Raw genomic sequence first — 142175 nt, 5'->3', positions numbered from 1 at the left:
CCCACCAAAATAATGTGTAAAGTGTTGTTCAATAAAGAAAGAAAACAATAGCACATAATTTAATGGTGATTATAGAGGTTTCCACTTTGTGTTATACAGAGAGAAAGATTATGTCTTTATAATGGGTAGTTACTCCAGTTTAGTGACACGTAAATCATTGCCTTTTTCAATAAGTATACTGTACATATACTGTACATGGGGTAGGACATTTGAATCATTAATTCCAAATGTATATGTGCCACCATGTGCACATCAATAATTAATTTTGAATCGAAAGTTGAATCAATCCACATAATTCCGTCAATGGTTCAACATTATCAAAAAAAGGTGGGCAAAAAGGCTAAATGCACATAATTTAACACTCATAATTAGAATGACCGACCACTATTATACCAGTTTGAAAATCTTATGATGAGATTACAATAGGGACAACACCTAAAGCCATTAAGTACATTTTACAATCGGAAAAAAAAGGCTGTTTTGAGGATCGAAATACACTTTTTGGATTACTTTTTTATTCTTAATTGGTAATTTCCTATTTAGAACGTTTTGAGTATTTCGAGTGTGCATTTAGTTTTAAGGTGTCATTATTAAGTGTTACAAAGTTAGCAAGAAAGTTTTAGTCAATTAAAATAGAATTTTGCTATTTTTAGAATATTTATTTTATCGTGTAAGTTTTACTACATTGGGTAAATATGATTATATTAGAGTCGTTCCAAAGTGATTGTGCAAGACACTGCATTAGACATTGAACTAATGTGGAGATGTCCACAAAAGCATAGATGCTTCTCACTAGCATCTCAAGGAAAAACATTTATGGTTCCACACACACCTCCATGTCAGCTCAGTGTCGTGTGCAATCAATTTGGCATTTTCCTTATAGAGTCATGCTGGAGTGAACTCAATTCACACTTAATTGACGTGGAGGTGCGCACACAACCATATAGATGCTTTTCATTGAGATACCACATAAATGCTTTTAACTCGTATCTTGATGAAAACATCTATATGGTTCCATACACCTCCATGTCAACAAAGAGTGTGGTATCTTGATAAAAAAACATCTATGGTTCCATACACCTCCACGTCAATAAAGTGTGAATTGAGATCAATCTTGAGGTCACTCCAACATTGTTCTACCTTATATTATGAGGAGTCAAAGTAGTAGACTAGAGTTCAATTTAAGCAATGATGGTGAGTATTTTGGATCATTTAGATAATCCATAAAACTTCAGTTCTGTTTAGAGAATCATCTCTCTTATTTTTCTTATGGATTCAAGATTCTTTTATCGTAAGACAGAAGATAACAAACTTCTCCTTTGTTTCACCACAATTTCGCTATGTCACTGCCCTTCCCCTCCCATCTAATGTAGAGTTCTAGGAACCCTGAGGACTTTGAAGCTCCAATCTTGAGGTGCAAGAGGAGAATTAGAATCTTTGACACAGTCCATTGGAATTTTGATTTAAGAGAACTTTTGAAACAAAATAAATGGCCTAGAAGGCTAGATCGATGTACGATGATATGTTGCAACACAAAATGTCAAGAACACTATTGACCTTTACTCGTGAACATAATTGAGAAAGAAGGTGCATAAATAATTGAAACAACATGTCATGCATCAAGAGAAAAATCGCGCAAGAAATGAGCAACTCCAATAATAACTCAAGGGAGACCCTACTAGAATCTAAACCTATGAAGTACCTAATGAGAGAATGAGAAGTAGAGAGTCCCCGCAACCCATAGAGATGATAAGGAACACTAGAGGAAAAAGGGCTAGTGTACTAGAATTTAATGAAAACCATTCTCAAATCATAGTAGGTTCTTGAGTAGATCCCCTGGAACCCATTGGACTCCTAGGCTATTGAAAGAGAAAGAGAACATGGCGGCCATGATCTGATATCTACCACTCCCCAAGAGCATTAACCATAGTTTTAAACCTCAAATGTCCACTGTGGAGGCCGATTTTGGGATAAATCATCCTCCATCATGATTTTCACATTTTATTCGCAAAATAATAATAAAAACATAAAAAAGGAAATAGAAGACAGATTTTTTATGTGGTTTGACAATCATGCCTACATCCACGGGCTCGAGGAGTCTTTCTACTATCAAATTCGCGGTTACATGACCTCTTTCCATCCTTTTTGTCTCTACCTCCCTCTTCCATTTTCCATGGCCTCAAGGCCTATTTATAGAAAAACCTTAAAAGAATTATAAACCTTACTAAGGATACAATTGACCAAATTACCCTTACCTAAATTAGTTATTACATTAAAAAGGAAAATAAACATCTTCAAATGATGCCACGTATCCACCTCGAAATACGTGTTGATATTGCAAATGGATGATCCCAATGAGGGACGACTTAATCCATTTTGATTTATTCTCTGCTTTTCTCCAACTGAGATCCTAACCCATGGTTGGTTTGTGACCGAGTCACCGAGCTTACCCTCGTATCTCTGTACTTGAATCGAATCCCTATGTGTCACGTGTCGCCCCTTGGTACCTAGCAATAAGTATCCTCCACATCCACCAAGTCGAGCCAAGTTGAAAACTTGCAAATCCACACAGACAAGTCAAATGAAGATATATTAGACTTATAAATATTTTAAAAAATAGATATTTTATATTTTAAATAAAAAATTGTATACATAGTCGAATAACTCTGTTGAGTTTCTGACTCGATCTACTTGGTGCATTTTCAAGCTGACCCCCGACCAAGTTGATGGGTTGATTCAACAAGTTGGTTCCATTGAGTTTTGGGGCTGAGACACATACAAATCCAATCCAGCCAAAGTTGACTTGACTAAGTTTTGAGTGAACTTGGACGAATTTTAAAATTATATGATATATATAAACAACCAAGAAGTTCTTGACTTGTAGGTTTCACTAGTGAATGAAACCATGGAACATGTTTTGAAGAATTGAGTGAGGAATTTTTTGCTTGGAACATGTACAACCATAGAAAAAGCGCGGGGGGGGGGGGGGGTGGTTTGTCCAAGCAACCAATTTCTATTCTTAATTTCTTACGTGTTATTCACATTCTTGTAGACCTTGAAAAATAGACAAACTCCTTTTTTGAAGAACACATACATGATTCGTTAATTACTACAAAAGGGAGATTAGTAACGGTCCCATCATTAACTATTGCTATGATGAAAATGTTCGCCTAATCTTTTGATGGTAAGCTTAGGTTTGAAGGAGATTTTTCACCAAACAAACGCCAATCTTGGAGTACACTCTCAATTCCGTGAAACTTTCCCAACACCCATGATACATGTAATGAAGGGATTGACAAACCTGAGTTTCATTCATCTAATAAGAGCTTATAAAAATTCATATAGAATCCTTGAAAAAGACTTTCCTCCATAAGGAAGGACTTACTATCTTTAGGATATGAAGCTACACCAATGCTCAATACCTTAGTAACTCCCTGTATGTTCGATAGAGCAAATTATTTCCCCCACTGATCGGAGTACACCAATCCCCAACCTTACAAGATAGTTACGACCTATTAGTGTCCCTAGAAGAGTGGGAAGGTCATGGTATGCATCACTTTACAATATTAAATCGAGTATGATGTTGAAGCCGTCACATCTTTTTAACTTTGAACATTTTCGAGCGAAACTAAATCTTGATAGTTGCACATTTGTGGGCAACATCGATCAAGTTTTTGAGTGGTTCAATCATTAATAGTGGGGTTGAAGCCAATGTAGATAAAAATCAAAGCTTTAATTGATGACTCAAAAGTTGAGGAAAAGAATTGTAGTACTCTTCAATCAATTTAAAAGTGGAGGCAATCTGGGCCTCGGTAAAAATGTTCAATTCCAATCTCGGCCGCCTCTAGCTCGACCTGACTGCAAATGCATTTTCCATGCTAGACCTTTGTTAGCAATCTCCCGTTTAATTCTTGATAAATTCATGAATTTTTCATTTTTTTTCCAATGAATGTATTATTCTCTGGATTATTGAACTATTATGAATAATTCATGCATTTTAAGTTTAAAAAGAATAAAACACGATTTTTACGAATTTCATGACTTTTGCTAATTTTTATAAAGCTCGGTGAAAAAAAAAAAAAATGCTATTGTGCCTTGTTGTATGTTGCAAAGTGTAAACTTGTAAGTTGTGATGTGTAACCCAAGTTCACTTTGAAGATTTGGAAGAATCCACCTTTTTACATGACAAATGTCCATTTCATCTTCAAAAAAATAATAACAATAAACCAATGACTTTGGTCTTCTTTTATAAACCAATGGAATAATAACCTCAATGCCCTCATTATCACCACCATCACCAATATATAATTACCTTCACCATCACCATTAATATCACCAAATTCATCATCACCATCACTTTCATCATATTACCAAATTTTTATTTTAGAATTTTTGATATTAGACAGATAATACACGTATGAAGCATATGCTGCATATTTTTCATTTATCTAATTTTGACCGGAATTTTACAATCCAAAATTGAATAGAACTCGAATTTTTCACATATCAAATTAACAAGGTGCTAGACGTGTTTCACACTCCTTGGACATTCCAACAGGTTTGAATTTGATGACTTTATTTCAAAAAGAGATTACAACCTAAGATACGATTCACTGCTTCATCTTATCTTACTAAAAAAAGATGGAGGCCCAAAATCTATTCTAGACTAGTTTACTCATCCAAGCAAAAGATTAAATGGGCTGATCCAGTCCAGTGTTTGGTCAAGCCCGGTCCATTGAACTCCCATTATCTCTTAAAATGGTCTCTCCATCACAAATTCCATTTCCAAGTCCAAATCCCGACAGTATATAAGTTGTGGGGTTCAGAGACCAGAAGGAAGAGAGAGAAGATCAGAAAGGAAAGAGAAAAATGGGATGGATCGGAGAGACTGTAGAATCAATCCGATCTCTTCAGATCAGACAAGTTCTCTCACAAGCCGTTAGTCTTGGTTCGTAAAACCCTAGCTTTCTCTCTCTTAATCTCAATGTGTTCTTCATTAATTCTTATTGCTTATGATCTTTTGTTGAAATCGATCTCAGATTTTAGCTTTTTAACTGCAAAAAAGAACAAGTTTTTTTCAAGAACACTTCTTAGATCAACAAGTTTTTTTTTTTTTTAAATCCAATTCGATCGCGCGAAGTAGAATTTAGCTTTTTTCGGATTTTTTTTCAGGTATGATTGTTACATCGGCGCTGATTATATGGAAGGCATTAATGTGTATTACGGGAAGTGAATCGCCTGTTGTAGTTGTTCTTTCTGGAAGCATGGAACCTGGCTTCAAGAGGGTGAGTTCAGTCCATTCAGTTGATTGAGAAACCCTAGTCTTCAATTATTTTATTATTCATGGGTAGAAGGTGCATCAGGGTTTAAAATTTTGACTGAAATCCAAATGTTTTGAGATTCCTTTGTTTTTGGTTAGTCAAAATTTCAACTAATTTCGGCCAAGTTTTATTCGAAATTTTATGAAACTGGTGCTGTGACTGAAATTTAAAACCTTGAAATGCATGGGTTGCTTCAACATCTGTAAGTTTAATATGGGTTTGTGAACGTTAATAAAATAAATAACTCAAGTGAAGTAATGGGATTTAGATATCATGTTTCCCAAAAAAATAATATATATATATTAGCCCTACCATCGACAGAAGGACCTATTGCAACGAATGCTCTCTCCCTTGAAAAGCCATATTTTTCAGCTCCATTAAGCCAAATTGTTCAGACCCATGAATGGGTTTATTAGGAAGCATACAATTGATTTGTGTGCTAGAGCTAACCCATCAGTTGGATGTTTAGGACTAATGGGCATATATGCCATTGGTGTGGTTGATTTGGCATGCACCCATTGCTAAAGTTTGGTCCTTTTTCTTTCTTTTGAATAGAGAAGAGATTCCCAATGGGAAACTTTCTTCCTTATCATAATGAGATGATCTCCCCCCCCCTTTTTTTTTTTTTTGGGGGGGGGGGGGTACAAAAGCAGGTGAAGGTGGATTTAGAATCCATGTATTTGGTATTAGAATACACAAATTGTACCTACTTACTTAGTTGGCACCTTCAAGATGATTTTTTCCACTTCTCATAGAGTGAGCATTTTAAAGGATATCATAAGGTTCTTTCATAGATTTTATCTAGGAAGTCACTTTTTCAGGTTGAATAGGATTTGTTTTTGGGACAATTACGATGCAACTTGTTTGTGTTCTGAGATGCACAGGGTGCATTGTGCATCCCTCATAAGCCAATATGCATATCAAGGGCATGCCAATAATAATATGACATGGTCCTTGCATTGAAGATTGGCAATAACAAATAGCGACTCTCATTGGCTATCAAAATAACTTCCATTTTGATTATGGCCTCGACCAAGTCGCTACAATTTATTATTTTTTTCTTTAAGATTTGGAGCCATTGCTCAATTGGTTGACATATTGAAATGCAACTTTGGGGTCATGAGTTCAAGTCTGGCTCACCAACCAAACCAAAAGACAACTATGATGCAAATTTAACAAGATATTATCTGGACTTTATAGGTGTACCTACCATTCTAAAAGAAGCAGAAGATTTTTTGAAACCCTTTGGTGTGGTGATTCGGCCCTCAAATCTCAACTTCCAGCTACATCAATGGAAAAGTGTTTTGACATTTGAATGATGATCCTTGATTTGATATGGGAAATCATTCAGATGTTGAAACACTTTTCCATTGATGTATCCCATCAATTTTCAAGTTGTGAGAAAGATCTTAATGGATTGTGACCATGGTAAATGATTCTTCCGTTCAACTTAAAAGTTGTAATTTGCAAGCTTGCTAAATTGGTTAAAGTTTGAGTGGTGATACAATAACCTGGATTGAAAACCCGCCTTCACCTACTAATTACTAACCACCAAGCCACTTGCTTATCCAAAGAAAAGCACCACTGAAAGATAGAGAAAGAATCTGATCAGTCCAATACCTCCAAAGTGAATTGTGAAGATGTCTCATCACCCATGGATTAAACGCAAGACTGTTCACTATACACAATAGGTTAATGAGGGATAGATATTCAACCACAATCACCACACCCACCAATTTCAACTTTTCCTAATAATGAAGAAGATCAGCCAATTCATGCCACATTGAAGCCTGGATTCTTAACAGATTGGCATTTTAAGGATTTAAGTAGTTTTATTTGTGGAGAGAGAAGGAATCTAGTCGGCACTATACCCTAAAGTGGAATGTTGAGATGTCTATTTGTTGGTTAAATACCAAGATTTTATCCAATACTCAATAGGTCAAATAAGGGATGCTGAATCACAATCCCTAACAATTTTAACTCTAATAATGAAGAAGATCAGCCAATGCATGTCACTATTTTATATCAAATAACACTAGCTTGGTTCTCAGAAGGGAACCCTAGAGGAATTCAAGTACCAACAACCAAGCCTTCCTAAACTCTGTGGATTAGACATGCAAAATTACAATTGACAGAATAACAAAGTTGAAATCTAGAGAGAGATAGAGGATTAAGCCCAAAAATGGCTTGGTTCAGTTCAATAACACGTTCAACCAAGGGTATAATAGTACCAGATCGACAGGATTTTAGATTAATCAATGTACAAGCTTAAATGTCATAAAAACAACCAAAGTGTAGGTATCTATGCTTCAGAATCTTTCAATCCCTCAAAATGCCTAAAAAATTCTTGCATAAATGGAATCAGGGTATTTTTCCCTGTTGAGGTTTATACAGCCTAATGGCATCAATTGTATGGCTTGCTAACATCAGCAGTGATATGTCCAATGCACAAGTGTGTGGTATCTATTTGTAGGTCTCGAGAGATAAACCAAAACCCTCTTGTTTCACTCAGATCCATAAGTATTCACAGAGTAATTATATTTGGAAGGCTCTGATTCCTTATAAGGATTGAAGTTGGGCTTAGACCCATAGCTCAGTTGGTTTGACACATTGCAAAACAACTTTGAGGTTGTGGATTCAAGTCTAGTTTACCCATCAAAAAAAAGAAAGAAAAAAAAATTGAAAGTTGGGAAGAAGTAAGAGAGAGGAAATGAGAAGGGAGAAAGAGAGAATGAACAGTCCATCTAATAACAATATTGTTATAACATAACTGCTATTAGTGGCCTATAGAAACTAGAAGAAAACAATACCCCTAGCAGACACCATATGTATAACATACGAAAAATAGAAATACTACTATATCCCTCACTTTCCTATAGTGGTGAGTATTTAGTCAGCCCATTAGGTACCACTATCTTCAACGTTGTTATGCTCATGGTTCAAGGCTTTGTGTCATTTTGGAATGTTTAACATTCCGGTTTCAACTGAGACCGGAATGAAACATTGTCCTTGAAACAGTCAATGTTTTGTGGATATTTTGGATTGTATCGGAATATTTTGGTTGAGACGTCTTCAGTTTTTATCCTAACCTAAACATTATATTGAAACAAAATTTTAAACCTTTGTTATGCTTGCTAAAAGTATGCATTGTTTACTTGTTGGTCAACCAATGAAAGAAAATTTTCACATTTGAAGTTACATCACCATCACTATATTCATCCTCATCATCGTCTATTCCTTATAGTGAACATTTGTGCTATACATTGTTGACAAGTTGATAGATGGATAATATGATACAAGAAGAAGTGATAAAAGCTTTCAAATATTAAAAGGAGGATTTTACTTTGTGGATATCACATAATAATTAGCTATGGCTCTAAAAATATTGACTTGAGATAAGTAATTTTCATAGTAAATCCTAAAATAGAAGATGAGAAAGGACTACTCTTCTTTTGGTTGAAGATGAGTAAGGACTTCGAGGGCGTGTGCTTCCAAGATTTTGTTTTCAATTGGGATACCATTTGTGACTCGTAGCCCCCCTTCGGGCATGTAATTTTCTTTTCCTTTGTTCTTTCTTTTGTTTTTGCCTTTTTTCTTTCGTTGTTTTTGGCTTGTTTGTGTTTCTTTGTCTTGCTGTTTGGGGGCTATCTCAGCCATCTTTTCTCCTTTCTTTTCAATGGAAAATTTTATATTTATCAAAAAAAAAAAGAATCTGAACTTCTTTTTTATTTGTTTCTATGTTTCTATACTGGATCCATTCATTTAGTTTTAATGAAGTTTTCAGAAAAATTGAGGCTCATGCCTCGTGTCACGTTGAAGTTTGGGCGTCATCTCACGTATGCAAAGAGTCTCATCTGTGCCTTGTGCTTTTTAAAACATTAATGGACATAACTGATCAACCAAAAAAAAAAAACTTAATGCAACATCTTTTTTATGGGTGTTAGCGAAATAATGTGGCATTATTTCAGTAATTGTACTTCAGATTCTGACTTAATTATGGTTGTAATACTCGATGTTACCTTCATATTTTGCACCCTTTTGTATATGACCTAACTGCATAATAAATATTCCATCATAATGCATCATTATTTCTGTATTTGTACTTGAGATGTTTTTAATAATTTATTTCAGGAGTGGTACCCAAAGTGACCATCAGATTTTGCATCCCTTCTCACATTTCCCCCCGTTTGTTTATAAGATAAACATATAACCATTTATTTTCTTGCAGGGTGATATCTTGTTCTTACACATGAGTAAGGACCCTATTCGTGCTGGGGAAATCGTCGTGTTTAACATTGATGTATGTCTTTATTTGTACTTATAATTCATGCATTTGTTTGTTATGTGAACATCATCTAACCTGTTCTAGCATTCACAATAACAATAGGAGTTTTATTTATTTGGTAAGATGATTTGGATATTTCTTTTCATTTCGATTATGGATGCACAGAATCTGAAAAATTCCTATTTATTAACCCAAGTAACCATGTGATTACAGTTGTGAGACTTCATCTATATTATGCTGATGCTATTACAGTTGTGGTACGTACGTCAAGTATAGAATGGCCGTTTAGGCAGAAATATCTATCTGTGCAAGGAAAGACTGTCATGGAGAAAAATAGAAAACAAGGAAATTTCGTTATTCCTTGGATTGTCTGGGTGGGGCTGTTGAGTACATATTCTCTCTTTCAAACTTATACCTGAAAATATGTTTACAAATTAGTTGACGTTGTGCAATGCAAGGTGTGGGTTGATTTTCTTGAGATCCTTGAGCCCTTCTTTTTTCAATCTCTAGTTGATGCGCCAGCCGGTGTACCTGCAAATACACTCTGATACTCAAGTCAGCCGATAATTTGGCAGAGTAACAGTCTAGAATATCGGGAAATTCTTACCTTTGCCATATATTGAGACCCTATTTATAGATGTCCTTCAAGAATCCTGCTAAATCCAGACTTTTGGATCTATGTTTATCTTTCATTAGAAGTTTCCTACTATGATCAATTTTGTTATTGTAAGAGTTTGGCGTTATCTTCATGCGACATGAATAACAACTGCTAAAACACGTTTCTGAGGTGTTAACAAGATTTCATCCTTGATTTTCATAGGCATATATTTATTTGCTTAAATAACTGGTAGTGTTTGGGAATCCACACTCAAGCTCGAGATCATAGCATCATAAAATGGGACTTTTAATCCAAACTAGATTTGTTCTCCTTTCTGGGAATGTTTGGTAGGGGGACCTTTCTGATGTAGGACAACCTAGATTTGTTCAGGTTGTTCTTTGGAAAAGGGTGGTGGAAAGACTAATTAAGCAGTGAAGAGAATAAATTATAGAAAGGGATTTCAAGAAGAGGTTTCAGGCCCAACAGGTTTTAGTAGCCATTGTGAAAGGTTGCATTAGGTTGATTGACTATATTTTAGATGGTAATTGTAAAATTTTGCAATTACAAAATTTTATAATAGGGTGTTGTAATTAGGTTGGGAGTATGAAATAGGGTTAAGTTTGATGGAGGGAAGGTTTAAAGGTTGTAGATTTCAGATTTAAGAATTGAAAGAATTTGGATAAGTTATAGATGCACTAAGTTTATGTGGTTTCTTATGGACCAAGAAGGGCTTGTTTGGGTGGTTGTTGATTTTAGGGAAGATTATAGAATATTGGGTTTGGGTTAGATAGGGATTGAGGATGATCTTTAAAAAAAATTGAAGAAGAAGAAGAAGACGAGGTGGAGGAGGAGATAAAAGAAGATGGTACCTTGGAATCACTCTACAAATTCTTGTAATCACTCCAAGATGGCCTCATACCATATCCAATCACTTATCTCAAGAAGAAAAATGTAAAAAAAAAAAAATAAATAAATAAATTCAATAAACTGTGTGAAATCAATTACAATAGCCATAATAAGCTCTTACTTATTAAATTCGAAACCCTAATCCTAATATGACTTAAACATTGGCACTTTTGACCTTGAGAAATTAATCTCATGTAAAACTGATATTACTTTGTCAAAACTCATCGTAATTACAAAACCTTTGGCTGGTAGGGTAGGTAATTAAATACCTTTCAAATGACAAAAAAATCAACTTGATACGACAAGTTTTGACCCCTCAAAATAATGTCTAAAGAAAAGTGATGTGAATATCACCCAAATTCAAATCAAATTTCTAAAATAACCTAAAATAAATATAAAAAAAGACTTTTTATATCACTAAAATTCATCCAATCCATTAATGGGCTACAAAATCTACTAAATAACCCATGATCTCTGATGTGCCCATCAATTTCCATACTTTTTGAAAATATACAAAGATGGGATTTTATATGTTGCCCTTACACAAGGCATTATTCATTTACTTTAGAGCCATTAAAGCTCATCAATTACGTGATCTCCAATAGAGCTTCACGTGCATTTTTTTTTTCTTCTAAAAGGTGATTGATAATGACTTCAAACTCAATAGTGGGCCTAATAAAGCAAGTGGCTCCTAAAATGGTGGTAGTTAAAGTGGCTTATAAGCATCAATTTATCATCATCATCCCTACAACATCACCACTTAACAAACAAAAAAAAAACATAGCCTTATCCCAACCCTTTGGATTTGGCTGCATGAATCATGTTAATCCTATATAGTCCATATAGGGCCATATCTTCCACAGAAATATACCTCTTCAAAAAGTTTCTTACTTCTTTTATGGCGGTCTTATTGGAGGAACAAGCTTCATTTTGTAGACTCCAACTTTTGCAATAAATCTTTGATGATGATAAAATAATAAGGGCTGATTAGTGCCATGGTTAGAAGTAGTCACTGGTAGGGGTTCCTAGGACTTGGAGTGAGAGCAATAGTTGGAGTAAGATTTCAAAGCAGTGAAAACTCCATTGGTCAAAGATTTTTGTAACTAGGCCACATATATATATATATATATATATATATACACTATATGATTTTTCTTTGCTGATCTATGATACCCGGATACTTAAAATGGACGCTGTATCCATGTTGTATCCGTTCTGGATAATCCCATTTAATATGTGAATATGAATATTGAATACACACCTCATCTGATCTGTCCCGTATACTTGCCGTGTCAGTTTATCTCATTGACTCAAGATTGTCTCGATAGTATTTTTCCTGATGGATTTATATTTTTAAAAGAGTCTGGTGATTCTTCCCCTTGCATTTTGGTTTATCAGACGGATGGCTGTTGGTGTTTCATTCTCGTTTGATTGTTGTTCTACTTTTATTAATGTTACCTCCTAGTGGAGATCTTGACATATCTTGTATTTGTACTGCTGCTCTAATATTAATCTACATCTTTTGTTTCAGGGACGTGAAATTCCAATCGTCCATCGTGTAATTAAGGTATTATTATTGTGCAAACCTATTCATGTCCATTTATTTTCATGCATTAGGGGCAACTCAAAATTTCCCTGGTATACATACCTATGTGGATGAGCAATATGAACATGACCTAAATCTGTCTGTGGACGTGTTCTTATGATGGAGGGTCTGGAATTAGCTGCTGAATATTTAATTTTTTTCAGTGGAAAATCCTTTTACTTATCACTTGTTTATGGATTTGGATGTTTTTCACCTGAAATTTTAACCAATCAGACAGGAATATAAAGCCCTAAAATGAAATTTATTTAACCCATTTTCTTCACATGGTGTTTACTGTTTAAGCTAGGGTGTAGTCAGACCCTATGATCTAGCTTTTTTAGCTCCACATAAATTTCTGGATACTAAAAAACGCAAAACCGAGCATACTATAAAGGTGCTTTTGCAAATATGCTTGTTACAATTCCCTTTTTTTTTAATAGGTATTGGTTAGTGGTTAGCAAGGTGAAGGTGAAGTTGGGTTCAAGGGGGTTTGAACCTAGGATGTCAGAACAACACTAAGTTGGCACTTCCACAATTGTTTCGATTAAACCATTTGTACTAATTTTGTATGTTTATAAAGATTGCATACAATTGTTACTTGATGGTATTTTCTTCTGTAGGTTCATGAACGGGAAGATACTGGAGAAGTGGATGTGCTCACCAAAGGTACCAGATTATTCAAAATCAAAATTTTTAGATTTAGGAAAGTTAATGGAGTCAATAAGCTGGCATTTTTAATTATCTCTCAATCTTAATTAAGCCCCATTTGGATAGAAAGTAGAAAGTAGCTAGAAGGAAAGTAACTTTGGAAGAAAGTAGGTTTTAAAAAGTAGAAAGTAATTTCCTTTTGCTTTTTAAAAAGTTAGGATTTTTACTTTTTAAAAGTAGTTTGCTAGAATGAATCCAAACTTACTTTTTAACTTTCAAAAGTATAAAAGTTACTTTTTGAAGTGTATACAAACAGGCTCTGAGGAAAATCATTTCATGGCCTTACTTAGGAAAAGCTTTTGGCGCTTGTTATAATATCATTCATAAATAGATGGGGGATGATTGGGAGGTGGAGGCTATGGCTAGTTTGCTTCAATCTGTCAGTAGCAGCTCTATTCCCCTGCCATAGGGGACATCCATGTGTGGACTGTGGTGTAAGATTTGAGATGATATTTTTTCTGTTAAGTCCTCTTGCGCTATGTGAATCCTCTACCAAAACTGGCTCCTTCCCAGGTTCTTAAATTCCATATAGAGTGGCTTTCTTTATTTGGTCTATTACTGTAAACAAAATCCTAATGGTTGACCATCCGACTGGTTCTAAAAGAATCATTTCTGATTCTTGTGTTAAGTGCAAAGCTAGTGGCAAGGTCAACCATCATTAATTCATTGAACGGGCCTATACGATGTGGTCTTACTTCTTCACTCTGCAATGCATTTATTGGACTCTTCCTCACTCAGTTGGTCTTGTTAGTCAACTGGGGTAATCATGATTTTCATATTAGAAGCAAAGATTCTTTGGACGAAGTTACCATTTGCAGTGTGTTGGATTATTGACAATTTACTAGACCTCATATTTGTTTGTTAAAGCAAACTTGTTCTTCTAGTCAAAGGTCCCAGAATTTAGAGGAATTTTCTTTTGAGGATTTTGTTTTTAGAAGAATCGGTCTTTTATGAGGAGAGTTCAATGAGTTGTTATTTTGTTGCCCTTATTTTGTGTTCTTATGCTTTACATGGTGTGTGCTCCATTTTGGCTAGCTTCCTTTGCAGGTCACCTCGACCTCCTAGGATAGCTCGCTGGTTCTCTTCCTATAATCCTATTAACAAAACCTGTCCAAAAAAAAAAAAGTTCAGTAAAGTGAAATTTTGTAGTATATCATAATCATTGTCCAATTTTTTACTCATTAAAAAAAAGGAAAGAATGAAATCTCCAGGGTTGACCTACTTTCCACAAGTAATTTTTTTTACTGCTTTGCAGCAATTTCTCTGGTAAACTCATGCCTATGTCATTGTCCTTTTTCTATTTCAGGGGATAATAATTTTGGGGATGATAGACTCTTGTATGCACAGGGTCAACTCTGGCTTCAGCGGCACCATATCATGGGGAGAGCTGTAGGGTAATGATCTTCAGCATTACCTTCTTTTTATCTGGTACACTGAAAGTAGTTTAGTATACATTGGACGGCCAAAAAATGTACCTAGTATAATGTCCCAGAATTCTGCTCATTACCTCATACATGTTTCTACGGTTATATAGTTTTTTTTTTTTCAATTGATAAGGATAAAGAGATACAGTGAGGGGAAGGTCGAGATGACCCACCCCCAAAAAAAAAGAAACTAAAAAGAAGAAAGCAACAAACAACCACAAAGGACCTTCAATGCTACAAACAAATTCCCACCAGACCAAAAAAATCCTTGAAAAACATTCTTTTGAATTCTTTGAAGACTTTGCACCAAAAGAATAGAGCTCAAGATTGCGCCTTTCTTTGAAAAGCTCGAGCATTTCTTTCTACCAATAAGGCAAACTATCACTGCAACCTAAAGATAAGTAATTATTTAGAAAACCACTTTCAAAATATGAAGTCCGTTTATTTTATTTTTTGATAGGTAAAATTTTATTAATCTGAAAACTGAACAGAAGAGTACAGAAAGTGAGTGGCCAAGCTATACACCCTACAAAGGGTATCATAAGAAACACACAAAATTTGCCTTTGAAACCACAAACAGCTGTAGAGGATGAACAAACATGAGTTCAAGCTTCTTCGTACATCTCACCACCATTAACTACCAACTCTCCTAAGTTGTAGTTTATCACGAAGAAGAGAAAGTATCGATGTGCCATGTTGCTTTCCGTTCTCAAATGTATTTCTTCAAATTTATTAAACGACAAGCAAGAAATTGGCCCCACTTTTTTTTTCACTGTCATATCATAATGTTCACTTTATTATTTTTCAGGTTCTTACCATATGTTGGCTGGGTGACCATCATAATGACTGAGAAGCCTATCATCAAGGTTTGCTATCTTCAAATATCTATTACTTTGCTATAGCATGCTGAAATTAGATTTTTCTGGTTAAGCATAACATAGTCATAATATATTAATGGGGTTGTCTCTTGTATCTCAAAAAAATGACAAAAAATTCTCCAATGAAAAATTTGTACAAAAACAAGATACCGTTATCGTTATTTGTGTTTTCTGTTACATCTAGATCCTAACTGTTGTTGCTCTTTGCAGTACATACTTATTGGTGCCTTGGGATTGCTGGTTGTAACTTCAAAAGACTGAGTGACTCATAGTTTCATAAGTGTGGTCGATCCACACAACACCCTTTTATGCTTACCAGCGACCACTGTAACCACTGCCCCATTTGGTTTCTTTTTTGATCCCCTACCTTCAAAGTAAGGCTCTGACAGAATTGTTCTAACAAATTAAAAATGTTAAAATCAGGAAGAAGTTATTTAGTCAATTTTTCAGCTTCTTGGTTTATCTTCCTTCTCAGAGGGTTAATTAAGGTTGTTTCTGGCCTAGGGAAAATTGATTTCCCCTTGCCCTTCATCATAGAAAAGTGAAATTTTGGTTTTCCAGGGAATGCATTTGGCCACAATTTTTGGGGACGAAAAAAAGAAAAAAGAAAAAAGAAAAATGCCATTTGGTGATGGCCCTGTAATCCAAACAAACATTGTTTAGGCGGTGATCTCTTATGATGTACTACGGCTGCTTGCCTGTGCAGGCAAAGTCAGTTCGAGTGCCAGTCAAAGAGGCTGGAGCAAGGAGAATAACATTCAATGGAAAGCTTGAAAAGCATAATTTGAATTGAAATACATTTTTTTTCCCATTATCTTTTAAATCCCGTGTCGCATATATAATAATCATCCATTGATGCTCAGTTGCTTCGCTAAGTATCATGGAATGCCGCAAAACATCTCTAACCAGTAGCCATGTCTGCCATGCTCCCTTGCTTCTGATTGATTCAGGTGCCCCCCATCAACCTTATATAGCTTCTTCGCTATGAGGTCATCAACATTGCTTGCATTTTGAATCTTGGGATGTTCATTTACATTTTTTTTTACAAATAGCTATTGGTGCACCAACTTTTGATTATAATAACCAGCTCTTTAAACTGTTGCAATTTAAAGACTCTAAAATCACATTTTAGGATTTCTCAGTAAAATCTAAGAAATACAACAAGAGGGAAAGTGGTGTGGAGAGAACATTTGATTTCAAAATCCTAGATTTAAAAAAATCATTTCCTAACAAAACAAAAATACTATTTAAAAAAAAAAAATCATAGATTTCAAAAATCCGGTGGTGTCTCTCGTTCCACTTTGAAGCGGGCAGGCCACTTAAAAATCTTAAAGTAACCCTCCTCATAGTGTGTCGACATGTGGCATTTTGAATTTATTTCATACCCTACATTTACACCAAAATTTGGAATACCTCCTTGAAAATGGTACGTAGCTTTAAAGAAAGTCTCTTATTTGGAGAACAAATGAACTAAATTTCTCTTAGAAGAGAGCATTCAGAGTAAGATTAAAAGTCAAACCATTTATTTTGAATACCAGTGCCCACGACCGAGGTATGTGCAAACAATCCTTTTTTCTTCCTTCCATCGTTTATTTTGTGCTTGGACTTAGAAGGACAACTCGTTAGGTTTGCTAGATGAACAATAAAGTATCCTTTTTCTTCCATCATTTATTTTGTGTTCTGGTTAAAAGGACAACGTATTTAAAGTCTCGTTAGGTTTGCAGATGAACAATAAAAAGTTCCATTTGTCACGTTTTGAAGTATTTTGGGTAAATGTTTGGTGTCAACATTACACGTTTTTGTTGGAGTTTGGATCACCTAGGGCTCTTAACTAAGCCGTGCATACAGTCTGATGTGTTTGAACTCGAACCAAATATATATATACCTAACATTGTTACAGGAACGGGATAGTCACGTATGAGGTTTCCATCAAATTTTTTTTTTTTTTAAGGAAAATGCTGAAATGGCAAAAAAGTATTTACTGCGATTCTCACAAGTCTGACGTGGGATGTACACATAACCATAGATGTGTTTCCTCGCGATACGAGTAAAAACCATCTAGGGTTATGTATGCATGTCCACGTCAGACTTGTGAGGATCACAGTAAATCCTGACTTTTTTTTTTTTTTTTTAAGGAAAACCAACAATTGATAACTCTATTGTCTAAAAAAACTGACAAAAGTGTTTTTAGTCCAAAACGAAATAACAGTAAGGAGTGGCCACATTTTGTAAGAGTAAGGGGGAGAATTTTTTCTTTCAAGGAAATGGAAGACTGGCAAAATTTCAAGAGCAAGGTAAGTTGAAAATGTTGAGAATTACTTCAAGAAGAGGGAACCCACCAGATCAAGAATTGGTATCAGAATAATATATACTGAGAAGAATGGGAAAATGTGGTTTGGCCATGACAGTGTTGACAGTTCGATATTCAAGTTCTAAGCCTTTTAAGAATCAATAATTTGTCTATTTTGAAACTGGCGGTAACAGAAAAAGACTATGGAGTTACTCCAAAAGTTGTAGCTGGCAAAGTCCTGGAGATATGAGAGAAGATTTCTTTAGGCGTGGGTCATACAGTATGTGGCCAACATAACTAGTCTCCCCTTCAAGGAAGGAAATTTGAGATCAAGTTTGATTTTTGTAATATCACCAAGTTAACTTCAGTTTTCTCTCAGTTTCTGCCCATTTTTGAAGTGCTAATAAGAGAAGTAAACAGATGTTACAATCTCTGGATGTAACAAAGTTTTGGCTTCACAAACAAGTTCCAATTTTATTTAGCCATATAAGATGAGGGGGGCTAAGTTTACTGAGATGATGTTTGGTTATTACAACTAAAGAAAGACAGATTTTAAGAATAGAAAATATAAACTTACAATCTGTAAGTTGGTTCGCAATAAAAACAGTATTACTAGAAACCTCTCACCGAGATCTTTACACTGATACCCAAGTTTGGAGCAGCAGCACTGTCCAAAAGTGTTAGAACAGTGGTGTCAAGGCAATGCAGGAGATCTTGCCAGTGCCAATTTTATAGGTACATCAGATTACCTAATGGCAAAACCAACAGAAACCAATTAACAAGCACAATTTAAACTTCAAACATCATAAATATTTACTTGTCCGTAAAATAAAATAAAAACCTTTTTATCACTAAAAAAAAAAGGAATATATCAATGGCAATTAAAAATGTGTCATTGATAATTAGATCTCCTAAGTAAATTAAATTACATGAATCCACAAGACACATCCTTAACCATAGTGAAATAAGTAATCATCTTCATCAAAGCCATATCCCAAAAGTTTGGAACAAAAACAAGTAGTTTAATGAGATTATGGACATAATCACAAAATTTGGAAAAAATCATCGAAAGGGATTCCCCTAAAAAAAATCAGCAATTAATCAGCTCTTTGGGAAATAATTGGCAATTGTAAAAATCACTGTTTTTTTTTCTAAATAATCGACAATTTTTTAATCTATCCCTCCGTTTGAACTTTTTTTTCCCAGCCTATACTCGTGAAATTTTTCCGAAAATTTCCCAAACTTATTTGAATGAACCGAACTGATCCCCCACCGATAATTGTCAAATCCAAACTTGGTTATTATGATTATTATCGATGCAATCCATAAAACTTGAAACCAATATAAAATAATTCACCTATAAATGCGTATAGAGGACACTATCATTTTGGGTAAATGGTATATTATTTAAATCAACTTGAAAATTCTTAAAACAAAAAAGCCAAAGTGTTGTGCATGCCCCACACAAACACTAGGCGAGTTTTGAAATCGAAAGATATGGATTGAAATATCCATTGATACAACGAGTATTTTAGTGAATATATTGAAATATTAAGTTATTACTAACAAAAACAAATTGAAATTATAAAGGATGAGATCAATTCCAAAGCACTTTTCATTTGTATTATAGTATTATAGCAAACAGAATTGCATTGGTCTAATATCCCCTTCAATGAGGTGTAAGCCTTGTCTCCTTTTAGAACATAGGTCAGAATAATTGAATCAAGGTATTTTTCAAGTTATGGCCGAACCAACAGGGTGAATTTTTTTCCATAACTTGAAACAGGTTGGATCATTGACTGTATGTTCTGCATAAATTGCAAGTGCACTCAACTGACATGACTTTACATAATGTTCCCCTATGTATAATATTTTTACAGAAGTTTAGCAATATACCATCCAATCCCACTGATTGTACATTCTAGATGGATTCTGAATTACCAAACATCTGAGTTTCTACAATGTTTCAGCTTGTATAAAATTTGCAAGGAAGTTCATACTCAAAAGATAATTCTAAAATAGTTTAAAGCACAATGAACCAGCATTAAAAAATCAAAAAAAATAAAATGAAATCAAGTAAGCAAAACATAATTATTATTTATATGTTTGAGCACAAATGAGTTCTAAAAGTAGGAGTAATGGTAGAACAAATTAACATTTTGCTCAAAGACATAAAAGGTACCACAAATATCATGCCATATTAAATCAATAAAACATTACAAGAGTTCACACAATAAGTACATAATCTCCCATGGCATGATTACAAGCATTATTTAACTCATATCAACTGCTCAACATGAAAATTTATTATTGAAACCTCCAAAGGAAAATAGCAATCTCCAAATAGAAAGAAGCAGAGGGGATAGAACCTTGAGTAAGAGCATCAAGCAACTGCCTCGAACTGTTTCAACCGTTCGCAGTGTGGAGTCTCTTGTATGAGGCCCCACTGACGCCGTTGCAACTCAACCCGACAATTTTGTGCAAGAATCGCAAAGTAATCTTTCTCAACTCGCTCTTCAAGCCTCATACGCTCCACGCTATTAAAAGGGTACTCTTGATCCAAGTTCGCTTTCCTAACATAATAATCAACACCCCTTGGAGTAGTGAAATGATATTCGTAAGGGTAAGATCTGGAAAGAGCGTAAATGGGCTGAGAAGACGGTAAAAAGTTTAGCAGAACCACGAGAAGAATGGGTAGTATCTGAAGAAGAGCACGAAGATTAAAATTTACAGATCCATGATCACCCGTTGTCCGCACACTCGGTCCCATTCCAGTACCAAACGTAAATCCACTGAACTGAGTGGTCACCCCAGGCCCACCACCACCGAAGAAAAAATTCCTGAAAATCTCGTCTGGATCAATCTCGGTATCATAGAAACCATTGAAACCTTGTGCTCCTTTCCTCGTTGCAGCTCTCTCATAAGCAACCTCTTCAGACCCAGAAAGATCGAACCTTTTCCTTCTCTCATCATCGCTAAGGCACTGAAACGCTTTAGAAACCGCCTTAAATGCTTCCTCAGAACCAGGTGCCTTGTTCTTATCTGGGTGAACTTTCAGAGATAGTTTCCTATACGCCTTCCTCACGTCTTCGACAGAACAACTTCTTTCTAACCCTAAAATCATATAATAATCCTTCTGCCTCTTAATTTGTCGTACAATTGAGATCTGCTCCTCTGTGTAGGATTTTGTAGAAGACCCACTTAATGGAACCCTATGCCTAAGAGAAGGATTACAAGAGGAGGGCACGTCATCAGAGGGAACGCTGGTTGGTGTAGCTGAATCCGAAGCTGAAGATTTGCTAGATTCTCCTTGTAGGGTTGATAAGAGACTGTCAATTGGAAGCTTAGGATCAAGACGACCCGCTTTTGAGATAAATTTCAAGGCACGAGTGCGATCGCCTAGTTCTAGGGCTTCTCGTCCAATTTTCAAGCATTTCAAAGCTTCATCTTTGTTTCCATCCATCACTAGAGGATTCGAATAATAATAGAAACCCCCAAAATCTTGAAACCCTAGGAAATTAGTGAAAGTAGAGAGACCAACAAGAACAATTAGAAATATATCTAAGTTTTCTTCGTCGAATTGTTTGATTCAAATTTCAGAAATTTATGAAAATCTTCCCTAAAAATACAGAAAATAATAAATTCGATTTCGAATTCGAAGTGAATTATAAGAAAATTAAAAAAAAAAAAAAAAAAAAAAAAAAAAAAAAGGAGTATAATTGGTGGACAAATTAATAAGAAAAATGAAAAGAGAGAGAAATTGAGATCGAACTTACAGCGAAAGTAGAAATTGAGAAGCTCGATGAGATTTCCTCTCTCTCTACACCATCGATCGATGGATTAGGGCTACTTGTTTCACCTTCTTCGAATGGTCTAGACCGCCCTGTTTGTTTTGACCTCCAAACCAGAGAGAGAGGAAATTAACCATTCGATCCGTGGACGAATGGGAGGGGCTAACAGAGATGGGGAAAAAATTCACTCCACAACAATAGGGCAGTTTCTCGAGCTGCTATTATGCCACGTGTAAGGCTCTTTTTTTTTTTTTTGTCCCACTTCTCTTGAAATGTTTGGATTTAGGCGATTTTTGGCCGTTCGATTCTAATTCTCTTTATTATGGGCTTGGATCCAGCACACCAATGGTCCTCTAAATAAATAAATAAAAATCAATTTTATAAAAATGATTAAAGCACCAATCTGGGTTTGTTATGTGAGGATCCCACTCTTTTCCTAACATCTTAAATTTTGGCAATCTCAGTGTCCTACCAACCTATTTTCAATCTCAATCGGACTAATTCAATTTGTTTTTTTAAATAATAAAATAAAAACATAAATAAAATTTTATAAATACCCATATCACTCACATAATATATTTATTTTTATTTGTCTCACACTTCACCCTTGCATACTTCACGACTTCATTATTCCTCTTTTCTCTCCTAGAATTTTTTTTTTTTTTTTGAAAGAAGTCTTGTTGGAAAATCTCACTCAGTTAGCTGAGTCGTCGCTATTCGATTACGAAACTTTGTATTAAGAGTATAATTAGTCTTTAAAAAATTTGTATTATTTTAAAGTTGTTCTACACTATTTTTAGAATAAAAGATTTATAATGTCTGACAATCATGTGTAGACTAGAACCTGTGTCTTCATAGAAAATTTCAGTGGATGAGATATATTAAACATGGCTTACATGACAGCCCCTACATTATAAGTCAATCACCCAAGTAATGAAGGTATCTGATATCATTTAACAAAACCGTACTATCATGCATCAACAATAATAAGCATTCATGCACAATGACACCAATCCAGTTATTAGAAGATACGATAACAATAAAAACCCATGATGATCGAGTCCAATAAAATTCCAACGAGTTGGCCTTGTGGCAAGTTGAGCCTTGATAAGTTCCTTAAGAAGAGTAGGTCAAGTGTTTGAAACACCATAAAGTAATGAATTCCTCGGGGCCACCCTCCAGGTCCAATTGACCCTCGACTCGACCAATTGCACGTAAGAATTTCTGAACGGACGATGTGTGTGATTAGCCTCACCCAAGGGTCGATAAGACCCAAAAAAAAAGTCACAAGCCACCACTTACTTTGCACCAAAAGTATAGTTAGAGAATGGCCATGGAGAAAAGTTGGGTAAGAACCCCCAACATGATAGAGTGGTGGACCATATAGACACCTTACGGAGAAAAGAAAAATCAATAGTCGAAACCAATCATACTAAACCTTTTCTCCATTTAGATATGTATCCGATAATATGCATCATAACAATATTACAATAAAGGAGAATTTTCGATGCAAGATATAAAAACATTTCTCTGGGGAACCTGTGCCGTTGTTTGGGTCTTTAGCAGGACTATTTATATTTGAACTTGAACAAATGGTGTACAATGACCAATCAACTGTTTTTTTTTTTTTTTTTGAATTTTCAATGTAAAACGTCACCCAAATTATGTAAACCTTTAATAATTTCTACACACAAAATAGAAAATGACACTTCTCAAAGAAAATTTTCATTAAAAAAACTTTCAATTAAAAAAAAATTGATTCAAGATAAATTGCTTAGAAAAACCAAGGACAAAGCCTACAGTGTAGGACCATTTTATTTTTTAGAGATAGAAATGTACATTATGAGTTGCGAAGGGAAATTAAAACCAACGTACAAATCGATGATGAAAATCTAATTCCACCAGCATGTAGAGAAGACAAACAAGAATGCATCCGTAGTTTAGGAACCATTGCGAGTGTGGAACTCATCATCTGTACTACAATATCACACACAAATACTAACATCTGAACTCATATAACTCAAGTTCATATATTCCTGCCAAAGTTAAAAACTGAGCGAGTCCAATGAAAATATTTGATTTGTGAAGAAAATGGCCTAACCCCATATAGCTTTATATCTTTCAATATGTTGCAACATACGGGTGCTACTTAAACCTGCAACATGTTCTTCCCTGGAATCAGGTTATCTCCCTTCCTCTGCTAGTGCAAGGCCATAAGAAGATTTCTCCAACCGTATGATCTACTTTGATAGAGACCCAAGTGACAATTTCATATTTCTAATCAATCAATAAGGCCTATGCGGTAGGGGGAAGTCCCCCTTTTACCAAAACAAAGATGGTATTTGTTTCCAAAAATAAAGGATGCAAGGGAAGAACAAAAATAATAATAATAACAAAATTGAATTTTGAATGCCAGGTATTTTGTTTCTACAGAAGCTACTACCAAAATATTATCACATCTACCAAACTCTTCTTAATGCCAACTCTCATGTCCACCATTACTCAAACATTCACAATCAAGGAAATGGATTGCTAAAGCAAATTCACCATGTCAATATCATCACACATTAAGAACCACATATCAGATGCTCAAGAAACTTGGTGTCAGCCCTTCAGCTCTGTTCCTCAGCATCATAAGCTTCTCTCTCCTCTGCTGCAGCAGCCATCAACTCGTCAAAGTTCTCTGTCTTCCCAAGCAAGATCTCAATCTAAAGCAAAGGAACACACAAATGTTAGTCTGCTCTTGAGGCAATTTGGAAAATCGGAACACCCACTTTGGCCAAGTCAAGCAAATGAGGGCGGCGCATTGGAAAAGCATAATCAGAGTCAAAAATCATAGTGAAAAAACATGGGACACACGTAGAGGTTATGGTGGAAATTATACTAGACATGGGAAAAATATTCTTGATGAGATGAACCATCCGATCCATCGCATTCCATGGGATAACCAAAAGAATAGCACAAGTTCACGAGATGGTAAATGTAAGATAATTAGAACAGCTACTTGGATCGTTCTATAGCCCACAAGATATTCTTGATGGCATCTCAAGTGGTGGTATTTTGTTCTCCTGCATATGTAATACAGATTATTCAACGGGCACATTAGGATTCATCAAATATGGAACCCATCTAAATACCTTTGCTTTTTGGATAGGCCGCCCTCTCGATTCGTCCTTCATATCCACTGTAGATGTCATGATCTCTGCATGTTCAATTTCACACAAATCAAGTTCAAGGAATGTACAGAATTTGTACGACAACAGATAACAAACAAAAGGGTAAGACCATCACTTCTCTCAACAGCCAATCCGTTGTTTTTCAGTATCTCTGCAATGGTGACAACTGTGGCAATTGCTGCATATAACCAGAACAAACATACCGAAACACTTAGCCTTCAAAAAATATGAAGCAGACTCGGAAAAATCAAGTTGATGAAATATATGACATGTAATGCTATCTCTTCAACAAGAGTTGGAAAAAGGGACATAAATAAATGCTGAAGCCTTTCATGTCAGGAAACATAGATAATACAAAAGTCCACTGGCTGGCTCATCAATCCTGATCATTCAGTCATAGGGTCACCACAAAGATGGAAAAATAACCCCAGATCTTTTGCAAGCCTAGCCTAATATACAAAGGACGTATCAAGACTCTTCACAGATATTGATAAATTCACATCTTAAATAAATTCAAAAAAAAAAAAAAAGCATAACTCTAAGAAAATTGTTATTCAAAAGTGGAGTATTTGTGAAATTGAACGGGCACAGAATGTAAATTTTCAGTTCAATTCAGAATCTCTTAGCTTAAGGACAGAGAAGACATTTTAAGTCTACCATAATGTCAAATTTAGCATCTCAATCACATCCCACTTCATTCATGACTGAAAACATGATAAAAAAGGACCACTGCCAGTATTTCAGAGCCAATAATCAAGGGTTGGAGTGTTGGGCTATACACCACAATCAAAACAATCTAATCTGCACAACTTTCCATGTAGGAAGGAACGAAATCCTAATGAAAGATAAATGAACTAAAGTCTCTATTATGGTCGAAGAGACTTTTATCTCCACTGGAGGAATTTTTAGCAATGATAACACGACCTTCATGCTGAAAACGCAATGAAGTTACAAAGCAAGCACATCAGCACGTATAGCCCATCAACTAACTGGATCTAGTGAATGATCCAATTCAAAGTTCGACAACGAGGAGCCTACAAGGCAGACCTAGATGAGGTATAACAATTCAGACCAGCAATGGATGAAGGATGTGTTCTTTGATAACACAACTATGAAAAATAAGGTTTACAAACAATGGTTCAGCTGTATATCAGGAAGTCAACACAAGAAAACAGCCACATGCCTGTAGAAGCGTTAAAATTCAATACCTTTGAGATGTACCTAACTTAAAAATGTTCAGTTTTAAAACAACATCTATCACCATAAACGAGAGAGAGAGAGAGATCAGTCGTGCGAGTGATACTGAACATAAGAGATTATTTCCTTCACATTTCCTTAGCACGGAGTATGATAAATTAATAATTAGTTGAGATAGAGTATCCACTTGGGCAGTTGAAAAATATAAGACACTTCATAGATCTTACTTGAATTTCAGCTTCAAAAAGACCTATAAGCCTACACCATATGTTGCTTTTTCTGTATAAACATTGTGAAAAAACACACAGAAGTATAAAGCCTCCCTGTACTAGAGTTGGTTTTTGCCGAACATCAGTTCTTGTTTTAATCAACACAAAACTGGAAACTAAAAGAAATAGAGGACACCTCTCAATATCAAGAGATTTCTTACTACAGAAAGAATAACATATGTCACATGTACATTACTTTGCTTACATCTGCTATGCATAAGAAATAGCACGTACACAAACATTGAATCCAACATATAGGTGGACAAATTATAAATTTTATGTATCTTAGGCATGGGCGCACTTGCTGCTGCCATCGCAGACACGAAGCCATAGATACTGACAATCTGAAAAATATATAACTGATACAATTGTATACACCCCAAATTGCATGAGCCCAACCCAAAAAGGAGCTTCCAAAAAGTTTGATCACCTTACAAAGCCCAAAGCTCAATCTTGAAGAAGTCCTAAATTCTTGCCCAAAGCCCAAAAACCCATGGCTTTCTTTCAATCCATATTTCCTTATTTCAATCCACATTTGGCCAATTTTCTTAAACTTCTACAACATCCAAGTTCATGTCCAAGCCTTCTAACCCATGTCCAAAATTAAAAGCCCAATAGATAAAAGCCCTTTGGTTAGCCCATGCACCCACACACTTTCTATAAAAGAGGATACTTGTCACATTCTCATAAGCTTCATATTTCAAAAAGTTCAAAGCCCATGGTAGGTCAACACTTCATAAGGAAAAGTCCATTTTACCGTCACTTGAGACCAAAGGTCAATCCAAAAGATGTCATACTCTCTTGTAAATTTGACAAAGACGTGGAAAATTCTCATTTTTCCCTCAAAAAGTAAAAAGCACCAAAGACGTTTCACATTTTAAGGGGGTTAATTTCAAAACTATAGATTTATTTATGCTTTATGTGTTATTTACAAAAGAATCAAGGTCTACTTTTTTACCTACCACATCACCTTTACATATATCATTCCACCAATCCTCCTCCCAAAAATACTTTTTTATATCTCGCCTCCCTATCCCTACTTTTGAAAATATTTGTCAAAGACCCAAAGCCCACCTTACACATGGCATTATCTCATTTGTGCTCCCAAAATCATTTTTTGTCATCTATCATTTACTCTAACTTTTTTAGATAATTATAGAAGAACATATCACCACTTTTCCACATGTCTACCCCTCATTTATTATCAAAATCCACTTAACACCTATCACTCAAAGACCACCAAAATCATGTCACTTGCCTCAAGAATATTGAAAATCAAAAGATCTTCCCACAAAAATCTAATGTCATTTCTCAAAATCCCTATGGTTTGACCACTTTACCTCGAAAAATCTCTCAAAACCCTTGTAAAAAGTCTCATTTTCCATAAGAAATCTCATGTTCTCAAGCTCCAATCTCAACCCCAAAATCTACCCAATTTTCTATTCAATCTTCTTCTAACCTTGAGCCTTCTCAAAAATCCTTACACCACTCTCTAAGCCTCTACCCTTCAAAAATCTTAAAACTCTTCTTCTACATTATCTCACTTGTTTTCTTTTAGAATGCCATGGGATGTGTTGAAAAATCATCTTCCATATCTAGTAGGTTGAACTTCAACCTTGTGCATAAAATGTGTAAGACGGTTTGACCAAAAAGGGTGGGAGTTGAGCCATTTTAACCCTTTTATCATGCATCATAATGTACACAACCTACATGCATGGCAATGATGAAAACAAGTCTCCCCTTCTTGGAGTTGAAACACAATTTCTAACTATAACATGCATGTATTTAAGGCCATGGAATGAGGGAAGTTTTAATCATGGAATATCCCCAAAACACCTAAGTCAACATTCCAACTTTATCATGATCCTGAAGTGAAGACTTAAATAGGGTTGTCCTTCTGATAGGATAACTCTTTATGTCTCTCACTAAAATTAAATCTCTCTTCTAAAGAGGTACATTATTCACTTAATGCACACACCTACCTTTCCATGCATCTCATTCATGCATTTTTCTCTCCCTATTTACTATTTTACAAAATGGCCAAGTCTAAAGGTGGTGGAGAGAATGGGGTGTCTAATACCTTCCCCATTCTCCAACCAAGCCTCTTTATGTAGATCTAGGTAAACCATGCCCTTTTTCCATGAACGAGAGTCATTACAAAGCCACATAAAAAATCGATTTTCCAAAAAACCATCTCGAGTGGAGAGAATAGGTATGAATGGCCTTGTACATTCCATGCACAAGGTTGAAGTTCAACCTACTAGAAATGGAAGAAGAGTTTTCAACACATTTTATGACATTCTAAAAAGAAAATAAAGGAGATTAAGTAAAAACGAGGGAGAGGAAAATGCAATAAATTTAAACCAAATCTACTATATCCCACCTTGTGTACTTATGAGTTCTTCTTTACTTTTTCTTCGAGATCTTCAATGAAGATTTTTATAAAGGAATGAAAATTTTAGGATTCTTAAATGATTGAAGCTTAGAAAATGGTGTAAAGATTCTTGAGAAAGCTTAAGGTTAGAAGAAGGTTGAGTAGAAAATTTGGTAGAGTTTAGAGTTGAGATAGGGGCTTGAGAGTATGGGATTTGTTATGAAAAATGAAGTTTTTTATAGGATTTTGAGGGTAAAATGGTCCAATCCTAGTGACTTTGAGATATGACATGAGTTTTTTGTGGGAAAACCTTATGATTTTTAATATTCTTGAGGAAAAGTAATGGAAATTGGTATAAAGCCTTTATGATCAAACCATTTGGCTAAGTCATATGAGTTAAGTCATGTGATATGAGTTTGGTGACCTTTGAGTGATATGTGTAAAGTGAATTTTAAGAATGAATGAGAGGAAAACATGTGAAAAAGTAATAATATGTTCTTATGTAATTATCTCAAAAAATTAAGATAAATGATAGAAGACAAAAAGTTATTTTGGGAGTACAAATGAGAGAGTGTCACGTGTAAAGGTGGACTTTGATTCTTTGATAAATATTTTCAACAGTAAAGGTATAGTGGTGAGACAAAAAGTGTTTTTGGGAGGAATAGTGAAGTGACATGTGTAAAGGTGATGTACTAGGTAAAAAATAGGCATTGGCTCTACTGTAAATAACACATAAAACATGGGCAAACCTAATTGGTCATATTAGAATGTGACAAATGTCCTTGGTGTTTTTCACTTTTTGAGGACAAAATGAGAACTTTTCTACATCTTTGTCAAATTTACAAAAAAGTGACATTTTGGATTGACATTGGTCTCAAATGAGGGTAAAATAAACTTTTCCTTGCTTTTATGACTTCTCCATTCAACTACATACATTTAACTTTTCAAACTTGTACACCAAGTAAACTCATAAAAAACTGGACTGTATGAAACTTTTGAAATATGGAACCTATGGAATGTGACAAGTATCATCTTTTATGGAGAAATAGGTTAGTGCATGGGCTAATCTTAGGAGAGCATATCCATTTCCAACGTACCAAATGAAACTTTTTTCCTTCCATATCATGCTAAAGAAAATCCTTAATTGCATGTCATGGCATATATGATAAAATGCCAAAAAATAGCATATGACCACACATGCACAATGCAATTGCATCTGATAATAGTGAATCACATCCAGTTCATAGATAAAAGCAGGAAAATAGCTAAATAAACTACATTTCAAGGAGAAGTGTGTTGGTAAAAGACAAATGAGTTTGGCGCAACATCTAACAAAAAAAATAATGGAGTGCCCTTGAATAGAATAAAATGTGTCATCACGTTAATCCTTATCCCAATTGTTAAGTCGGTAACATGGATCAATGATTTTAGACGCTGAGGCGTGAGGTGAGGCATTTGTCTAACTAATGCCTTGAGGCATAAAGCATAAGCATCAAATACATGGTATTTTTAAATAAACAATATAACAAAAATAATTACTAATACTAAGAATTTGAAATTTTAAGATAACCATTACACATTCCCAAATTTCAAATGCATATGATCAAATTCTAATTTTTAATCCATTATATTTAACAAAAAAAAAAATTATATTTGAATTGTTGAAAGTTTCCAGAACAATCAACTATTTTATGTTTATTGTAAAAATATAATTAATATTATTTTCTTTCAATAACTTCCTTTGTATAATACTAAACACTACAAAAAATTAGTTATAAATCAAATCAGCTCAATAATATTCTTTACATATAGAGAAGAAAGACACGAAAAAGAAGAAGAGGTGAAAATTATATTGTTTAAACAAATAAAGATGAAATTCATAAAATCTTGCTTAATTAGTAGAACAAATAGAGAAGAAAGACACGAAAAAGAAGAAGAGATGAAAATATGATTATTTAAAAAATATATAGAAAGTCAACGTGAGGAGTAAGCCTCAGTCACGCCTCACGTTGAGGTGTATGCATTTCATGAGCCTCTTGGCCTGAGTTGTAAGCCTTAGCTGCTTTTATTTTTCAACCTTATGCCTTAGGGCTTTTAAAATGAGCCTCATCTCAAGGCGTAAGTCTCACACGACTCTATAAACATTGACATGGAACCTCTTAGACTATTCAACTCTATCAGGAATATCTAGATAGTATAAAAATAAAAGACAATAATCTGCCCCAAGTTAAGAGGCATGTGATACATAATACTTATTAGGTAAATCTTTAAAAACAAACTTACATGCACCACCACTTATAAAGGAGCACTAATAAAGGGTAAAAGGTAAAACAAAGCTAAGGATTTAATATCTAGTATGACTGCAACATGATTAACATTGAGTTGAAACAAATTTAATTGATGGCTTCCTAATCTAAGCTGCTGCTTAAGGGTAAGATACAAATTTCTAAGAAACCGAACAAACCAACAAGCAAGCAGCCTACACAAATCCCATGGGGGAGTTATTCCCAAGCACATACAATCCATTGTTGAAAAACAATTTTTTTATAAGAATAAAATGATTGTGACAATTTGTTTTTCCTAGGATAGGAAAGTGGGATAGTGTCTATTTCTTGGTAGTTAGTAGGTCAAAGTGGGTTAGAACCCAGGTTGGGATATCAACAAAATGATGGTGACAACTTGCCATACAAAAGGAAGCAAAAGCTTACGGTGACAACAACAGCTACTTTGTGAACATACAAAATAAGTGATTTGATAAATAAACCCAGAAAAGGGAACATAGAAACAATACCCATTCCGAGAGCGGATAGCTCCACCTCATTATGTTGTTGCATGTACCTCTACAAAAAACAACGGATACAATAAATAAATCGTTATCAACTAAAATAGACAATAAAATCCCTATTTTACTATCAAAGCTCTTCTACTTTGTGCTCAAAGGTGCATGAGAAATAAGAGTAGTGTTATTTGAGGAGCTTGTCTTTAGATGGGATTCCTTAATGTCTTAATTTTTTCTATTTAATTGTTCTACCCTTTATTTTTCTTTTCCATTTATGTTCTGTTTTTGTAAGTTTCTTTGGCTAATCAATGGAAGGCCATCCCTTTGATCTAGTTCATGTAAACCCCTCTTTGGTGCAATAAAAATCTTACCTTTATCTTTTAAAAAAATATATATAAACACAACCATGCACCAAATAACAAAATCACTGAATCCAACAAAGTATTAAACCAATTTCGGAGGCAAAATTATCCACGCTAGAATTCGAACAAAACAGAGAGAGAAACTAACAAAGCAAATAAATCAAAGATTTAGATTAGAAACCAAGACAAAACCCTAAAAAAACTGGATTTTGAATCTCAGGAGAAACAAAAAAAAAAAGTAGATTAGAACTTACCTTAGCGAGATTAACGTAGAAGAAGAGGGGTTTCTTAGTGTTGGAGACCTGAATCCGATTCTTCTTGTGAGAATCGATGATGTTGATGTTATTCACTCCCTCTGTGATCTCTTCCATTGTATGTTAAACAGAAGGATAGATGAAAAGGGCGAAACAGATAGAGACGGAAACCTAATTCCTTTCCTAGTTTCACTTAAATAGCGGAAGCTCTCTCTATTTTCTCTCCCTCACTAAAAATAATGATAAAATATTGTAGAAAGACGGATTGAGGTATTTAGTCTTGGGAAAATTACTTAATGGGCCGTTCCATTTTCATCCACCATTTTTACTCGGTGCAATAACGTTTTTTATTTTTACCATACCCCAAATCTGCTTTAAATGGGTACAGTAAGCACAAATGATGGGTACAAATAACTTGACCTTTACTTAAGTCCCATTTGATAACGTTGTCAAAATTTACTATCAGATTATGTTGTAAGAAATAACTATCAAAAATAATTATAAAAAATTGAAATACTGAAAATTTTATTTGATAAAATTTATAAAAGTATTGTGCTGTTTACCAGAATTTAGTAATTATTGTTTGATACAGTTGTTAGATTCTATTGTATTATGATAAAATAATCAGAATACTTAATAAGTATATAATTACACTAAATATATTAAATTTATATTAAAAAATTATAAATACAATTATTTTAATTTAAATAAATTTATAAATTTTATAATTCTATCAAAATTTTGACAACTCTTCTCTAAAAAATGGACATATAAAATTTTTCTGATAAACAAAATACTTGCATAATACATAATCTGACATTCACATAGCACATTCTCATAACATCTTATTTATATTTTAATATCATTTGAATAAAATAACCATAGCTAATCATCATTGAAGTCTCGTACCAAATATTTACGGTCGACTAAAGAAATATTCTACTATTATGAAAACAAAAGAATCTCATAAATTGCCGAACTTCATATTATTCTTAAAATCGATTCAAAGCCCTTCAATTGATAATTGGGTCCAAACCATCAAGTAAGAGGATATAACAAACACAAGCCATAAAAAGTGTGAACTACAATAGATGGGAAAACGTGTAGTTAGTTCCATGATTACTAAATCACTGAACATCTACACTGTATGATTGAGCATAACGCATGGGTTATACTACAAGGAACTCCAAATTGGCCACAAAGCAAAGGAGAACCTCAAAAAAGAGGTACTTGATGTAATAGGAAAATCAACTTTAGAAAGAGGAAGAAAATGCTAATGAGTTCATTATTTTCTTTGACTTATAACAAAAAGATAACGATAAAATGCTACATGGCCCCAAAATAACATAATAGCAGTCATTACATGGTTGGGATTTATTTACAATTAATGGTTATAATAGTAATTGAAGGTCATGGTTTTATCCAGCACACCACTCAAAAGGGAAAACAAAATGATGGAGAGGGAACGGCGTTTCTTCTTACAAGCAAAAGGAGAATAACCCGAGTAGATGTTCTCTTTGGAATTCCTTATACGCCATGATATGCTTGTATAAAAGAGACAACAAGAATTCAAAACAACCACCAGTATCCCAACGTATGACGGTGGTGTCGTGCACTAAGAACAAAAAGATATTAAAATAAGCAAATGAAGTTAGAAGCATCAACCATCAAGGCTTTATACTTAGACAAATGATAGAGAAGTATAGGGAAAGAGGTTCGAATGATTTTATTGAATTAGAGAAAGTGTATGAAAAAATACCTAGAGAACTAATTTGGTGGAGAGTATTGGGGAAGAAGGGAGTTCCAAATGTATATATTGAAACCATTAAGGATATGTATCACAAAGCCGTGACTAGTGTGAGGAAAAATCAAGAGGCAGTGTTACCTAGACATGTGGCACATGTGCCAAGTGTCAAGGTTTCGTTATGTGTTTAGTGCGTCTTTTCAAAAATCAAATATAGCAACATATCTGTAAAAATATAAAAAATATATTTACTATTATAATGAGGGGAAGGTGGAGTAGAAGTGATTCCACGTCAAAATTTAGATTCCAAAAATACCCCCACCTTAACATTTAAATTTAATATAATCAAGTTACCTTCGTCATATTATTATGATTGATTTTGAAGAAGAAAAATTGTAAGTCTCTAGGTCATTTTTCAACTAAAAAACAAACAAATGTGGAAAATACCTGTGTTAGTAGAGGATTTCCCCATAATTTTGAAGCGAGCCGGGCCACTTCAAAGCTTTTTCCCTCAAAATGGGTCGTTTATACGAAACCCAATCATTGATTGAAACAATTTTGATCATGACGCAAGACAAAGAATTCATCAACCCAACTCTCTCTCTCTCTCTCTCATCAAATTCAATCATCGAGATTTCTCCCGAAGAACTTCACAACTTACTAAGATAAGAAACACATGTTTTTGTAAAATTTGAAATTATGAAAATTTTCACATGTACAACTTGACAAAGATATCAACAAATGTAAAGTCTTGAACACATCTTGGGCACAACTGCGGCTGTTCTACAGTAGGCTTAGCTGGATGGTCCATATTATTTAACCCATAAATAAAAATTGCTCTAATCAAATCTATTGCCAATCATACTGTGTGTGCTGATTCATCAAAAGAGAGGCCGGGCGTTAATAGGTAAGTGGATCTAATATAATGTGCCACATTTTGGGGACGATGATGATGGATCAAACTTTGCTTATTCTTTAAACAGAAAAAGATAATAATGAGAAGCCACACTTCTAACAAAGGATGAATTATACATAAGAGTCGTGATAATCTGACTACCCCACGTGGCACACTCAATTGATTCTCCTGACGTGACAAATTTGGGAGCCACATATATGTAAGCCTCGTGATACATGGTTCCCTCAGAATACAAGTTTTTATGGGAAGTGTGGTTGTGTATCTCGAGGGGTATAGATCTACGGCTCCCAAACTTGTCAGGTCAGGAGAGTCGATTGAGTGTTGCCGCGTGGAGTAATCAGATTATCACAATTCTTATACATATGAAGCTGACATTTCAATGGGCCGGGCCAAGCCACAAACAACTTGATCCAATCAGGCCTCAAAATCCTAGTCCAAACTCGATATTTAATAGTCTGAGTGGGCCAGGCTAAAAACCAAACATCTGTTTCCCCGGCCAGCATGTATTCCAGCCCATTATGTCTTTACTATTATATTAAGAGATAGGCGGAGTAGGAGTTTGACACCAAAATTTAGATATTGAAAATGTCCCCACCTTAACATTTTAACTAAATATAATCAAGATCATTTTGGTCAAAAATCAAGAAAATTACAATCCCACTTCAATAACATTATGTCGGTTAGTTTTCAAAATTACAAAAATACCATTTTTACTATGTAATCTTCAAAATCACCCTTTAACTAATATTTTGAATTACAAATAAACCTTTCAATTTATACATGCCACCTTCATCCTCTTTCAGGTTTAAGAGGGTAAAAGAGGAAGACAATAAACTTTTAAGGGTATTATTAAAGAAAGTAGAAGAGAAAAAAAAAAAAAACAAATTGAAGCAATCAATCAAGTAATTCATTCCATATCCAACCAAGTTTGTATTCTATCTGCACTTCAAGTGAAAGAAAGGATAGAGATCAAAAAGACTGAATCAAGGAGATATGCCGTTAACGGGAATCCCCCCAGATTAGCACGATTGGCATTCCGACTGAGATTTGCATATAGAAGATATTGGTTGCTTGTGTCAAATGGTTGCGCCTACACGTGACCCGTGAGCTTGGCCGGTAAGTGCGCCCGAGGCGGCTGGGGAGCGAAGATGCTTTCCTCAAAAGCATTGGAAGACGTGTTACATAACAAACTCATACACATAGAGAAGAATCAAATAGAGTTGGTGGGGGTATTATTAGAAATGGAGTGAAAGAGAAATGATGATAAAACTGACGGAGGTATTCTTGAAAAAAGAAAATAAAGTTAAAATTATTATTTGCAAGATTGAAAATATTGGGGGATGACAACCGTTGTATTTTATTATATAGATATGTTTTAAACAAACTTATAATATCTCTCAGGCCAAGCTACCTGATCGACCAAGCTCTGAATCTTAAAACTAAACATGAATGAAAGGTAAAGCAACTCGATAACTAAATGGGTATATCTCTTCTTCATATTTTCTTATTTTTCGTAGACCACAAATCACTGTGATCCCTATCAAAAGAGTTTTAAAAGGAGAACAACAATGATCAAGTTAAAAATTAGTATGAATTTTAAATTATAAAATTAATCTCCATCACATAATAGTTTAAAAACTTGTCGCATTCGAGTCAACTAAAGTTGAGTTATCTCAACGCGACTTGATTAGATTTCAAGGTGACTGACAACAAAGTGTGATTGAACAAATTCATCGAATCAACTCACCAATTCTTGAAGTCAACTTGAAAAATCACCTAGTCAGGTCAAAATGTGATCAAGTTGCATGACTATATAGAAAATATTTATTTTAAAATATAAATAAATTCATGAATTTAATATATTTTTATTTCACTCATCTAATTTGATTCACAAATCATCTCCATGGATGAAAATTCAATTTGATCCAAATCAAATTTAGTTTTAGTTTTAGGATTTTGCAATAACTAAATTTTGTACCAAAAATACCCTTAAAAACTTATTTTTTACCACAATACTCTTAGATTCCAAAAATACCCTAAGTTTTAATATTAGAATCGTGATAATCTGACTACTCCATGTAGCATACTCAATCCACTATTTGGTGTGACAAGTTTAGGAATGATAGATTTGCACTTCTCACGATAAACGATTCCTTCAAAATACACTTATTATGGGAAGTGCAGCCATGTATCCCGAGGAGGGCAGATCTACTGTTCCCAAACTTGTCATGTCAAGGTTGTTAATCAAGTTTGCCATGTGGGATAGTCAGATTATCACGATTCTTAATATTATGGCTCATGTTAGTGTGTGAGGAATCGGGAATGTAGGCTGTAGTTGGGACGTAAAGATTGGGACAAATCAAATTTGGTTTTGGTTAGAATTTTTTAGACATTGATTGGCATCTATGTGGGCCAACACTTTTGGACGTCCATTCGCCATTTTTGACCCTATAAAAGTGATTCAACTTTTATTTTTATTTTTCTGAAACACCTTTTAAAACAAACAAAATCCTTTCACGTTAGTGTATCCTTACTTTTTGTTTCTTCATGTTGGAAAATAGGAACTATTTAGGAATCCAAACATGTGATCAATCAAGATCTATTATGGTTTAAACATTTTAAACCTTATTTAACAACTCTGCCAGGCCCATAATTTTTGTATCTCACTTTTTCGATTTTTTACCCTAAATTAATTCAATTCATACTATTCTCAAACACATTGAAATGAAATCCGTTCGAACTAGAATAAGAAAATGTTGAAAGTTTTTTTTTATTTTATCAAATGATATAAATATCTAACTAGTTATTGGTTTAAGTATGTTAGTGTTGATGTCGCAACTTAGGTTTAAAATCTATCTTCACCTATTAATTACAAAAATCTTACTTGATAAGTAGATAATTTTTTATGAGAGTTACTATTGCCGCACCAACTTTTACTAATGTCACATCAATTCCTATATAAATCACCAAAGAATTGCATATTATTGGTGTGGCAATACAATAGCAACTCTCTTTTTCATTGGTATACTTAAAACAAGTATATTAATTCAATGTAGAAAAAGGGTATTTTAGAAATACACTTTGTAAATTTGGCGATATTATGTTTAAAATTGGTGATATTAGGTTTACCCCTTTGACCAGAAGTCAACATTGTATTTTCTCGATGATTTAATAATGAAAATTTGATTTTTTTCAATTTTTAATTTAATAATTTAAATATTTAAAGGACATTTTGAAAAAAAATCAAAATTTCACAGTTAAATCATCAAGAAAATGAAATGTTGATTTATAATTAAGAGAAGTAAACCTAATCTTATATTTTGCAAGAGGGTAAACTAATATCACCAATTTTATAGGGAGTGTTTCTAAAATATTCAAAAAATTGATCTAAGTTTGGACATAAAAATTTGAAATTATCGAACAAACCCATAATCACAATCTTTCTATCATGTTTACAATCACATTCAACAACGAGTCTTGGCATAGTGGCCAAACTCCTTAAAAAAAGGGAGAAGTCTTTAGTTCAAATCTCGTAGCCAATAATCGCCTCACTCATTCTAATCAGAACAGGCCTACCATCTGACACTCCTTATAAATAAATAAAAAATGGTGTATTTTTTTATATTTAAAATATAATAATAATAATAATAATAAAGAATGAAAGTCACAAAAAGTGGACTCAATTGTCAAATGCAGTTGACCATATACAAGTTGAGAGTAGGGCACATGATTTCATAAGATCCGTACAATTTTATATTTTTCTTTATTTAATATTTTTTTAGCAAAAAGGAATATTAAAATTCCTTCCTAAGTGTTAATTATAGTTTATTAAAATTTTATCCACTATTTGCACGCCGAGATAAATTTAAAAAAAAAAAAAAAAGGGTTTGTTGGTCGAATTTGAATCTAGGAAGGACCCTTGCTCGTCGGTGGGTTCAGTCCAGTTGTGTGGTGTGGTACACGTGCCACACGTGGAGGTTGAATTTTTAAATGAAAAAAATATATATAAAACCAATTAAAATTCGTCACGTGGACAACTATTGGTAATCCAAAAACTTTTGGATGTTAGGTCTACCATCTACACATTAATAAACATAACTTTATTAGCTAAAATCCCAATTAATTAAGAGAGTCACATTCCGCAGTCAACACGTTTGTCTTATATGATTTAAAAGTTTTAAATTATGCTGATTTTTTAGAAGGATGATCTCTATGGTGAGAAGATCATTCTCACAAAAAATCAACTCAATACGAGACTTGTAATCCCATCAAAAATGATTTAAAAATTGTGGATCATAAATTTTTTATTAAAAATTTGTAAATCACTTTTGAAGGATTTAGACGCTTTGGATTGGGTTAATTGTTTGTAATGATGATCTTCTCACCATAGAGATTATTCTCAGCTTAATCCGAAAAGTTTTAAGTCACATAGGACAAACATGTTGGTTCCATGTAACCCCCCTAACGTTGGATCCTAATTAAGATTGTGTAATTAATAAGAAAAAATGTTTTAATTTACTTTTGTTGAATGTTTGAGATACCTATATTTTCAATTGATGACATTCCCTTTGACCTCTATCTTTATTTAAAGGCTAACTTAAATGACCTAAATGTCCTAAATATCATCTCTCCTTCAACTCTCAGTAATAAGATATGGTTTTAAAAAAAAAAAATGATAGATAATTTGGTGGGGCAATATTTTCTACAAATAGATTCAAGGTTAATGGATTAAAGAAAGGATGAATATCAAATTAGTCTAAGAAGAGGGCATTTAGGTCATTTTATAATAAACATTCATAGAAGAGGAGGTCTATAGTTTGACAAGTCCAACTTTGGAGTGGGCAATCCCCCCTCAGAATTTTAGGGAACCAACATGACATGAATCTTTTTGTATTTATTTCACATCCTTATTTTTCATAAATATTTGGGATACCTCATTGGATACTTTACGTGTAGGGTTGTCAACGGATGCTTATCGGTATAGATACAGCAATATCCGAATTCAAATTTAAAAATTTTATCTGATATTTGAATTTGAATTCGAATTTGACGGATGTTCTAAAACTCTATCCGAATTCGAATTCAATTATCCTATCAGATATTAGATAATATTCGATTAGAATTCAAATAAATTGTATATTAAAAAAAATATAATTTTTCCTTATCCAATTGATTTTTTATTATTTAAAAAACCCATTATATATTGTACTATATATATAATAAATAAATCAAATAAAATAATATATATTATATATTATTTTGAATTATATATTATCGGATTCGAAACGTTAATATTCGAATCTGTATCCAATAAGGATTCGAATATATAAAATTATCCGAATTCGAATCCAATATCCGAAAATATCGGATAATATCCAATTTTTCAAATTTGAATTTTCGACTATCCATGACTCCCCTAATTACGTGTCCAGAAAGAAGAGAGTTTTATCAAAATTTTGAAGTTGGTCGTCCGCTTCAAAGGTTTTATCTCCAATATTCACCAAAAGCAATGGTGTGTCTAAATCACCAAATGTATGATGGCTGGCTTTGAGGTTAGTGTTTTTTGGTCTAGATGTTGATCATGGATATTTACGTCATTTTCTTTAAATATAGCATAGAAGACTGAGGTCAAAGAGTATTTCATAAGTTAGAAAATATAAAAGGGTATGTAAAAATATCCACCAAAACCTTGAGGGGTAAGCCTAAATCACAAAAATCTCACAGCTTAGTGCTTGTAGTGCTGAACAACCATGGGTGTACCACCCAGCTAATGCAGGGGCCCTTAGACCTTTTTGGAGATGGTAGGGCCTACAGAAGGGAAGAATCTAGAAAACTCTCAACATGTCTATCTTGTTTCTGCCTTGTTGAGCCAATTAGAGATTCTCAACTTTCAACCACCATCTCTATTACTTAATACCATGTGGGGTACCATGGTGTCTCATCTCGTCCAGGTCGATATCGAGTCATTTTGAATAAATTTTTCGATACATTTGAAATGTCTTATTCAAAAAATAAAAAAAATTAAACATAAAATATAATATCTTGGTCAAAAAAGTGATTTGTGAGTTGGTCTATTCAGCTTCGATACTGAGTTAACTCAGCGATGCATCTCAGTCTCGGACGAGTTTTAAAACCACGTGGGGATACCCTTTAAATTGTAAGACTTTTTTTGTTCAATTTCTCTGAGAATAATTAGTAATTTTACTCTTTTGGATGATTTTACCCTTTATATAATATTCTTTTGAAAACTCAATGTATTAAGGGACTGAAAAGAGGAAGATTGTGAAGTTAAGATTTTGAATTTTCAATGGGGTAGATGGTAATGAGATTTTTCCATTGTTTGGGTGACTTTGAGGTTTTAAATAAGGAAATAAACACCAATGGGTATGATCGACTGAACCTAAAGGAAAAAAAGAGAAATCTTCTCTTTTGACTTACAATAAAGGGTAAAATCGTCCAAAAGGCTATTTTGGAGCGTTTCACTCTTTTATGTTATTTATTTATAGTTTTATAAAAATAAAAATAATTACAAGTAGGCCGGAAAAAAAAATTAGGTGGTGGGATGGACTGAAAAAATCACAGTTTTTAAAACTAATCAAGCTGATTATTTCAGACAAAAAAAAAAAAAATTGGTGATAATTTGTTTCTTATATTAGTTTCAACCTTTCTTTCTTCCTTTTATGCCTTAACTTGTAATAATGTATCTTTGATCCCAACATGATTTTAATCTTGTCTGGGGATGATTAGTGCAAGCCGTCTCAATCTCGTTCAACAACAATATGAATATACACGATGTCTCAACATTTACATCATCTCATGAGATAGACAGGATGTCCGAGGATGTCTTGGATGATATTTTGAAAATCTCAACCTACTTAATCGGGATTTTGATTAAAATAATTAATTTTTTTAGAATTTAAATATTTATTACATAAATAAAATATGATTTTATGACAAAACATGATTTAATCTATCGTATTTTATGAAAAAAAAAAAAAAAAAAACATAATTGTTTTAATTTAAATATATGTAAATCAATCAAATAGATTGTCTAGTCTAAGACAACTCGGTCTAGTCCATGGATGAGATGAGACGTCAACTCCTTTTAATATATATATATCACTCTAATTAATATATTTCATGGTAATGGTGACAGTGAGTTTGATGATTCTAGTTTCTTCCCCAATTCCTTTTAATAATTAAACTCACGCATTGGGGCCAATTTTTGACCTTTCGTCACATCTACCTAAATATAACTAATTTAGTCATACTAAAATGTTATTTAGTCAGACTAAAACATTGCACAACAAGTATCAACCACCACGACTATTGACCACTTAGATTCCAAAACATAGTTTTCTTAAAAGTAGGTTTCTATGAAGCACAAATTGTATTTGCAATCTACTTCTACTTTTAAGATCTTTTGTATGAATTTAACTTCAATAAAAATTATTATTTTTATGACTTAATCAAACATTGAATGTTTCGTATAAGTCTTGGTTGATATATTCCGATAAGTCTATTCCGATATATTCACGAAACATTGCATGTTTTGTATAAGTCTTGGTTGATATATTTCAAAAACGTGGTTTAAAAACTCATATAAGATCAAGATGACTATGACAAGTCATACTAGTCTCAAAAGGCAACTGAGTGAGATAGAGCTATGTTAATGAACCATCACATTGACTTGTCTGAGATGACTCATTCGATATTTTGAAAATATTGTTCAAGTTTATCAAAACTCAATTGAGTTATCTGAATTTTATATTTTTTTAATAAAATAATTTAGGTACCGATAAGATTGAAGTTTGTGACTCAGAATCCTCTAATCCACCTTCCAATAAAAAAAAATTAGAAACAAAAATGACTCAAACAAATCGTAACATGGATAGGAGACGACGTCAGACAAGATACAAGATTTTAAAATCATGACTACAATTCAAAATAATTTTTTTATTATTCACCTCATGTCAATGTCAATATTATATTTTTCTAAATTTTTCTTTAATTTTTAAAATATTATATGTTTTAAGTATTTTAATATATATTAATTCATGAATTAATAAGTCTCATATCCACTAGGAGCTTACTCGACATAAAGTAGGAAAGTTACACTTTTAAAATAATATTTAAAAACATCTTTTAGTCATGCTGTCTTTGTTTTTTGGACCTTTACAACTAATGATGATCAAATATACCTCCATAGATGATTCTGATTAAATTATACAAAATTCCAATAAAAAAAATCTAACCCATAAATGGACGGTGAGGATCGTTGTCCGAGTCAGCAACGTCACATCGAGTGTAAAACACAAAAGTATACACCACGTGTATAAAAGGACACGTGTCATGCATGTAATGTATTGGACCTTCTATAAATTCCCCTCTTTTGCGAGTAGTTCCGTAATAAGCTGCAATATTTCCTCTCTATCTTTGATACTTATCTCTTAATTTCCTCTATCTTCGAATCACACAAACGTTTTTGTGTTCTATCTTTCCTTCACGTTTCTTTCTCTGTCTTTGTTTTTTTTTTTTTTTTTTTTCAAATTTAGGGTTTTGGATTTTCGTTATTTCCATCAATTCTTGCTCTCTCTTGATTTTTTTTTTTTAATTTGTTAATTTCTTAATATTTGGCGATCATGGAAGGTTTACTGCAACTTACATCATTGAACCATATCTCACTTCTGTGCAAATCAGTGGAGAAATCAATTGATTTCTATCAAAATCTTCTTGGGTTTTTCCCAATAAGGAGGCCGGGATCTTTTGATTTTGATGGAGCTTGGTAAATTTTAAGAAATACCCATATAACAAATTCAATAAAAAAGAAAAAAACAGTTTTGATTTTGATTTTTTTTATTATAATTTCTTGTTAATTTGTGTGTGTAGGTTGTTTAACTATGGAATCGGCATTCATCTACTGCAATCGGAAGATCCTGAAAACATGCCAAAGAAAGGCGAGATTAATCCCAAGGATAATCACATTTCTTTTCAGGTAAATTATTATACAGATTTTGATGATTTTCTAGAAAATTTCCAAATGTGTTTTTTTTCTTCTTAATGTGGTAAAATAGTAAATAGCACTCTAAACATGTTTTATTGGGTGATGATTCATCCATGAATCTTCATTAAAACAATTGCTTGGACTTAAGATATGGTTAGTATAGAAATTGCCAGCCAGCCATGCTTTTGGTGATTTAGACATGCACCCCTCATTTAGGTCATTATTAGAGATACCTCCCTTATTTTTCAAAATGCTGACGTGCCCCTTTGATCTAGGGCTTTTAGAGACTAATAAAATGAACTAAATGTCCCTATCTACAAGCACTAAGCTAAAAACCCTTTGATTTTCTCCCCAAACCAAACTTAGGTTAAAGTTGAAGTTTGTTACTCTCATCTTCATGGTTTTAAAACTTGTTTTGACGTCTTGTCTCATCCACGAATGAGACTGAGTCGTTTGGGACTAGTTTTTCGATACATTTGAGTCATCTTGTTCAACAATGAGAAAAATGTACCGTGATTTTAAATCTTGTCCGATACGTTTGACTTGTCTATCGGTCTTATTGGTGGACAATACCGAGACGTATTGGACAAGTTGTCTCAGTCTTGTACGAGATTTAAAACCATGCTCATCTTAAACCTTAAGATTATCTCTTACCTAAACCTTCAAACCTTGAGAACATGATGGAATTTTTCGGGAAGTAGAATGATGAATTTTTAGTAGAAAAAAATATGATTTTTTACATTACACTGAAGACGAGGTTAAATAGGTTAAAAGTAGTTTATCCGAATAAAGATTTCAGGTTGAAGAGGAGGGAATTTAAATCATTTGATGCTACTATCTATTGTACAAAACCATGAAAGAGGGAAGGGGGGAGGATGCCATCATTTTTTTAAACAAGGGGTATTTCTAATATGACCCAAACATTGAGGGGTATGTGTAAATAACCCTTTAAATAACTTCTAGCCCATGAAAGTCTTCCTACCCATTTTTTGTTCATGTGAAATGACCAAATTACGTTTTTTTTTTTAAGTGTGAGAATGACCCTTTTGTAGTGTGAGAATGATGTTGATAATGTGAAATGACTAAATTACCCTTTTTTTTTTTGTTTTTGTTTTTTGGTAGTGTGAGAGTATGGTTGCAGTGGAAGGAAAGCTCAAGGAGGCTGGGATAGAGTATGTGAAGAGGGTTGTAATGGAAGGAGGGATATGTGTGGATCAATTGTTTTTCCATGACCCAGATGGGTTCATGATTGAGATATGCAACTGTGACAATCTGCCAGTGATTCCTCTTGTCGGAGAAGAACCCGTTCGAGCTTGCTTTCGTATCAATTTACAGCAACAACCACCCATGGTGCAGCAGTGTCTTCCAAGGGCAAGTTAAAATTATATTAAGGAAGATTATATATATATAGCCTTCCTTCCTTGTCTTGTTCTCACATGAGGTGATTAAATTCTCTCATCAAAGTGTGTTCATTCGTCTCTGTCATCTTTCTTTCCATGTTCCATGTGTCTTAAGGTTTTTTTTTTTCCAACTTGTTCTAATAATTGTGGTTTTGCTCAAAAGAGTTGGAGTTCTGAATTTGTTTGATCCTCTATAAATTTTTTGAGGAAATATTAGGAGTTATGGACTTATCTTTGAGATTAATGTATTGGGAAAATTTGAATTGGGTAGTTCAATTGTTAATGAGTAATGTTTGATCCACCACCACTCTCCAAAGGTGGACCCATTTATCCATGAAAGTTTGGTCTTGGATTCAAGTTTTTATTTATTTTTCTTCTCTCATGATGGGTTTGGAATCATAGTAAATTCTTGAATGTTCGATTCAGCAGTTTAATTCAATAGTTCAAAAAAATTTCAAATTAATATTACAGAATGTCTTCTTAAATTGGAAGACCAACTGTAGGGCAATGTGGAGCAATCTTTGACAGTCAGAATTATGAAATATTTTTTAGATAAATTAATATATTTAAGTTTTTAACCCCAAAGGATTGGAGAGATGACCCGGACCACACCTCAAATTCCTTCGGAGGCCCCGACACCTCGGTTAACGAAAAAAAAAATTCAAAATTTAATTTAATTTTTGAAATTTTTTAGTAACATTTTGTAAGAATTTCATATTTGATCAATTATTTACTACTATATCAGAAGGGGGGAAGTGAAGAGGTATGTTTGTTGACATTTGAATGATAAAGAGAGAGGTTTGTCTCTGCACATTTCATACTTGTCTTTCTCTATATTGAGAATTTTCAAGTTTCCAGAAAATAAAGGCAGCCCACTTCTTATGGTGGTGAATTTCAAATGCCAACTTCTAGTAAAAAAATGGTAACTTTCCCTTTATCTTCATAAAATAACAAGTCATGAATGGATTGGTTTAAGGATAACATGTACCTCATAAATTTAGATAAAATCACATCCATTCATGATTCCATCTTAATCAAGGATCCATGCACATTAACTCCGAGGATTTCCAAACTGGTGCGAGTAATGTGGGTGTCCGGGACTAGCCCTTGGATAAGACCATAGTCTATAGACTGGGCGAAGCCCAGATACTGGCCCAGAACCATAGATCTTTTTCTTCGGGATACACACGAAAAAGATATATGGTTCTGTGCCATTACCACATCATCTGTGTACCAAAAACCGCGTTCATTCCTCTTTGTTCTTTATAATAAAATCATTTACGATGCATATTCATAACATAATGGTACGGTAGTATCACATCCCTTTTTTTAAAAGGGTGCAATCATACCGTGGAATCATTTTCCCCTTGAATTATTAGACAAGTTTTTTGGTTGAATAATCTTCAAACCCATGTACATTTTCTAAAATTTTGTTGCGTGAAGCTTTATGCCTAATAGTTGTTCAATTTAAGAGCCTTTTTTTCTCGATGACAATCATTCAACTTCATATAACCAAGATGACAGTTTGCGATATAGCTTATTGGATCTCAATATTTAGTTCTGAATTGATCGGACAAAATGTCTGAATAAATTTAATCAATGAACAAACAGGGACCTGATCATGATTACTCGTCAACTAGCTATACCTATTCGTCCAGGTGGACAACGTTCACCTGGACAATTTCCACTCCTTTCGTGGTAAGATGTGAGAATGTAAATAGTGTGATATCTCAGCAAATTGACATGCTTAATCCCCCATGGACCGCGCACAATGCCATCTAAAGACTTTTGTGTGATTGTCTACAAGACAGACCACATAACTGCTCCATGATACATGCTTAAAGGGCCCCCCATGCAGAAACTAAACATCACAAAAAGATATGGAAGGTAAAGGTAGATGGACAACATAAGCTTTTCCCAAGTTCTGGGTCAAAGCAACTATTAGAATAATCCAAGAACTGAACACCGATCATACAAGGAAGAAACCTACAAGAAATATGGTTCCAGAGAGATGGGTAAGATTTTTTTTTTATTTTTTATTTTTTATTTTATTTTTATGAATAAAGGGAAGATTTTTGGATTGATCTTTGTCACAAAGCAAATATTTTGGGAAAGCATAAGTTCTGTACATGATATGAGGACATGCTAAGACATGGCTGCGATGATAAAAGAAACATTGTAAATCTAAAACGGGCAGAAGCAAAACTAAGGCCTATTCTAGGTTTAAGATACTACTAGTAATATGAGATAGCCTTCTTAGGAGAATCAAGATAATATGGCAGCAAGCTTCTTCTCAAGTCCCTCGTCGTCATCTTCATCTACAAAATCATTCAGATCTTTGTCAGAATGAACATGATTCATAGCACGCTCGGTGTGATAACGCTTTGATCTGTTGTTGTTGTTGTGAGCGAAGTCGTCACTCATTAAACGCAGCCTACTTCTGTCCAAGTGTTCAGATGCACTTATGCTATGCCGCGTTGTGTTTTCAAAGCCATCTTCGGTTGCTCTGGCTTTTCTTTTCTCTTCTTTGATCTGGGCAAGGGTCTTAGGTCCCGCAAATGTGGTCGACTCCTGAGTGGGTCCTGTCTCCCTTGAAACTGTGTCCCTCGAAATCTCAGAAGAAATAAATCGTGGTGGTCTAGCCTGCCTTTGGCTTTCCTTCTCACGCTGCCTGGACCTGTTATGCCTACGCTGCGAGTGCCTTGACCTGCCATGTCTAGGATTATCATTTGACCTGGTATCGTTCTCACTTTGCAAACCAAGCATATTCTTTCTCACCTCCCATGCCTCCCTTCCCTGGGATGGGTGGCGTCTACCATGCCTTCTTGCCAGTTTTTGAGAGTTGTCATTAAGACGAGACGAGCCATGCCTCCTTGGGTTATGTGAAGCTTGACGACCATCAATCCTCCTATGCTTCCTTAGGTGATTCCGAAGATCCAAATCATTCTGGTCATTGAGTTTCCTCTCCTGGAACAACATAGGATCCAGTGTCATCTCCCTCGAGCGCTTGGGAACTCTTTGTACATAATCAGAAACATGGTCATTCTCCACATGATCGTAAGAGTCATACATCCCATGTTCATACAAAATTCCTGCATCTGAGTATTCAACTGGATTGTACCCAACTGAATCTTCGTAATCATACTGGAATAAATGGTCATGGAGCCCCCTGGCATTGCTCTCATGATCCAGTACATAGTTTGGATCATCAGGACAATCCAAATTCCCCGATCCATCATCCACAAGTACATCAAACCCTGGGGACGATTCCAACCACTCCTCTGATTCGATGTGGCCATCAACCTGCTCCTCTGAACTCTGATCCATGCGTTGGATGGATCTGTCATCAATGAAGTCTTCTGTTGGAAGCAGAGTCTCCGAATTAATTACTGCCTCTTCATACCCAGGCATTGATATCTGTGGTGAGGGGATTTTTTGGTCCACATCATTGTCAGGAGCTGATTCTTGGAGATCCTTCTTAGACTGAAACTGAACATTCTCCACAGCCTTCAATGTGGTCTCCAATGGTGTAGGAGGTGGTGGTGCTTTTATTGATTCTTGCACTATATCACTTCCACTGAGTGTCCTATGTTCCAGGGGATTAGCACTAGTAACCGTGGAAGCTGTTTTGGATGATTTCAAAGCAGGTGTGACTGTGTTACTATCATGCAGAAAAGCGCAACTCTCTCCTTTGTTGCAAAAGCTGTTGAAGTAAAAATAACAAGGGACTGTGGTCTTGCTCATGGGTGGTACAGATGCCTGATGCGGCAAAGAAGTGGGCTCCAATTTAGTTTCAGTGACCCCATCTAATGGCTGCAAAATAGGAGAGCATTAATTAGTTGAAATAACATAAAGATGGGACGGATGAATTAAGCATGTTGAAAAGTCCAACATAAAATACTCTACAATTCATTAAGAAACAAAATATCATTATCATCATTATCTTTCACTTATCCCAAACATTGGGGTAGGCAAAAGAAATCCTACTTCGCCTTCACTCAAGACTTGTGTCTTACTACTTCAGTACTTCCATTCACATCATTTCCGACCTTCCTTTTGATCTCCTTTAGGGTCTTCAAATTGTACCAAACCACTCCTCAATATGTATTATGTCCTCATTGTACATATGCCCAAACCATCTCAATTGAGTCTATTTTCTTTTCTTGGGGCTTACTTATAGTTGTCTTTCCTATAGCCCTCCCATTCATTCCTTACAGTATCCTAATCCATCTGTGTTGTTAATTGAACCCAAAAGACGGTACTGGTCTCTTTAGAATATTTCTTTCCCATAAATCTTAACAAGTGCCTCAACCCTAGAAAATTGATACATTTTGCATCATAATGGTTTCTCTTAATCCATTTTAGGATTGCCATAATTGCTGAATGGTCTCTCAAGAATATTTTGGAAATGAGAATTTATATTGATCTATCATTTGAAGAAAAATGGCGTGAGATTTTGGTGCAGTTCAGAATCTTAATAGGAAAGAACATAAAGTTAGAAGTTGGAACTAAGATTAAACAAATAGAGATTTTCTTCATCCCTTCTGTCCAACGGAAGCAACCAACAAACAGAGGTAGTGGTAAGGATGGAGTAATCTTCATTCCACGTCTCTACTTTTGGAAGGCAGCATCAACCATGAGAAGCCCGCCAAATAGCTGGGCAAGTTTGGTTTGGCCAGGGAGATTCACGAGATTGGGACTGGCAGCTAAAGGCATTATTGAAAGTTTGTTCATATCTACTTTCACTATCTCCATCCACATTCTTTTTAGGTTTTTTTCTCTCACTTAAGACCTTCAACTTGAATGTTTCTTCTAACTAGGGCTGTAATCGACCTTTGTTGAACATGCACACACCATCTCAATCGACTTTCTCTAAATCAATCGCCTATTGGAGCTACTCCTACATTTTCACATGATGCTTCCCGAATGCAAACATTTTGCTCCATAAAGCATAGCTGGTCGTACTACCATTTTATAAAATGTTCCTTCTAATTTGATTGGATGTGTATGTCAAATTGCACTCTAGAAACACACCTCCACTTAAACCACCTAGCTCTGATTCCATGGGAAACATCTCCCACAATCTATTCATCCTTAATCATAATAGACCTGAGATAACGAAAGTGGACACTCCCGGGTATTTCTATACCCTCAATTTTTACTAGACATTCCTACCCCTTAGTTTGGGAAACCCCAATAATGTGGGATACCAAAGTGATTAACATTTCTACATCCTTAATAGAAATTTTTTCAATGTCATCTCAGGTTAATTACATAGGCAAGGATTTTGCATGGGTGTTCTTGGATGCATATGCACCTTCAATATCAAGGGATAAAAATCAACTTTGGGCCAAATTCGACATCACTAGTGAATAGTGATCAATGATTCCTAGATGAGTGAGGAGTCAATTTGTGATGAGCTTGTGAAGTTCTAAAGGGAGAAGTGCTCTGAATAGGCTGGTGTAAGACCTCTTCTGGAAAACACATTGTTCCGTCAGATCAGTTCGTGTCATCAATCGTGGCTAGCGACACCTTTTGAATAAGTGTGGGGATCAATCAGAGTTCTTGATGGCAACAAATTCCTTGACTTTCTTCAAATCTAGTTGGGATATCATCAAAAATGATTTTATGATGGTTGTCAAAGCTTTTCAATAGCACTCTAACCTCAACTACTCAAATAACATGGTTGTGACTCTCAACCCTATATAAAATGAATGAAGGACATTGTGGATAGATAGATTTGCTTTGTTGGACCTTCTTACAAGACCATAGCTAAAATATTGACCACAAGGACAACGAAAATTCTTCCATCAGTGATTAATCTAGAGCAAGGGGCTTTAGTAAAGGGGAAGCAGATTTTGGTCAGTCCCCACGGGCAATGAATACATCACTCCAGGATCTACTTAGATTTTCAAAGATTTTGATCATTCTCTGTCTTGCAAGAGATTTGGAAGGAAAGATATTGTAAGGTGTTTGTGGGAGAGGAGGTAGTGAAAGTTTGCAAGTTAAACATCAATTCTTTGTTGTTTAAGATGTCTAAGTTATTCCCGAACGTAGGATCTCTTCTTCAAAGATATTGGTTTTAGATTATAAGTCTTGATCAATGGGTGGGGTAAGGCACAGTATACAATCTAAGTTGATTAAGTCAGTACAGTCAAGGCAAGTGCCTTGGTGCTCCTCAAGGCCGGATAGACCGAAGATGCCTTAATAAATGTGAGGCCGGGCAATTAAAATGAGGCATACCAAGGCGCATGCCTTGACTACGCCCCGGTCAAAGTGCAAGGCACACCAAGCACACGCCTTGACTACGCCCCGGTCAAAGTGCAAGGCACACCAAGCACACGCCTCACTTAAAATAGAATACAGTAAATGTATTTTATTTTTTATAGTCTTTAGATACCAAAAAGATTTATTTGGAAAGTATATTTTCTACCATTAAAAATATTTAGATTTACATTTTGTCATTTGTATTTGGCCCAAGCTCATTAGGGTTTAGTCGATTTAGGCCCACTAGGGGTATAGGGCTGATCTAAATAGGGATGGGCTAGGGCTCAACCAAGCCCGGACCAAACCGGACCCACCATTGACAACCCTAATTGTTGTTATGTTGAAGGTGCAATGACACATGTTGTTGGCCTGCTTCTACTTACCTTTTTCTTATTCGTCCTCCCTAATTTTTCTACAACTACTGACGCTTCTTCTTTTTGAAGTATTGAATGAATATTTTACTATATTTGCAAAACTCATATTTATACTAGTTACAATTGAAAAATATTTAAAACCTATCTTTCACTATTTTATTTTTTTTGAATTTTATAATTTTATTGTGTCTTGCTTCTCTCAGGCGTGCGCCTCACCTTGTGCTTCAGGCACCTAGAGACCTTTGCGCCTTAAGTGCGCCTTTCGCCCTTAACTACACTGGATTAAGTGCTATAAATGTTTTCTAATTAGGATTTGGTAGAGGTCATCACGACCTCTCACATTTCTTTGTTGTTATTTCATATTCGTTTCATGTATTCACTTTATTTTGATAAGTTTTTCTTTCAATCAATAAATCTGCTTATCAAAATAGAAAAGGGAAAATGTCAAAAATGGTTGATTTCTAATTATTTACCAAAAAGATAATATTTTTAAAAAATTACAAAAACCAATCTAAATGTTGGACTGTCCAACAGGTCAGCGATTTCATGCTTTCATATCTTTTGAAATGCCAAAAAATGTCCATACACATCTGAACGACCAAACCGTTGTACCTGTGTGTACTAAGATAGAAGTTAGAGTACTTACTTAGTAAGATTTCAAATCTCACTAAGGGGTTGACCTTGTCGCAACAAAAACATGATCCTATCCCACATAGATGTAGAGGGAAAAATCTATGAATTTTATAAACAAAAAAACTTGAAAAGATTATTTATCACCGTTAAAGTTTAATTTTAAATTTGGGAGTTAAGAAGCCGTCCATTTTCATAAACTTGTATCAAGCCCAAAAAAGTGTTTTTTTTTTTTTTTGAATTTTCTGTTTTTGGATTTGAGTTTTTCCATGAAATCTAGAGGGCTATGGTGTTGGATTGCTAATTTGGTAATACATTAGCTCAACAACGCTTGAAATCTTACTAGGTTAGTAAGGAAAGTGTTTCTCTTAATAAAACGCCGAACTGTCCCATTTTTGGTAGATTTGAAAGCATAAAACACTGCACTATCCTACGATTTCAAAAAACGTTGGACAGTCCACCACGTTAAATCATTTTTTGTAATTTTCAACAAACTGTTATCTTTTTCATAATTAAATTAAAATATCAACCCTTTTTTAGTAATTTTCTGTAAAGAAAATAAATTATATAAGTATGGCAATAACCCTAAGATCATTATCAAACTGAACTATTTATTCTTCTTCTTTTTTCCTTTTGGTAAGTCAAACTAAATAATATCCATCTTAAATGTGATATGATTTCCAATTTTAGCCAACCGTTAAAGAAGGAAATACACCAGGCACCAAGGTTATAGACACAATTATATCAAGCTGAACTCTAGGTTTGATATAATCCCATGTAAGATATTCATGCCAAATTTAAGCCAGAGATTATGATTTCTAGCAGACAAAAATAAATCAAATGGAGTGAAGAGCTCACTGGATGTCGAAAAGCACAAGTTGGATTCAAACAATTCCCAGCCAACCAATACCAGCAATCCCTCGGGTTGAGCCTCGCACTCTCACTATGTCGATACTCACATACGAACCCCTGCAAAACAGAAACCTCTCCATCAAGTTACCAACAAAGAAGACCATCAGACAAGAAATCCCTTCATTAAGCAACCAATGGACACTAAATTACCAAAACTTGTTCAACAAGGGTTGATAATTTCCAAATATTCACAGGTCTAACTTCGAGACTCAAAATATTTCATGCATGTTGATTCAACGAAAGTTAGATTACAATAGATAACACAAATTCGGTTAAATATAACAAAGAAAGGATAACCTTGATCCCCAAATCGGCAAGAACAAAACATGCATAATTTTAACAAAATATATATATTTTTTAAGGATTTTCAAAACAAACCCTAGAAATGAAGATCCTTGATACAGATACAGAAAAATTCTAGAAATAAAGAAAGAAACACCGAGAAACCCAACAAAAAAACAGGTAAGATCAGATAAAACCATCAGAAGACGAATCAGACAACATTTTCCCATATAATCCTTCCATCAAGTTCGAAAGACTACAAACCCTAAATCACTTCGTGATACAAACCCTAGAAACCAAGATCCTTCAAATGCGAGGGGTACAAACTACAAAAACACATTTAAAACCGAAAAAACAAACGAAACATGACTAATTGCAGCATTAGAAATATATACGAAGAATGAGAGATCAAATCGCAAATGAAATCCAAAAAAAATGCGAGAAGAGAATTTAAAGAGCGATCATTTTATCTTTCTCTCAAACCTTCTTGCATGTGAAGGGAGATGCCAAGAAATACACGCAGTCTGTGTTTCGCTTCTGGGTTTCTTCATCCATTTTTGATTGAAAAACTGAAGAAAACTAAAAGCTTCTTAGATCAGAGAGATTAAGAATCCAGAGCTGCTCGAACTTGCAGACATGGAAGAGAGAGAGAGACAGACAAACAGAGAAGTGGTTTCAGGGTTTTATAGGTCTGGGTTTTTGAAGCTGGGTTCATATAAATTTTACAAGTCGGTGCAGGGAACGTCTCCCCTCCTTCTAGAAAATGCCCATTACTTTTATTAAATTTACTTTTGTATCCATATATTTTTTTATAACAAAATTAAAATTTTAATAATATTATTAAAATAAATATTAATATATATTATATAAAATATAATAAAAATATACATTAAGAGACAGTTGCTTATTCGGATATGATTAATTACAATAAAGTATTTTATAAAATAATTTAAAATATAATTATAATGGTATTGTCCTCAATACAAAATTATTATAAATAATAATGTAATCTTGAGTTGACAATAAAAGAGCATTATTTTTTGAAATTGTCTAACCTAGGGGGATTTCTGCCAAGTTGGCCAAATTTACAAAACATGATTGTACTTTTTGGCCACAAGTAGAGATTTGCAAGTACCGAAAAACAATGAGGATCTAATGAATCAATGGCACGATACCACGTGTCTTGAGAAAAGTAATCGACAACGCTGAAAGATCATTGTTCGAGGACGAGGACGAGGACATTGGTTAAACGGTTGAGTTTTTGGATTTTATTCTTTTCTCTGTACACATGGCATCATGCTGTTAATTCATCAGCTCGTGACCGTTTTCTGTTAATGACAAATTCGGACTCTTTTACAGTCATCAATTTATATTTACGTGTGTCGCTCTAATGGTTCATGCATCTGCGACTTGACACGAGAAAATACTAATGTTTGTCAAGTCATAGTACATTCAAAAGTTCATTTAATAGTTTCGTCAAAAGTAAGAATAATGTTTAGAAAGCAAAAGGTAAAATTTTAACTTGTATAACTCATAAATTTTTGTATTAAAAATCATTTTATTGAATAATGTTGGCACATAATTGTGTTGATGACACGGACCATTAGGATGGGATTGCCTTGCCACTAATAGATGAAAGGAGTGAATCAAGTGAACACGTATAGTATATTAAAAGTTAGTATAATTCATTCGACGAGTGAATGATCTCAGCCAAGATCCCTACGTGTCAATTCCCTTGAGTTCAGAATAAGATTCAACTAGAGTGACACGTGGCAAAATTAAATCACTTAGTTAAACATGGCCGAATGGTCTTTATAAAATAAAGATATAGAAATTGTAACGGATCTATGTGAATCTTGGTAGAAGAATCCATAGTTCGATCAAGATTCTATTTACGATTGTATTCTCTAATTAAGATTATAAGTAGAAGAATGGGAAAGAGGCATATGGAACTAAGAGGATAAAGATAGAAAGATCATAATTCTCTAAAAGAGAAGAATCAGTTGCAAGATATTTGTAAGAAGTTATCGAGGGAGATTTAAACTCTTCTCATTAATAAATATAGGGAAAATCACATAAGTAGTTTAATTCTTAAATTCACCAAACCTCTCAAATTTAAGACCTTTTGTAGGAATCAGGTGGAGATCATCATCGAGATTCGAGTATTATTATTATTTGGCCATCACAGGGATTTTTTCCTACTTACTTGGTTTGTGTGGTTTGTGGGGGTGTTGCATGTATTCAGGGGGTTTGGATGAGATATGTTGCTTGAAGAGACCAGTTGTCTTGCCCTTACTAGTTGGGCATACAGGTCTCGAAGCCATGTCATAAAAATATATATATCACTAACATGTTTATAGTATGGATATGACAAAAATTAATCTTTATTTGTTTTATAAACAAACAAATGTATACAACAAAAGAGATATAACAACATCCAAACCTTATACCAAGATTTAAGCATGAATAAACGAATCTTATATTTCCATTTCACTCTGTCAAAAACCAAGGCTTTTTATTATTGTTATTGAGAGAGTTTATATTTGTTTTCACTATCTTCAATTATGTCCTCTTGGGTCATCCTCTAGCTCGTCGTGATCCTAAAAATTTTGACGAACAAACTTAAATAATATTACAAATTGCTAACCAATACACTAAGCTTGTGGTCTTAGATCCAAAGCTCAGGTGGTTGAGGTCATGGGTTAAAGTGCAGTTTTAATTGTGGATAAGAGAGAGAGAGAGAGAGGTTATAAGTTGACTTTCTCACAATCTATATAATAGACTAGAGTTTGTGCCTATAGCATGGGCTTCTTCTTTGGGTTTAAAGGGGTAAAAGAGGAAAGATGATCAAGTTAGAAGGGTATAATTGAAAAAAGTGAAAACGTAGTAAAATCATAGGGATATTATTAAAAACAGGGGTGTGTGGAGGAAAGGAAAAATAATAAAATCAAAAGAGAAGAAAAAAATGCAATAAAGTGGGATTGTGTAGATCCCATTTCTTTGTCTCCATCTATATAATAAGACAAGAGTCGTAATGAATGCACGTGGTAAATTATACGTGGTTGACGTGGCAAGGGCACAAAACCTTAGATTTTGAAGTCATGGGTTAAAGTGTAACTTTAATTGAGGATACAAGATAGGAAGGCTATAAGTTGACTTTCCCATAATCTATAAAATGGACTAGAATTTGTGCTTATAGCGTGGGCTTCCTCTTTAGGTTTAAAGGGATAAAAGAGGAAAGATGATAAAGTTAGAAGTGTATTATTAAAAAAAGAGAAAACATAGTAAAAACAAAGGGATATTTTTGAAAGTGGGGAGGTGGAGAGGAAAGGAAAGACGATAAAATTAAAGGTGAAGAAAAAATGCAATAAAACTAGATTGTGAGGACCCCTTTCCTTCGTCTCTATATATATAATAAGACAAGAGTTGTGATGAATGCACGTGGTAAATTATATGTTGTTAACATGGCAAGGGCATGAAACCATAGACTTTGAGGTCATAGGTTAAAAGTGCAACTTTAATTGAGGATAAGAGAAAGAGACTATAAGTTGACTTTCCCACAATCTATAGAATAGACTAAAGTTTGTGCCTATATCATGGGCTTTTCTCTTTGAATTTAAAGGGGTAAAAGAGGAAAGAATGTAAAGTTAGAAAGGCATTATTGAAAAAAGAGAAAACATAGTAAAATCGGAGGGGTGTTATTGAAAATAAGAGGGGGGAGGAGAAAAGGAAAGACGATAAATTTGAAAGGGGAGGAAAAAAAATATAATTAAATGAAATTGTGTTAACCCCACTCCTTTGTCTCCATCTATATAATAAGACAAAAGTCATAATAAATGCACACGATAAATTATACGTGGCTCACATGGCAAGGGCACAGAACCATAGATCTTTCTTTCGAGATACATAAGGAAAAAAATATGGGACTCTGTGCCCTTGCCACATCAGCCGCATGCATTCATCATTATTCTAAGACACAATGGTGGGTCCCACTCCAGCTAGAGTATGGTCCACACTACCCCACATTATACCTATAAAACTATAGTTGGAATGGGACCCACCATTGTGTCTTCTTATATCGATGAAGACAAAGTTGTGGGTCCACATTACCCCATTTTATATTTATTTATTTTTCATTTTATCTTTCTTTCTAAGAATGCCCTTCCAACTTTCTTATCTTTCATTTTCTACCCCTTTTCAAAAATATTCCTCCAAATTTATTGTCTTAATTTTCTCATTAACACCAAAGAGGAGTAAGGCTGCTAATAAAATCGAATGCAAGTGTACAAGGTTAATCAACTATCAATCCAAAATTTTAAAAGTAGAATCAAGTCAATTCAATGATTCATGAGTCCACAATGGCAGGTAATAACATACAAATTAAAGTTATTAATATATAATTTTCGTTAAAAAAGTAGAATTAATCCATATTTATTTGTTGTTTTTTAAAAGAAATGTTAAATATAACACAACAAATTTTGTATAACTAGGCTGAATTTCAAATAGATAGGGTGATTCGACGCTTTTTCATTTTGTCATGACTCACGACATAATTCGAATGTGTCGAGTCGACTCATTAGATCTCAAAGTGATCTTCCCAAAGATGTTTATAAAAAATTCCCAAATGCCCTCTTCTTCAACCTATAGTAGTAAGCAACCATTGATTTTTCAAACTTTAATAAAAAAAGGCATTGTCTTCAAATTCTTCAACAGACATACGTGTTCGACATCATCTTCAATCTCATCTAAAAAAAATCATGATTTTCTTTTAAAAATTACATCAAACTCTTCAACTTTCTCAAAAGTCTTAATTTTTTTAGATTGAAAAGTTGAATAACATAGAATCTTAAGGTTGAAGACAAGGATTTTTTTTTTTTCTTAGCTAAGAAAGTGGAAGATAGATGGGCTTTTAGAGAAACATCTGGGGCAAGATATTGACTATGAGGGCATCTAAGCCATTTTAATTAGTCTCCCAGTGAAGACCGTGGACAAGAGGTACGTCATCCGTTTTGAGAGTACAGGGAATGTTGGGGTGTCTAAATCACCTTTTATCTTAAAAAATTCACTATTGTTATTTTTGGCGGGTAACACTTGTAACTATATTTCAAAATATAAACATTACCCTTCTATCCCTTCAACTAGCCGTTTTTACTACATTTTTTTGTGAAATGTTGTTCTCTTCACCTTCTCTTGTCATCTCTCCCCCTCTCCTTTCCACCTCTGACCCTCCATACAAACTCCTCAAAAACCACCCATCTCTCTCTCTTCTCTCCAAATGTAGAAGCATTGAAACCCTCAAACAAATTCACTCCCAAATCATTAAAACTGGTCTCCACAACACCCAATATGCACTTAGCAAACTTATTGAGTTTTGTGCTGTTTCGCCCTTTGGCGATCTATCTTACGCTCTTTCAATCTTCTCAACCATTGAAGAACCAAACAAATTGATTTGGAACACCATTATCAGAGGTTATTCTTTGAGTTCTTCTCCTATTGTAGCTGTAATGTTCTATGTTCGAATGCTCATTGCCGACATGGAACCGAATTCCTACACTTTCCCTTTTCTTCTGAAATCTTGCGCACAAATTCCTGCTACCCACGAAGGGAAACAGATCCATGCTCATGTTTTGAAGCTTGGGCTTGAGTCGGATGCCTTTGTACATACCTCTCTTATTAATATGTATGCTCGAAATGGTGAATTAGTGGATGCCCGGTTGGTATTCGAGAAGAGTTCTCTAAGAGATGCTGTTTCTTTCACGGCTTTGATCACGGGTTATGCATTGGCGGGTTATTTAAATGATGCCCGACAGCTATTTGATAGAATTCCTGTGAGAGATGTCATCTCATGGAATGCTATTATTGCTGGTTATGTTCAAAGTGGCGAATTCGAAGAGGCATTGGAATTCTTCAATGAGATGTTGAGGGCGAAAGTCCAACCCAATGAGAGCACTATGGTCAGTGTACTTTCTGTTTGTGCTTCTTTGGGTTCAATCGATTTGGGGAATTGGGTTAGGTCTTGGATTGAGGATCATGGATTTGGATCAAATCTTCGGCTAGTTAACGCTCTTATTAATATGTACTCAAAGTGTGGAGATTTAGAGACGGCTCGAGATTTGTTTGATGGGTTATATCGAAGGGACCAAATTTCATGGAACGTTATGATTGGAGGTTATTGTCATTTAAGCCATTATAGAGAATCTTTGGATCTCTTTCAACAAATGCAGCTATCGAATGAGGAACCTAATGATGTAACCTTCTTGAGCATTCTTCCAGCTATTGCTTACTTAGGTGCTCTTGATCTTGGCAAATGGATTCATGCCTATATAGACAAGAACTTTCGAAATTCCACAAATCCTAATCTTTTTGTTAGTCTCATTAACATGTATGCTAAATGTGGAGAGATAAAAGCTGCAAAACAAGTCTTTGACACCATGAAACCTAGAAATTTGGGTTCTTGGAATGTGATGATATCTGGGTTCGCGATGCACGGACAAGCTGATGTGTCCCTTGAGCTTTTCTCAAAAATGGCTGATGAAGGGTTTGAACCTGATGATATCACCTTCATTGGTGTTCTGTCCGCTTGCAGTCATTCTGGTTTGGTAAAATTGGGCTGTCAATATTTCAATTCCATGGTCCAAGATTACAAGATTTCACCGAAATTGCAACACTATGGATGTATGATAGATCTCTTTGGTCGGGCTGGGATGTTCGATGAGGCCAAAGCTTTGATGAATAGTATGGAGATGAAGCCTGATGGTGCCATCTGGGGTTCTCTACTCGGAGCTTGTAGGGTCCATGGAAATGTTGAACTTGGTGAATTTGCTGCTAAGCATCTTTTCGAGCTTGAGCCTGAAAACCCTGTGGGTTACGTGCTTCTATCAAACATCTATGCAGGTGCGGGTAGATGGGATGATGTGGCAAGAGTAAGAACTAGAATAAATGATGGAGGAATGAAGAAGGTTCCTGGGTGTAGCTCTATTGAGGTTGATAGGGTTGTTCACGAGTTTCTTGTTGGTGATAAAGCACATCCACAGAGCGAAGATATCTATAAGATGTTGGATGAAATAGATAAACTCTTGGAGTTAGCTGGACACGTGCCTGATACATCGGAAGTACTTTATGATATTGATGAGGAGTGGAAAGAAGGGGCATTGTGTTATCACAGTGAGAGGCTCGCGATTGCTTTTGGCTTGATTAGTACATCTCCAGGGACAACAATTCAGATAGTGAAGAACCTTCGTGTCTGTGGGAATTGCCATTCGGCTACAAAGCTCATCTCAAAGATCTTTAATAGGGAGATTATTGCTAGAGATCGGAGCCGTTTCCATCATTTCAAAGATGGTTCTTGTTCTTGCATGGACTACTGGTGAAATTGTTGTGGTTGCTTGGCCTTCTAATGGAAAGATAGTTGGCGATGATGTAACTTTGGCATAGTTGTCTTGAACTTCAGTTGTATTCTACTTTATGAGGTATAGAGAGGTTCTTTTAAAGAGAACCAAACATACTGATGGGTTGTACAGATTCTCTGTTAAAAAAGAAAAAATTCAAACATGAAATGGATTGAAGAGCATGGAATAGTATGTTCAAAGTGGGTTTTTTGTTTATTCCATTTTAGCTTTGGTCTTGGTTTATGGCTCTTCCTTAACATTGCTTACGAGTGTCCAGCATTGAGAGCTATATATTTTGAACTCTTGAATCATGCTTGGTGGAAGAAAATTATTGTTGATATTTGCAAATATGGGTCCATGTTTTTCCTCTTTATTGAATTTTTTTGCTTCATATTTAAAGTTACCTGAGTTATGAATCAAGCAAGACTAGTCAAGTCGATCACGTTGTTTTTGAAAATTGGCATCTTTTCCTACTGATTGTAAGCAATTAAGGTTACATCACATCCATCCAAGCTCATCTGGATGTCGGAAAATACTACGATGCCTCATGAACAAAACCCATTATTTATTTATATATATTTTTTGGATTGACATACACCAATCCTAGTCTTCCATCACTGCCTTGCCATCCCTAAATCATGCTTCCATGCCACCTTGCTTGAAGGAATTCTTTCGTGCCGATGCCAAAACTGTCTTGTCTGCAACAATGAAGTATGCCGCTCCAGCCACTGCCATTAAAATACACCATTAATTAATTAGAAAAATAAATAAATGTTAAAGTAATCTCGGATAGATCCATTTATGGATTTGAAATAATGGATCATAAACACGACGGGATAAATCAAATGCATCACATATACCATGGTTGGATTTTGTGTTTTACCAATTGGGATTTCGTATTTCTTTACGAGTCTTTTGTATGAGTATTCAGACCCCAAATCTTTAAGAAAAAATATGATTTTAAATTCTTTGATTGACGACGTGAAAATGAAACTAACCTGTAGAGATAATGAGAGCTTGGGCAGTGTGATTAAGGTTAGCTTTGGCCCAAGGCAGCATCTTCACACTAGCAAACTGCATAAGAAAGGAGTGAAATATCAGGAGTGACATTTAAAAGAAGAGAAATTCGATTTCTCTCCACCATTTTTGGATTGACAGGAGAGAACTTGGGACAATTTTGGCATTTTAAAATATCTTAAAATAGGTTTAGGGGCAGAATTGAAATTATAAAATATTTTAAAAGCGTTTCTCCATTTCTCTCTTGTCTCCATTTTTAGGCTAGAAAGAAAACCCACTTTTTTTTCTCTCTTCTTCTCTCCCCACTTAACCATCTAAACAAGAGAAATGGAGAGAAACTCATTTTCTCTTCAATTATCTCCATTTCTCTCAATCCAAACACAGCTTTAAGGTATAGAAGTGTGTAATCTTTTTTATGGGTAAAACATTAAAGAATGATAAAAGGGTATTTTGGTCATTCTAGAGAAAATGCTCATGAAACCAAGGGGTGTTCATTAGTCTTCAAATGATTAATAACCAATTTCTTGAGGGCATTCTAATCAATTGAGAATAAGTAGATTGTCTCATTTGTCCTCTTAATATTGCATGATTCTATGCAAACCACGAGGGCAATCTTGTCATTCACCGCTTGTGAATTTGATTACCTAACTGTATAAAAAATTAATAATAAAGCAAACAGTAGAAAATTTAGATTGCTAGTTTTTTTTTTCTTTTGGGAAAAAAACTATTTTCTTCAATAAAGTATGGAAAATAATGATGAACACTTACCGTTGGAATTGCAGTAGCAATGGTGGCGACAACAGCCGCTTTCGCCCCTGCAACGACACCATCTGCGAATCCAAACAATTAAAATTAGTTCGTTTAATTGGAAAACTAATTCCATATACATAGATTTCAAACTCATCGAGTTGACTCAAAACTTAACCGAGTCGATTCAACTTAATCTTATTTGAGTCTTGAGATGATTTTACAATCGAAAGGACCAACTCTCTGAGTCAACTCGGAAGCGTGCATCTTTATTTAATATATATTAATAAATCTAATATATTTTCATTCACAGCATGTAGTTTTCTATAAATTATTTTCCTAAAATGAAATTTCCAGAATGGGAAAACTATTTTCTCATTTCACTTTAAAAAAAAAAAAAACTATTTACAACAAAACTATTTTGCGAACAAACTATCAATTTTGATAAAAAGAATGAGATATAAATAATACCATGAGAGCATCGTTTGGCCATGGCGAGCTTTTGATCGAAAGAGGCCAACCCATTTCTTTCCAGAGAAGATTGAGCTACATTTTTGGCCATTGTTAGTGATTTAAAAGTTCAATAAAAATCAAGAATCAAGAAAATGTGAAGGGTTAGCTTGAAGAGCTTTGAAGGTGAGGTTTGTTATTTATAACTGTAAGGTAGCTGAGTGTTGTTGAGAGAGAAAGAAAAAGCTTTGATGGTTTTGTGTGAATCCAACGTCTCAGTCGCTTGTTTTACCTTTTTTTTTTTAACTTCTTTGATTTGGGTATATTTTCAGATTTTGTCCAATTTAAAGAGTTTGTAAAGAAAAGGTGAAATTATTATATTACCCTCTCAATGTTTTGGTTTTGGACATCTACTTTAATATGATAAAAGAGGGATACCACATGAATTTAAGATTAATATTAGTTGTTTTTTTATGAACCTATTAAAAAAAATTCCTTTTTTATGGCGGAAATATACGGACACGTAGTTGTGACTAGCACGCTCAAATCCCCTGAGTACCATGGTTTCAAAACTCGTATGAGATAGAGACGTATCACCCTAGTTGTCTCGATATCAAGCATATGGACGAGACAGACGGACAAGTTAATTTTTCGGATGAGATTTAAAATTTCACGTTCATTTTTCTCATTTAACGTATCGAAAAACTCATTTGAGATTACTTGATATCTGACATGGACGAGACGAGACACGTAACTGGATCTTAAAACCATGCTGAGTACATGCAATATCTCACAAACCACACATTTTTGGTAAGTTGGAAAAAATCCTTGAGGGTGACAAATGAGGGGGTTTGAACTCAAGACCTCTCTCCCTTTTTGAAAGGAGATCATGATTATTACAAGACCTATTAAATAATTAATAATCAGGCTTGTTTGGATCTAAATAATCATAGGGGAATGGATCAAATTGTGGGTCTGATCCAATTCATTTTAACATCTCTTACTTGAATAATGATTTAAGGGCAATATGGTCATTTCGTAACATAAACCAGAGTCATTGAGATTGCCAACATCCACTTGGATCTTTCACCAACCCGAAAATCCATGAAAGGTAAGTTTTTTTAACTGCTACCCATTGGTTTGGAATTTCGATAAAGCCAACTTAGAAACCGTGGGCAGCCTCAGGTTTCTATAGAGTTAGCTGATCATCAACTCCAGGTGTTAAATAGTTTATTACCTAACTACACACTACCTCTCAACACGTGTCATAACTTGATTCCAGTATTCCCATTCGTATCTGTTTCATCGTTTGATGGATATCGGAAAAAAAAAATCAGCTTGATTGGTGCCCACAGTTTAAAAAATTATCCAATACTACTGAGGCTGGTTTTTTCTAATTGTGTGGGCCCAGGATCATGTTCTAAGTGGCAAAATGTTAGAGATGGTGTTGGGTAACGTTGCTCAAGACCTGAAGTAGGGGATCATAAAATTCTTGAACTGCAACGCATCTGGGATGAGACCATCTGCCCACTTATTTGTTAGGTTTCATCAGTATCGACACGAGTACTTAGAGTTTGGATTCTTTCTTTTATTTATTTATTATGTATTATTTTAAATCTTGCCACATGTTGCTCACTTATGAATGCGACGTGAGGCACTATCAAAGAAAACGGTTCGGATACGGATCCGGATCCGGTCAATTCAGTACCAACCTAATAAGATCGACTCAAAACTGATTAGATAAGCATCACATCAGCAGCCTTTTTTACTTTCTATTGAATTTCAATGTTATAACCTACGCAGATTTTTGATATAGTTGTTGGGATTTGTTTCTAATTATAGATTCCATTTCAGAACATTTGTTACGTATAGGAATATGGAGTATGGTAGTAAGATAGATCTCGCTACATAATAGTATTATTAATTGATTAAGATTTAAGTTAAGAATTTTATTAGATTTGAATTAGGATAAATTTAGAATAAAATTAGATCTGGATTAAGATGAATTTAGAATGAAATCAGGCTAGTTAGATTAGAGTTTTTATCATTTTATCTATAAATATCTCTTGTATTTTGATTTGAAAATGAATAAGAAAATTAATCAAAAATCATTTGGGATTTAGGAGATTGATCATCTCGGAGTGGTCGAGGTCTGACATGTCTTTAATCAGATCAATCTCTCATCTTATTCATTTTTTATTCTTTATTTTTTGGTTTGATCATCATCTAGGATCATATAACATTTCTCTATTATATTTGAAATGGACTTTGGATTTTTGTCTAATTGATTTTGTTAATTTGCTGTAACATTTCATTGGTGGATGTTTCAAAATCCTATGAAATTAGTAGTTTGAACTTTCACTTTGGACTGAAAAATGTATGTAATTTAAAATTGCAATTGATGACTTGCAATGCCCATTGTATTCTTGGATGAAGGTCTAGAGATTTCTAATGAACTAAGTCGTCGTCCATTTGTTTTTGGATTCGACATTCATTTGTAAGGTTTTAGAGTTTTTAATGCTGACTTCGTGTGTTTCCTCCTATCGATTAATCCAAGGGAAAATTACTTAAAGGACTCTAGTAGACATATCTTTTATTAAATAGTCCCTGAGTTTTGAACGGTCTCTTAACAATCCATTTAGTAAGTTTTTCTTTTCTTAATCATCCTAGACCTCATCTCACTTGTATAATGCCATTGAAATATTCAAAGTACCCTTTTTCTCATCTTCTTCACATAGTTAGGTTTTCTAACAACGATTGTTGATCATGAAGGACAAATGGAAAATTGTTATCTTAATTTTGAACTCTAGAAGTATTTTTTAAATTTATTTCGATGATTTATATTTAAAAAAATGAAACACGAAGTTGAGATTCAAAATTTTTTGATAGTTACATTGTAACTTTTAATTAGCAACCATGATTTATGCAGTTTGGTATTTCGAGGAGATTTATCAAGTATCAAAGTTGGAAAAATAAAAATAAAAAGTATGATTCACATTACAACGCAAATTCACCATTTAATTAATTAACGTCGAATTCGACGTTTTTTTTCTTACGAAAATATTGTTAAACTTGACAGTAATTAAATAAAAAGTGGTGTACTCGACACTTAATTTTGAGTTCTTCACTTTTCAACTTAGTGTTGAGTTCACCACTTTTTATTTAATTACTATCAAGTTCAACAATAATTAAATGGTGAACTAAACAATAAAAAGTGGTGAACTCGACATTGTAAATGTAAATCAGATTTTTTCATTTTTTTTCAACTTTGACAATAGATAAATCTCCTTGAAACACCTCAAAATGCATAAATCATAGTTGCAAATAAAAACGTATAGCTTAATCATAAAAAAATTGAATCTCAACTTTATTCTTCATTTTTTACAAATCATCGAAATAAATCAAAAAAATATGTCTAGATATTCAAAACTAAGAGAATATCATTTTTCATTCGTCATTCATGATCAAAGACCGTTGGGAATGATTATAATCATTATTGAAAAACCTAACTATGTAAAGAAGATGAGAAAAATGATAGTTTGGATATTTCAAAGACTTTAGTGAGAATGTGAGACGTGATCTAGGTACTGTTAAGAAAAGAAAAATTTACTAAATGGATTACCAAGAGATTGCCCAAAATTTATAGATTATTTAGAAAAAAAATCCCTCCACCCAGATCCTTTAAGTAATCGCTCTTTTATTAAAATAAATTGCAATATGAGATAATGTCCTTAATACAAATTTTCTATTATAATTATTCGAAGATGCCTTTTATAAACATTTTATAATTGCATTTGGTCCTTATAAGGACCAAATACATTTCATTTTGGATAATACTTTTAGGTTTTAAGATAAAATTTGTATGGTCTTGTTGGGGTTTATGTATATAATATCCATAATATATATAATAAAACATAAGAACCCACTCCCTTTATCCCCACATAATAAAGAGTGGTTGAGATTTAATGTCATTACAAATCTCGATAAGAACTTTTAATTCTATTGTCTTTCCTCTTTTAAGATTGTCCTTCCAACTTTATCATTTTTCTTCTTCTCTCCCTTTTCAAGAATATCTCTTTAATTTTATTGTTTTTCTTTTACTATCATGTTTCAATGATACCTTTGCAATCTTATTGCCTTTCTTTTTTATCCTGCTAATGCCTAAAAGGATGCCTGTGTTAGTAAGCATATATAGAGAGAGGTTAGAGTTTAATCTCGTTACTAATTTTGAAGACAACTTTTAATGGTATTATCTTTTCTCTTATCTTCCTTTCCAAGAATACCCTTCCAACTAATTTATTATTTTTCCTCTTATACTACCTTAGTTTCGTCTTGACTCATTTGACTTAACTTATGGATCATCTAAATAAATACATTCTTTACGTTTATTAAGGAAAACTATTTATGCAGCATCACATTGCGGCAACCAAAAACAAGATCTGATGCTACAAGTTTGTAGATGATAAAATTTTAATAACTTACAAAAAAAAAAAAATCAAGAGAAAATTAATTTCATCGTTAGATTTTAATTCTAATTTTAAAATTAAGACTTCGGTAGCCATTCATTTTCAAAACCTTATATCTACCTCAATATTTTTTTTAATCTGAATTTTTGATGAAATCTAAGAAGCTGTGATTTTGGATTGCCAATGAGATAATCTATGTGGACCCAACGATCCTTAGTAAGATTCGAAATCTTACTAAGTTAGTAAGGCCAGTCTGGTTCACAGCATAGCTGCTATGATTTCACAAAATGAATACGTACGTCATCGAAGAGTAGCAGTAAGAAACGTGGCTGAAATGGAACATGCACGTGTACGTTTTCGTTTCACTGAGACGCTCAAACGTTGTTTGAAGTTAGAAAAGTCACATTAAGAGCCTAGACGACCGACAAGTGTTTATATACGTGTCGTGCAGAAGAACACGTGTCTGATGGAGGTTAAGTACTATAGCCTATAAATAAGCATGCGAGAACGCTGGCAAAGATGCACACGTAACCTAAGTTCTCAGTTTGCAAAGGAAATTGCCATCTAAGTTTAGTGGTTGTTTCGATTTATTGGCTGAAAGAGGAAGAAAATGGCGTCTCGCGATCAGAGCTACAAAGCTGGAGAAACCAAAGGCCAGAGCGAGGTTAAAATCGTCTCAAACACCCTAACTTTTTTTTATTTCCTGTTTTTGTCCTCTTTTTATTATGATGATGATATGCATGTTCACTATGGAGATGGTGATGCATCATGTTCGTTATGATGTTGATAATTCTTGCATGATTATACATGCTAGTGAACTATCTTTGTAGCGGGCTACACTTTGATGTATGTATGTTAGTACAATAACCACATCATGTATGCATGCATGTAAGACATGAAATGGTGGTGTACATGGGTGCCTAATGGTGTAGCATGCAACACGTAGTAAGTCCATCCATATGATGGGTTTGTACTTTGTAATTCATATTGCATGCAGATGTAGTGATTTTGAAACTCAGAAACTCGACTAAACTCATTGTCGAGTCAACTCGTATGTGACATTAAGGTGTATTAAACCCATTAACTAATAAATGTTTCAAGTATTTGGGCTGATTTAAAATAAGGGCCGGGCTACACTGACATCCTATACAACACTTTCTAAAGCACTGTGTGTCGAGAACCATCGATTTTCCCTCTTGAGTGTACCACTCGTATCTCGAGGAAAGCATCTATGACCACCACCACCACATCAACGCGGTGCGGGGAGCATTGTTGGGAAGTCATTTTTCTTATAAAATTAAATAAAGAATCATTATTAACTTTTCATAGGTTTCTTGGACGAGTCGAGTGAGTGAGTTCAATGGTCGAGTCACTTTGGATTGAGTCGACTCAACGAGTATTAAAACCACGATCCTTCATGATGAGTTGTAGTTGTTTTTTTTTTATAGGAGAAAACGGGACAGATGATGCAGAAAGGGAGGGAAGCCGTGGACGCGAGTAAGCAAAAGGCGTCCGAGACCACCGAGGCTGCCCGAGACCGTGCCCAAGAGGGGAAGGACAACACGGGCAGCTATATGAAGGATAAGACAGATGCAGCAAAGCAGAAGGCTTCAGAGACTACCCAAGCTGCCCAAGAACGTGCCCAAGAAGCGAAGGAGAAGACGGGAGGGTACTTGAAGGAGAAGACAGAGGGGGCAAAGCAAAAGGCATCAGAGACTACCCAATCTGCCCAAGAGACTGCCCAAGCGGAGAAAGAGAAGACGGGCAGTTTACTTCAGAAGACAGAGGAACAGCTGATGAGTGCAGCTCAAGGTGCTGCTGATGCTGTGAAGCGCACGCTTGGGATGGCTGGTACTGATGAGAATCCAACGGCTAATAAGGATTGAGAGATTTATTGTGTGTTTGTTTACTACTTGCTAGTTCTGCTTGTTTCTGTTGGGGAAGCTTTTTTTAGTTTGATGTTTTTAGAGTTTTTTAAATTATGCCCTAATGGAAGGGAGTGGATTTGATTGTAATTTTATAAAATTTCAATCATAAATAGTTCTCCTTTCAATCCTACGGTGGTCATCTATTCTTTTTGGTAGTTGTTTACTGTGATTGCTTCGTTTTGGTTGACCGTGGTTCTCACAGAGATGACAATAGTTTTACAGTTATTATTTTCACACCAAATTGTACTAGTGCCACACCAACTGTGTACAATTCTTTGGCGATTCACCTATTAATTGGCGTGGCATTAGTTAAAGTTAGATCTGGCAATAAAAGCTCTATAATTTTTCGAGAAGAGTGCTGATAATCTGACTTAGGCAGGTTGCAACTCAATCTAGTTACTTGATGTGACATGCTCGGAATTGTAAATGTATTCTCCTTGGGATACCAAACTATGATTACTCGTACAAAAGTGCAGTTTTGTATTCCGAGGAGAGCAAATCTACGATTTTCAGATCTGTCACGTTAGGTAAATCGATCGAGTATGTCATGTGCATAAGTCATATTATCACTACTCTTGAGAAACATTTCCCTAAGAAAATCCTAATTATTTTGAGCTACAATTTTCAAATCTGTCACGTTAGGTAAATCGATTGAGTATGCCAAGTGCGTAAGTCATATTATCAAGAGAAAATCCTACTTACTTTGAGCCTTGGTAGAAGTTGTCTGGGTTGGCCTGAACTCTAATCCGATTGACGAGCAGGTGTGGATTGAGTTACGAAGAAGATGAGTTGAGTTTGGATTATAATATCTCAACTGATTTCAAATTCGGGTTGAAGGTATGAGTAATCCAACTCAACTCGAACTTGATTTCAAATTCGGGTTGAAGGTATGGGTTAATATATACTTATATGAATCATCAAAGGATGGTACACAATTGGTGTGGCAATAGCAACTCTCATTTTTATGCATCTTATTATTATGTCTTGCCCACAATTGGTAAAAATTAATGTGAACTTTGGTTTACTATTATTTGTCTAAATATTCTCTTAATGATGGATTTGACGATTTTATGTGATTTTAGATTTTATTTAGTAGATTTGTTTTAATGATGTGTTTTTTTTTTTTTTTTTAATATAAAATTTATTTCTTAATAAAAATGAAATTAGGGTAATTCAACGAGTCCAACCCACCCACCTGACCAAACCACCCAAAATTAGCCAACTTGGGTAAACCCAAACTCAAACCAATTTTAAAAGATCAAGATTGGGTTGTGTTTGGGTTAGTGAGTTTAGGCCCGATAATTGGGTTGAGGATTTTGTTATTTGGGTTGAGTCTGGGTTAACCCGCCCAAGTTGCAGCCCTATCCAACACCACATCTAAGTGACTAAATTACTTCTGAAAAAATCCAACAAAAAGAAAAAATAAAAATAAAAAAAACAATTTGTTAACTTTATCCAAGGTTTTGAAAAAAATGGACAGTAACTGAACTTACACATAACTCTCAAACTTAAAATTGAAATTCATGAACCTGCAAAAAAGTTGCCTATATTGTGCAGGGATAAGTACTAGAGACAAAGTAAAAATCTGCAATACACTGCAGATTGGTGAAGCATCTCTCCCGGTCAAGTACCTCGGACTGCCCCTCATTTCCTCAAGACTGAAACTAGCTGATTGTCAACCTCTTCTCACCAAGATCACAAGCAAGATAAAGTCTTGGAAAGCAAGATTTTTTATCTCTAGCGGGGCGGATGGAGCTTATCAAGTCGGTGATCAGCAGCATGCAGGTCTACTGGTCTAATGTGTTGATGTTACCCAAGAAAGTGTTGAAAGGGGTTGAAAGTATATGCGCTAAATTCCTGTGGGCTGGCCCAAATATGAGCAATAAAATGCACTGCATTAGCTGGAAGAAAATAACAAGAGATAGGGAAGAGGGAGGACTAGGCATCCGTGATTTAGAGATTCAAAACAAGGCAGGTATAGCTAGGCAAATATGGGATATCGCCTCAAACAAGAGGAGCATTTGGGTTCAGTGGATCAAGGAAAACATGATAAAAGGGGATCATTTCTGGACAATGCCCATAAAACACAACCAAGTCTCTTGGATATGGAGGAAAATTCTCCAACTAAGGGAGACCGTCAGAGAGTGGATTGTGCACAGAATTGGTGATGGTAATGATACCTTCATTTGGCAGGATCCTTGGATAGATAGGGGGGTAATTCTAAACACTTTACATCACAACCCTTATGAGAACAGATTGCACATAGAAGCTAAGGTTAACACTTTGATTTTAAATGAGCGATGGTCCATGCCTTACCACTTAGCGGCCTCGTTGGGGGGGGGGATGTGGCAGCAGATCGGTGCCTTGGACTTGGATTGCACTGAGAATGATAGAGTTATATGGACCCCCGATCCCAAAGGTATGTTCTCCATGAAGTTAGCCTATAAAAGCATTAAACATCCATCTACTCAAGTCACGTGGCATAGATTGGTGTGGTTCCCAAACAACATTAAACGGCATAGTGCTACTTCTTGGCTATGTCTTAACAAGGGGCTGAAAACACAAGATAGGTTGAAGGGAAAAGGCATCATTCAAATTGCAAGCTGTTGTTTTTGCAGAAACTCGTCGGAGAATGAAGACCATTTGTTTTTAGGGTGCGAGTACTCTTTTAAGCTTTGGCAGAAGATCTTAAAAAGGTCATGTATAAGCCACTCGAACAGAGACTGGAGAGAATAAGTGAAATGGGCTTGCAACAACTTTAGTGGCAATTCTACAATAACCATCATGAAGAAACTCGCCTTCAACGCTTTCATACACCACTTATGGACCGAAAGATGTAGAAGATTGGTCCAAAACAGCTACAACCCTCTGGAGCTTCTAGAGTCCTTCATTGTAAGAGATGTCCAGATGAGATTCCAAAGCTTAACTGCCACTGTCGAAGATAATGCCCATTCAAGGAATTTCATGGATCTATGGAGCCTCTCACCGAATTTTGAGGTTAGAACCTTGGTAAGGTGCAAATGGGACAAACCCCCAGAGGAATTCCATGTCCTGAATACTGATGGATCTCTAAGAGAGGATGTTGGAGGAGAAGGAGCCATAATCAGAGATAGCAACGGCATTACAGTAAAGGCCCTAGCTGAGCATACGCAAGGAAAAACCGTCCTTTTCCACGAGCTTCAAGCAATTCTAAAGGGAATGATTATAGCAGTAGAAGAGAATATCCAGAACTTGCAAGTTAGATCAGACTCGAAGGTGGCAATCGAATGCATCAAGGGGAAGCAAGGTATTCCATGGAAGGAAGAGAGGTTGGTCAAAGCTATAAGAGCTAAAACTTCGTCTTTTCATCAAATCGAGTTCAGCTTCTGTTTTAGAGAATGCAACCAAGCGGCGGACTTTTTAGCCTCCATCCTTCCCAATACAGGCAGAACTCTTTTTGAGTATGGGGATCTCCCAACTAGTCTTAGGGACATTGTTTGTAAGGACGCCTCTGGGCATAGATATGACAGATTGTAGCTAGTTTTTCTCTGGTTGGGGGTCTGCCCTAACCCCCCATTAATCTTCAAAAAAAAAAAAAAATTTGAAATTCAGTGGTGAAAAATAATATTTTTTTTTAGTATGAATTTTATCCCTACAAACCTAAAGCATTGGATCATATTTTTAGATGCCATAAGTTGAGCCCAAGGACCTTATTGAGGGTGTGGGCGAAATCCTTACTTAGTAATTATTGGATTTGTGGTTACTTGGTCAGGCTCAAATCAAGTATCAAACCAAACCTAAAGCTTTGGACTGGTATTGTTCGGCTTGGACAAAGTCAAGGTTCAATTAAAAAAAAAATTGCTCATAAAACTCACAGAAATCTGGGATCCACCAATCATATACACCCACGGGTATTGAATGGCATTCCTAATTTACAAAAGTACCCTTCTATACTTGACGTGGCAAGCACTATGAGAAAAAAATTACTTGTTTTAGTTATGGGTTGAGAAATGTAGAATTGATCAATTCAATTCAATATTAATGATTTATTTTATGAAATTTCATGTTCATCATTAAAAATATGTTGCTTCTAAGGATGTTTATAAAATATTGTCAAACCATAAAAGTGAATCTAATGGACCTTAGTTCAGTTTGGTTTAGTTTGATTAAGTTCTGGTTCTTATTTAGTGGAACCAACCTATTAGTTCGGTTCCAATTTGGCCCCAAACCAAACCAAGTTGCACCCCGGATTTGACAAATCGATCCCTGGTGGGAATGAATTTTGTAATGTCGTTTGGCTTTGAGAGGGTTAATCTCATTCCGGATACAATCCAAGGACTTCTCTATCCTCAAACCAAAATGATTAGAAATAAGACTGTTGTGAGGAAAAACAGTTTTGCCCTTGATTGGTACATAGCTCCTAGGGATAAATCTCATTTAAAAATGTTAAGGATATTCATGAAAAATGACTAATTTTTCTAGGAAAATTTTGTTTCTTTTTAGGTGGTAGATGAAAAATAGAATTTTCTTTCTGTTCTGGGTTTCTCTAAAGATTGTTTTTTTCTCCCCAAAGATCAATAATTTTCTTTTAGAGATACAAAAGATACTTTTTTCTTTGAATTTCTAGCACCTTAACCATTGAGGCTCTCCATCAAACAAGCGGTCAGGATAAGGAAGATGAAAAATAAAATTTCATAGAGATTGTGATACCAATTCGCAAATAAAATCAAACTAGTTGGCTCTAGAATTGGGTTCGTGAAATCAAACTAGTGAGCTTTATCGATTAGGTTTTTTTTCTTATATATACCACCCCTCCATGTGATGATAATATCTGAAATATCTCCTTGAGTTTTCATATTGATGGCATGCGTCTTTAATCTTGAACTTTATTTATAGGTTGATATATAAAATAACTAAATGCCCTCATCTTCAACTTGTAACTCAAATCTGTTGCTTTTCGTTTGAAAAATCAGTCATTTTCAACCTCTCGTTTTTTATCCTACCCTTCATTTCAACCTTCAAATGATTTCAACTCTGACTACTAATACGAACGGGGTTCGTTCTAGAATAGCAAATTGCAAACTCAAATCGCATAGGTTGGGGATACTTCATTAATTGAATGGTTGAGATACTAAGGAATAAATTTTCTCAAATAGTCCTTAAAAAGTATTATGTCGTCTCAACAACTTGTTTTCCTTAATGCATGTGGGGATAAAAAAAACCCTCTTAACATTAGAAGATTAGTAAAGTTCCTCCAAACATTCAAGTCTATAAATATATATTGCATCTTAACATAATTTGGGAAAAAGAGTCGCATAACTTGTTTACAATTTTTCTCTTTCTATAATTTTTGGAGGAACCCTCTTCCTTTAATGACGCTAGGCATCTTCACATGCTCTCAATATTTGAGACATCCTTATGTTTTCATATTTGTGACCTACACCTTGACCTCGCTCCTTTCGTATCTATATAATCAAACACAATGGTGGATCCCATTCCTCTATTTCGAGATTCATATCCCATAGACAATGTATCTCGAGGACGGTTATCCCTCCTCCTTTGTCCTCTTTTTTATTCTCCTTTCGAAGAATACCCCTTAATTTATTATTATTTTTCTTTTCTATCCATTTCAAGAACACCCCTACAATTTTCCATGTTGTAAGCACAGTCGCACATGCATTCTAATAGATCAATAAAAAATAATTTAAAAATCTTTGAACTTTTCCCAAAAATAATCATGATGATTATAATGATGATAATAACGAAGACAAAGATGATGTCAATGATATGAAGGTGTTGATGATAAGAGTATTGATATCAATTTTTCATTAATTTAAAAGAAAAGATCATTGTCAAGGGTGGCATGTCATCGGTTTGAAAACACAACGAAGTATCTTAAATATTCATAAAAACTTAAGGAGTAGGATATAAATTCAAAATCATAAATCGCGACGTGTCAAATAAGTTGCAAGGTTCCTCCAAAATTTTGAAGGTAGAGGGTAGTTGTCGCACACATTTTCATATTTTCCAGGGAAGCGTCTGCGACACATTGGGGAGTTATTATTTGTTTGTTGCCTCCGTTGTGAATCACATAGAAGGTGAATTCCCAATCAGTTACCCTACTTAAAAGTCCACATCAAGAGGAATTCCCTGTCCGTTGTGCTTCCTTTATAGTCCAATTGGTAGGCACCCCAAATTGGATAAGAACAAGGAAATCAAGTCTTCAAAGTGGCTTAGGATAGTTTATTTATTTGTTTTGCATCCCCTCTCCCTCTCCTACCCTCCTCACTCACATTTATTTTTCTTTTTAGATTGTCTTAGGAGGTGATGGAGAACCATCATTCATCCCCAAGTAGGTCAGACATGAAATGTAGTGTGGTTTGACTGAAAAGGGTGAGGGTTGAAGCCTTTTGCCCATTTTATCTCATCACCTCTATCATATGTATACTATTCACCCACCTATTATTCGTGGCAATGATGATAAATGGGCCTCTCTTTGAGGAAGACTACCAAATTTCTAGCCTTGTCTATGTAAACATCCATGCATAAAAGGCATAATAATGATACGAGTCTATCTTTCATGAGATTATATATCCTTGTGCATTTTGCCAATAAAAGACCATGGTATTAAGGGAATATCATACATGGAATGTTCCTAAAAACCCAAGCCAACATCATTATGCATCTATGCATACATCTTAAAAGAAGACGCCAAAGGGCATCCTCTTCCATAGGATGATCCTTATGTCCTCTTACCGATATCAAACCCCTTTTTATGCCACAAGGAAGCATCACATACATACACATTCTTTGCACACACTTATGCACATATAGTCATAAAGTTGCATTGTGCCCATACATTTCCATTCCATGCATGTACTTATTTCATCTTATATTTTCTTCGATTTTAACACCTTATTTAAAAAATGTCAAACAAAAAAGTAATCACCTTAGAGTGGGGGAGAGTAGGGTTCCTAAAACCTTCCCCACTTTTTAATCAGACCTTCTTACTTAGACTCTAGGTTGACCAATCATTATCTGTACGAGAGTCATTACAATGTCATGAAAAACTATTCCTTAAAAAATCATTTTCAAGTGTCCATTTATAACCATTGCCAGAAAAAAAAAAAAAAAAAAAAGGAATGGAGTCGACTCTAAATCAAAGTGGTAACAAGTTTTTTCATAGGCGAAATGATTCCCTTGTTATCTCACTCAAATAATATGTATTATATGATTTTATTTTCCCACTTTCTCAATTATTAATAGTATAATTTTTAAAAATACAAAAATATAAATTCTCTTTTTATTTGTTTGTAATATTTAAATATTTTGGGATTAGGATTTAATTGTGAACGTAAAGGATCCTAACAAAATTTCTTTATCTTTAATATATAGGATGACTCTATTTTAATGATGATAGATGCATTTTGAATCCACCACCATTGACCAATGTAATGTTCCCCTAGTATTTTATTTAGAAAAGAAGGTGTATTCCAACCCATTGTAAAAAGGGGAGCATTTTCATTTTTTTTAAATATGGGTGATTTTGACATACACCTTCCAGATTTGGATTTTTGGGATACCCCTATATATATATATATATTGAACTTATTGTTTTAGTTAAAGATTAACATATATGATTTAAATGCCCTTATTTTCAATATCCAAGGGGGGAAGGAAAAACTTCATTTTCCTCACAAAAATCTGTCATTTTCAACCACTAAATGTAAAAGAAATTGATATTTTGAAAATAAACGTAACAAACTTTAAGACATATACTTTGTAGAAGATGAGGGCATTTAAGTCATTATTTGTTAGAAGACTTGGCGATAATCAACAACGCGAGTCATTTTTTACTAATAGAATTTTTGCTAAAAGTGCTCACAAACTCCTCAATGATTGTCATGCAAGTATGTAAGGTAAATTTTGTAATTAACAAATATACTTTTGTAAATTAGAAATGCATTCAATACTCTTGAACATAGTGATTGTTTGCTCACAGACCAACACCATTTTGGCATGTGGCAATGATGACGACGTATGCAATAAAAAAGAAAATTTCTCTCTCCTACCCACACATCCATTGCCTAGAAATCTTTATTTTTAGATTTTAAATTTTAAAAGGTATTGTAGGATCCACATGGATTATTATATTGGCAATCAAACACCACAATCTTCTAGATTTTATGAAAAAATTTATGATAAAAAAAAATTAAAAAATAAAAATTCGAGCTTAGTTTTGGTGTTGAAAATAGATGACTACTGATCACTCAAATTTAAAATTAAAACATATTGGTGAAAAATTACTTCTTCTTCTTTTTGGTTGAAATTCATAGAATTTCATTCTCTATACTTTTGTATTGAATCATATTTTTTAATGTGAAAAGTTATTATTAGAAAATTTTAATTTTTTACCATGGGTAGGAAAGAGAAAAATTCTCTTATTATTGCTTATATCTTCAGTGCCACTTGTCAAAACATTGTTAGGCTGTGAGCAAATTTGCTAACAAGCAAACAATCACTCCTCATCGACAAGTGATTGGCAGATCACAGAATTTTACTCACAAAAATATCTTTCTTAATTACAAAATTACCCTTACATACTTGACGTGTCACACACTCAGGAGTCTGTGAACGTCTGTCCCTTATTGGAGTGCAGCTCTATAACCACTGAAACGCGGAAGTGCATTGTCTAATTTACCCTTGATTTTATAACGCCTGTTAACCGTCTCTATTTCCATCGTTAAAACCCACCTTGATAAAGTTTCGAGAGAAATTTAACCAATTTAAATTAGTAATTTTTCTAGTAAAATAAAATCAAAGGCAAATGGGGGTGAGAATTGGAATTCTTCACTAGTATTTCTAATTCCTAGAGACAGTGGAAGGATTATATAATTTGGGTGCATACATTACATGTATGAGAGATTCTTGTATGAAATAGATTGGTTAGATGGTATGTGTTACATGCGATCATTCTTTATAAAGAGGAATGGAGTACGTGAGTTAATTGTGATCGAATAACATAAAGATAGTTTCCAACGTGGTTAAGAGTCTTGAGTGAGTGGGACTTTAGTTCATTCTTTATAAGAGTTTAAGGTTGGATGGTTTTCACAATTGTATGTATTTCAAATAATGGTTTAGTCTTTGAATGGGATTATCAAAGAGAAAATTATTAGGGGTGCACATTGGATTGGGTAAATCCGAGATCCGAACCAATCCGAAGCTTTTGGATTGGATTGGTTCGGACTAAACACACCCACGGTTCGGGTACGGATCGAAGAAAAAAAAATCCGATTAATTTGGTTCGGTTCCGGATTAGGATATAATAGAACCGAACCAATCCGAAAACCGAACCAATTATATATATATATATATAAATATATATAATTATTTAAAAAATAAAAATTTCAATTTTTTATTTCTTTCTTCTTCTTCCTTTTAATTTTTTTATTATCCCAAAGTCCACGTTCAAAAAAAGTCCTACTTGCTTTTAAGGTTTGAAGATTGGAGGAGATAGAATGCTTGGATTGAGGAAGAAGGTATCTATCTTCAATAAGTATGAGAACCGAGAACCGATCCGAACCATCCGAACCAAGATTGGATTGGATTGGTTCGGTTCTATAGGGTAATTGGATTGGTTTGGTTTCAAATTTATAGAACCAATCATGTTTGGTTCGGTTTCAATTTTGCCAAAATCCGAACCAATCCGAACCATGTGCACCCCTAAAAATTATAGTGTCTTATTTGAATTTGGAGATTGATCATCTCTAAAAGATGTTTGATCTCTCTCGAACGAGAATAGATATTATTCTCTCATCTTTTGTTATTTTTGTAATCCGATCAAAGTAGTTCGTATCAGAATCCCACAAAATTGTACATTGAAGAGCTCTTAAGGAGCTACAAAAATTATAGCCATATTTCTCTCTCTCTCTCTCTCTCTTCGTTGTGGAAGTCATGAGAGATTTTTCTGTATGTGAAGCGGTATTCTAACCCTAGATGAAATTGAAGTATTTATACACATTTTCATAGGACTTTGATTTTGGAAAGCATGAGGATTGATTGGACCGCACATCACACATCTTGACGTGAAGTTGTATGGAACTGTATATGCTTTTTCTCGTATCAGTATAGCTTTTATAAAATTTAAGGTCTTATTTGGAGATTGATTTGATTTTCCACTTAGGATTTGATTTTTGAATAAGTTCATTAATGAAGTGATTTTTAAAATCTAGGGTCTCTATTAGGATTTCTTGAAATTAAATTAATATGCATGAATGAAAAACAATAATGTTTTTCATTTTATTTTGTTATTTAGTTTTCTGAAATTTAAAAATATATATATTAAATATAAATTTTGATAGTGTAGGATATGTTTTTCTGGTTTTAGTAGTTATCTCTCTATTTCAAAAATGTAAAGCTTGTGAGTTAAATTTGCAATTGTTAGTAGTATTAGAGCTTGATTTTTGTGTTACATCAAATGTAATGGATGCAAAGAATCTCTATTTCATTTAATACATCATTAATCTAAAACATTTATTATTATCATTATTATTATTATTATTATTATTATTATTATTTTTAAATGATGACTACATTGAGAGATGAACTTACTTTAATGTTGTAATCTTTTATTTTCAGGTTAGTGCGTTTATAATGCATGGTTTCAAAACTCGTTTGAACCGAGATGTATTGTTCGAGTTATCCCAGTATTATGCATGGATGAGATACATGGACAAGTCAATTTTTAGGACAAGATTTATAACCCCACGTTCATTTATTATTATTATTTTTGAATGAGACATTTCAAACGCATTGAAAAACTTGTCCAAGATGAGATGCGAAACCAACTTTAAAACTATGTTACAATGTCTAAGTTTAAAATAAAATATGATGTGTTCTCTCTTGCTTTCATGGTAGAAGCACGTCGGTGTAATAATAAAGGATCCAATGTGTGGTAATATTTCTTTGGATACTTTAGAAACACCACCCTTTAAAATTGGTGATATTAGGTTTACCCCCTTGCAAAATGCAAGATTAAGTTTACCCTATTGATCGTAAGTCACTGTTATATTTTTCTTGATGATTTAACAATGAAATTTTGTTATTTTCAAATTTTGATTTAAAAATTTAAGTATGGGGAATGTTAAGGTCCAACACTTCATGGGGATGTCAGTATTATCCAACATTTTTTTTTTCAATAATACTTCTCTTTATTTTGTCTTTTAACGAAAAAGACAATGATGTATTGGTCTTTTACATAATAAACACTTATTTAAATAATAGATATTACGAGCATTTAAGTATTTTGAATTATATATATATTGTAGTAAATGCTTTGACAATCAACACTAACGTAATAAATGCATTTAATAATATAATAAATATATCATTATGTAAAAGACTAATATATCATTATCTTTTTTACTAAAAGACAAAACAAGAAGGGATATTATTGAAAAAAATAAGTGTAAGACAATGTTAACGTCCCCATAAAGTCTTCAGCGTTAGCATTTTCCTTGAAGTATTTAAAGAGCATTTTGATAAAAAAATCAAAATTTCAGCATTAAATTATCACGAAAATACAACCTTGACAAGGGGTAAGTCTAATCTTGCATTTTCTTAGGGAGTAAACCTAATATCACAGATTTTATAGGGTTATTTCTAAAATACCCTATTTCTTTTAAATAAATAGTTATACTAGTAAAAGATGGTGTCCTAATAGCATCTCCCAATCTAATTAGAGACACTTACCGAGCAATCTTTCTACTGCAATTTTATTAAATAAAACCCCTTAACTTGATCAAACCTATCTTTATGAATCACACTATCACTACTATGACTAAGTTAGTAATATTTCAAATCTTACTATGGGTCATTGGGCGCACATGGATTATCAAATGAGCAATCCAACAATGCAGTCTTGCAGATTTCATGGAAAAATTCATTTTCAATAGAAATAAAAATAAAATTCTTTTTGAGCTTGATCGTGGGAGTTGAAACCCAGCTATCGAATTTTCAAATTTAAAATTAAAATTCAACGGTGAAAAATAATGTATTTTTTTTTTAAATGCTTAGAATTTTGTCCGTTATAATTCTTTGGTATTAGATCATGTTTTTGGATGCCACACGTTCATGGTGTTAGAATCCACAAACTTGATAAAGTGAGGTGAGGTTTGATGGGTAACAAATTTTATAAAGTAAGGTTCTTTTGGAGTTGTCAGAAGTCCAAAGGTGTTTTATTATGAAAACGCAACAGTTACGTCCGCAGGTGAAATCCCACTTTAAATTAGATAGTTGCTAGTGCTACACCAACTTTTACTATCGCCACACCAACTAAATGCAATTCTTCGATGATTTCCATACGATTTGGCGTGGCATTAGTAAAAGTTGATGCGGCGATAACAGAAACTTGAGTCTCCCAGGTTAGAAGAACGCTAGAACTTCTTTTTTTCTCTCTCAAAACATTCTCTCTCGCTTGACGGGAGGATCAAAAGGCCCCTTCTGTCCACCGATTCAAACGTTCTTGGAGATATCGAGTTCAGCCAAGTTTTGATTTTATTTGGTTCTTTTTCTGAGAAGCTCAACGAATCGAACTGTTTAGAATTCAATCCGACGCTTATGTTACGGGCTCTGGTAAATCTCTCTAAACGAAACCATAAGACCATTTTCGATTCAAATCTACTGCGATCTGGCAATTTCTAGGTTTTCTCATATCTTCTCTGTTCCGATCTTCATCTTTTTGATCTTTCAGATTATTATGTGGTCATTTGATTTGTTTTTCATGTACTTGAGGTATGTAAAGGACTATATTTTTTGTTTAGGGTTTCGGATTAGATGTTCAGTTCAGGATGCATGGTTTTAATTTGGGATTTAAGATATTTTCTGATTAGGGTTTCGTGGTGGCTGAGTAGAAAAGACTGGATGCATGTTCATTTTTTTTTACTTGTTTTGCATTGTTGTAGATAGGGAAAGTTTAATCTTTGGTTGTTTGGATTTAAAATTATGCTTAAAGCCTCAAATAGAAGGTGATTCTTCGACCCCTTGAAGGGTTTGGGTTTAATTTAGTGTTGTTTTGTGATTATTAGCAACATGTGATACCATTCTTTTATCTTCTATAATCTGTTGAATGATTTTGTTGACTCTAGAAATTTGGGGGTATGTTGAGTGGAAATATTAGTAACAGCTACTTATGTTGGCTTTGAAGCTGAGGACGGTCTTGTGCATTTTGCGAATAATTCTTACACAAATGTAAGAGCTACTATCTTAATTATTATGACTTTTTGTGTTGCTTTTTTAAGCGTGTTGAGGGAGATAATTTTGCCGCTGGATCAGCAATTTTTCTTTAAAAAAAATTTACTTGGCATTTTAATGAAGTGGGTGCTATTACGAATGAACTTCTCAATTTGCAAAGATTGCATGTTGACTTCTTTGACAACAATCATTCTTAATCTGAGATATTTTATTGTGTGTTTGATTCCTTGTTGGCTAGGCAATAACAAAGTAATCAAATCTATCTAGTTTCAATTGTAGTGACGGTTCGCACATTTCCTACATATCATATTTTACTTAAAAGTAGGTTAATCGTTGTCTCATTTGAAAGTTGACATTGTATTTGTCGTCATATATATATATATATATATATATATATATGTATATTTTTTTTTTCTTTTTTTTTTTTTTTTTTTTTTTTGGGGGGGGGGGGGGGAATTACTAAAAAAAGGGTTAAATATTTTAATATTTACAACAACAACAAAAAAATCTATTTTTTCAAAAATTACCAAAAACGAATTAAGTCGTTGGACAGTTCAGAGTTTTAGTAACTCGCTGGACTGTCCAACGTTTTAATGTGTTAAAATACATTGATTTACCAAAAATGCCCTCTGAATGCTTAAAAAGCTGGACTTTCCAGCATTTTAATATCTTGTTTTAACACCCCAGCAATTTAGCCTCCGTTTAAAATGCTGGACAGTCCAGCGAGTTGCTAAAATGCTGGATTGCTCAGCAACTTAATTCGTTTTTGGTAATTTTTGAAAAAATAAATTCTTTTTTGTAACTATTAAAATATTTAACCCTCTTTTAGAAATTTTCCCTTTTTTTTTTATTTTCTTTTCAAAAGGTGTCTAATAGTAGTGAACTCTATGAAATTTTTTGAAAGTTAGTTTAAAGTACTTTGTAGGTAGGATTTAATTAGCGATTGAGGAGGAAAGAAATGGTGGTTTAGTAGGTGTCTTTCTTTATAGTAATTTTTGTTCTTTGGCAGGTCTTCTCGACCTCCTATGCTCAAATGTATTTTCACTTTGATTGGTTATCTTAAATTTTGAAGGTTTATTATGTGAAAGGTTGATCTCCGATAAAAAATGGTAGCAAATGAAATTTCAAATGACTAGTATTGTCGTTGAGATTTTGACGGATTGTGATATGCTTTTACTTGTAATTCTGAGGAGTAGAGAATTTAGGGAGATAAATAAGAGATATTGAAATGATTTTTTAGGTTTTCAGGCTTTTTGGAAGTCACATTATGAGTGATAACTCAAATTTCATAGCTGTTAAATTATCCATGAACTTGTGGGTTTCTTGAAAAAGGAGAAAAGAGGTAGTGAAAGCAGTTCCAGTTGAGGCTTAGCTATTCAACAATTGAGCAAGAGATAATTGAAATAGCATTTTGGGCTTCTAGAAGCTGTGCTTCTGCATACGTGTTACATGTTCTCTTTTCTGCATGAGAAATGTTTCTTCTATGAAGATATTGGTGTGATTGTTTTGAGAAAACGAATCCTTTCAAAATCAATGAAATTAAGAGTTATTCTTTGGGATACCCATAAAAAAAGATCAACTCTTAGGGATACTTTATTCTTCAATTCAATTGTATAACATTGCGGATTGTTTCTCAATGAATCTTTTGCTTCAAGTTGCAGCTGATCTAGTTGCATGAGACTTCTAGGCTCTATGCTTATACCTACCTGTTACATGTTTGTTTGCATGAGAATGGTTTCTTCGATGAAGTTTGTTTTCGTGGGATTGTTGAGAAAATGACCCGTTTTAAATCAACGAAATAATAATTACTTTTTGGGATTTGTTATTCTTTGATTTGCTTGGATAATATTGCAGATATTTTATCATTAAATCTTTTGCTTGAAATGTCATCTCAACTTGGTGAACGGTTTCTCATCAATAAGAGCCTTACATGTTTGACCAATGAATGGGCCCTTTCTCCTATTTTGGGCAACTGTAGACTAAAGGTGCAACTCGGGCGGGTTAGGTAGCTTTGAGTTAACTGGGAAAACTCACATAATATCTTAGTGATGGTCTTGTTCCCTTGAATTTTTACACTAGTTAAATTTTATTGTTCTCCCTAGTTGAGTGAGACAGTCCAATTTATTCTGATGCCAGCTTAAATCAATGCTAAACCAAATTGGACCCCAAGGTCCGCGGTTATATTTCCTACTAGCCGGTTTCTTTGGAGCTGTATGTTATGTAGACTGCAATTTCTTAACCATGTTTGGGGCCTATCAAAAATTTTCTGAAAAACTATAGTTTCCTAATTGACCCTATTTTCTATTTCTATTTGGGTTTGTCCTAAAATATTAATTGTAGCATTGGTTTTCTGCTCAAAGTACCCAACCTAAGGGATCATCCAGTGAATGTGTTGTAGATTAAATCCTGCCGAACTAGATTTATCTAATATTCTGCCTCTGAAATTTTCGATTCCCTGATAAAAATTGCATCAAAGGAAAGACTGTTCAAATTACTCGGACCCAGAATTATTTATTCGGTTCCTTTGCTGCTTCTCGTGAGGCTGTCTCGGCCTCCTTGTATCGTGTTTGCCCTCTTTTCTTTATCAATATATTATATCCTTCAAAAAAAAAAAAAGGATCATTTATTCTGTAAACCAATTATATTTAAATTACACCTTCATCATCCTCAAATCTTTATCCCAATTATTTGTGGTTCTGCTAAGTGAATCATCCATTCCACTTTGTCCAGAACCACTTCGTATGTTATCGAAAGAGTGTTGATATCTGCTTTGTCCATCTCCATCCACTTTTTTCTTTTGGTCATCTCATCTCTATTTTAGAACCTTCAACTTGGACATTTCTTCTAATTGTAATTGGCCTTTGTTGAACAAGCCAAAACCATCTCAATCAAAGTTCTCTTTGTTTATTACTATTGGAGCTATTCCTACAATATCCCTAATGTGTTTATTTCTTATTTTCTCTTTCCTAGTCTTTTCACTTATCCATCTCAACATTTCAATCTCTGTTATGCTCAATCTATTGTCTCGATGTTCTTTGAACATACAACATTCAACTTCACAAACCATAGTTGGCTGTATTGCAGTCTTATAAAATTTCCTTTTAATTTGATTGGTGTATGTTTGTCATGTAGCACTCCAGAAATTCAACCTCTGATTCTAAGGGCTACATCTTCTTCTATCTCTCCATCCTCAAGTACAATAGAGCCGATATAGCATAAGCAAAGTATTAAATTTTGATTTCAGTGTCTGTTTCGGTTAGTCTAGAAATGGAAATATTTCGATGAATGTGGAAATGAATACAACTTTTGGAAATGACAGAAATATTGATGAAATTTTCATTAACCCTGTAGGAAACGATAAAATAGGCATTAAAACATACTCATTAAGTCATCAAAATTCAATAAACTACCATATGGAGTGAGAATTTGAATATCAATAACATTTTGCTACTCATACACACATGTATTGACAGGCTGACAGTGGGAATAGGAATACTAATGTTGCATTAACTACATACAGCTTAATATGTAAGACATTAGAATGAATAAACTACTAAGTATCGCATTCATGTGTAATTATATTTCTTTTATTTTTTGAATTAGTATGAATAAATTGCTAATGTATCCAACTAATTGAAACATGGTTGATTGTATGCGTGCTTAATAAATGAACTGATATGCTTAGAATACATTAAAATAAGATGATATATATAACTAACTAATCATGATTCATTTATGCTAATGGATGAATGTTCTATGCAATTTTTATTAGTCAATACTATGTGTAATTTACAAGTTCTTCCTAAAAGTAATTATAAGTTTTTTTTTTTTTTTTTTCAATAAAGTAAATATTTCGGTCGAAATTTACTATTCATCGAAATATTTCCACTGAAATATTGCATTTTTATACCGAAAAATGATAATTTTGGCCGAAATTCACTATTCATCAAAATATTTCACGAAATGAATAGTGATTTCCACCGAGATATACACAAAAAGAAATTGACGGTTAAATTTCGTGTTAGAACTTGTGGAAATGGAAATATTTCGGTATATTTCGTGGAAATATGTCGAAATTTAATACTATGGTCATTGTTAAGATCTTCAATTTATATTTGAAGTACAGCTGTACCAGAATTTTCAATTATCCTATTTATGATGGTATTGAACAGAACCAATTAGCCTAGAGGTGCATGCAAGTCATGGAGACCCCTAAATCAATCTATTAGAGGAGTTACTACTCCATTGAGCTGATTGATATGGAGTTGAAGGGATTTGTGTCTGGGTGGTGAGACACCAAGGATCAATTTACGTTGGTGGTGACCGATGGAAGAAAAGGAGAAAAGGAGAAAAGAAAGGGTTACTAATAGATGATAGTTCAAAATTGAACCCAAGGTTCATACTGGTTTATGTCTTCAGGATTGCATGGCACCATGGTTTCCATGTGTGTGTGGTTGTCCTGGTTCTTATCATTTCATATTCGAGTCTGTATTAAATAACATGTAATTTGGGTTCTCTCTAATGTTGAATTATTGATGCATTGTTCTAGAACTCCAAAACGTACTACTGCTGAAGCGACATCAAATATTTATATTCTTTGGTCGTGAGATCTGTACATCACAGAATGCCGAAGGAGAGAAGAGGCCGTTCTGTGTCATCTGACAGGTCCAAGATATCTCCATATCCCTGCAGATCGAGTAGCTCCTCACAATCGTTGGACATAGGCAACCCTTTAGAAGATGTGAAAGAATGGGAAGAAGCTAGATGCCCCGTATGCTTGGAACATCCTCACAATGCTGTTCGCCTTCTATGTTCTTCCCAGAACAAAGGCTGCCACCCTTACATGTGTGATACAAGCTACCGCCACTCAAATTGCCTGGACCAGTTCCGCAAGTCATTCTCGGAAACCCCATCACCATTGGCACTACTTCAAGAAGAAACAACTTCTCACTTACCCCTCACAATCAGAGCAGAAGTAGTAGAAAGAAGTGAGGAAGAAGGGCCCACCTTGCCCTCAACCATACCGAATCCTCCCAGTGTGCCTTGTGATAGCCAATCCAAACCGAAGCTTGTGTGCCCGCTGTGTCGTGGACAGATTAACGGATGGGTCATCGAGGAGCCAGCACGCCAGTTCATGAATGCCAAGGAAAGAAGCTGTGCTTGTGAGACATGTGACTACAGTGGTGCTTACTCTGACCTCAGGAAGCATGCAAGGCTAGCGCATCCACTTGCGAGACCATCGGAGGTAGATCCCGAGCGACAGCATGCGTGGAGGAGGTTGGAACGGGAACGGGACGTTGGGGATGTGCTTAGCACCATGCAGTCAGCTTTTGGGGAGAATAGTGGTGGTGCAGCAGACGGTTTGTTTCTCACTGATGAAGGGAGCTTGCTTACTGTGTTTTTTCTTTTCCGGGTTTTCCGACCTAGGACAGGTAGTGGCAGTAGCAGCAGCTGGCCTAGTTTCTTGAGATCTAGAGGACTGTCTGGTGCATCGAGGTCTAGAGGACAGTCGAGGAGCCTAAGGAGAACAACACTTTGGGGGGAGAGCTATGATTTGGATACTGGTTCTGCAACTAGAGATGACGACAATGGTTCAACTGAAAGCTTGCCAAACTCTTGGCGCTACAACGAGCGGAACAACAACAGTAGATGACAATCTGTGCCAACAGAAACCAGTTTCGAATTTGGGTTGTAATCTCTGAGGTTTCAGAGGTGGGCATCTCCCTCCCCCAATTTTCTTCTCTCATTGCTGCCTTTGACCATTGACTTTTGGAATTGACGCGTCCTTTGAACTGTTTTTTTTTTTTTAATATTGTGTTTCAGGTGAAACAAAAGGGAAATGTGGCGAGTTCTCTCAGTTTTCTTGGGAGCCGTTCTGTTCAGCTGAGCGAAGAAGATGATGGTTTCTTCTTATTATGTATTGATTGCAAAACATTACAAATTGAATGTTTGAATCAAGAAACATGATGCTCGTTGTTTTGATATGTTCAATGACATTTGGTTTGGGTGCAAATGCATTCTATTTATTATTTCATAGCTACAAAAATAGCCTGAATCCAACTGTTTGAGGTGGACTCGACTCTTGAGGCCTAATTTTTTTCTGGGAAGATTTTGTTGCACAGTGGGGTTGGACACTTGCGTTCAAAGAACTAATGAGATGTGTGCATTTAGATCTGGTAGGGCTTTCAATGGATTGTGGTCCAGATCAGATCGAGATCATTTGGTACCAATCAGATAAGGGCCCGATTGAATTGGATTTTTTATATCCCATCTCAATATAAGGATTCAAACCCAATCCTATAACAAGAAGTCTGGATCGGATTGAATCCAATTTGATACAAAATCTATACGAGTTTCATATATTTAATTAAAATATATGAATCAAAAACCATCTATCTCTATGAACCACATGTCAACGTGATACTGGGTTGTCGGCTGCAAGGCCCAAATGCGGACCTCCGTCCATGCAACTTTTTCCCTAACTAACTAAAATATATAATTATATTTTGTATTCTCTTACACTTATTGGATCCCTATTGGATTAAGATTTGATTGATCCACAACTGATCCAGTCCTAATCCAATAAGATGTTCGATCCGAGCTTTATCAGATTGGTTTCTTATCGAAATCCAAATCTTCAATCCTTATATGGATTTCAGATTTGATCTGAACCATTGATTTCAGATATGATTTGAACCATTGACTGCTTTGATCATTGGGTACATTAGGGATGTGTTTGATTGTACATGAAAAATATGTGAGAAATCCACTTTTCATAGAAAATCACATTTTTCACATGTCCAATTGATTTTTTTCATGGACAATCAATTTTCATCCTTCAAAAATCTAGATTTCATCTTCCCAATTATTAGAATGGAAAAAAAAAAAAATGAAATTTAGCCGAAATCATAATTTTAATAATCTTCCTTCCCCATCCCAACAATGTCATTCTATATTCGATGATTTTGATCATGATTAGTGAATTCTAGATCGTTGCATTTCTAAGTAGAGGTAATTTGAAGGCCAAGGATGAAAATATGCTTGAACCCATTTGAAAAAAAGTAAAATATAAAACGGGAATAATTTTCTAATTAGAAAGTCTTCACTTGTCAATCCCAGCCGACGTGGCATGGATACAGAATCATAGATTCTTTTCCTTGGGATACAATTACCCAGATTTTATGGGGATGTGCAGGTCTGTATCCCTTGGAAAAGAATATATGGTTCCATGATTGTGCCACGTCAGCCTAGTATTTAACTTTCGTGTTCGTATATCAGAACTCAAAATAAAGAGGTATGAAGTTGGATAGCTATCCAACTATCAGGAGTACAGGAGCTTTCATAAAATACGTACGACATACAGTTCCGTATTTCGTATCCGTATAAAACGCTATAAGAATTCCCGCTCGGATTTAATTGTAGTTGCTTTTCTGTCTTTTATTTTATTTATATGTCTCTTGCAAAAACAGAAGAAAAAACCCTATAAAAAAGAGGAAAAAAATGCTCATTTTCTTATCGTCTCCAGTTGGTTTCAGACGACTAAAGAGAGAGAAAGATGCAGAGACAGTGTTTTAGGGTTAGGGTTTCGAACCATGGACTCACCTGAAACCAATAAGATCGTCGCCTCTACATCATCATCTCCCCCTGTTCAAGTAAAATTTCCACTTTAATACCATAACAATGTCTAGATTATGTTCTGGTTGTTCGTTGTTGTCGTGTTCATTGTTACTTCGTTTTAATCTGTTAATTCTTTTAATATTTTTTGAGTCATGATGGTTGGATCGGCCTCGAATCACCTGCATTTCTGGTTTTCTTTTGTTTGATCTTAGTTTTCTCATTTTCTGCTGTTTAATGTTCCTGATTGTGTTATTACATCGATGTGGCAATTTGTTAGTCTTGAAGTGGTAGATTTTAATTTTGATTCTTTCTTAGATTTTGGATTCTAGGTTTTTAATGTGGTTAACTGTAGGATCTAGTGTTCATTTGGAAGGATTTGGAGGAGTTCTTAATTGATTTTACGTTTTTTGGTGGAATTTTTTAGTTGGGTGGTTTTTAGATTGTGTTTTTACCGAGTTAGTGGTGGTCTAAGTAAATCCTAGATTTTGCATGAAGTCGTACTTTGATTTTCTTAGGTTTTCGGATTGACTTCTTATGATTACTTGTATAGTTGTATTTACTTTCATTGTTGATCTAGACTTTAGACATCGTTAGAACGGTTTTTCTTGCCAAAAACGAGTGCTGATGACCTGATGTGATGAACTTGGACTGTCCATCTAGGGCTTCATGCATAAAATTCAAATCATTTGGTTCAAGATTTATCTATCATGTGGGATTCAATTTCAAACTGTAAAATTGTAGGATTTTAATAACACTGGACATCGTTAACATGCTACTGAATTAGCACCTCTAGCAAATGATTTAACTTCCTTTTTCAAAGAATTTGTTGACTAATTCACGCTGTTGTTATTTGGAATATCATTCTCAGTAAGAGCTTATTGGGCACTCATGTAATTAACTGCTCATGTTTATAATTCAGTATTGTTTTACTTGTGTACAATATGTTGTAGCATCAATTCAATTTCCTTTTAAAGGTTGTACTTGTTCTTATTGTAGGATTCCCCCTTCTTCAATTACCTTAGCAACCTGTCTCCCATAAAGCCAGCTAAGGTTGCACATGTCGCACGAGGGCTTGCAGAACTTAATTTTCCTCCCCCACCGCCCGTGTTTACATCACCACGTGTTAATCCACAGCCAGAAACAAATTTTGTGAACAGGTATTAGGAATCTTTGAATATTTGTGCGTTTTATGTTTTCAGACTTCAGAATGTGGATTTTGATTATGTGAAACATTTTGATTCTTTTCCAGGTCACAATTTCCTCACTCATCCAATGCAGAACTCTCTTTTAATTGTGACAATAAAGGCAAGACACTCACACCAAGTTCAGATGTTTCTAGACCACCTGTCACCCGATCAATGGTTGGTTTGATTTCATGTTCTCAGAAGAGGCATGATAGTAAAGGGTCTGTGCAAGTCCAACCCTGCAGTCCTTCAGGGTTTGTTGACGAATACTTAGCTGATCCTGTGGAGGGGGATTCTGTGAATTCTCCTGATTTAGATGATTTATGTTTGAACCATACTAATGATGCACCTCAAGTGTTACAAAGTGGCTGTATGAGATCAAAAGAAACCATTATGAAGCTTGATGATTATGTTGGTGATACAAGGAAAGACATGGAGACTAAAATGGCTGCACACAATGAGTGCTCATATGGAACGTCTGAGAAAGACAATGATCTTGTAATGTCTAATTTGTCTATGGAATCTGATTCTGGTGTGCAAAAGGGCCAACATTTTGTGGTTCAGGTTTCTACAGATTCTTCCTCTATTATATCAAAGACAAACGAGCGTGACATTGCAGGTTTTGATAAGAAAAGGGCTGCTTTCTCTGAAAGTCTTTGTCACCATAAATTGCTGGATGTTAAGCAACAGAATGCCGATGGTGAGCAGAAAGGTGAAAGAGAGTGTAACCCTCAGTCACTGCCTGAACATTTGCAGATTGTTCCGGCATATGAAAGTTGTGATGAGGACTCAGGAGCATTATCAAATGAATTGGTTGAGAACAGAATGTTGTTTGATTATGAGGTACGAAATAACATATCCTTTCGTTAGAAAAGATGGAATGGTTGATCTTGTGTTACTGTATTTTAAAGTTGCTTTCATTTCTACTCATAAAAATCACCGTCATCACTATAGATTTATCCTGAAAATTTTGGGGTTGGCTGAACGAATCCTGTTCCTCCATTCAATTCTGTCTGAAGCCATGTCTTCTGTTACTACAAGTGTGTTCATTACAGCTAACATTGCGTAAATTCTTTTTTGCTTGGTGGTTAAGGGTTTTGGTCCTCTCCTGACTTAGAATATTACTTTCTTCCTTTCTTCTTTTGTAAGTGTTAAGTATGTGAGAAGTAACACCAAGAGGGTAGTCAAGGAGACCAGCCTACAAATGAATCCACAGGTAAAACAAAAGCAGAAAATTAGACAATGAAACACTACCTTAACTACTACCAAACATGATAGTCTCTCGTCTAGGATAAAACCTCAAAACACAGGCCTGGAATTCTTTGTAGTTTGTGAGAGTGTGGTTCTCGTTTTTGTATTTGCTCTTTATTTAGGTCAGTCTTCTCGAGCACCTTTGTTCCTGTTGGTTACTTGTTTTTTGCATCAATAAATTTTACTTACCAAAAAGAAAGACAAAATAAAGCTCTAATGCTAAGAATGATAGAGGAAACCAAATACTTCTTACTTACAAAGGTTCTCCTGTTCTTATCTTTCCAAAGGCTTCAATAAGTTGTGAACAAGATCATTTTCTATGAGATCACACCTTTGGAGATCAAGTCCAACAAATACCAACTCTGGAAAAGAAAAAATAGTACATAGTTTTTTTTTTATTGATAAAGATAATTTTATTAGCAAAAACCAACGAGGGGAAAAAAAAAGTACATATTGATAAAGGATCCATGCAAACAAGTTGAAGGTGATGCGGCCAAACAGAAGAAACAAACTCACAATGAGGTGATTTAGTGATTCACCACTGGCTTTGCACATGGGTAAAGAATCAACAATGATGGACCCCAGGACATAAGGTGATCTACTCTCAAGATCTTATTTAAAGGGTGAACCAAGAAAAAATGCCACTTTGAAATGCGATATTTGAGCCCCAAAAGAAGGATGCTGGAAAAGTGGGACGTTGTTGAATGTCAATGAGAAAGTTAAAAAGGAACAGGTAGAGAATGAGTCATCCTGACTCTTGTTCCTCACTTGTTCATCCTCATTTCTAAGATCAATGGAGATATCAGAGATACATCGGAAAAGATTAGCAACAGAAATCACCTCCCAATTGTTGAAGCTCCTCCTAAAGCAAGGTGATACTAAAACTTGGGAGGACACTCACTGCACCAATATTTTTTCCAAAATATAACCCTGTTATCTTTCCCTATTTTAAAGATAATGCCAGTTAAATTCTTGCAAACACTTCATGATCCCTTTCCGCACTTTGAGTTCGTAAGTGGTTCTAACCTTGTTGCTATACCACCCATGACTTTTAGATGCAAATTTTGCCTTAGTGATTCTACTCCAAGGAATAATATGTTCTTTTCCAAATCTCCACAACCACTTGCCCAACAAGGCAGTGTTTGTAAGCTTTAGATTACGGATTCCCAAGCCTTAATCTTTTTGAGTAAATAAACATTCTATCAACTGGGTGAAATTTGTGAGTCATTTCTATCATTTCACAAGAAGTCACCCGCTGGTTTTCCAATGAGGCACTCAACCAACTGGGGAATAGAAAATAGTGACATGAAGTAAACATGGACGTTGGCTAGTAAACCTTTTATGAGGACCATCTTATCGCCTTTGGACAAAACTCTAGATTCTAGGATCCAACTATTGACCTTAGGCCCTCAACAATTTGGCCCCCAATTGACTTAGCCTTGTAACTAGCTCTCAAGGGAATACCCATGTAAGTTAACAGGATGCCACCCACTTTGCACTCCAAGACCCTGACAAAGGAAACAAGATTATCAGATGCGCTGACTTAAAAGACCTTGCTTTTTAATAAGTTAATTGCAGCAAAGAAGTCCTCTACAAAATCAAAGCTGAGTAAAGGAAGCATCTACAAATATGCAAGTGCCATCTATGAATTGTATGTGGGGTCACCTTCCTTTACTAATGAGCCTGCTTGATAACCACAATCAATAGCCTTCCGAGGACTTAACCATGATATCAAGCAGCAAATATGATAGTGGATCTTCTTGCCCTGGACCTCTAGAACTCTTGAAGTAGCTTGTTATCATGATGTAAAAGGATGCATAGGATACACATTTCATGATCCTCCTTCCCTATAGTGAGCCAAATTCCCTTTTTTGTCCCATCACGTAATCTAGAAACTCCAAATTGTCATTATCAAATGCTTTCTCTAAATTAATCTTACTAGCACGCCTTCCAGAACAAATCCCAGAGCCAATGCATTATTTAGCAATCAAAGCCCTATATAAAATTCTCTTTCTCCAATGAATGCTCCCTATGGATCAATAATGGAAGGAAGAATCTGTCTAATTCCTAAGTCCAAAGTTTTATTTGAGAAGTAGACGAGACCATAGTCACCAAATTCAGTGCTTGCTGAGAAAGTTGCAATTAAATTGTGACTTTTTTACTTAAATAATTTAATTGCAACGTTTTCAACAAGTCATGAATTTTATGAACTTCACGACTAAATCAGGAAAAACGAAAGATGACCTCAATGCACTAATAAGAGGAGGAGATGGCCTTGATAAAGATGACGACGGTGACCATTTTACCGATGAAGCGTCAGACAATAAGGATGACATTGAATTTGACAGTTTTGACTGGTTGATGAATCCTAACTTGGATTCACGATGATCAAAAATTGCCTTTGAGGGGGAATCGGCACCAACTGTTTAACTAGAAAATGGTAAGGATCATGGTGCGCATGTTTGTGTTTGGAAAATAAATGCTAGCAGGCCTTGGATTTTTTATTTTTATTTTGTTATCTTTCTTTCTTTTGTTTTTTTTGTTTTTTTTTTTCTGTTGAGATTTTAAGTAAAGGAAGGTGTGTGTGGAAAGCAATATTAGCAGTCCTTGGATTTTTCTGTTATCAGTTTTTTTCTCTGTTGAGTTTGTGAGTAATTTCTATAGTCAATGTAGGATGCCAGTCAACACCAGCGTGGCATGCTTAGACGTTGTCTCCAATTTGAGGCTGCAGAGGCTCGCAGGAACACTATTGGTAGCAGCTGCAGTTTTCGAAACCCAAAACATATCCCCAATTCAAAATTACCTGCAAAGCCAACAGAATCAAAAATCATAGATTCATCTCATATGGAATCAAGTGTGACATCTAACCAAAAACCACCTGTCCACGTTTCTCAACCTACACCTTTCGGCTTGTCTCTCCATCCAGACAAAGCACCAGAAAACTATTTTGACAAGATTGATAGATCGGTTCGAAATATTGGAAACACTTCCATTGCTGCTCCCATGCCATCTGGTATCGGTTTACACTTAAATAGCGTTGTCAATTCTACCTCAATGGGATGCAGTGCTGCTCCAAGCATGAAATTAGCCCAAAATGATTATTCGTATTCACAAATAGAGAAGTCACCTTCTTTAAGTAAACCTCATTTACCTCAAGAATCAAAGAGTAACTCATTTCCAACAAGTGCGGCTGGAAAGTTTTCAGCTAACAATGATGATGATCTGCAAGAAAGTCAGGCCATAGTGACAGAAAGTTCTGCTGCTTTTCATTCCTCTCACAGTCCGACAACTCAGATCAATACTCTGCAATTAGAAGTTATTGAGCATCACACAACTTCATCTAATAAGAGAAAGTCTGAATCACAAAATACTGACAGATTGGGGTTCAACGAACCAAGCCCTAAAAAGAAGAGGCAAGTGTGCTTTCCTTCTCTTAATTCAATTTTGTTACTTTTATTCAATTAGTTAACTGGACCTAGCATTGAGGATTTGAATATACAGGAAGAAGGAATCTTACACCGTGATTGAGAATGAGGGCTGCAAACGTTGCAATTGCAGGAGATCAAAATGCTTGAAACTGTAAGTTATATAGGACTTGAGATTAGAGTGCATAGTATGTTCTTTTTATTGCATGTATTATATTTGCTGTTTGTTCGTTCTTGATTGCAGTTATTGCGACTGCTTTGCTGCTGGAATATATTGCTCCGAACCTTGTGCATGCCAAGAGTGTTTTAACAAGCCTGAATATGAAGATATGGTTCTTGAGACCCGACAACAAATTGAATCTCGCAATCCACTTGCATTTGCTCCTAAGATTGTACGTCGTGTCACAGAATCTCCAGTAAATAGTGGGGTAGGAATTCCATCTGAAGCTCAATTTAAACATTCCAGGGTGAAATAAAACATTTAACATCACAATCTCATTCTGCAGGACGATGATAACCGGGTGACACCATCCTCAGCCAGGCACAAAAGAGGATGCAATTGCAAGAAGTCCATGTGTCTTAAGAAATATTGTGAATGCTATCAGGTTTTGATATCTGTTACTGGCTTGGTCTATGTTATATTTCTGCTCTTCAAGTTATTCTTTTTGGCATACTTAATCACTCTCACTGTCTTACAGGCTGGTGTAGGATGTTCTATTGGATGTCGGTGTGAAGGTTGTAAAAATGTATTTGGCATCAAAGAAGGTAAGAAATTGTTTCACCATTACTATATGCTAATCTCCCTTAGAAGCAAATGTATTTGTTTTGTTTTTAGTTTCTTATTATTTTTATTTTTATTTAGTCTGTTCTGTTCTGTTTTATGTTTTCCGCTGATCTATTTTAAAATAATGCATTTACCCATATATCATGTCATGTTTCCGCCTCTCATTCTTGCAATTATGTCATGTACCAACACCTAAAAATGACTAAAGTAAGATCTCCCAAGAGTCCTGTCAGAGCCAGGGTTGAAGGGCAATATGGTTCCATTTAAGCTTTTTAGGTTTGTGTCTGTTAAGGCTATGCATTGGGTTTAAGTGAATGAGTAACAGATGGATGCTTTAATGCTCTGATAGCTTAGAGTATCACTGGAAAATACCCTCAGAGTGTCTTTGTTTGCAACAATGCACTACCCACACGCATGGCACTAGTAATCTGTTATGCTTAATGTTGTGAGGAGCCTATAATGTTGAACATCTTTGGTTAATTGAATGATGGAAATCTGCTCCTTTGGAAGTACACATTAAATTGTTCAAGTTCTCAAAAAAGACAGACTTTCAGTGGAAGTAATAAAGCTCATCAGTATGGTTGTATTCTGAGGAAACATCTGCGCAACTGCAAGGCCAGGCACTCTGGAGTCTGGATGACCTGTCCAAAATGGAATTTATGCAACTCATGCAGTCCTATAGGTTTCTGCGAATGTCACAAAAAGAGGCCTCTCTCTCAACATCTTTATTGAAAATAATAAAAATATAGGGCTGTAATCATGCTTTTAAAAACAATCCGAGACCGAGTCATCTCGGTTTTGTTTACAAACGAGACACCATGAACGAGATCCTCATTTTCTTCTTTCTGGTTCACAGATCTGCCGAAAAGATTTCGTCTTGTCCTCAGTATCGTTTGTGAACAGGACTAGATGACAAATCAAGATTGAAAACTTGGTTGTAACTCATAGGAGAAATGTAATACATGTTAAATTATCTTTCACTTTTCCATGTGATTGAATACTTGCCTGTGTACTGCAACTGCACAATTCTGGTTGCCTGCAATGATGATACAATTTGTTAGCCACAGATTGAGCTGAACATTTCCACAATGACATTATTTTTGTGATTGGTTAGTCAAGATTAATCTACAATTTTTTAACCTTATTCTAGATATTAATAATTAAAATTTCAAAATCTGAATGATATTTCTTTTTTTAGCGTTTTGCTTTACACTGAATTACCTTTGTTACCTGAAAATTTACTTCTTTGTAGGATATCGTGAAATCACAGAAATGGTATACAAAAGGTCTGACAATGGATGCTGGGAGGATGAGTCTGAAGAGCAGTTGGATATATTTGATACGGGAAGCAATTTCTTACACCCAGAGCAATGCCGTGCACACAATCTCTCACCCCTAACACCATTATTCCAATTCTCAAGGTATCCTATGATTCTGACATGACACTTCCATCTTTCGTACAACTCATATCTTAGATCCAAATTCGATTTTGTTATTACCACCCAACCAAATCCAATTCTCTTATTTAATCATTCAATGAGTGATTTTTCAAGTTCAATCAATCTGTTTTAAAATTTCTAGTAAATGAATCAGACGCACAAGGAAGTGTTTCATTTCTCAGTCGTTATTTTATTTTATTTGTGGATAAGCAGAGAAATGAAAATATTATAGACAATCGCATCCATATTATCGATGGAATTGGATAACACCATTTTATATATGTTTATCCAAATCTGATTATTTTTCCATATGTTTGTTTGTTTCATAAACCAGCCGTGAAAAGGATGTGCCAAAACCCCGGTTTCCTGCCAGACAATATCTTCCATCACCAGAATCTGATGACAATAACATTTTAACATCGTACGGAAAGTCCCCAAGACCTCTGAGAAGTTCAAATAGCCATGACATGCAAGAAAAAAAGGGTGAAGGAAATGTGGAAATAGTTTCTTATGATCTTAAACTAGAATGCAGTGTGGCTGGGACTGTTGTGGATCAATTTTCGCCGAGGTGGGATGGACTTGCTGACTTGTGTAATTTCACTCCTCTGCCACATCCTCCTACCTCAAGAGTTACATCATCTTCTTCGTCTTCATCCAATAATACTAGAGACCGTACACAGGTTTCTGGAGTACAATTATGCCGTGAAAGTGTTCGTTTGTCATCAGTTGGTTCCCTTCATTGGCATAGTTCACCAGTAACACCAATGCCCCATTTAGGTGAGACCAAGATGCCTCAGGAGCCTGATTCTGAAAGTAGGTATGAAATCCTAGAGGATGATGACACACCTGAGATTTTAAAGGACACTCCCACCCCCATTAGGGTAGTTAAAGTAAGCTCTCCAAATCAGAAGCGGGTTTCTCCTCCACACAGTCGCTTGCATGAGCTGAGATCAAACTCTTCTCCGGGCTTGAGAAGTGGTCGCAAGTTTGTCTTGCAATCTATTTCTTCATTCCCTCCTCTCACCCCATACAGTGATCCTAAAGGCGACAGTAACGACAAGTGAATGGCACTCGTGGAGTTTGAGGGTAAGTCCTATGATTTGTATTCTTTGACTTGTAAATATTTATTTTCCTTTCATCGTCACACAGTGTATGGTGCGGTAGTGTTCATTGGCTTCTTGTTTATGTAGATTCTTGTACCTTTTTACGGTTGAGGTGGCATGTGATGATTGGATGAGGAAGAGCATTATTGCAAATAAGGATAGACAGCTTCAAAGATGTGGCAGGTTGGTTGTTTGCTACCATTATTATCGTGACAACTAGGGACTCAAAATGTACAAATTTGCCTACATGTGCAAAGATGGCACGGTGATATTGCAAATTTATCTGACTTCCATAGACTTACATTATTCCCTTTGCTTTTATATTGTTTCTCAATTGGCTTACTGGACAAAGGAGATGGACTCCCCTCCCTTGATGCAATGTGGCTAAAATAAGTGAATTTTCATTTTCTAAGATTATACTGTTGAGAAATTTATATATTTAGACTTGATTATTTGGACAAATCCTCACGATCTCTTTTCCTTTGCAACCCTTGTGTCATTGATTGTCTTCATTGTCGTCGTTGTTTGTTGTTGTTACTGCTCATAACTGCTTCGATAATCCTTGTATTACCAATCTAAACTCAACTGTTAATTGCCACAAGGTCTGCACCGTGCATTCTTGGTAAGATTGCCTGTTACTAGCAGTGTTTATGTATTTTAATTTTTCTCTGCTGATTAAAAGGGGGTGGGGAAGAGTTGCTATTTCCACACCAACTTTTACTAATGCCTCTCCAAATCCTATCTAAATTGCCAAAGAATTGCACACAGCTGGTGCGGCGTTAGTAAAGGTTGGCGTGGCAATAGCAACCCTCTTAGAAAAAAAGGGAAGAAAGAAAATGAAGTCATTACTTTTGAAGGTACGAAGAAACTATAATAATACCTTCAAGATATTTTGAATACAGGCTTTTTATATTTTATAAAGAGCTTTAGAATTCATTAGTAACCTGGTTATTTATGAGAAACAATTTCGTTCGTAATATTTCAAGGTTTACCAAAGCTGTGTGATAAGAGAAGAGAAAATAAATGAATTTCTCTCCATTTCTTTTGTTTGGATTGTCAAGTGGGGAGAGAAAAGAAATTAATTGGAGAGAAGAAAAAAAAAATATGAGTTTTCTCTCTCCAAAAGTGGAGAGAAGGGAGAAATTAAGATAAATCCTTTTACATTATGTTTGATTGCACATGGAAAATAGGGTGGAAAATCAATTTCCATGGAAAATGACATTTTTCAAGTGTTTGATTGCACATGGAAATGGAAATTCATTTTCCACCCCATTCAAAAAGTCCATTAAATCATGGATTTCACTTTTTCACCATATGGGTGGGAAAATGAAATCCACCCATATTTTTCATCCTCAATTCTTCCCTACCACCACCACCATTACACTAACCTCGTCGTCGTCACCATCGCCGTCGACTCCCTCTCCGACCACTTTCTCTCTTTCTTCTTCTTTTTCTTTGTCTCCTTCTCCATCCCTCACCTCCTCCGCCACCACCACCACCACGACGTTCTCCCCCCATCTTCCTTACTTACCTCCGTCGTCACCACCTTCGTCGTCGCCACCGTCGTAGTCGTGGCCGCCACCATCGCCGTCGCCACATCCTCCTCCCTCCCTCTTCTTCGTCATCTTCTTCTTCCTCTCCCCATCCTCTCATCTTCTTCTTCCTTCTCCTCTTCTTTTTTTTTCTCATATTTTTCCATGATTTTATTCAAGTGAAATCAAACAATGGAATTTGATTTTCCAACCCTACCTATTTTTCACAACTAATTTTTCATAGATTTCAAATTCCATGGAAAGTGACTTTCCATGCAATCAAACATACCCTTAAAATATTTTATAATTTCAACTCTCCCCTTATCTCTTTTTAAAGTATTTAAAATTTTCAAAATTGTCACAAGTTCTCTCTTGTCAATTCAAACGTGGTGGAGAGAAATTGAATTTCTCTTTTCTTCTCTTCCCTTCTCTTGTTAAAATGGAATCACAACCCTCTAAATTTCATTGAAAAAATCAGTTTAAAAGAAACAAAAATTCATAAAACAGTTTCTTTTGAGCTTGATCCAAGGTTTTTTAAACCCTCCCACTGTTGGTTAAAAAAAGAAAAGAAAGAAAAAAATTCAGCAATATGATATCAAAAATTATAAACAGATACAATCACCCAAGAATCAAAAACTATATATAAACAATGATTTTACGCCAATATGATTAAACCAAGTTATAAAAAAAAAAAAAAAAAAAACCATTAAAACAACAACAACAAAAAAATGTTAACATGTTCATCGGCGCACCAGCTCTAGCCATGGTTGAACTCTGAAGAACGAGAGGAGAAGATCTTTTTAAAGAACTTTCTGCTTTTATAAAGGTATACTTAACTATTTTGTGAAACATCAAACAATTGATGTAACGGTAAAAGACAAAAAAAAAAAAAAATGTTTTTCAAATAAAAAAGAGAGCTGCTATTGGCACCCCAACATTTACTTATTACACTACAATCGCGAAATCTTTAAAAACTTAGTAAGGTTAGAGATAATTACCATGTAGAACTAATTATTGCATTAACATTTGGAGTGGGGATCCACATCATAAAATTCAAATTGACGTGGTTTATTTGTTACTTAACATGGCTTGATTGGATCCTAACCGCATCAATTTGTGTCTTCCAAAAACATAATCTAATACCATGGAATTATAAGGAAAAAAATAATAATTTATAAGTACTTTGAAAAAACAAAAACAAAGAAAAGAATTAAATTTTCACCATTGAATTTTAGTTTTAATTTGAGAGTTCGGTGGCCATCAATTTTCAACACATTCGATCAAACTCAAAAATGATTTATTCTTGATTTTTTTTCTTTGGAATCTGAGTTTTTCCAATGAAATCACAGAGGATGTAGTATTGGATTTCTAAGTTGATAATCCACGTAGACCTAATGAGGCATAGTAAAATTTAAAATCTTACTAAGTTTATCTTACTGGCCTGATTCATAGCAAATTTGATAAAGTAAGGGTGTTTTCTTTAAATAAAATTGCAACAAAGGTGAAAAATCTCTCTTCTTTTATTATAAATCTTAGTAAGAATTAAGAAATGATATAAGGAACAATTCAACTCAATCATTTTCAACTGTCTTTTCATTTTCAAAATAAGTTCATAAATAAAAAAATTAGAAAGTAGAAAACCAACTAATTTATTTTTTTTAAATAACCAAAACCATTTATATATATTTGGCTAAACCCTCAACTTCAAATTAGGATTTTTTTTTTCCTTTTTAAAACTATTGAAAATTCTTATTTTTTCTCCTCAAAACCAATGAGTTCCTTTTTGTGTAAATAAAATCTTAACAAAAGAGTGATGATATTCTAATCAGAAATTCTTCACTTGGCTGACATTTTACGAACATGAAACCATATATATATTTTCTTGGAATACACAAATACACATCTTTTATGGGGATTTGCATTTGTGTATCCCAAAGAAATAGATCTATGATTCCATGTCCGTAACATGTCACTCGAGTATTAACCAAGTGAAGACTTTCTAATTAGAAAATCATTACTCTTACTAGGTCCATACTCAGCTGACTTGCTATGAATAAGGAACCATAGATCTATGTCCTCGGGATGCACAAATGCAAATCTCTATAAATGATATGCATTTGTGTATCTCCCAAAGAAACAGATCCATGGTTCCACGTCAACAAAATGTGTGTCAAAAAAAAAGTTGTTATGAGGGTCAAACCAAAATCCTTCTCTCCTATCCAAAATATGTCCTTTGTAATTAAAGTTTGAAAATAAAAGGAAATTACTGTTTGTGTTATCACCTGGAAAATCAAAATCCTTCTTTATAGTGTCTTTATACATGGTTTCAAAACTCGCCTGGGACTGAGATATGTCATTTGAGTCGTCTCGGTATCAGGCATGAAAGAGACGGACAAATAAGTCAATTTTTTGAATGAGATTTAATAACCCATTTTCATTTTTTAAAATTTTGGATGAGACATCTCAAATGTATCGAAAAACTCATTCGAGATGACTCGATATCTTGCATGGACGAGACAAGATGTGAAACTGAGTTTTAAAACCGTCGTCTTATATTAAGTAAGGTGTCAGGATAAGGATAGAGTCCGACTATGAAGCGGGCAGACCGCTTCAAAATTTTGAAGGAACCCCTCTCCATTATATTACACATGGCCTGCCCGCTTCAAAGTTTTTTCCAGGGATAGCTTTATCCCATAAAGCCATTGACTTGGGAAAAAAAGAAAAGAGTCGTGCCTAAAGATAAACCTCATATTGGACTTTCTTGATGTGGAAGTGTGTAGGGACCCTAGATGCATTTTCACTTGTATCTCGATGAAAAGCATCTATGGTTCCTATACAATTCCACGTTAGAAAAGTGCAATTTGAGATACAATCTTGAGGTCACTGCAGCATTAATAAAAAATAAAATAGAGCAGTCATGTGACTTCAAATGATGTACAATACAAACAAATATTTTTTCCTTTTAGTTTTCAAAAAGGAAGAAATATTATTTGGTAGAGACTCCACAAGAAGATTGTGTTATGTAAAACGTTGCAATCGAACAAGAAAAATAAATCAAGAGCAAGAAAACAAAATGCAATCACACAAAAAATACAGATTTTTACATGATTCTCTCAAGATTGAGGTACATCCACGGATCACAATTCCACTACGAAGAGAAAACTCACAACTACAAATTACACCGTTTCACGAAAAAACAAAAAAAAATAAAAACAGTACTAGGGTTTACATAATACCCGCAATGCATGTGCAGGATGTATGGTCATTCATTGTGTGGGGTTCGCACGTGTAAAAGAAAGATCAATTGCTTTGTTGGCAGCAATGTCGGATGGTTTCATCAATGGCTTGCAAAATGAGGATAGGTCATTTACCTCGTGACTATAATAGGGATGAACATAATTGTGGATCGTGTTCTAGGTACCAAGGAAGAATTAGAAATTGATCTTGAAACACAACTTATTGACCCCTCGACCCCCAACATTGTGTACGATTGGGTACATAGGAGCGCAGTAGTACATTTTGCAAATAATAAAAAAAATGTGTACCAATACATTATCTGAAATCATGGTGGCCTAAAATAGAATTGATCTCTGCTCTGAAAAAAATAGTTTTCTGTGAAGCCACTATGCATGCCAGGAATTAATTTCCTGAGTAAAAAATTTTACTCTCCAAAAAGCTTTTGGGGGCAAATTATTTTTCAGCAACTGTTTTCTATCAAAGCAAGCATAACCTTGACATCAACCAGGCCCGCTTGATTCGGATTGGTTCGCTAAAAGAAAAATAAATTCAGTAAATCAGATCCAAACCATCTGATAATGTAGACAATTGGAACATAATCATTCAAATTTAAATGCTTGTTGATTAGGTTGCCAGGATCATCCTCTAGGTGGTGTCCACATGAATGATGAATGGTAGGAGTTGTCCATCAACTCAAAAATCGTTCTTAATCAATGATACAACACATTTCTAGACCTTAAGACACATAAATATGTTCTTTCTCCTCTCTGGCTATTACTCGAACACGACAAGCAGTTATGAAACTATGACCTAGAGCCCTCGAGCCCCAACGTCGTGGTCAGCCAATTGCAGATATCATCCATCTCTTCAGGGGCGGTGTGGTGCCCAATCCTGGACAGTTTAACCAAGAACTTAAAATTTTGCTCTTTAGTTCTATCAAATCTTAACTGTAAAAATCTTGCTAAGGAAAGAAACCAATTATATACCCATTGTAGGTTTTGAAAATGAGCTTTTGAAATCCGGTTGAACTTAGGACTTCTGAAGACCTCTTTCCGTGTTTATAGAGGACTACTTCATCAGCTGAAAAAGAAAAATAAGATAAGAATCTCTATACAAAAATCATATTATGTTCGCTAATATAATGGATTTGGCACTCGTAAGTCAAATTCATTGAGTATTTTAAGTACATTAGTATGACTGGGCACACATGACCGCAATAGTACATTTTGTAAAGCCAAAAAAAATGTGAAATGCAAGAGACTGATTTGGAGTAACGGATTCAATTGGGGATGAGTTTCTGGCATTCCAAGACACTGATCTAGAATCTAACTTCATTTGCAATTACTAGGGGGATTTGGAAAGAAAGAAATGCAAGAATTTTTTAAGATAAGGTCCAATCCAATCAAGAGGTTATTATATCGATTCTTGGACCGTTATTTTTCTAGTGCAAGATATGCAAAGAGTTTAAAGGGGTGTTCTTTGAGGACTTCTTAGTCCATTGGGACAATGTTTGTTTTTTGTCAGAGCCTTAGCTCATGCTTGTTTTTTTTTTTTTTTTTCATTTTTCATTTCTTTTATATTTGGTTTGGTCATCTCGACCTTCCTTCTTGTTCTATTTTCTTTCCATTATTAATATATAAAAAATGTGAAATAAGACATTTTCGGAAATCATGGGGGTAAAATTTCCAACTACAATTGAAAGAAAAATCTAAACCAGATAGGAACTGGTCTGCATAGTTTTGAGCACTAGATTTGAGTAATTGATTTACAAGTAAATTCGGAACTCCCCAAAACTAAAATGCCTCCTCTTAAAGTTATTTATGTACTCAATCAAGCTTTTGTACACCAGCACAGAAGTTGAAATCAATTTATTAGAGTTTAACCACACCACAAGGTTTCAAGGCTCCCAAGTGCTTCTATTGCATGGATCCATCTTTCTACAATTTCTGCAGGGCCATCCTTTACAAAAGCTCGGTAGCATAAAAGGTAAAAACCAACAAACAAGGATAGGAAGGGAAAAAAAAAGTTGCTTGTTGAAATAGATGGGTTACTTGTACACTACTATGCATGGTTTATAGTTTTGTACTGTTTCGTAATGCCTCCGAATGTTTCAGTCAAGACTATCTCGGTTTTTCTACATTTCCTCAACAGGAGATTTTAAACCTTGCTTATGAGAACAATACAAGGGAGATAAATATACCTTCGCCGTGGCAAAGCAAAAGGGGCAAGGATGTGGCACGGTTCACTGCCTCATGGGAACCTTTAATCTTGTTCCTCAAGCTCCTAGAAAACAATGGATTTATTGATGATACATCGCACCAGAATAATATGGCACATAGAAGTTGATTAAAAGTGTGATTGTTAGGGCTTAAAATGGGTCATGTTCAGGCCGGATCTAAGTATGTCCATAATCAGATCTGAATTTTATATCCAAATCCAGATCATATTAGTTAAAAACAATATACAAATCATTTCTCTTTTAGTAAATACGGATCCGACCCAACTGAATCACTTGATTAGGGTCGGTCAGGTCGGATAATTCAGGACCGTTCAACATTTTTTTGCTATATTTCTTTTAGAATTGCTATACAATTCAATTTTACCATTATAATTCTTTTATTTTATAATAATTCATGTTATATTAAAGTAAAAGAAAAGAGATTTTGAAAAACATAAAAATATAATTTTCAAAGCAACATATCATTCAGATCTAGGTGGATATAGGGAATATCAGAAATCAACCCAGATCCGGTCAAGGGACATCAATCCATATTTTTATTCGGATCTACTCCAAGGGTCCAAACCCGCTATATTCAGATTGGGATCACTCAGGTTTTGGATAAAAATCCAACCCATTTTATGCCCTAGTGATTGTGTGTGAGGTCATGGCATTGTGGTGTTTGCGCATCGAAGGGGTACTCAGGTTAAAGGAAACCAGACCTTGAACATGGGAGCCAGCCACTCACACCAACAACTGCAGCTAGGTTGATTGGGTATGGCTTACCATTCCCATATTTCCCTTGAGCAAAACAAGTGGCAGAGTAGAGGGATGTTGCAGAACCCATACTAAAGCCTCCAATGCCAAGTTTGACTGTAACAAAAAAATGTATAAAGATGATGACAAAATGGTGGAGTTATAAATCAATAAATTTATAGCAATTGTGTTTGTCAGGACAACGTGACTCTAGAAACATAACATACTGATAAATTCACATAGCTATAAGATAACAGAAAGATCACATAAAAGTCTCAGGTTATTCTGCCCAACATGCTAGTACATAAACATAAAAATTATGGCACTATAGAAAGACATTGTTGTAAATTGATTTAAAACTTAACTACATCGACGGAAATATATAAATGTACTTAAAAAGATGGTTTTTGGAAATATACATCATTTCCTCATTAATAGCATTAGAGTGTCTTGAAGAAGTATAGGGAGAAACCTACCATCAGCGGGCTCTGTCAACAATAGGTTTGCAACGTGTGCTGCTGAAGCATCTAAACCCTCCACGTCGTCAGGACCATCTTCTGAAATGCCTCCTATGTCAAACCCTGATATAAATTGTTGGTTTCAACTTTAAAGCATTCGCGAAAGAACATAAGCAAGCAACAATTAGAACTTTATGGTGATAACGTAGTTTAATCCAAAGCAATTAATCATACATGCAGTGGAAGGAAATCCACCAAAAACTGTTACAGGTTGGGTAGGAGCAGTTGGGCAAATCCATTTAATCTGTAACATAAAAAATTCAATATAACACAAATGATTAATTTAATTATGAAATAAGTAGGCATCCTCCAACCATTGGAGCTAAAGGGATTCAAAATGTACTTATTCCATATGCTTACATTTGAAAGAGGGAGGGTTTCCAAGAGCTGTGACCAGCTACAAAAAATAAAAATAAAAAGCACAACAATCAACTCGGTATGGAATTCAGTACAACGGCAAATGGGAAAGCAACAATGATACCTCGAGCCATTATCGCCAAGGCCGTGTAACCAAACTATAGTGGCCTTGTGCTTTCCTTTGGGCCTAACCACATGGGTCCTTCCAAACTCCAACATCCTAATAGCAGTTTTACTTCCTGAAATTTTGAACAAATACGGTTCACCCAACAGAACCCAGAGAACCTAAGCATAACATAACTACAAGAAACCAGAAAACCCATAAACAAGAATACTAGAACCCAAAAAAGGGCTCCCATTACTAATAACAATCTACACTTATATACTAAACCCAGATGAAAATATCCATTAAATTAAGAAGAAAAATAAACTAACCACAACCCATTAAAGGGCAAGCAAAGCTCATCTTGACCACCTGAAGAACCGCACTGACGAACCCAATTAATCCACAGTTTGAGAAGGGTACCTTCTGCAATGGAAAAAAAGCACTCGATTTGAAAATCTATATTTGTACCCATCTTTTTCTTTTTCTTCCTCTTTTTTTTCTTTTTTTTTTTTTTTTTTTTTGTGGGGGGGGGGGGGGGTTTAAAATGGAATAAGAACCATGAATCTACATCAGCTACAGAAAGTTAATGAAACAACCAAGAGATTCAGAAAGAGAAAGGTACCCACAAAAAGGAGAGATAATAAAACAAAGAGGGGAAAGCAAGAAACCCTTATGAGCACAGAATCAAATTAACAGATCATAGAACACATTCACTTTCACCTAAGAGAGTCTCTAGAATTGAAATACAGAGAGAATTTATGTTTGTGGATAATGGCCAGAGTAAACCAGCCTCAGTCCTTAACTACTTTTTTCAAAATAATAATTAAGAAATACCCATTTTAATTTATTAACTTTTCTTTATAATTGATGGGTACCCATTAATCACAAACCAAAAATTTCAACTCAGTGAAGTAAATTTAGAGAGATCATAAACTTACAGATAGAGGAGAAAAGATATCAAAGAATCAAGAATAGGGAAGAACAAGAGAAGTTCTTTGGTTTTTAAGTTTATAAGTCCAACCTTGAGTTCCCACCTACTTGTGTGGAGGAGACACAATCACTCAAAAGTGTTTGAGCTTTTTACACGCTCCCCTCCCTCTCCCGCCCTTTGTCTGCTTATACGCAACTAATCAAAAGTGACATATGCAGAGAGTTTATATTACCACACCATATTTTTTTGTGTTTTACACCAATGGATGTACCCGTGATTTAGACGGATCCTCACGTTTTCGTGAAGAAAAACATTTTCCTTACCAAGTGTCGTCGGCCCAAATACACTATCGCCAATCCAACACCAATCTTTTAGATTTCATGGAAAGACTTAGGGCATGTTTTGGTCATACTTCTGAAATTTGAAGTCTGAATTCTAATTTCTATTTTCTGAAATTTGGAATCTGAAGTCTTGTTCTAGAAAAGTTATTTGTTTATTATTTTTAAAAACTTCTCATTATAAACATAAATTTAAAATATAATGGTCATTTTGATAAGATTACTCTTTTGTAATTCTAATAAATTGTGGAATTAAGTTCAAAGCGGGTTTAGGGGACAGTATTAGATTCTGGGAGGATTGGTGGTACAGTGCATCGTCTCTAGCAACTCAATTTCCGTCCTTATACACTTGTTCTACTAAGAAGAATTGCTCTATCAAGCAATGTTTGATCGGCACGGAATCTAGACCTACGTGGGATTTGGGGTTCAGGAGAAACTTTAATGATTGGGAGCTAAACGAGGTGCATCTTTCCTTGATCTCCTGCATTTGGTACATCTCAATGATAGCGAACATGATAGGTGGGAGTGCAAAAAGGGAAAGGATTCGAGATTCTCTGTCAAGTCCTTCTACGAGAGCCTTATTCCCTCTACTGAGCGATTCCTCTCGAGGTCCAAGTATGTTGCCTCTAAAATATCCTTCTTTCTTTGGTTAGCCTTTTTCGGTAGGTTACTCACGTTGGATAACTTGATTGTTCGGGGTTGGATCACGCCTAATTGTTATCCCCTTTGCTTAAGGGATGAGGAATCGGTGGATCACATTTTGATTCATTACTCCTTTACTCACATTATTTGGCCAACCTTCTTCGGTATATTTCGTATTAATTAGGTCTTCCCTCATAAGTTTTCATCGTTGTTAATTGAGTGGGCTAGTACTACTTTCCATTCTAGAAAAAAACTCTTGTGGGCTATGTTGCCTTCGACTGTTGCTTGGGGGATTTGGAACGAGAGAAATAACAAGGTATTCAATAGTAAGATTAGAAGTACTCATGCGGATTTCTTGGAGATCCTGGGCTCAATGTATCTTTGGTCGAAACAATACATTGAGTTCGCGGGGTTTACTTTTGATGACTTTGTTTTTAGATGGAACTCTTTGTGTAATCTTTGATTTCTTTTAGTTTTCTTTTGCTTTGTTGTTATTAGAGAGGTTTCTTCGGCCTCATTGTACTCTGTTTTCCCTCCCTTTTTTTTTCAATATATTATACCTTTTCAAAAAAAAAAAAAAAAAATTGTTAACCGAAAAACATAACATATTATGCATAATAAAACTATCCACACATTTAATTTCAAATTCTAATAAATCAAAGACCTTAAAAGTATTGTTTTCAAATTGATTTCATATTTGAAAAATTATATTTTAACAAGGTAATATTCAAACAATAAACAATCATTCATTTTCTACTTCAATTGCAATCTGATCACGTAAAATAATGTGAACTACCTACAAATTTAACAAACAAAATTAAAAGGAAAAGTGAAGAGACCTTGACAACACAGTTGTAGAGGTAAAAGAGAAAAGAAAAGTAAAAAAATTAAAAATAAGGATTTTAGGGTTTGTATAAAGAAAAGATAAGTGATAGAAATCAGTGTTTTGAGGAGAGTATTTTAGAAAAAACTAATAATTCAAAATTCAGAAGTTTCATCCAGCATCCCCCCATTGCTTAATCAAAAATTCTGAATTTTGATTCTTAAAGCTAAAATTTGAAACGAAACAAACAACAATAAATTTTAAAGGTGAACCACCTCTATTCAGAGTTCAGAAGTGTTACCAAACACACACTTAAATAAAAATAAAAAAAATAAAAAAATCTATTTTGAACTTCGTCCAAGGTATTGAAAATGGCTGGCAACTGAACTCTTAAATTTAAAATTAAAATTAAAATTCATCTACGAAAAATAACTATTTTTTTTTTAAGTTCTTAAAATTTTGTCCTCTCATCTATGTGACATTAGATCAATGTTTTTGCATGCTACAATGTGTCTAGCTTTAGTTAGTATAGCTAGCTTGACTCTTCGATGAATACCCGAGTAACTTTCTCGTTTCAAATTGATGACATGCTCTTGATTTTTCTTCTATCGTAGACTAATAAAAAATGACCTAAATTTTTCATCCCCAACCAATAACAATTTAACCATAATCTTCAACTAGAGATTTTATCTGTATATGAACTTATTTTGTATATGTACAGTCTCGAGGATTTTGTAAAGTAAATCATATATTAGGTTGTGAATGTCAAAATGAGCTGGTATGATTTTTTTTATATGAATAATTCATTACAGTGTTGAATTAGTCAATGTGATCTTCAAGTTAGTGGATCTGATCCTATATCTTGCTCTCAATGAGATGGGTTCCACATAGATTTCATGATGGATAATCCAACTTCACAAGTCATTCACAATTTATTTTGTAAATGAACCATCTGGAAATTTTTATGAAGAAAACTTTATATTAAATTGAGAATGTCAGAATGAACAGATATTTGATGATGGTATACGAACAATTCATTATATGGTTGAATTATTCAATTTGATCTTCAAATTAGTTGGATCTGTCCTGTTTTGCTTGCTCTCAGTGATGGGTTCCACATAGGTATCATGATGGACAATCCAACTCCACAAGTCGTTCCGATAGTTAGAGACCAACCTTACAACAACAACAACAACAACGAATAGTCCATTGGATTGTACAACATGATCTCCACGTGGTCCCATTGTAAATTGTGTAATTTTTATTAAATGATGAATAGATGTAATTCATAAGTGAAAGTGCAACATGTGGAAGGTGCGGAGAGACATGTCTAAGTCACACTTAAAATTAGAACACCCAAATACACTTTCCCTAATGTTTAGAGCACTCGGAAAAATTACCGAGCAAATGAACAAACTCACTCGTATCTCAATGAAAAGCATCTATGGTTCTATACACACATTCACGTCAGTAATGTTTCACCGATTTCAATTTCAATGTTCCATCTGCAAATTTGTAAGGCCAACCAGAACCATGGATTCCTAGATTTTGATGAAACAATGGGGGAGAGAGAGAGACTGAGTATTTTGAATTCTTGTGATATATTTTAAATAATTTTTGAATATTTAGATTAGTTTACTTTTCAATTATTTTCAGGAGTTTTATCTCAAAGTATTTATGAGATTTTGAATCAGGTGGGAAAATTGCTGAATTTAATCTCAACTGCGCAAAGAGTAAGGTAATTTTCTGAGATTCTCATCTTCTTTGATCCTTTGTTTTCTTCAGCTGTCCAACGAATGGCTGAGATGGGCTACTACTCTCTAGGGAGTCCTTGACAGTCTGATCCCTAGGAAACTAACTTCTAATTCTCTTCCCATCTCAACTGCCATTGGATCCATAAAAACCAAATATCATATTCCTAGTGATTCGGAGAGGGTTAGCCAAAATCTTATCCCAGCCCAAGTGTGATCCAAGATTACACTGGTTTGACCCATTTGCTTTGGCAGTACTACTTGTTAAGAGTAAATTTGATAGATTATACATCCTTGATGATAGATAAGCTCAAACCATTGGATGGTCCTCAAGATTTGTGGAGTTAAATCATTAAAACCATTTTTGGGGAAAACAATTTCTCAAAAACTGTTCTCTCACCAAGCAAACACACCCTTAACATGAATCAGGCGCCCTTCGTACTGGTTTGGTATAAGAAAAACAAAGTCCCTTAGAGATTGTGAGAGTTTATACAAACTTACAAAGATAAGAGAAAGTGTCTTATTAGACCAATTGTACAAGGCCTTGACCTCGACGACAATTACATTACAGTAAAGCTTGAAGCAACCCAAAGCATCTGAATGGAGCTATAACCTACCAGGGAGTTTTGAGGATTCTCTCACCAATCCAAAGAATTAACCTACAAAACAGCAATAAATTATTATTGTGTATTACCAGGTATGTTCTATAAGAAAAAAGGGTCATTGGAGTCCATGAAACTGGACTCCATTCTAATGGAAAAATAACCAACATATAGTTCAAAAAATCTTCCATTTTTTTTCCCGAAAGTGGAATGGATATATCCAAGGGAAGTACTAAATCTGAATAAGCAGAAATTTAAAAATTCTAAACAGAATGGTCAAACTATGGATGAATCACATGTTCATGACAATCTACTTCATTGTAAGGACCTTCAGAGCTTACAACACTTTGCGCCAATCGAAAGAGACTTGATTCGTTTCCACAGAGAAATCACAATATTAAGGCTTTATTATATCCCTCTAAACAAATCATATTATAAATTTGTAAAAATTAAGATTTTTCACCAACTCATTTCTCATAGAATAACCTTATTTGACAACTTTAATTCTATGTGTCAAATCAAGTGGTGTATCTGAAAAACATCTCATGATTCATCGCAACTTTGAATACTTTTTTCGGGTTCACTTCACTTGTCATTTAATAGACATTGGTCCCTTCCCCTATCTGCCTCAAGCCTTCTCCAATGTGGCATTCATTGGCCTTCAAGTCCAGAGGAAGGATTTTGCGAAATTTCACTCCATTTGTGATTTTTTAGGGACTTTGGAATGAGAGGAATGGGAAGACTTTCATCGGAAGGTGAACTCGATACACAATGTCATCTCTTTTGAGGACTTTGTATTTAGATGGGACTTGTTTATAGAGGAAATTAGATTAGCTGGTGTTGCATGTTTGTTTGTTGTTTGTTCAAGTATATGTTGATCTCAGTTAGGTCTTCACGGAGCAGCATGTTCAGTAATTTATTATCAAAATGTTTAGAATTTTAGTTTCTTTTCGTGTATTTTTCTTCCTTTCTTTTGTTCTCCTATTGTCATCTCTATAGATTTATTTGCTTTTGGGTAGGTGTCCTCGATCTTCTGCTTGTATGCTACTCTTTTCTTCTGTTGGATTTGAACTTTCCGGAAAAAGAAAAAGAAAAAGAGTCTATATCATTAGGTTTCTTTATACTCTTCTCTTTCATCAAGAAGTAGTTTCCTAGTAAAACTTACATATTTAGACTGACAAACAATGACACTAATTGCTAGCAACCGAAACATGAAATGGAAACTAACAACGGTTTGGAGTTTTGGACATTGCTCTAGAAGTTTCTCTCTCTATAAACTTTGGTATGTTCATGCCTATTGGTGAGAGGACTAGTAAAGTGCGACCTAGGTGTACGAACACGATTACTGTCAGTGCTTCTGCATCATATTGATCAGTAGGTGACGACAACCGAGTTTCCAAGTGTCCACCTAGTCTCTTAATGGTTAAGCATTATTCAGGGGAACTCCATCAGATCTTTTCTGATTGCTGGTGAACTTCGTATCGAGTTTCAGATCTGCTTTCCTACCCTCTCTAGATTATAAGGAAACTTTTGCTTTCTAAATCTTTTCAGATTGCAAACAAGAGAGCAAACAAGAAAATGACTTGAATAGGAAAGAATGACAAAAAAAAGAACCGACTTGAATTCAAGGGAAAAAAAGTTGAAAGACCAAGTTTGATGATTCCAACACAAACCATCACAGATTTATATATATATATATTTTAAAACCCATTAGAAGCCTTAGATGTGGACCTAAGAAGACAAATAAAAAAGGAAAGAACGAGATGGCAATAAGACAGCAGTTTGAGATGGGAATAAGACACTAGTTTGAGAAAGGGTTGAAATGTCAGAAATACCAATAAAGAAAGAGCGAGAAAGATAAATATATCAAATAGCAAATTTGAAATCTGATATTATTTGACTAGAGACCACAAATTATCATGGGCATAATGAGGTACATGGCAGATTTATGGCTTCGACAGCAAAACTCTAAACAAATAGATAAATGAACAGGAAAATGGGAGGAGCATAAAGTGTGGTGTGGAAGAATAAGAATGCCATAGTCCTGTGACAATGGAGCCAATTTTTTTATTGAGTTTGAAATAGGATCTATTTAAAAATCTTGCCATATGAACCAAAAATATTCTCTAGAATCTTCATTTTTTTAAACAAGCGGATTCACTCTCAAATAGATCCAGGTCTTGAGCATATAGGTTTCGAGAAATGTTGATCTAGAATTCTAGATCTTGATTAATCATAAAGGGAGAGGTGATGAAGATCCATCTTGTAAAGAACACATCAAAGGAGTTGAGTTTACTAGAATACATGATCATTTTTTCCCCATTTCCCATGAAATTTATGTAGAATATTTGTCCTCCTTGCGTTTTAATTCAATCCATCTCTTCCTATGAGATAGTTTTCCATGTCCTCTGGCCTCTGGGACTTCTAGTAGTATTTGACTATTGTTAATTACACAAATCATCATGGATGAAACTAGAAACAGGCGGAATTTGGAGAAACATATGAATAGGGCAAACTCACTCCAACCAAAATAAATTGGGGTAGATGGAAATGAAAAGACAAGCATGTTGTAACAATGGAGAAGAATAAGAACTGGATTACCCAGTTAACAATATTTCTTTGGGGGTAGCGTCATTGTTTATGTGACATAATTTGGTTTTTGTAGTTTACATGGCATGTATGTGCTTGGGATTGAGTCAAAACTTAGCATGGGGTAGCTTGGATAATATAGCGTCGTGAGATGTCTTTGCATTGGGGGTTCAGGTAGTAAAACAAGACTAGATATTTGGAGTAGTCCTTTTCCAAGAAATCTGTCATCTAATTTCCAAAAATTATAGGCATGCATATTAGGATAGCAGATAACGTCACTTTTCGTACCATGATTTTCCTAAAGGACATTGACATTGCATTGTCTCTAAGAAAGCTATACTTCAAGAATTTTTTATAGTATATATGCTTGACAGATGACACTTATGTGTTTAGCATGGATATGTGTGATATGGTGAAGTCATCAATCTAGTCATTCCACATGTTAACAGTGGATGGACGACATTTCAAAATAGCAACTCTTGGTCCAAATTTCTATTCAAAAGCTTTCTCTTGGACGGTGAAAATTTATTTTACAGACCATTAGCATGAAGGTTATTAAAATAAGGTCATTCAGATTCTTATTCATGCCCACATATGGATCTAGATAGAGTTGAATGGAGTGGTAAGATTCATATCGATGACCCAAATATTTGGGATAAGTCATAGATGATGATAAATACATAATTAGTGTAAGTAACATTTGACCCTGACATAGACGATACACTCTTCAGGTCATCACTACGTGAGCAAAGTATTTTTATCAATGTAAAGGCAATTATACTCTCTACGCAGGAATAGCGTATTTTTCTTTTCTTTTCTTTCTATCGACTATGTTTTTTACTCAATGTAACCTGGAGACTAATTAGCTACAATTGAGGAATTAAGTTTGAATTTGGGTGAGGGGCTTGTAAATCAAAGGAGATTCCTGCTTTTGGTTTTCCAAGTGAGACCCAATCTCACTTCTTATTTCTGTTTTCTTATGTACAAGGGCTCTCCTCTTTTACTTTTCACCATGAATGCCCCTTGAGTTTGGCTCCCCTTCTCACTGTAGCTCTATTGAACCTCAGTAAAAGTTTCAAAAGAGCATCCCCCCGATTGACAGAATGTATGGACGCATCCTTGAGCAAAGATTAAGCTTCCTATGGACCAAAAAGATCTGTAAACACAGGAGGCTCACTGTTGTTTAGGACAGACAGAAAGAACAAGAAGTGTTGAATGGTTGTCATTATTTTAACAGCCTTGTGCTGCCTTGACATACATGTATTCACCTAACAGGGTTGGAGTTAATGTTCAACCCAATCACCAAACCACAACCTCAACAATAAGACTAATTATGCTATTGAAAAATCAGTTACAGCTGCTATAATCAAATTCAATAAGAAAACAAGTTCAGAAAACTGTTAACTTCTACTAACAAATCCAGCGGTCATGATCTCATCTCCGCAAAAAAAGTGAAAACGAAGCAAATTGTAAAGAAAGGTATGGAAGCCAATCATCGTTATCGTCTTCAACAATAGCATTCCACCATAACATTTTCAGAGATACAACTAAATGGAGGTAAAGCCAGGAATGGCTGGACTCAAGGATGGGTTCATTCATGCTTGAGGTGAGATTGATTCAGGAGATTCACCACAACTTAGAATCTAATCATTTCTAAAAGGAGAGTAAGTTAGTCTCCATTTCACATTTCGATTGGTTAGAAATTAGTAAGTTTTCCTAGAAAGTTAAACTCGCTATTAGAGTAACTCTATAAATAAAGAACATGTTTGTGATGTAAAAGATAGTTTTAATTAGTGAAATTTGAGCTTAATAATGTTTTGACTTCTGAGAGAAAAAATTTAAGCCTAGACATTGCATTGATTGGGTGCTACAAGATTGATCTTAATCAAATTCCAAATCATTAGACCTTTTTTCATGTGACTAGGATTTTTTGTGAGCCAAAATCCTTGCTGACCCATCATTTGTAATCCAAATTTTCAGTTTTTCTCTATGGATCGGTATTCAGAATTTTCAGGTTCAAAAAATATGATTCTCAAAAGATTATGTTAGACGCCCACAATACGAGTCACAGAACAAAAAATTACCCAAAAAATACTTTTGGTTAAATTTTTTTTTTTGATAATTAACTTGCAAAGAGAAGTTGGTCGCAAAAAATAAAAAAACACCAAAAACAAAGATCTTTCTAATTATACTATTAACCTTAGTACAATTATACTTTTAATATATGATTCATCTATAAATAAATAAATAATCAACAATATAATAAGTACCGAAAAAATGGACAATAATTTCATACATTACCACACAACAGAGAAAACGAGGAATCGGAAGGCCACGTGCATCACCCACTAATATTATCGGTGGAAACATCAATCTCCTCATCATCATCGCCCTGCCGTATTTTAGCTATCTCGGCATGTGCTCTCTCCATAATCTGCCTCTTCTGCAATTCCAAATCTCTATGAAATTCCATCCTCATCTTCTCCAATTCCAGCATTTGCTGCCTCTTATTATTCTCTATCTTTTCGTAAATATCTCCAAACTTCTGAATAGAGTTTGCAAGCAACCTAAACGAAGACCCTCCACGATCATCATCTGAATACTTTTTCCTCTTAGGTGGGAGACCATCTGAATCATCACCCTCAGATGCTTCTGAATCCCCAGGACTGTCCCTAATCTCATCCATCCCATTCGAGAGATTCAAATATACTCTGGGGTTCATAAAAACATATTCACCCGAATCTAACCCGCACGAAAGTCCGGGCTGTTGTCGTGATGACGATGATGTCATCAACATATCCATTTTCTTGAAGTAAACCCATTTACTAGTTGTACCACCAGTCTCCTCCAACATCATCTTCTCCTTTTTGTATTTCTTCTTCAATGTATCCAATCGATTACGACATTGGGTATCCGTTCTTATAGTTTTCGACGCTTGTGAGATCTTCTTTGCTACTTCGTGCCATTCTTCGGATCGAAGACTCTTTCTACCAAGATGAAGAAACCTATCACCCCAAGCATCTAATAGAACAAATGTCGCGTGCTCCGTCCAATCTGCTGGGGAATTTCGACCACCACCACCACCGATGGATGGCTTCGGTGGTGGTGGTTGTGCCGCTACTCGTGGAGCAAATTCATACCCCAAAGCTAAATTCTTCAACTTTCGTTTTTTCCTTTGCTTCTCCAAATCCTCACTCGCTTCCATCTTTCGATTATTATCATCTCCATCATCGTCGTCATCGTCTTCTTCTTCCTCGTCCTCATCCTCATCTTCATCCTCTGCTTCTTCTAGAACCTTCTGGAAACCATTTCCTTCTAACTCTTCTTCTTCGTCTTCTTCTTCCTCTTCGTGTTCGTCGTCTACTTCGACTTCTTCATCTTCGTCGTCATCTTCTTCTTCATATTTATTACTAATTGGCTGAGTATACGAGGTGTTTCGAACAGGAAGCTTCGAACGATGCGAAGAAGAAGCGTAGCTTTGATGGTAATTTGCAGGATAAGGGTTTGGATCGTCCATTTTTTCTGCAAGTTCTGAGATCAATTTTAAGAGAAGAAACCCTAATTTCTTGGACTAGATAAACCTAATTCTCATTTCATGCAGAATTGGAGACCGAGAACAACAGAAATAAAACCCTAATTTTGTTCTCCAAAAACCACAAATTCAAGGGTTCTCCATTTCAGAGACAGAATCGGAGACCGATAACAACAAAACTGAAACCCTAATTTTGTCCTCCAAAACCCCAAATTCAAGGGTTTTGGGGTTGGAGAGAAGACCTATTGGACACATTCGTGAAGAAGAGCTGTTTAGCTTTTCGATACAATGGGCTATGGACTATGGAACATGGTTTTACAACCAAAGTTCCTCGTGTCATCTCGACCCATCCCAGTTCCCACATATTTTGAGTTGATTCGTTCGAGCCAACTCGTCTTGGAAGAATTAAATAATTGAAGCTAACGTGACAATCCACGTGGCTCAAATGAGGATCAACAAAACAAAACACAGCAATCAAAATCATTTGAGCACGAGAGATCGTACAGTCAGGATTCACATGCATCCTCTTAACACAAATTTTATCCATGCTTACCTCATAGATAAGTCTCAACCGTTGGATTTCATGCTTACATGTTGGTATCATATGTTTTTATTAAGAATTGTACTGGAGTGACCTCAAGATCGTACCTCATATTGCACATCCTAATGCGAAAGAATCTATGGTTCCTACCAGGGGCGGAGCTGGGATTTTGCTCATATAAGGACAATTAAGAGTATAAAAAAAATTTGTGAGGGCAATAGTGACAAATTTTTTTTATCCGCTGTTAAAACTTGTCACAATAACTCATTAATTCATAGACTTCAAAAATTCTTATAGGGGCAAGTGCTCCCACTCTAAATCCACCCTGATTCCTACACAAGTCCATGTTAAGATGTGCAATATGAGGTACAATCTTGAGGTCATTTTAATATGATTCTTTTATTATTTCAATTTTCATGAGTTAAGGCACATATAAAAAGAGAGAGAACCGCGACGGATTGGCTCAATGGTAATTTCAAACCGATAAGAGGTTCATGCCTGTAGGATGTGAGTTCAATACCCAGTATCAACATTTACTCCTTAAGGGCCACCCACAAGGGTACACCCTCACTTACCTAGGACGTGTGATGAGCAGGCGTTGCACGTGTCTCTGGATTAGTCCTTGGACAACACCATAATCTATGGACTGGGCAGCGCTCAAATACGAGCCTAATCCACTGTCTACAAGGAAACCCTGTTATCGAAAAAAAGAGACGGAGAGAGAGAGAATATATTGCATTTTCACATTTTGGTTACATGTTCGTATGTGTGTTTTTATTAATTCATTTTCACAAGTTAACACACACACACATATTTTGAATGATTGCTCATCAATGAGTTGATTCGCTTCGTACCAATTCATTATTCGATACAAGAGTGAACAAATTCTCAAGTTAGAACTTAAGCCTATTTAGATAAGAACCAAGGGTTATGAATGGCAAATATCCCTTTATAACATGCTTTTAGGGATTTCCCATATGCCATGTAATATTCTTCTTCTTTTAATTGATCAATGATCTTTTGTCTGATATATTGGTCGACCTCTCGATAGAGAATCAACAAAATCTTTGATTTGTTGACATTAAATTTGAGTAATTTTTAGGGATAATAATTTCTAGCCATTGAAATTAAACTTTTTAATCGTTATATCTAATGATTTCAAATCACAAATCAAACTATTTGTTGGTGAGCAAATCCACAAATCGATTTGGTGGACCCCGTCCAAAAGTTGTGTCACATGGCATTAAAATAGACCTTACATAACGTAACATATAAGAATAATGTTGAGGTGACATTAAGATCGTACCTCGTATCGCACATCCTGACATGAAAGTGTGTAGGTAGGGGTGCTAAAGAATAGTCGAAATTTTGAATCCAATTCAAATTTGAAAATTTAGATATTGTCTGAAGATTTTAGATATTGGATTCGAATTCAGATAGTTTTATATATTCAAAATCTTATCGGATATGAATTCAGATATTAGCATTTCGAATCCGATAATATCTTATTCGAAATAATATATAATATATATATTATTTTATTTGATTATATTTTTATATATAAATAATATAATATATATTATTTTATTTGATTTATTTATTATATAAACATTGTAATATATAATAAGTTTTTTTTTAATAATGAAAAATCAGGTGGATAAGGAAAAATTATGTTTTTTTTTTTAATATACAAATTATTCGAATTCTAATCAAATTTTATTTGATATCCGATAGGATAATCTGATTTTATCTGATATCCAATAGGATAATCATATTCGAATTTGGATAGAGTTTCAAAACATTTGTCGGATTCGAATTTGAATATCAAATAAAATTTTCATATTCGGATTCAGAGATGATATGAGGTACGATCTTGAGGTCGCTTCAACACGACTCAATTTTTAATAAATGGATTTCTATAGAAGTGTAGAGTAATTCAATAATTTCCCATCAACGTGTATCGTTACCTTTTAAAATCTCAAGTCTTGATCTCAAATAAATGTCTCATGAGTTATAGTGACCCATAGACTCACATTAGCTTTTGGTCCCGTAATAGTTAAACGAATTGACTTGGATTTTCAATGGGTAAATATGGTGATCAAATCAACATGGAAAACTAATAAGCTTGCTTTGCCTCAAATAGGGGAAAAAGGGTTGACAAATTGCAACACAAGCCCTACTTGGGATGCTGCAAATCATTTGCATATGCAAATAATTTTCTAAAATCAATTTTACTGGTGATTGGTTAAACAATGCAAATGATTTGTGATTTGCATATGCAAATAATTTTCTAAAATCAATTTTACTGGTGATTGGTTAAACAATGCAAATGATTTGTACTGCAAAAAATTTGCATGAATCATCTAAATTCTTAAGAAATTTCAGCAAATAATTTACGATACAAAAAGTAAAACAAATCATTTACACGATCAAAACGAAAATTTTTATTATAAAGATCAATTGAGCACAAAAAAGAAAAAGATTCGTAAGAGATTTCCTAATGATTATCAAGCAATAGTAAATCATCGATCCCTAAGTAGTGTCCCAAAGTAGGAATGGTTTCAATTTACAACAACAACAATAATAATCAACAAAACAATTTATATATTTTTCAAGGTAGGAAATGTTGAGGACATGATTTGGGGGGTAAAGGGGTACTTTTCTGTCAGTCTCTCATGATGGACCAAGGTCTGGAGGTATATCATCAAGGAGTATCTTAAATATTCACCAAAACATGGAGGTGTAGGTCCAAAATGCCCTTTCAAGTGCGGTTATACCCAGAGGTGTCTTTAATTGCCTTGTAAATCTGCTTTTGTTGTGTAGCAAACAGGAACCAGACCAGTCGGCACTTGTCTTTTACCGATGAGCCCTCCCAAAAGGGGTAGAAAAAGCCTTTTAAAAATTGTCTTCTTCTAACTCTAAAAATGTATAATATTCTGTAATTTTATACAAAATACTGTATAAAATACGTATTTTGTTTAATCATGAACAAAGAGTGCATCAGAAGGCTCACTGATGTTCTGATTTTGATGCATTAAAGAGGAAAAAATATATATGAGAGAGTGAGAGTACTTCACAAGTTTCACACATTGACAAATGTATATTTTAACTGCATTTGGTTCTGATCAACTTCATCTGTGAAGTTTTCAGAGGAGAAAACCAGGTGGGTTTTCTATTTTTTTTCGTGATTCTCTTGTTTCATGGATACAGATTACAGACCCATTTGATGCATTCTTGGAGGTTGTTTTTGTCTGGGTTTTATATTTTTCGGCTGAAATAAGCTTTATGGCTTTTGTTCTTTTTTTTTTTTTTGACCCATTCATGCATGTTGTCTCTGTGATTTCTCAGAGGCTTATTGATACATTCATGGAGTCTTCTGATCTGGGTTTGCATTTTTTGGTAATTCTACAGTGTCTTTTGATGCATTCTTGGAAATGGATTCTCTTCTGAGTCTTAAATTGGGGTTTGAAAAATCAGTGTGAACCATGTTTATTGATCTCTAACCTCTACATGCAGGATTTCTTGAAAAAAAAATTCTATGATCATGGAGTTTTCTCATTTGGTTTTTTTTTTTTTTTTTTTAATACTTTATCTAGAAGATAAGGTTTGTTTCATTTGCTGAATCTATGGTTCCATGCATGTTTTTCAATGATCTTGATAAGCTATTCAATCTGCATTTGTGGAGTTTTTTTGTTGTTTTTAATTTGGGTTTATTGGGGATTCTGAATTCATGGCCACAAAACATGTTTTTCTTTTGATCTTCAATCCATGCTAGCTGCTTAGGATGCTCATCTGGGTATGTAATCTGTGATCATATCTATCATCTTTTATGATCTTTGTTTTTAATTTTGTTGAATTAAATGCAGAAGAGAGTGTTTCTGGTTTTTCTTCAAGGGGGTTGAGGTTTTGAGAGATAATGCTGAGGAAGAGGAGCAGATCAGTTCAGAAAGATCAAAACAAGGGTCATCTGATGCCTGATTCTGTTTCAGAATCCAATTTTCAATCTGAAGTTTTAGGACAGAAATATAAAAACAGTTCATTTTTTAGTGTTCCTGGTATTTTTGTAGGGCTTAGCACTAAGGGTTCATATGATTCTGATTCATCTTGGAGCCCTACTTCTCCACTTGATTATAGGGTTTTTTCAAATCTAGGCAACCCTTTTAGGTTTTCAAGATCATGCCCTAATGGGCCTCAAAAGAGCTGGGATTGTGGTAAAGTAGGTCTTGGAATCGTAGATTCTCTCAACGATGAAACCAAACTCGGTACATCAGAGAGTAGGAACATTTTGTTTGGATCACATAGGAAGATCAACATCCCTTCATTGGATGAATCTGATGTTGCATTTCGAACAGGAGAAATTCAACTAGAACCCAATCAATTTCATAAAATCGGGTCTTCTTCGTTGAATTCTGACAAATCAGAATCACACCCAACAGGCTTAACATACTATAACCCCAATTTGAGTCTCCAATATATTCGCTCGGATAAGAAAACTACAAGAAGTTCATCTCCATTAATGGGTGGGAGCGACGATGTAGATATTTTTTTGGGTATGCAGACGAATTCACTCCCTATTTCGATTGGGTCTGGAGACGGACTTACGGGGTCACTCTCTGCAAGTGAGATAGAGCTTTCTGAGGATTATACCTGTGTAATTTCTCATGGTCCAAACCCTAGAACAACTCACATTTTCTGTGACTGCATTTTAGAATGTCACACTAATGAGTTGGAAAATTGTACTAAGAGGAACGGATCACCAAGGGTGATTAAGTCTCCAGAGGCCTCTGCTTTGTACGCCACGGACGATTTTTTGAGCTTCTGCTATTTTTGCAAGAATAAAATGGTGGAGGGCAAAGACATTTACATGCACAGGTTTGTCCTGGCATCTCCATCTGTCTAATTTGTGTCATGAATGTTCTTTTTATTTCATGGATTTTGAAACTCTTTGGCTTTCTTTTATCTGTTGTAGAGGTGAGAAATCATTTTGTGGTTGCCATTCTCGGGAGATTTTGGCTGATGAGGAATTGGAGAAACCCATGAATAATTCCTCAAATAGCTCTCCTAGATCAACCTATTGTGAGGAGATCTTCTCAACGGGTACAGTCATCGGCACATAAAGGTAATGTGGTTGCTTCTACCTGGCTACCGGACCCAGATTGATGAAATTGACACAAGGGTAAACATCCCTGGTCGTCTGTCTACAAAGGGCTGTCTATGTGAATGTTTTAGCAGCCATGGATGATCGTTATGTGCATTGTCTTGTTTACTGATTGTGTTTTAGCTTTCATAGTACTGGTGGACCATAGGTTGTAATCTTCCGTTTTTTTTCTCTTTTTCTGTCCATCATTGAGTCGGAAATGTGGTAGCCAATATTTTGGAGTTCCCCTCTTTACCTTTTTCTCTTGGCAAGAGTTAACATATAAGCCTTTGGACTAGATAAGTTCATATTGAAATATAACTTACTTTTAGAGATGATCAGTGTTCTGTTTGCTTATAATCTGCTAGTTTTTTCTTAACGGTTATAACTTGACAAGTTTGTGCTTCACTTTGTGGGATGAATTTTGGCAATGAAAATTGAAGCAATGATGGATCATATTTATCAATGCTGTGAAGTATCAAAACACATGGGAATGAAGTTTCACAATTTCTTTACACGTAAACCGATTTAGAAACCCCATTGAATCAGTAGTTATCTGTTATAACAATCTCTATTGTAGAATTGAGAAATGGGCTTCAAATCTAAGTGACAATCACCGCATATTTTTAAGATTATTCGCAATCCGTGTCGACCAAAAGCAATGTCTAGCTTCTAAGCTTTGCTTCCTCTTCCTGGTTTCTCAATCTTCTGTTCATCTCATTCAACACGGAGCATTTGAAATGAGAATTTTGAAGTCTGCCATCGCAAACTCATAGATGAACCCCATTTTTCTCTATAAGACTACATCACAGTTGCTTCCTAGTTCCTAGTAATTTCCACTGTAACCGAGCCACATCTTCCCACTTATATGCTTCTGCATACGTATTTGAAAGAGCATAAGCAGCATTGTTTTGTTTTTCCATTTCTACGAGATTCTCACATATGCTCTCATCGTGGCACTCCACATAGAGGTACGCATTTCTACGGGCAGGGTTACAATGTACCCTACTACCTCTTCAAACAATCCTATATTCAACTCAGGAGATCAAACATAAATGCTCCATAGTGCCTTGAAGTTAGTATAGCTCTATCACAATTGAATTCTAAGATACCAGACTTCGACAAGCTCAACTTGCTCAAAATCAAACCCATTCCATTTTTCACTGTCAAGGTCTTGATAGATATAATCTTGTAGTTGTTTTCGGACCCCAATCTGAATGTTATTTTAGAAGAGCATTTTCTTCCAGCCCAACATTTGCATGCTGCACTTAGCGTGAAAAAAACTCAAAACTTTTGTCACAAAACCCGCCTTGAACATGGTCGCTGACCATTGCAGTTCATGAAATCAGATTTTAGCGTGGAGTCTAGTCGAAGAGGCCCCAGGTTGTCTATCTCACCACATGTCACATACCCAATAACGTAACTAACATGCCGATCTCAGACTGCTACCTAAGAGCTTGTATGCCTCCTCCATCCTTCCATAAACCTTTTTCTTCCACATTTCAAATATATACCTATTATATTGTTCTTCCAGCGATAAACCTAGTCCACTACTCAGATTTTTGTTATTTTACTACATTATTATTATTAGTGATCAAATAAGGAGGTCCTAGTTACAACAGAAAACAAAGAGAACTACACTGCAGTTGGAGGGTTCTCTTGAGCTGTTCTTGATATGGGTGCCCCGAATCGTGTTCATTGGCAAAAGCTTTTGTTGCATCAACCCTTCAAAAAGGGGTGTTAAGAACCCATGTTGGTTTGATTCAGATAACAGAATTCTACGGACTTTTGTAGCTTCTGAATTCCTTTTTCTTTAGTTATTGCTAGATAATTAGCATTTGAGCAAAGATTATAAGCTATAACCTTCAAATGTACAACCCAAGATGGAGTGGAATGGCGAAATAGAATTCATGATGTCAGACCCTTATATTTGAGATTTGGTGTAAAATGATGGTTCATTAAACCTTTTTGTAGAAAAAAATTATTATTCGAGTAGGTTTAATCACTTGTTTTAGCATATGATTTGCATATTATTTATGGATCAAAATTAGTTTCTCATGAATGGTTCAGAGCTATTATTATTTTAAAGCAGCAATAGATCACTTTCCCTTCTTTTGTTGGAGCACTAGGGGTACTATACCATCAGCCAAGCCTTATCCCAAAGATTTGGTGTTGGTGAAACAAATCATATTCCTCCATTCCACTTTGTCCAAAGTCAAGTCGTCATTGCAACGTGTCATTTCTAGAGGCTATCTCTTGCTAAACCTTGTCTACTTATCACCACATAAATGGAATAAAATGTCTGATCATGATTTATGTTAAGCGGCGACGGATTTTTACCCCGACTGCCAACCTAGCACAATCCTTCTCCTTTAAGTGGGCTTGGGATTGACAATGTTCTTTAAAGAGAGCAACTATAGCCACACCAATTCCTATGTACATCACCAAAGAATTGTGCACGATTGGTGTGGCAATAATAGTTCTCTGATTTAGTAATATTGACAAAATACATTATTATTTTAGTGATTAGCCAAGATTTGTTGTGATAATTGGAGTGCTAGATTTGATCATTACTTCATGCACAAGCAAAAACACTTTTATATGAATTCTGTTGGCCCTAAAAATCAGAATGTTGACTATTCCATTATAAGGTAGTTTAGAGTTTAGACTATGTGCCAACCATAGGATAAAATTTGATATTATTGGTATCCAATAATTGCATCTTTTCAGGAGAATTCACTTTATTTTCACTCCTACTCGTGCCCAATCATAGAAACCCATGTAATTTTCTCATTCCTTTAAGACAACCTCAGGGTGTAAAATTAATACAAAAATTATTTTATCCAAAAATGAATCAAATCTAAAACAATTTCCCCTCGGCGACAAGCTCCTCTGACCCAACCTCATAGAAAAGTGATTTTTCACACATCTCAATCCTTCATCACTTGCAATCAGCATTTAAAAACCATTTTCCCACTAATAATGATTTTCTGACATATACCCCCATCACATAATCGTAAATCATTTGCCTCGGGATACGCAGAACCATCAAATGAAATGATCTACGGTTATGTTAGAGGGAGGAGTCAGATTGCCATGACTTTTTTTCTTTTTTTCTTTTTTTCATTTCGAGCTAAAAAAAAGCTTATTTTGTTGAAGGGAGCAAAAATAACCCACAAAGAGGAACAACAAAAGAAACAGAAATGCAATTGATCTAAAAGCACCACTTTAGACTCAGTGGTGTCTTCTACATGATATTCTTATTGAAAAAGCAAATGTCCCGACGGAGTAAAGCCATGCCATGAAGAAACAACATGTCTCTACAATGCTTAGGCTAACCACCCTTTCATCTTTCATCTTTCTTCATGGATGATGCCGATGATAAGCAGATACCAACTGATTGATGAAATCGTGGGGGTTTGATCAGTGAAAGCATGACGACGTGGTGGCTGGATCCCCTCTTGTTTGGCGAGTATTGTATGACTTGCAATTGAGGCATTTCTGGGCCACCACATGGAACTGGACTTGTGAGGTAGTTCCACAGTCGTTGCACAAAATCCACACCTGTGTAATCAGAGCAACATTGAACCAGTAATGCACATGGGTAAGAATCAAACAGATTTCATATAAGAAAAACCATGAGAGAGAGAAAGAGAGAAAGAGAGAGAGAGAGAGAGAGAGATGGGCAAACCTTCTTATCTTGGTAAGTTTCAGGCATGGGTGTGGATGCAATCTCCATGTCAAGTTTTTCCCACACCTTGGACATATCGCACACTGACTTGGAGCAAAGAGGGCAAGCATACCTGCATGAATATCAAAGTAGATACATTAAAAGACAAAAAAATAAAAATAAATAAACAAATGCCAAAAGAGGAAGGATTAAAGATGAAGAAAATAGAACACTCACTGCAAGTGTTGTTGCATCTCCTTCAAACAATTCATGTGGATAGTATGTCCACAAGGCAAGACACTTACATCATTCATGGAATCAAATAGGTACTGCAAATCACCATAACAAATGTGCGACATGTAAGCTTCCCCAATTTACACCCAAATCTAACTGTGTATGATTATAAAAAACATGTTTTCTTGGGAAAACCAACATGGGAAAATGGTCTAGAGAAAATATATTTTCTAAAAAAATGTTTGCCATGCTCATACGAAAATTTCAAAAAGAGATTTGGTTTACAATTTTTGGGGCAATCGATATTTAGATAATTAGGATTTTCCCTCCATTGTGGGAATATCATTTTCTTAAGGGATTGAGCCAAAAAAGAGGGACAGAAGGCAGGGGACCTCTTACCTCGAAGCAAATTGGGCAATCGTGATGCATTGCTCCTTCCACGCAAGGATGACTATTCTTCAGAAGAATCGAGTAACAGCAACCTTCATTGTATGGACAGAACATTATAAGCACTAATTCGTTGTACGGACAGAATCAGTTTAACTTCACGATCCATTATCTAGTAAGTAAGACAAGAACTTACCACATTTATGGCAATGGAAGAAATTTTCACGTCCACCAATTCTGTAACCAAGAATAATTTTTATGTGAGTCATAGGACCGCAAAAGTCAAAAAAATTTCCAATCCCTGAAAATAACAAACAGCAAAATAAAGATTGAGAGAAGCAAACCTGCAAATTCCACAGCCATTGCAGTGGTACTGTTTCTTTGATGTCTGTGAGAATTGGACAAATAAGAAGAAATTAAAGAAAAATTTACCATCAATGGGAAGGGAGACCAATAACAACGCTTATATGGACCCAGATTATAAGGTCAGGCTACTTACGTCATCATCAAACAGCTTGCAAATTTCGCAGAAGTATTGACCCATACAAACTCCACAATTGATACAAACTTGACGAACCTGGCAGTAGCAGAAGCCAAAATAGAAAAAGTTTATTTAAGTAATACACAAGGAACCGAAATTATAGTCAGCCCTGTTAGAGGAGAAAGAGAGGGGAAAAGGTAAAACAGAAGAACATTTTAAAACTCTATCACATCATAATCACATTATTCACATGCTAAACAGTATTGACAACAGTTTTAAGTTTAAATTGCACTAATTTGTAAATGAAACACACCTCTTGTTCAGTTCCGCAGAGTGAACAAATGACCTGCAAAAAAAAATTGGAATATGCCATGTATGGAATTTCAATAATCACAAAAAACTCCAAACAACAAACAAACTACCCAAGCAAACCATTGAGGAAAAAAGGCTTTTACCTGAGACAATTTATGACGTGGAAGGTCGTGCCTATGCTTCCTTTCAACTTTGATACTGTTCTGTACACCAAAAGAAACCGGGTGAGCAAGTGAAATATTAATAATACTCAAAATCAAACTACTATGTATGTGAGTGTGTGTGTGTGTGTGGTTTTTTGAGGTTTTTATGTATAGCATATCGGAACTTGGATAATCGGAATAAGCAATTCAGTCAATCACACTTCTGAAGCATGACATTGCTCTTTAAATTTAAAAATTAAGGAGTATACCATATGTAACTGCATGTAAAACATTTTCCTGACAAATTAAGGAAAAACACGTGGATAAACTGCAGACTCAAATGCGAGAGTGGGATCACCTTTGCCTCATTGTGACAATGGCGACAGTCAAAAATCTCATTGCAGCACGGTGCTCTGATGCGGCATCTTCGCCGGTAATGTGAACATCTGACAAAAGGCAAGAGCTCAGCTCAAGAAAGCAAATTAAAGAAACTAGTGTTGGAAATAAACAGATATTAAGCAGCAACCATACCCATACTGCTTCAATCCCCTCTCTAGCCTTTCCGTGGTGTTTGCATCATCTCTTGCTGCTTCTGTGAGCATGTTATTACCGTTGGATGGCTGCCAGCATGAGGCAGTAGTTTCTCTTTGACTATCTGTGTCCATCGTCTCTTTAAGCATCTCTGGGTCATCAGATCCAAGGTACGTAAAATGGTTGACAAAAGCTTCCCCCATTGACTACACAGGCGGATGGTACTAAACTTAACACCTGCGGAAAAAGTGCACATCAGCACAATAATTCTAAAACTAAAAAGACACATTAGTCACCCGATCAAACCACTCTTTCTTGTATACTGCCGCAGACGAATTCAAATCAGCAAGAACATAATCCAAGTAATGTTGAACAGCTTCATTCAGCACAACTCCAAGGGATGGGATTCATCAGAACAAGCAGAGCTATAAGAACTCCATATAATAACTATAAAGCAGCACTGAAGAACTTCTGATTCTCCATCTGTAAATAGTACTCAATAATACTTCATGATCACTTGATCCCTTGAAGCAGATCGATCTAAATTGAGCACCAGAAACATATTCGCTCCAACCTCTGGTAAAAGCAATACATAACAACATCAAAATGCTTTCGATGAAGTAAAAGGATACAGGGAAAATAGTGCAAGGAGGGTTGGAGAGCGTATACTCTTTTCATCGTCCATTAAGACCAGCACAATGGACGAACCCTCCTCAATTCATGGTTTGCCTTTCACCTCAGATCAGAATCCTACCCACATACTTAGACTTCCATTTGACCCAGACACCAGGGTGATTTTCTCCAATTAAAAGTCTCTAATGACAATTTCTTTTTATAGGTAAAGATCAAGATTATTTCATTTTAAAAAGAGGGTTGAGGTGACCACCCAAAAGAGTACAAAAACAAAAGAACTACCAAAATGAACACCCCACAGTAGACACTCTCCCACATTAATACATGGCAGATTTGTGACCTCATAAAAGCTAACTAGTTAATCCTAGTTGTCAAGTCGAGAACTTGAGCATCTTGAGCACAACCTGCATGAAAAGTTTTGGTACTCTGCACTACCATTCACCTCCAAAGAAAATAACTTAAAGATTGGAAGAGGAGGTTGTCCTTCATCCTACCTCATCGGGTGTACATAGTTGCATCAAAAGCTTTGTTAGATTGTTGGAGACTATTTATAACATTCTTGAAGTGAGAATTAAGGGTATCACCACGCAAACTGTGATATTTAAGTTTCCTTCACATTCTAAGCTTAAAGAATTATTGTCTAGTTGTGAGTGGAACATAATTCAGATGCAATGCACTGCGTGTTAGCCAAGTGATCCTGGTTTTCTCTCATTCCGTCAGCCTATCCAGTGTAAGAGAAAGAATTAAGGAGAACCAACATATTACATGCAAACTTCCTCATATTCATGCCTATCACAATTTGTTCAGCAATTGCAAATTTATACTATGAGCTTCAACTATCACACCTGGGTTGGGCTCAGTTACACTGTTACTGGTGTTATATTTCGACCCAAAAAATGAAAAAATCCAGACTCAGTTACACTGTCAACTTCCCCCCCACCCCCAAAATCATGCAACTAAATTTGGATTGTCACAACCCTAGAGAGGACAAAAACTGTACCTTGACCTGTCAAAAAACACTAACATTTCAGGTTTAATTTTCAAGTGTTCAATAAGCTTCTAAAAAATATATTTTATTATTTTATTTCAATACGCCTTGATATAAGTGTAACTGCAACTGCAACTTGAAGTAATTAGTTTAGGAAAGAATGAAAATCTCCACATAATTAGCCCCGATATGTATGATCTTTGGTCCTGACCAACAACCAAAGTATGCTCGCATCACTCTTAGAAATAAAATGTTGCAAGTTGCATTGGTACCTGGACTGCTAGGATTCTCAAACCTAAAGATTAAGCTCAAAACTAAAAACACCCCTTCCTATTTCTCACAGAGGAATTGATGCCATTGATCTCGTTCAATGGCAATAGAAACCTCACCTTAAGACTAAGATTAACTGAAATCCTGGGCACAGGAGCAGCGCAGCAACCACAAGGACTGACTTATTTGAATATCAATCTGAATTTCTATGAAAAGAGATATGTGAATAGATAAAAGAAAATTCCCAGTCACTTCTCTTTTTGTCTAACTCACTTTCTTTTCTTTTTTGTGAACATTGGGAATATCCCCATTCATAGGTCCGAGATCCACATCTATGAATTGAAAGGTCCGAATGATCAACTCTGCAATCAGTTGTTAGAATCAATAACTGTTCAAATCGTTCATTTGAAGAAATTGAAACCCTTCTTACTGGATGATCATGAAAGAAAATTCACTTCCACTAGAAGTGCCGAATCTGGCCCCTATTAGTTTCAAAGTATTTGGTGCGATAGAAGGCAAGGAATGCTGCAATATTATAAGTGGTTTAAGAATTCATACTCAATCCACATCAAAGGCCTATGTTCTTTCAGATACAATCCTACCCAGAGCATCGAATTATCTACCACGTACACTTTCAAACACTATATATTAAGGAACTAAGAGGATTGACAGTATTGCAACATCACTTTCGCACAGCTACATAGAACTGAAAACAGACATCAAACTAAATATAATGAACCAATTTGGCTAAAAAAACAACAGATGCGAAAGCCTATGTTCTTTCAGACACGATCTTAGCCAAAGCATCAAATTTTCTACCACGTTCAAACACATCACTTTCACAAAGCTATATAGAACCAAATACAGACATGAAGCTGAACATACTGAACCGATTTGGCTAACAAAACAACACATTGAAACCAAATAAAGGATCTTTAATCAAGCAATACATAACACAGGCATCAAAATCAATAGAGCCAATTTGAATAGCAGAACAAATCATTTAAACGTTTGTTAAATCATCTCTCTCCCTAACAAGGATTGTATCCATAGAAAAATTAACATAAATAAAAAATAAAAAAACTAAACCAATGCACACCAGAATTGAAACCTCCCTAACAATCCTGAAGTTTCTATTTAACCATTTTCCGTGCAAGAGATCCATAAAATAATCAAAAATTTCTTCTCAAGGTACTACAATTCACGATTATCGGGACATGAAACCCCTAGATTCCTAAAGTTCTCCCTAAAAACTAAAAATTTATAGAGAAACGTTGCAGACTCTCAATCTTCAAGGATCTACTATTTCTTCTAAAACGGTACCTAAATCAATGCGATTCAAGGAAAGAAATATTCATCAAAAACACAGAATTTCAGCGAAACAAATTGCAAACCACACGAACTTCTACAGGACAACGAACTTCCAATCTGGAGACAAACTGTGTCACCGATCTGACAAACAGAGATACAGAAAGATCAAACAGAAGAACGAACGAACAAAATCTTCCACAAATCGAATCTCCTTAGCTTCGCTTCGCTTCTCTTCTCTTCGTTTATGCGAAAATGAATTTTAGAATCGAACTCGTTTAAATCAGTTTATCGAAATTCCAGATGGTTCGAAAGGCTTTAATAAGTGGAGAAGATAGGAAGGAAAGGACCCCTTCTTCAGTTCGGCCCCGCGTTGACAGTAATTGGTGGTGCATAATAGAGGAAGACCTTCCTCTATTCGAAATTACGAAGATGCCCCCAGGAAATCAATATTAAATAAAATAGTTTAACTCTACGCAACTCTATAATTTTCTCTACCTTAATTTATATCCGTTTGATTTAAATTCTCGAGATTCGCACCAATTCAGATTCTCCATTTTCTTAAGGTTGTTCATCCAAGGGCTTTAACATTAGGTTTACATCATTTTTGCTGAGAAAATTATGTATAGTTAAGGAGTTCAAGATAATATCTACCACATGCTATATACACCCATATTTTTTTTATGTACACCCATCATACTTGTCGGTGTACGCAACAAAAATTTGTCGGCTAGTGCCGTAAAACAATTTATTTTAAAACTTAATAATAATCTATTGAATGTTTCAATAATTTTCGATAAATACATATTGAATATTTCCAAAAAAAGTTCAATAATAACCTACCAAACATTTTTTACGTGGTATCCCTTGAAAGGAACTGATTGGTAGGTTACTATTGATCAAAAATGATAAATTCAATAGAAACGTATTAAAAATATATATTATTATACGGTGAGTACATTAAAAAAATTCTTTACATAGGGATCTCATATTATGAAAACATGGATTTGGCATGTACCTATCGAAATAATGTTGATTAATTCAATATCAACTTACTGAACGTACTGAAAATTTTGAAGAAAAAAAAACTACAAACGATAAAGATAAAATCGATTTTTAACTTGGATCATTTGCAAAATAATTAAAAAAAATTCAAAAATAAAAGATGATAAAAATAAATAATTAAAACTTCTTCCATCTTTCGAAATATTTAATTATATCAAATAATGATATTAAAAATCAGATTTTAATAAATAATATCCTCATCAATAGATTAAAATACAATTTTTTGATGAATTATTGAAGAAAATTTTTTGATTTGATTTGGTTGAACTTTAATAGGATTTTTTTATAAGAATATTTTATTAGGGTTTGATATGTTTCGAATAGACAGGAGAAAAAAAATTGTCTTTGTTCCTTGAGTATTAGGTGAGTTTCTCCAATAAAATTTAAAAGGGTATTTATGTAATTACGTATTGACATTTAACGTTTAAGTGGGGGTGTATCCAGCAAAAAAGAGGGTGTATCTAACCCGCCCTACTATCTATTGAACCTGACAGCGTTGAACATTGATTGAGATAGTAAATCTTCGGTGCATTGGATTTCTTGCAAATGGACAAAATAATGTTAGTGAATAAGCGACACGTGGAATAATCCATATGGTTTGGGTACTTTCAGTGTGACGGAAGATTAGATATTATAACCTTTAATTCCTTTCCCAAGTAAAGGACTTGTGCTTTGGGCCCACTCGAAATGATTGTGAGTTTTTTAATTATGATTTAAAGCAATAATGCATCTTATCTTAATCAAAATCATTCTAAGATAATCTAAGAGTCGTGATAATCTATCTATCCCATCTGCCAGACTCAATCAACTCTGCTGACACGATAAGTTCGGGAATCGTAGATCTGTACGTCTTGAATACAACGTTGCTCTTCCCAGAAAAATATGCATCCCGAGGCATACAGTTCTATTTCAAACTTGTCACCTCGAAAGAATTGATTGAACGTGACACGTGGCGAATCAGATTAACACGAGTCATAATTTAGAGTTAAAAACTATTATACGCCAAGTAACTCCACCACCCTAGTTGAAATTTAGTGGCCGGGATTAAACACGTAACTTAGGACACGTGTGAAAGATTGGGATTTTGTGTTACGTTATTCGTTATTTTTATACGTGTAAGGAGAAACAAGAATATAAAATCATGGTTTTGTTAACATGTTTCCTAAGGACATACCTTAAACTGCATTAAATACACCTTCAAAAATAAGCATCAAAGAGGTTTTCTTTTTTTTTTTTCTTTCTTTTTTAAAGGCATTTTTTATAAGTAATTCAATTTGAGTCGTGCTGGGGTGACACAGGGACGTGGACATATATACATGACCATAAATGATTTTTACTCGTATCACGAGAAAATACATTCATGGTTATATTCACATCCCACGTCAGACTTGTGAGAATTGCAATAAATACCATATGTCATTCCAGCATTTTCCATTCAATTTTTAAAATGTATTTAATGCAGCTTAAGATGTATCCTTGGACAACTTTGAAACGGGGCCAGCCCTATTCAAATTTTGAAGGAACCCTCTCGTTACAAGACACGTGTCATTTTAAATTTATTTCACGTCCCAGCATATCTATCAAAATTTGAAATATCTTCTTAAAGATGTCACGTGTAATCCAATGTAGAAGGTTCCTTCAAAAGTTTGAAACAAATTGCCCGCTTCAAAGTTTTTTCTATGCCCTTGGGACACGTGTTAAGAAAACTCTAAAAATCATTAATACATCCAAAATATTAACAAATGCTTTTTTTTTAATTTATTTAATTTATTTCTTGACACACAATAAATGAAATATGTAGAGCTTAGACCACAAAGATGATATTGAGCCAAACATTAATTCACTTGCAGCCATTGAGAAAAGTTGCCAACTTGCCTAATTGGTTAAAATCTATACTTGTCCATACCACAACTTTAACTCAAAGTATGTTCACCATCTAATTATTAACCACTAACTCATTTGCTTAGTAAAAAAAATTGGGTTTTATTAATGTGTGTCCTTAGAGTGCAATAAATACACCTTGAGGATAAGCATATGAGGGTATTTTGATAACAAAATTTAAGGTATTTTCAATGCAAAATCCAATTTTCTAAGGGTATGTTTGATTGCACATGGAAAATAGGGTGGAAAATCAATTTTCATGGAAAATGACATTTTTCAAGTGTTTGATTGCACATGAAAATAAAAATTCATTTTCCACCCCATTCAAGAAGTCCACTAAATCATGGATTTTATTTTTCCCACCCAGACATTTTTCAAGTGTTTGATTGCACATGGAAATGGAATTTATTTTCCACCCCACTCAAAAAATCCACTAAATCATGGATTTCACTTTCCCACCCATATGGGTGGAAAAATAAAATACACCTATATTTTTATCCTCAATTCTTCCCTACCACCACCATCATTACACTAACCTCGTCGTCGTCGTCGTTACCATCGTCATTGCCGTCGTCGTCGGCTCCGTCTCCGACCACCTTCTTTTTCTCTCTTTTCTTCTTTTTCTTCTTTTCCTTTTTCTCCATCCCTCACCTCTTCCGCCACCACCACCACCACCACGTTCTCCCCCCATCTTCCTCACTTACCTCCGTCGCCGTTTTCGCCACCGTCACCACATCCTCCCCCCTCCCTCTTCCTCGTTATCTTCTTCTTCCTCTCCCCCTCCTCTCATCTTCTTCTCCTTCTCCTCTTCTTCTTTATTCTCATATTTTTTCATGATTTTATCCAAGTAAAATCAAACAATGCAATTTGATTTCCAACCCTACCTATTTTTCACAACTAATTCTTCATGGATTTCAAATTGCATGGAAAGTGACTTTCCATGCAATCAAACATACCCTTAAGTGTAGTTATTGCACTTTTTAGTATGCCCTTAGAGCACACATCAACACGACCCAATAAAAAAAATAAAAAATGTGATTATATAGAGTAAATTGTGAAGTTAATTTGATTTATACACATGTCCTTTCTATCTCCTCGTGATGGGATGGACGCATTATTACGTTAAGACAAAAAAGGTAAGATGGGATACGCACTATGGGTCATGGGTCATGATGGCAGACATTCCCTTTATTAATGAGATGATCAATAGTTCTAAATGCATTTGTTTTTAGATATTCTTTGACTTTTGACTTTTGATTTAAGAGATTCTTCATTTGTTTTTACACCCAACTTTGGCATGAAAGACTCTTTGATAGTTAGTACATCATCACACTATTTGTTCAAGCAAATTATGTTTTTACGCTTAACTATAAACATAAAACATAAATTTCATAATGAATGTATTGTTGGAATTAGAGTCTCAAAGGATGTAGACTCAAGTGTTATTATCCCCAAGTGGAGAGATACTCCATGTTATATTTCAATGGGAACACTAAAAGACTTTATTAACATTGCACTCTTACAAGGTCACTGACATGTAAATCAGTTACATTTCCACCCAAGGACATGGTTATAAATGAAAATTTCATACTTTTTTGTGCATGAATGATATCAAGATGATAATCTAAGTATTTAAATAATATTTAAGAGTCATGTTGGAGTGACCTTAAGATTGGACCTCATATTGCACATCTTAACGTGAAAGTGGACAAGAACTATAGACATGGATTTTTTGTTGAAAATCTAATTTCTATTTGGATTTGAAGTCATTATCGTCTTTTTTTTTTTTTTAATAAGGTGTGAATGGGCATTCGAAATATAGTTTTGAAAACTTATTTTTGTTTGTAGTGACTCTCGTACGGATTTGGCACTAGTCTACCTATGATCCAAATAAGAGGGTTCATTTTAAGAAATAAGGAAGGTGTTAGACATCATATTCCGTCCATCATGGGTGGTAACCTATGCATTGATCATTTTTCATTTTTTAAATATAAAAAAGAGAAAATTATGAAAAAAAAAACTTGTACCCTCGATCATTAAGGGATTTTGTTTAAGGCCTAGATCATTGGGGTCACCTCATTAAAATTACAAAGACTTACATTTTAAGGGAGGTGAAACTCTAAAACAAAAAACAAAGGTGAAAGAAAAAATAGAAGATTGAGATAAAAGGGAAAAAGAGATGGACTTATTTTCCTACACCTACCTTGGAACTTTAAGTTTTTTTTATTTTTTATTCTTTATTCTTTTTGAGTCTTTGATCCAAATGTTTATGTTAGATTTTTTTTTTTTTTTAAGAGTGAGATAAAAGGAGTATAGAGATTAATAGAGCTATGAGTGGAGTTTTAGAGTTTTGAAAGGTTGAAACTTGAAATAAGAGGTTCAAGCCTTGGTGATTTGTGAGAGAGGAGAGGTTTTATAGGATTTTGAGGTGACTTTTAAGGGTATAATGAGGTGAAAGTATGAAATTGATGGGAATGACTTGAAACTTGTGAATGAGGTGTATAGAATTTAAGGTTAGGGGATGAGTATATATGGAAAGTTGTGTAAATGAATTATTTTTTTTTTTTATCAAAATGGATTGGATCTTTAAACCCATATGAGTGGAGTGTTATGTGAGATTAAAGATTGTGGGTGTTGGTTAGAAAAATGATTACATAAGGAGGGTGGGAATTTTGATTTTTGGAGGGTGAAGAATATGGTGACGCGTGGTAAAAATGGGAATTAATTAAGAAGAAAATGTGTGAGGGTATAGAGATGACTTGTAGAGTATTTTGATAATAATGTGATTAGGTTAGGTGGTGACATGTGGTATGATGTGAAAATAATGATGGGGTAATGAGAATGATTTCTTTTAAGAGGTTGATTGTGGAGGGTGACATGTGTCATTTTTTATGATCATGGATTTTTGGTGTTGATTGGTTAATCTTATGGATATGGATATGATTTTAAGCTTTGATATAGTTTGATTTAAGATTAGCCTTTTTTGTATGTTGGGCTTAGGATTGGGTTACGACTTAGGTTAGAAATTTCATTGGAATGGATTTATGTTTAGGGTTGGGGTTAAGGTTAGGTTTGTCTTAACGTGGGATTTAGGGTGATTGAGGATTGATGAACTCTACGTGGGCTTAGAAATGGGCCCAAGACTTGATAGACGATTCAAGGTTAGAGGGGTAAGGGTTCGAGAATATGAGGGGGTTGAGAAAGTGATACGATTTAGATGATGAATTAGTCTTACGGTGAACCATTTGGTTATTAGAAGTCCATAGACTTTTGATTTGAACAAAAATAAGCGAATTTTGAAATTTTTGGTCCTTAAGCCCATTGACGATTTTTTTAATAAATACATCTTTTTAACCCTTTTAGAGTAAGGCTTGTTCAAATTAGGGTGTTTACAGGAACAATATATATTTTTTTACTCATATCTCAAGGAATCATTTGTGGTTCTCATACACTTTCATGTCAAGGTGTCCGTTGTGAGGTCCAATCTTTAGGTCACTTCGGCATTATTCAATACATAAACCCAATATAGTTTGAAGAGTAAAAAAAGTGTAAATTACACGTTAACCCCTGTTGGCATAATTCCACTTTGACCCCTAATATTTTGACAATTGCACTTACCTCTCATTTCACAAATGGTATTAAAGTCCAGTTATTATTTTACTCTTTTACTCTATCATTTTATTTATTTTTTATAAAAAAAATGAAATTTTAGAATTATACATAAAAAAAAAAAATGTACTCATGTAAGCATTCACAAGTAACTCCAATTTTTCATAAGGATATTTTTGTTTATAAAAAAAGATAAAATATTTTATAGAGGATAAATTGGTCTTAATAAAAAATAAATTCATTTTTTATTATTGTTTAGCTAACAACAAGTAGACAAAAGTAGGGGTGTCAATGGGGTGGCTCTGATTCGTTTTCTAAGGAACTTAGAACCATAACCATTATATTTAGTTCGATTTTGGTTCTTATCGGTTTCGGGTTTAGGTCCAAAATTGATGGAATTAAAACAACCAAAAATCAAAGGTACCCATTGGTTTCGATTCTCAATAATCAAATGAGAAAATAAATATTTTAAATCATTATAAATATTTTTTTTTCTTTTAAAAATTTAACATATTATTAAAAAAATTATGAATTCAATTATAATTTGTTACATTAAAGATACAAATTAATGATTTTTTTGTTTAAAAAATAAAAATTTATCTTAGTTGAAAGTAATAAAATTTTAAAATAACCTCATTTTAAGATCCACTCAATAATTTATATGAAAAATTGAAGAATTCTATGTAACATATATGAACAGCGTTCCTAAGACTCATTTTGGGACTCACATTGCGACACACCGTTTTGTCTTATATGGGCAAAAATATTTGGAATGGGCTGATTTTTTGTGAGGATGATCTCTATGGTGAGGAGATCATCCTTGCCAAAAATCAGCTCATTATGAAACTTCTAGACCGTCCAATTTTTGTTGAAAAATTATAGACCGTCCAATTTTTGTAAATCAATTTTGATGGGGTTAGAAGTTTTGGAATGGGATGATTTTTTGCCAGGATGATCCCCTCATCACAGAGATCATCCTCACAAAAAATCAGCTCATTCCAAACATTTTTGCCCATATAAGACAAAACGGTGTGTCGCAATGTGAGTCTCAATATGAGTCTTAGGAACGTAACCCAACATATATATATATATATAAATTTTTTTTTTTAAATAAAAAATATCTTAAATCATCTATAATATAAAAAAAAATGATAAAATAAACCGATTCCAAGTACCCGTGAGTACCCATTGGATAAAACCCAATAATTTTGATTCTTATCAGTTTAGTTCTATTTTAGACCCGACTCTAATCAGTTCCAATAAAAAGGAAATGTAAATCGGGCTTTTTGATTCAGGTT

At 34.8% G+C, this 142175-nt stretch overlaps 15 protein-coding genes, 1 non-coding gene and 1 pseudogene across 26 annotated transcripts; 10 read left to right on the top strand and 7 right to left on the bottom strand.

Annotated features, from left to right (window-relative positions):
- The first annotated feature begins 4786 nt into the window (after nt 1-4786).
- On the top strand, nt 4787-16147 carry LOC147397232 (uncharacterized). Of its 2 annotated transcripts, XM_086452763.1 has the most exons (8): nt 4789-4948; nt 5173-5285; nt 9550-9621; nt 12642-12677; nt 13316-13361; nt 14710-14797; nt 15636-15693; nt 15916-16147. In XM_086452763.1, the coding sequence occupies exons 1-8, from the start codon at nt 4870-4872 to the stop codon at nt 15964-15966; spliced, it is 543 nt and encodes a 180-aa protein (XP_086308889.1). In that variant the 5' UTR covers nt 4789-4869; the 3' UTR covers nt 15967-16147. The 2 variants fall into 2 exon arrangements, with proteins under 2 accessions (XP_086308890.1, XP_086308889.1); XM_086452764.1 differs by lacking the exon at nt 9550-9621 and having other exon boundaries at nt 4787-4948.
- Nucleotides 6240-6368, top strand: LOC147397233 (small nucleolar RNA snoR86). The gene has a single exon (XR_015181228.1). It is a non-coding gene; the product is annotated as a small nucleolar RNA snoR86 (small nucleolar RNA).
- Nucleotides 16148-18449: 2302 nt separating the features above from the next.
- Nucleotides 18450-21949, bottom strand: LOC147397231 (chaperone protein dnaJ 49 pseudogene; annotated as a pseudogene). 2 transcript variants are annotated; one of them, XR_015181196.1, is made up of 3 exons: nt 21772-21949; nt 20365-21505; nt 18450-18744 (listed from the first exon to the last, which is right to left on the bottom strand). The product of XR_015181196.1 is annotated as a chaperone protein dnaJ 49 pseudogene, transcript variant X2 (transcript). The 2 variants fall into 2 exon arrangements; XR_015181195.1 differs by lacking the exon at nt 18450-18744 and having other exon boundaries at nt 20073-21505; nt 21772-21948.
- A 2218-nt stretch (nt 21950-24167) lies between these two features.
- LOC147397230 (uncharacterized protein At2g34160-like) lies at nt 24168-32399 on the bottom strand. The gene is made up of 5 exons (XM_086452762.1): nt 32198-32399; nt 31594-31642; nt 25078-25140; nt 24924-24988; nt 24168-24494 (listed from the first exon to the last, which is right to left on the bottom strand). Exons 1-5 carry the CDS (start codon nt 32312-32314, stop codon nt 24399-24401), a joined length of 390 nt encoding a protein of 129 aa, XP_086308888.1. The 5' UTR covers nt 32315-32399; the 3' UTR covers nt 24168-24398.
- A 10993-nt stretch (nt 32400-43392) lies between these two features.
- Nucleotides 43393-45392, top strand: LOC147397229 (glyoxylase I 4-like). The gene is made up of 3 exons (XM_086452761.1): nt 43393-43642; nt 43747-43852; nt 44984-45392. Exons 1-3 carry the CDS (start codon nt 43500-43502, stop codon nt 45239-45241), a joined length of 507 nt encoding a protein of 168 aa, XP_086308887.1. The 5' UTR covers nt 43393-43499; the 3' UTR covers nt 45242-45392.
- Nucleotides 45393-47333: 1941 nt separating this feature from the next.
- On the bottom strand, nt 47334-54425 carry LOC147397228 (zinc finger CCCH domain-containing protein 32-like). The gene is made up of 3 exons (XM_086452760.1): nt 54210-54425; nt 53391-53501; nt 47334-49074 (listed from the first exon to the last, which is right to left on the bottom strand). Exons 1-3 carry the CDS (start codon nt 54279-54281, stop codon nt 47527-47529), a joined length of 1731 nt encoding a protein of 576 aa, XP_086308886.1. The 5' UTR covers nt 54282-54425; the 3' UTR covers nt 47334-47526.
- Nucleotides 54426-58818: 4393 nt separating this feature from the next.
- On the top strand, nt 58819-61447 carry OTP82 (Tetratricopeptide repeat (TPR)-like superfamily protein). The gene has a single exon (XM_086452758.1). The coding sequence runs from the start codon at nt 58895-58897 to the stop codon at nt 61094-61096; it is 2202 nt and encodes a 733-aa protein (XP_086308884.1). The 5' UTR covers nt 58819-58894; the 3' UTR covers nt 61097-61447.
- A 239-nt stretch (nt 61448-61686) lies between these two features.
- Nucleotides 61687-63510, bottom strand: LOC147397226 (early nodulin-93-like). Its single transcript, XM_086452759.1, has 4 exons — nt 63350-63510; nt 62900-62961; nt 62113-62188; nt 61687-61842 (listed from the first exon to the last, which is right to left on the bottom strand). The coding sequence occupies exons 1-4, from the start codon at nt 63438-63440 to the stop codon at nt 61751-61753; spliced, it is 321 nt and encodes a 106-aa protein (XP_086308885.1). The 5' UTR covers nt 63441-63510; the 3' UTR covers nt 61687-61750.
- Nucleotides 63511-68299: 4789 nt separating this feature from the next.
- Nucleotides 68300-69852, top strand: LOC147397225 (uncharacterized). The gene is made up of 2 exons (XM_086452756.1): nt 68300-68458; nt 69243-69852. Exons 1-2 carry the CDS (start codon nt 68405-68407, stop codon nt 69678-69680), a joined length of 492 nt encoding a protein of 163 aa, XP_086308882.1. The 5' UTR covers nt 68300-68404; the 3' UTR covers nt 69681-69852.
- Nucleotides 69853-71471: 1619 nt separating this feature from the next.
- LOC147397224 (uncharacterized) lies at nt 71472-72458 on the top strand. The gene has a single exon (XM_086450192.1). It carries the CDS (start codon nt 71472-71474, stop codon nt 72456-72458), a length of 987 nt encoding a protein of 328 aa, XP_086306318.1.
- A 48-nt stretch (nt 72459-72506) lies between these two features.
- LOC147397223 (uncharacterized) lies at nt 72507-73238 on the top strand. The gene has a single exon (XM_086450191.1). It carries the CDS (start codon nt 72507-72509, stop codon nt 73236-73238), a length of 732 nt encoding a protein of 243 aa, XP_086306317.1.
- An 8912-nt stretch (nt 73239-82150) lies between these two features.
- Nucleotides 82151-88981, top strand: LOC147397222 (uncharacterized). Of its 4 annotated transcripts, XR_015181193.1 has the most exons (4): nt 82151-82334; nt 82453-82493; nt 87502-88664; nt 88776-88981. XR_015181193.1 is itself a non-coding variant. In XM_086452755.1 (2 exons), exon 2 carries the CDS (start codon nt 87577-87579, stop codon nt 88603-88605), a length of 1029 nt encoding a protein of 342 aa, XP_086308881.1. In that variant the 5' UTR covers nt 82151-82334; nt 87502-87576; the 3' UTR covers nt 88606-88667. The 4 variants fall into 4 exon arrangements, 1 of the variants encoding a protein (XP_086308881.1); XR_015181192.1 differs by lacking the exon at nt 82453-82493 and having other exon boundaries at nt 82152-82334; XR_015181194.1 differs by lacking the exons at nt 82151-82334; nt 82453-82493 and adding an exon at nt 87374-87396.
- Nucleotides 88982-90408: 1427 nt separating this feature from the next.
- On the top strand, nt 90409-100217 carry LOC147397221 (uncharacterized). The gene is made up of 11 exons (XM_086452754.1): nt 90409-90604; nt 91566-91726; nt 91819-92596; nt 95678-96417; nt 96506-96583; nt 96674-96857; nt 96936-97034; nt 97128-97194; nt 98466-98634; nt 98987-99738; nt 99843-100217. The coding sequence occupies exons 1-10, from the start codon at nt 90545-90547 to the stop codon at nt 99714-99716; spliced, it is 3066 nt and encodes a 1021-aa protein (XP_086308880.1). The 5' UTR covers nt 90409-90544; the 3' UTR covers nt 99717-99738; nt 99843-100217.
- Nucleotides 100218-105095: 4878 nt separating this feature from the next.
- Nucleotides 105096-109584, bottom strand: LOC147397220 (uncharacterized). Of its 3 annotated transcripts, none has more exons than XM_086452752.1 (10): nt 109518-109584; nt 108809-108902; nt 108498-108612; nt 108377-108413; nt 108191-108260; nt 107975-108079; nt 107465-107615; nt 106725-106807; nt 105511-105604; nt 105096-105415 (listed from the first exon to the last, which is right to left on the bottom strand). In XM_086452752.1, exons 2-10 carry the CDS (start codon nt 108837-108839, stop codon nt 105328-105330), a joined length of 774 nt encoding a protein of 257 aa, XP_086308878.1. In that variant the 5' UTR covers nt 108840-108902; nt 109518-109584; the 3' UTR covers nt 105096-105327. The 3 variants fall into 3 exon arrangements, with proteins under 3 accessions (XP_086308878.1, XP_086308877.1, XP_086308879.1); XM_086452751.1 differs by having other exon boundaries at nt 109418-109559; XM_086452753.1 differs by having other exon boundaries at nt 109501-109551.
- Nucleotides 109585-113403: 3819 nt separating this feature from the next.
- LOC147397219 (uncharacterized) lies at nt 113404-119979 on the bottom strand. 2 transcript variants are annotated; one of them, XM_086452749.1, is made up of 2 exons: nt 118452-119979; nt 113404-113623 (listed from the first exon to the last, which is right to left on the bottom strand). In XM_086452749.1, the coding sequence occupies exon 1, from the start codon at nt 119670-119672 to the stop codon at nt 118497-118499; it is 1176 nt and encodes a 391-aa protein (XP_086308875.1). In that variant the 5' UTR covers nt 119673-119979; the 3' UTR covers nt 113404-113623; nt 118452-118496. The 2 variants fall into 2 exon arrangements, with proteins under 2 accessions (XP_086308875.1, XP_086308876.1); XM_086452750.1 differs by having other exon boundaries at nt 118457-119979.
- Nucleotides 119980-123238: 3259 nt separating this feature from the next.
- LOC147397218 (FCS-Like Zinc finger 10-like) lies at nt 123239-125700 on the top strand. Its single transcript, XM_086452746.1, has 3 exons — nt 123239-123391; nt 124095-125100; nt 125198-125700. Exons 2-3 carry the CDS (start codon nt 124145-124147, stop codon nt 125343-125345), a joined length of 1104 nt encoding a protein of 367 aa, XP_086308872.1. The 5' UTR covers nt 123239-123391; nt 124095-124144; the 3' UTR covers nt 125346-125700.
- A 2847-nt stretch (nt 125701-128547) lies between these two features.
- Nucleotides 128548-134683, bottom strand: LOC147397217 (putative E3 ubiquitin-protein ligase RZFP34). 2 transcript variants are annotated; one of them, XM_086452747.1, is made up of 12 exons: nt 134418-134683; nt 131124-131699; nt 130951-131038; nt 130593-130652; nt 130451-130483; nt 130156-130233; nt 130001-130044; nt 129853-129893; nt 129669-129751; nt 129273-129364; nt 129057-129168; nt 128548-128929 (listed from the first exon to the last, which is right to left on the bottom strand). In XM_086452747.1, exons 2-12 carry the CDS (start codon nt 131324-131326, stop codon nt 128789-128791), a joined length of 975 nt encoding a protein of 324 aa, XP_086308873.1. In that variant the 5' UTR covers nt 131327-131699; nt 134418-134683; the 3' UTR covers nt 128548-128788. The 2 variants fall into 2 exon arrangements, with proteins under 2 accessions (XP_086308873.1, XP_086308874.1); XM_086452748.1 differs by having other exon boundaries at nt 131124-131360.
- Between the last annotated feature and the right edge of the window lie 7492 nt (nt 134684-142175).

This window comes from Akebia trifoliata, chromosome 8 (assembly GCF_017979445.1).
Source record: "Akebia trifoliata isolate Shusen 1 chromosome 8, ASM1797944v1, whole genome shotgun sequence".
In the NCBI taxonomy this organism is placed as follows: Eukaryota; Viridiplantae; Streptophyta; class Magnoliopsida; order Ranunculales; family Lardizabalaceae; genus Akebia; species Akebia trifoliata.
The sequence above is the reverse complement of the archived record's forward strand: the minus strand, read 5'-3'. Positions and strand labels throughout refer to the sequence as shown.

What these genes read in the sequence shown, in the direction of transcription:
- LOC147397228 (XM_086452760.1), bottom strand. Translation starts at nt 54,281, where the DNA reads ATGGATGAAGAAACCCAGAAGCGAAACACAGACTGCGTGTATTTCTTG. An exon ending in CTCCCTTCACATGCAAGAAG is followed by an intron (nt 53,502 to 54,209) that starts GTTTGAGAGAAA and finishes TCTGTTTTGCAG; the next exon opens with GGGTTCGTATGTGAGTATCG. An exon ending in CTTGTGCTTTTCGACATCCA is followed by an intron (nt 49,075 to 53,390) that starts GTGAGCTCTTCA and finishes CCTATTTTGCAG; the next exon opens with CCATTAGATGGGGTCACTGA.
- LOC147397224 (XM_086450192.1), top strand. Translation starts at nt 71,472, where the DNA reads ATGGAGCTTATCAAGTCGGTGATCAGCAGCATGCAGGTCTACTGGTCT.
- LOC147397219 (XM_086452749.1), bottom strand. Translation starts at nt 119,672, where the DNA reads ATGGACGATCCAAACCCTTATCCTGCAAATTACCATCAAAGCTACGCT.
- LOC147397218 (XM_086452746.1), top strand. Translation starts at nt 124,145, where the DNA reads ATGCTGAGGAAGAGGAGCAGATCAGTTCAGAAAGATCAAAACAAGGGT. An exon ending in AAAGACATTTACATGCACAG is followed by an intron (nt 125,101 to 125,197) that starts GTTTGTCCTGGC and finishes TATCTGTTGTAG; the next exon opens with AGGTGAGAAATCATTTTGTG.
- LOC147397232 (XM_086452763.1), top strand. Translation starts at nt 4,870, where the DNA reads ATGGGATGGATCGGAGAGACTGTAGAATCAATCCGATCTCTTCAGATC. An exon ending in ATCATGGGGAGAGCTGTAGG is followed by an intron (nt 14,798 to 15,635) that starts GTAATGATCTTC and finishes ATTATTTTTCAG; the next exon opens with GTTCTTACCATATGTTGGCT. An exon ending in CTGAGAAGCCTATCATCAAG is followed by an intron (nt 15,694 to 15,915) that starts GTTTGCTATCTT and finishes TGCTCTTTGCAG; the next exon opens with TACATACTTATTGGTGCCTT.
- LOC147397230 (XM_086452762.1), bottom strand. Translation starts at nt 32,314, where the DNA reads ATGGAAGAGATCACAGAGGGAGTGAATAACATCAACATCATCGATTCT. An exon ending in TCTACGTTAATCTCGCTAAG is followed by an intron (nt 31,643 to 32,197) that starts GTAAGTTCTAAT and finishes TGTTTTTTGTAG; the next exon opens with AGGTACATGCAACAACATAA. An exon ending in GCTATCCGCTCTCGGAATGG is followed by an intron (nt 25,141 to 31,593) that starts GTATTGTTTCTA and finishes GGTTATATGCAG; the next exon opens with CAATTGCCACAGTTGTCACC.
- LOC147397226 (XM_086452759.1), bottom strand. Translation starts at nt 63,440, where the DNA reads ATGGCCAAAAATGTAGCTCAATCTTCTCTGGAAAGAAATGGGTTGGCC. An exon ending in GGCCAAACGATGCTCTCATG is followed by an intron (nt 62,962 to 63,349) that starts GTATTATTTATA and finishes TTGGATTCGCAG; the next exon opens with ATGGTGTCGTTGCAGGGGCG. An exon ending in TTGCTACTGCAATTCCAACG is followed by an intron (nt 62,189 to 62,899) that starts GTAAGTGTTCAT and finishes TTTCTTATGCAG; the next exon opens with TTTGCTAGTGTGAAGATGCT.
- LOC147397221 (XM_086452754.1), top strand. Translation starts at nt 90,545, where the DNA reads ATGGACTCACCTGAAACCAATAAGATCGTCGCCTCTACATCATCATCT. An exon ending in AGATCAAAATGCTTGAAACT is followed by an intron (nt 96,584 to 96,673) that starts GTAAGTTATATA and finishes TCTTGATTGCAG; the next exon opens with TTATTGCGACTGCTTTGCTG. An exon ending in AATCTCCAGTAAATAGTGGG is followed by an intron (nt 96,858 to 96,935) that starts GTAGGAATTCCA and finishes CTCATTCTGCAG; the next exon opens with GACGATGATAACCGGGTGAC.
- LOC147397217 (XM_086452747.1), bottom strand. Translation starts at nt 131,326, where the DNA reads ATGGGGGAAGCTTTTGTCAACCATTTTACGTACCTTGGATCTGATGAC. An exon ending in TCTGCGGAACTGAACAAGAG is followed by an intron (nt 130,234 to 130,450) that starts GTGTGTTTCATT and finishes TGCTACTGCCAG; the next exon opens with GTTCGTCAAGTTTGTATCAA. An exon ending in CTTCCATTGCCATAAATGTG is followed by an intron (nt 129,752 to 129,852) that starts GTAAGTTCTTGT and finishes CATACAATGAAG; the next exon opens with GTTGCTGTTACTCGATTCTT.
- LOC147397225 (XM_086452756.1), top strand. Translation starts at nt 68,405, where the DNA reads ATGGCGTCTCGCGATCAGAGCTACAAAGCTGGAGAAACCAAAGGCCAG. An exon ending in AAACCAAAGGCCAGAGCGAG is followed by an intron (nt 68,459 to 69,242) that starts GTTAAAATCGTC and finishes TTTTTTTTATAG; the next exon opens with GAGAAAACGGGACAGATGAT.
- LOC147397220 (XM_086452752.1), bottom strand. Translation starts at nt 108,839, where the DNA reads ATGAGCTTTGCTTGCCCTTTAATGGGTTGTG. An exon ending in TTGCCCTTTAATGGGTTGTG is followed by an intron (nt 108,613 to 108,808) that starts GTTAGTTTATTT and finishes TCAAAATTTCAG; the next exon opens with GAAGTAAAACTGCTATTAGG. An exon ending in CTTGGCGATAATGGCTCGAG is followed by an intron (nt 108,414 to 108,497) that starts GTATCATTGTTG and finishes TATTTTTTGTAG; the next exon opens with CTGGTCACAGCTCTTGGAAA.
- LOC147397222 (XM_086452755.1), top strand. Translation starts at nt 87,577, where the DNA reads ATGCCGAAGGAGAGAAGAGGCCGTTCTGTGTCATCTGACAGGTCCAAG.
- OTP82 (XM_086452758.1), top strand. Translation starts at nt 58,895, where the DNA reads ATGTTGTTCTCTTCACCTTCTCTTGTCATCTCTCCCCCTCTCCTTTCC.
- LOC147397229 (XM_086452761.1), top strand. Translation starts at nt 43,500, where the DNA reads ATGGAAGGTTTACTGCAACTTACATCATTGAACCATATCTCACTTCTG. An exon ending in TTTGATTTTGATGGAGCTTG is followed by an intron (nt 43,643 to 43,746) that starts GTAAATTTTAAG and finishes TTGTGTGTGTAG; the next exon opens with GTTGTTTAACTATGGAATCG. An exon ending in ATAATCACATTTCTTTTCAG is followed by an intron (nt 43,853 to 44,983) that starts GTAAATTATTAT and finishes GTTTTTTGGTAG; the next exon opens with TGTGAGAGTATGGTTGCAGT.
- LOC147397223 (XM_086450191.1), top strand. Translation starts at nt 72,507, where the DNA reads ATGAAGAAACTCGCCTTCAACGCTTTCATACACCACTTATGGACCGAA.